The sequence below is a fragment of the Scatophagus argus genome, chromosome 20, assembly GCF_020382885.2.
Source record: "Scatophagus argus isolate fScaArg1 chromosome 20, fScaArg1.pri, whole genome shotgun sequence".
In the NCBI taxonomy this organism is placed as follows: Eukaryota; Metazoa; Chordata; class Actinopteri; family Scatophagidae; genus Scatophagus; species Scatophagus argus.
In genome coordinates, this window is record NC_058512.1 from 5135952 (window position 1) to 5279781 (window position 143830).

General features: G+C 41.0%; 5 protein-coding genes and 1 long non-coding RNA gene across 13 annotated transcripts in view; 1 reads left to right on the forward strand and 5 right to left on the reverse strand.

The window, feature by feature from the left end:
- Positions 1-545: 545 nt before the first annotated feature.
- Positions 546-35841, reverse strand: LOC124051385. 2 transcript variants are annotated; one of them, XR_006841824.1, is made up of 3 exons: positions 35206-35841; positions 26491-26590; positions 546-1455 (listed from the first exon to the last, which is right to left on the reverse strand). It is a non-coding gene; the product is annotated as an uncharacterized LOC124051385 (long non-coding RNA). The 2 variants fall into 2 exon arrangements; XR_006841823.1 differs by lacking the exon at positions 546-1455 and adding an exon at positions 23305-23840 and having other exon boundaries at positions 35206-35840.
- On the forward strand, positions 9827-32114 carry pik3r1 (phosphoinositide-3-kinase, regulatory subunit 1 (alpha)). Of its 3 annotated transcripts, XM_046374697.1 has the most exons (15): positions 9827-10096; positions 11159-11782; positions 20429-20521; positions 20880-20954; positions 21293-21424; positions 22055-22256; positions 22656-22738; positions 27146-27347; positions 27462-27642; positions 27741-27866; positions 27954-28096; positions 28206-28382; positions 28484-28558; positions 28648-28818; positions 29258-32114. In XM_046374697.1, the coding sequence occupies exons 2-15, from the start codon at positions 11446-11448 to the stop codon at positions 29445-29447; spliced, it is 2187 nt and encodes a 728-aa protein (XP_046230653.1). In that variant the 5' UTR covers positions 9827-10096; positions 11159-11445; the 3' UTR covers positions 29448-32114. The 3 variants fall into 3 exon arrangements, with proteins under 3 accessions (XP_046230653.1, XP_046230654.1, XP_046230655.1); XM_046374698.1 differs by lacking the exons at positions 9827-10096; positions 11159-11782; positions 20429-20521; ... (2 more) ...; positions 22055-22256; positions 22656-22738 and adding an exon at positions 23934-24849; XM_046374699.1 differs by lacking the exons at positions 9827-10096; positions 11159-11782; positions 20429-20521; ... (2 more) ...; positions 22055-22256; positions 22656-22738 and adding an exon at positions 25481-26022.
- An 11535-nt stretch (positions 35842-47376) lies between the features above and the next one.
- On the reverse strand, positions 47377-73436 carry LOC124052010 (tenascin-like). Of its 2 annotated transcripts, XM_046375859.1 has the most exons (28): positions 67845-68406; positions 66039-67352; positions 65406-65669; positions 65179-65294; positions 63762-63915; positions 62600-62869; positions 62025-62210; positions 61837-61926; positions 61281-61544; positions 60509-60907; positions 59146-59610; positions 58524-58802; positions 56780-57052; positions 56347-56619; positions 55968-56240; positions 54622-54930; positions 53274-53546; positions 52827-52949; positions 52033-52176; positions 51801-51920; positions 51502-51645; positions 51269-51399; positions 50684-50816; positions 50191-50342; positions 49905-50001; positions 49655-49816; positions 48839-49002; positions 47377-48364 (listed from the first exon to the last, which is right to left on the reverse strand). In XM_046375859.1, exons 1-28 carry the CDS (start codon positions 68320-68322, stop codon positions 48254-48256), a joined length of 7161 nt encoding a protein of 2386 aa, XP_046231815.1. In that variant the 5' UTR covers positions 68323-68406; the 3' UTR covers positions 47377-48253. The 2 variants fall into 2 exon arrangements, with proteins under 2 accessions (XP_046231815.1, XP_046231814.1); XM_046375858.1 differs by lacking the exons at positions 53274-53546; positions 54622-54930; positions 55968-56240; ... (3 more) ...; positions 59146-59610; positions 60509-60907 and adding an exon at positions 73183-73436 and having other exon boundaries at positions 47381-48364; positions 67845-68407.
- Positions 73437-95780: 22344 nt separating this feature from the next.
- LOC124051686 (TNF receptor-associated factor 2-like) lies at positions 95781-105498 on the reverse strand. 3 transcript variants are annotated; one of them, XM_046375289.1, is made up of 12 exons: positions 103764-105498; positions 103010-103219; positions 102451-102529; positions 101370-101468; positions 101010-101171; positions 100801-100875; positions 100451-100525; positions 99657-100229; positions 99210-99387; positions 98712-98860; positions 98061-98295; positions 95781-97745 (listed from the first exon to the last, which is right to left on the reverse strand). In XM_046375289.1, the coding sequence occupies exons 2-11, from the start codon at positions 103195-103197 to the stop codon at positions 98077-98079; spliced, it is 1797 nt and encodes a 598-aa protein (XP_046231245.1). In that variant the 5' UTR covers positions 103198-103219; positions 103764-105498; the 3' UTR covers positions 95781-97745; positions 98061-98076. The 3 variants fall into 3 exon arrangements, with proteins under 3 accessions (XP_046231245.1, XP_046231244.1, XP_046231246.1); XM_046375288.1 differs by having other exon boundaries at positions 95781-98295; XM_046375290.1 differs by lacking the exon at positions 95781-97745 and having other exon boundaries at positions 98093-98295; positions 98849-98860.
- Positions 105499-106221: 723 nt separating this feature from the next.
- On the reverse strand, positions 106222-112535 carry LOC124051692 (GRAM domain-containing protein 2B-like). Its single transcript, XM_046375305.1, has 14 exons — positions 112108-112535; positions 111572-111697; positions 110574-110661; positions 110408-110477; positions 110221-110324; positions 110038-110133; positions 109887-109958; positions 109148-109228; positions 108875-108986; positions 108353-108469; positions 107843-107936; positions 107583-107687; positions 107330-107414; positions 106222-106871 (listed from the first exon to the last, which is right to left on the reverse strand). The coding sequence occupies exons 1-14, from the start codon at positions 112200-112202 to the stop codon at positions 106833-106835; spliced, it is 1284 nt and encodes a 427-aa protein (XP_046231261.1). The 5' UTR covers positions 112203-112535; the 3' UTR covers positions 106222-106832.
- Positions 112536-121180: 8645 nt separating this feature from the next.
- LOC124051688 (zinc finger protein 703-like) overlaps positions 121181-143830 on the reverse strand; it is a 72012-nt gene continuing 49362 nt past the window's right edge. For both annotated transcript variants that reach the window (XM_046375294.1, XM_046375295.1), the window contains exons 3-4: positions 124911-125637; positions 121181-124082 (exon numbers count right to left, since the gene is read on the reverse strand). In XM_046375294.1, coding sequence (XP_046231250.1) covers positions 122535-124082; positions 124911-125144 — 1782 coding nt within the window. In that variant the 5' untranslated portion in view covers positions 125145-125637 and the 3' untranslated portion in view covers positions 121181-122534. The remainder of the gene's footprint in view (positions 124083-124910; positions 125638-143830) is intronic.

A 143830-nucleotide genomic window follows, 5' to 3' on the forward strand; every position in this document is an offset into this window, starting at 1 on the left:
GGAGCGAGCTCCAATATTTTTTATATCACTTCCTAGAGGGATACAATGCCTCGGAGCGATGCCCATAAATGTCAGTCGTGCCCCAGCAGAGGACTGCGCTTCTGAATTAATATTAGATGTCAAACAATGATCAGTCCAATTTTATGGGTCTGTTCAGTTTGCACACACAGCCTGAGCCTCCAGTCACAGACATGTTCTTGCCTGCATGGCGAAGCCAGACTACACATCATCAAGTGAGCTGTCTGGTATTAGATATTTAGTCTATTTATTTTAGTTCAGACAATGTTTAATGATTGGCACGACTAGAGCTTGCAATTTTGTCCAGGGAGCGCAATGTTTCTGAAAAAGACAGGCACACATAAACATTTTAGTAAATTAATACCGTAGATTTTCCACACATATTAAACCTCAACCTCAGCTGTAACAAATCAACTTCTTTTCAAATGTGCTGATGTCATTAAGGACTCTTTCTCTATTTGCCACAAACTGATGATGTTTTCACAGTGTTTGTTTTGTTTCACACACAGTCTGCAACCCAAAGCTATTCTAAGTACAATAATAGACAACAGAGAAAAGCAACACATCATCATATTTTGGAAGAAGCTGGAACTCGATGACGCTTCTGGCCCAGAAAGTCTGGCACCTAACCCCACCCTCACCCCATAAAACCACAACTTGTCATATTTACACAATGGTTTTGTAAGGATTAAACACAGACAGTATAATGTGTTAATTAGTGAGCCTTGGAGGTGCTACTAGGTGGATTTTATCATCTCTGGAAAGTCTTTCTGCTAAGCAAAGCAAACTGACTGGCTTCATATTTAATGACTTAAGTGGCAGCAATCTTCTCATCTAAAGCCAAAATACAGCCAAAATAAAGTGTCTTTCCAGTAATGTTGAGCTATCACTTCTAAAGGTTTGGGAGCAAACGGGGATGCAAATACTGTGTTAGGAAATTCAGCTTGTAAAGGACATGTTGATCTGAGCAGGTGCACAAAATGTTCATATCAACCTGTCCTGGAAATGGTGATATATGATAATCAAAAGCTCGGATTTCACACATTTATGCTTCTTCTGGCAGAAAGTTCTGTTGAAACAAACACACAAGCCAGTCTTGACAATTACTATTCAAAGTTGCTTGTGTTTGTCTCGTGTGATGGATACTCTGTGGGGCCTCAGTGTTCACAGCTTTTTTTTATGATGCCAGATGGTCGGCTTTATACACACTGCGGTGCCCTCTCCATCATGTCCCACACACTGATACCTAAGCTTGTGGTGGGAACTGGATGTGTAGTCCAGATGAAAGTAGCTTTTCATTGCTCGGACTGTTGTTTTAACTGGTCTCCAGAGCCTAGACCCTCTCTTTCAGTGCTGCATTCAAGGCCTCGCTTCTCTTCTCTCAGTTGTTCCTCCTTCTGTCGTCTCCTCAAGGTGTTTTCATTCTCCTGCCATCTGCTGTCAGAGTTGGAACAAATGTATATTAGTAGGCATTGTGAGAGCCCCTTTTGCCTTATAACCTCGTAATCTTATTAAAAAAGAGTGGACATTACGGGAGTGAACGTTGATAGATACAAACATTATCTCTGACCTCGGACTCAAACCATAACACTGCACTTGTTCCCACATGTAGGAATCTGACAGTGCGTCAACCTGCAGCATGTGTGCATGAAATACCCACCATTTTAAGATCACGTTAAGACCAGTGATTGTGACCTTGTTCAGATTATTTTTCATTATTAGATGCAAACATGCCGATCTCACTGTAGATCACTTTTTATACTTTGTACTATAAAACACCAATTATAATGACCAGTGCAATTATAAAGAACAGAGCGATGTGCAAGTTAAAAATAATACCATGCCAGGCTCAGTCTTTCAAATATCACCTGCACTGAATCTATCCCATTTTACAAAAGATAAACTAGCATTTACATTACATTTATTCATGCAAGAGAGCTGCAGAATAAGTCAATAGGAATGGATCAGTGAGTCCTTCCAACAAATCTTGCAATCTAACAGCAGACCAGTGACAGAGATAGATGAGTGCCTACTAGGAAATTCAATTTGCAGCCAGATCATATGGCCCGCTCATGTAATTCAAATTGACACTATGAAACCCTTGCTGTGTGTTGATGACGAATTTGAAATGTAGGTGAGAAATAGCTGGACAAATCCATGGAGTTGATGTCGAGAGAATAGCAGAACGGTCTATGTTTAGAGCTGAGCGCTGAGGACATCCCGCGACTATCTATAGCAAAGTTAATAAGGACTGATGTTCCTACTTACGAAATATTACATGCAGCTAATATCGCCTACATTTTTATTTGTTTATTGCAACATATCATGCAACGGGTCGCCCTCCACCCCCTGCACCCTGCACTGCTTGTTTCCAGCAGTGTCCTGCTCTCAGTGCTAGTCCCCAAGCAGACTATTATGACTATTAAAGATATTTATAGAGTTGAGAAAACAAGCCTACACCTATTCTAGTCACTCTGTGAGGCTGTACTTAGGCACAGCGAAGCTTTGAGCTGAATGACAGCATGCTAACCAGTGTTGAGCAAAGCTACTCTCAAACTCTACACGCACAGAAGCAGTCGGACAGAAATGAAGACTCTTATTGGTCGACAGACTCAACCAAAGGCATAATGGGATTGTCAGAGGACAGCTAACAATCATGCAATAACAGCTAACAATAACAACAACAATAATGACTGTTTTCAACACAGATAATAAGACAGATTTTGGATATGACTGGATGTTTCTTGCGGAAAAGCATCTTGGCAGTTAATCTGTACAGTGCCTGAAATGGCTTCTTCCACCTTGCAGCTATGCTTTGCTTTAGAGAAACTGACCAAACATTTCACCAACACCCAAACGTCTCAACCTCATATTAATACTAGAGGAAAAGAAAGGAAATCACCAAAGTCATTAGGAGGCTTTAACCTCTGGTGATCATGACTGTTCCATGTCAGTCCTCTCAGTGTTTGCGGAGGGATATCTGTTGGAACCAAAGCGATGGATTGACTGGCCAAAGGCTTGACATTTCCATCCCGCTGGTGTGGCTAAAAAAATAAATGTGAACATCAAATAGTCTTGACCATGAAGGTTCATTGCATTTGCAGTTGTTTTTTTGACAGTGAGCAGATTTAAAGCCTGCTATTTCTGGCCAATTAAGTCCCTACTGAACAGAGAAAACTGATCTTTAGGCCAAGTCATAATCATCCTTTGTGGCTTTGTAACTCTATTATTAATGTAAAAAAGAAAAAGCTCATACTGAGACAGAATGTCTTTCCCATTCTCTGACTGATGGTATGACAGGGTAACACAGTAGACTCGCTTGCCTCTGCCCTTTATCCAACCAATCTCTGTGAATTATTTCCCCTCTCACAGGGAGAGCATCGTGGCAAGCGCATCAAACAAGATTACACTTATAGAGCAAGGGTATGTTTAGTCCCCTCGGAGACATATTTAATTTGCTTGTTGCCCTGGTAACATGAATCTCACAAAGAGTGGCTGTGGAGTTGGCTGTAATTATAGAGCAGGCCTCTTCATCAGAGGCTTTAATCAGAAAAATGAATACACTCAGGCTGTCATGCAGGCCCTGTGGCAACTCACACATGGCCTTGGACACCATGAGATAGCTGCCATAGGAATAAGGACTCATTATTGTTCTTGAACCCATGAACTTGTGAAATAAGCATTAAGTATAATTTTAAAATAATGAGGACCAGGGCAATTTATGTCACTAGTTCCTGTAGTGTAATACAAAAACAAGACATATGTTTTGACAGGAACAAGAAAATGAGCAGCTGAAAGGTTGCTGGGTTTACTGGTCAGGTTACTGCAGGTCTTAGAAAAGCAGCCCAACGCACGTTGTCTCACATTGGTGGGAAAATAAATAATTCAAGCCCGGAGAGGCATTCCATGCACAGATGCATAGGAAAAACTACCACTCCATATAGTGATGAACAAGGAGGCGAGAACCTGAGCTTACAGACAAAAATCTGAAAACGTAATCAATTTAATAGTTCTGTGGCACAGAAATGCAAAGGCTGGAATCAGCTTGCTGATGTCAATGTGAAACATTGCTAACGCGGCAATGCTAAGCAGATATGTCTACCTTATTTGCCATCTTAGTTAAGTACGTTAGCATGCAAACATTTACTAGTCACGGTGGACAGACAGAATGGCACTGGTATCCTTAGAGACATGCTGCTACTATGGCTAAAAATGAAAAAGATGTGATGATAACATGTAAAGAAAGGCAGTAAAGGCAGTAGAAGACACGTGGGCTGCCATGAAGGAGGAGCATTCAGGTTCCACCCAGCAAGAATCGTGTCTCGTCTGCTGGAATGGTTTCAAGCCCAAGTGCTCCAAATGAGAGGGCCCTGGAGCAAGGGTGCAATCTCTGCTAGCGAGATCACTGGTCTGCGCTCATCACCCATAAACATGTCAGTGCTAAACTAGGTCACCGTTCTCTGTGCGCGCACATCAAACGGGGGCCTCCAGTGTGACTTTCTGTGCTGTACCTCCACATGATGTGGCCCATTTTTCTCCCCCTTTGTTTATGTGACATGTCACCGCCTCTTTGCTTCTACAGCACGTAGTAAAGGGGTAGTCCGCGGGAGACGTAGACTAACAAGCGTTCCAGACAGGCAGGCATTAACAAGGAAGAGGAAGGCCTGTCGACGAGGCAAAAACATAGAGTAAAAGAGAAAGAGAGGAAGTATGTGTATATGTGTATGAATAAAAAGAGAAGTTCAGAAGAACTGCAATAGGAAGTCTTGAGGTTTTATGTGTCCCTGTATGGAAAGAACCTACTGAAAAGACAATTCTCTGCATATCTATGATGGAAATATGGTCAACAACATTCTAAATGATGAACTAATCAACTGATCTTATGGTTAAAAGGTGACATCTTTAAACAGACGGCTACCCTGATGCAAAAGGAGACAGGGAGGTGAAAAAAGAGAAACAAAGCTGTCCCAGTATTCACTTCAGATGACAGTTCAGGATTGTATCCGTGTCAGTGATTTCTCAGAAGTCTCCACTACAGCTTGCCAACATTATTCATTAATCACCTTGCAGTGCTTTGTGGCAGGATGTCTTGTTAATGCAAGACAGAAGTTACTGGATTTTTTGGAAGAGTGTTCGCCTGATACGTGGCAGAATACAAAGCTCCTGTTTCCCTCTTTACACCTTTTCAGTTTGCAGCAGCTTTGTTGTGAATGCGTTATGTTAATATTGAATGTTTAATTGCTCTGTTAATTAAAAGAATAGATCAACATTTAGGGAATATATTAATGTTTGACCATTTTCAAATAGGATATGGTCAATACTCATATCATGCCTTTTTACATTTACATTTCTACTTTTCGGTCACTGAAAATAAACGCATTTCCCAAATGATGCACCATTCCTTTAAGCTTGTTAAGATTAAGGAATATTCTCCACAATAACACATTACGGCAATGTGTGAACCATTTACTGTGTGCTGATGTTGTCATAGGGAATTTGGCTTCACTGTTGTCACGGACTATTCTCTGCGTAAATTATGGCACGTAGGCCTACTACAATAAACTACATTCATAGTGTTCCATTACCACGCACAAATCTGCTCACATCTGCAGATGCACATGAAGAAATACACAACCAGCTTCATGCTTCAAAAGGGCAAGATGCAGTTCCAAGAAAGTGGACTTCTTGGAATTAAAAGAATTTCAATATATGTAAACCTGTTGTTTTGATTTTACAGCCCTAGCTGCTAAAGAGCCGTGTATTTTTCTCAGGAGCTGGTGAAGAAGATCAGGAAACACAATCCAAACGAGTGCCTCTGTTTTTCATACCTGTTGTATAAATACGAAACTTGCCAACATGTCCATAAAGTTAACTTAAATGATGATGTCATGTCATGTTTCAAGCTTGTCTCCGCATAAAATAATATTACATGTTTAAGTTTTAAACTGAAGAAACACAGACTTTCCCCTTAGTAAGAAACAGTACAAAATGTGGTCTGCAATATATTTATGTAATTCTTCTCTTCTTTTTTGCATTAACCACGGACACACCATATCATTTAATGAATATACTTTCTCATTCACAGGCACATACAGTCAGATATTTCAGTACAACATTCCTGTATGTTCTTTGAATCATTTAGGAATTCTTCAACCAGAAAACACTCGAACTGTGAGTAATATTGAAAATAAATGATTTATCGACCAGTCTAGTGAAGGAGGTCATTGTCTGCCGCCGATGCTCCCTGTGTAAAAGAACTTGCAGAGGGTTCTTTGAATCGCAAGATGTGAATTAGCAGCAGAAAAGCATCGAGCAGAGAGCTTTGTTGCAGTAACAAAGACACTCTGTCTGTCAGGATGGGTAGAAACGTCAGAGAAGAAAATTCAGGAGTGTCAGCGTTGCATAACTTTGACACTGAGATCAGTTTACATCTCAACACTTTCTCTGGAGCTGATTAATGCCTATGTGGCAAAGTGCCACTAAACCTTTACTGCACATTAATAAAAATTCAAATGTAATCAATAGGTAATTACTAATTCACGCTTCAGCCCACTGGCTTGAGGTGAGAAGTCTGTTTTGATGTTAATTCCCAGATGGGATCAAGAATGTTTGTATTGCAATCATTTCATGGGTATTTCAAAGTATAATAAAACACTGAAAAACCAATTGCACCAGTTTATAATACGGATAAGAGTTTTCCTGTGGCGATAGGCAGCCAAAGCATAAGGAGGAACTTTTTTCCCTTTTTTTCCCTTTGGTTTTCTTTAAATAAATGTTGGTGGGTGTAGCATTTCACAAGTTCATCTTATGTTGGTTAGCATTATGGGGTTACCCCCGTGAGAATTCTCAGCTTGCTCACAAAAGTAAAAGAATCAGTGAAAAGAGAGAGGGGGATAAAAAGCTGGAGCCCGAAAGCTCTACTAAAGTTAGCCATTATTAAAACCCTGAAAACACTGCATAGATTAATGGTTTAAGGGGCCCAATCCACGCAGAATGAATTCTTTAAACATTCAGTCCCACTGCTACAACATGAAAGGAACTCTCTGCCATATACCTGCAGCTCTACTGCAGTGCCTCAGAGCCCTAAGAGTGCCCTTCTCCCCAAGCAAAACCATTCTGACAGATTCTGAAAGAGAGGAAATAAACTCAATAAATCTTCATACTTCAAAGAGCTTGCAGAGTTGTGCTGAGAAGTGGACAAATGAGTAAATGCTGAAATAATCTCAAGACTTTCCACACGCTTATCCATATCAGAATCAGAATTCCTTTATTTATCCCCGAGGGGAAATTCTTTAAAGGAGTATATGAAGGAGTCATGCTAACATTAAAACAATGTTTGCATTCATTTACTGTTGTGACATTTACATTTGAACGTAAATAGCGCATCAATTCTCTTAAGGTTAGATTTAAATGCATTTGCAGTATGATTCTGCATTATGAGTTTGTTGACCTATTTCAGACTGTTTTGAAGGCTGTGGCATAGTAGGTGGTCTGAGAGCACTTCACACTTTGGAAATTACCATAATAAAAGATGAAGTGGTCTCACAGTATGGTGGACCTCAAGTGCTGCTCAGTGGATGTATGTCAACTTAAAGTGCTTATCTAGTGAACTGTTCAAGTAACCTTGAAAATTTAAAAAGAAAATTATTTGGAATTCTGGAGGGAAAAATACTCGGAGCTGAAGTACATTAGAGACAAACTGGATCTGAGTAAAATGTGCTTGTAAACTGCTGCTGAACAGTCTGTTTATTTTGTTGATATTTTATCTTGTTGAACTCGTTTCCAGTCTTTATGCTAAGGTAAGCTAACTGGCTGTTGGCTGTTATGAGAGTGGAATTAGTCTTCTTATGTAACATTTAGCAAGAAAGTGAATAAGCATATTTCCAAAAATTCCAAACTATTCCTTTGATATCAATTTTTATTTAGATGAGTGAAGTACTTCCTGGAACAGGACACGGGACAAAATTTTCAGTTGTGATCAGAAGACCTGCCTCCCCAAAAGCTGATTTTTCATATGTTTGAATATAAGATTTGAGTGTTTGGACCTTTAATGGCACAGAGGTTTAGTTCTAGTTTTTCACTTTTACTGGGAGCAGAAACTAGCTTCTTGTGCAGTTACAGTATATATGTAGCTTAAGCACACATTTTCTCTCACAGTTTGTGCTGAACAATACAAAAGAAAACATTATGGCCTCATAATATTCTGAGCATAAACAAATCCAGTGTCAAGTTACCTGGTTTTCAGAATGTGGCACAGGAAAACAGATGAATACTGGTTTAGTTTGCAACCCTAAAACAAGTTCAAAGAAAGACTAATGATATGTAATGATATGAAAAAAAAAACAGCAGTAAAATTAATGGAAAATCCCTAATAGGCTTGTATGTCTCACGAAAAGGAAATGCAAAGTTGCTTTCAGTTTATATTCAGGACTTCATCAAAACACAAGTTCTAAATTTACACCCGCACTTGCCTGTTTTTGCAGACGAAAAATACTTAATCTGTAACTTTTGGATTGAAGAATAACCACTTTTTCAAAACTTACCCAGCTGTGTCACAGCTCTCTTGTTTTTGTAGTATTCTACTGTGCAAACAAGCCAAACAAACCTCATGGGAAGTATGATTTACTTCTGTCTCACCCTGAAATATCTGTTAGAAAATATGAACAAAGTCCAATCCACTAAAACTTCTGTGTGGTAAAGTGAGAGGTGTAGTTCGGGTATCTGCAGGGCAACAGATGGGTCACCAGAGCCTGACTATTTAATCAGGGGGAGCAAAGTGTAGTGCTGGGATAGTCGGGGATTATATGGTCTGGTAGTTCAAATATTAATATCCATCACAGCAGAAATATAAACCCTGACTATCATAGTCATTTGGCATTTGGGAAAGAGAAAAACTAAACTGTCTGCCAATGCAAAAACATACATGGAGCAATGAGACAAATAAATGCAGTCACCAGTGATTTTACGCTGATAAAAGAAAACTGCAACATTTGAACTTTTTTGACTAAAAATTGTCAGGATGACTCAAAGAAAGACGTAAAAAAAGGACATTTTGTTTAAGTTTCCCAATCCGTCTCATAGCAGCAGTTTGAAGTTCCTAGTAACTATTAATTTCAACACCACCAATTGTGCTGTCTTCTATACTCCTTCCTCTTTTTCTCAGTGCTGATAGCCTGTGTGACTGCAGGGCACTCAAAGGGGCCTACCCTTGTACAAAGCTGCTTACGGCCTCTTTTAGCACAGGACAGTAGGGTTTATACTTGATAGGGGATTTCTGCAAGACAGCTCTCTTTCCCTACCGTAATTAGGCCACCCACATTCACGGTCATGCGCTTCAGATGGTGACTCTGTAAAATTTTGATACTTTCTCCCCCCTTGTGTTCTTTTGCGAATTTCCTTTTATTTCATATATAATTTAATGTATTAGTTTCAAACAAGTGAATGAGGCATATTCCACAACAGTTGTTCTCCATATGTGCTGTGGAGTGTTGGTCTAGTGCATCACACTTTGAGTAATGTGATATCTTTATATTGCCTTCATTACTTTGGATGATAATGCTGTGCAAATAATCCTCGTCAAGCATAAGAACAGATGCCGCTACTAAAACCCTGAAGGAGCCTGGTTAACATTAGGTTTGCGTGCAGAAGTTATGTAACACGCATAGGTGTTTCATGTTGCGTGCAAAAGTACATTGAAGGGGGAGGGGGGAGTGTCCGCCTCTACCGAAAATCTGATTGGTCTAGATAAGTGACTTTGTGATTGACAGAGATAGTGGCCAATGAGCGGCCGTGCTTTGTCTTGCCCCTTGTTGGCCGCAGAGGCGACGTTCAAGGGAGCATTTGTTCAGGACGGGGAAACCGTGCCGTTATGTGGACAAGCTTGTAACAGTTTGTACTAGTCGTTAAACCGGATTTAAACGTAAGCGCACGATTATTGTTTTTAACCGTGTTGGTACTGGATCAAATTTAGGTTTGAATTTTGTTGATGATATGTCGTAACTCTGTCTAACGAAGTGGAAGCGTTTAGTGTGGAAGGAAGAGGACTCGTTGGATGCGCCTGTGGATCCATGCAACTCGGGTAAGTTACTGCTGGCCAAAGTCGGTAATTCAGTTAGCAAATATTAACGATTAAATCACTTTATTAAAAAGTTATCATTGAAGACGCTACTTGTCATTTATATTGTCTGGAAGGTACTTAGGTTGAACTTTAGACTTTTAGTTTCCAACATACCCTTGCGTTAACCTCCAATCTTTTTTTTTACATGCACATATCTTATCTGTTCAAGTTTAATTACTGTTGTACTTTACCCTGGGGTGTCTGGACAATTGAAACTTTTAGTCAACGTAATTACTTCCCGAACAGCTAACTGAAGCTAGTCAATCCCGTTAGCAAGGAAGCTGACTTTAGCTGGCTAACTTAGCTAACAGTTACCCATCTAGCTTCCACGACGCGTTTTCAGACTAACGTTACTGGGTTGGACCCTTTGTAAATTCATTGGAGTATCTTGCAAGCATACGGACGTTTCTCAAATCCGAAAGTTTGGTTTCAACATTTGTGCAAACCTTAATAAACGAAGGGGGTTGATATTTGGTTGTATAACAGTTACAGCGATGTTAGTTTAAGCTGTCAAGGACGATGCTAGTGTTAGCAGCCATATGTTGGCCCAACATCGCTGAAGTGTGTCAGAGTGTAAATGTGCCGTCAAAAAACAGCTAATCGGTAATATAATCTGGATCAGTAAATTATTTACCTCTGTGATAGTCAGTTTGTCACTTATTGTGATAAGTGTGAGAAATGTTAGTTTAATGGTACTACAGAGCTTTCAGTGAGAAACTGGTGATATAATTAAGGGACATTGCAACGAAGTAAATATGATCTGGCATGTGGCAAAGTGTAATTACAAAGGTATTGTAAAGTAATATAAAGTGTAACAACAGTGTTTTTTTTTTATCACTAAGGTGGAGTGCAAAATGAACTTTCTGCCCAGTTAATAAAATATCCATTGGCTTTCTTGCAGATCTGTTAGTCCCTCTTTCATATTCGTATATGATCTTATTTAGCAAATTAAGTCAATATCTAATGTATATTCTAATTGTCTTATGCAGTGTGTTGCAAATGGCTTCCCCTCTCATCTTACAGGTCTGGATAGCATTCTCAGGATTGCAGCTGCAGGCCATTTATTGATGGGTGTATACTACGAGGCAACACAGCAAGAAAACTGGAAATCATTCAGAAGAGACAGACACTGTGAAAGAATGAAGACAAGCTAGATATTGTCTTCACAGTTTTATCAGAGGTATATATCTACAACCAACTAAACTAGCAAATGTGTACCTGGACTAAAAAGACTATCAGAGAAACCTGAAAAGTAACTTTGCTGGTTGAAAGTCAACTTAAAAAGAACACCTTGTCACCAAGTGATCAATATGAGTGCTGAAGGATATCAGTACAGAGCGCTTTATGACTACAAGAAGGAGAGGGAGGAGGACATTGATCTGCATGTGGGGGATATACTGCTGGTTAGCAAAGGAGCCCTGGTGGCTCTTGGGTACACCGATGGGCTGGAGCAGAGGCCAGAAGAGATTGGCTGGCTGCCAGGCTTCAATGAAACCACTCAGGAAAAAGGGGACTTCCCTGGGACGTATGTCGAGTTCATCGGGAAGAAATGGATCTCGCCCCCCACACCCAAGCCAAGGCCCCTCAGACCCTTACCTGTAGCTCCGGGTGCCTTCAAGGCGGAGACAGACTCCGACTCCGAGCAAGGTTAGTTTAACACCAGACCACAGAACTACATGACAAGTTTGCCGCTTTATTTGAATGATCGCACACTTTTGAGTAAAGCAATGCTGTAATCTACGTAGCCTTAGGATCAGAAAATTGGTGCTCGTCAAGGTGACGAAGGATAAAAGAAAGAGACCAACGTTTTAACGAAAAATGAAATTTCAATTTTTAAACCAAAAAAAAAAAATCTTATTGCAAAGTCCCTTCTCCTGGTTTTCCCCAAACTGCATCCTGTTTCAGTGAAATAAGTTTGCTCAGTTGTCATTCAGATTGTTTAGTTTTTATAACGTGACATCATGTGGACTTTGGTCATGTGATAACTCTGTGGGGGGTGTCGTTCTCTGTGGTGTTGACCGTAAACGGCTTCCTCGATTTTTCCCTGGTTGTCCACTGGCGCCATGTTAATGACTAATTCGTTGTTGAGTGAAAACATAGACAACTCACAGATTTGAAGTCATGTTTAACAAAGTGTGAGGAAGATGCTGATTTTGCAAAGCAGTTGCAGTCTTTGACAACAGGTTGCTGTGCTCCGTGCTGTACAGCTGCACTCGATGTGAAGCCTGGTCCCAGAGGACAGTGGCACTGGCCTGTGTCCAGGCTATCGTAAACCAGAACATCTTGTGCCAGCCATATGTTACAAGTGTATATCATCTGTGTTCCTCCGCAAAGCCAAATCTAAAGGGAATATAATTCCCTTATCAGTGTTGGGAAAGATGATCAGATTACTGTTATTAAGGCACATTGCTCCTTCTCTTGAAAGCCTGTGGGGAGCAGCTAGACTGGCTCTTTTGTTCATGATAAGGTCTATGACTCGGCAACACCTCTAGGTGCCCTGGAGTTTTTCAGAGCCTGTATTCATTATCTGCACCCAGTGGGTCTTGGTCAAGAACACTGTAACTCGAAAATTCCCCAATTTTTGATTTGGTATTTAAAGAATAAGCACGGTGTTAATAATACAGCAAATGTGGACAAGCAGCCCCATTTTTGTCCAGTTTTGTCCAACACACATGAGCAATCTATAGTGGATACAAAGAGTTATCAGTCTTTTACTTTGAGAGACAGGAAACAAGCTGAAAGTCAGACTGCTTAGTGCAAGTTACTCCGAAAGAATCTACAAGCAAGAAAAAATCCTTACTGTACTTGGAGTTAAATACTTAAGCAAGTGATGTTTGAATGTATTTAGCATGTTTGTTTTGTCCCATTTCATTCAAGTTCTGTGAATTCCAAGATGGCTGCGTATAAAAGCTGCCCTTTGAAATCTGAGTCAGTGTCACTGCTCAGACCACAACCATGAAATGCAATTAAAACTTGCATCTTTTTTTTTTAAAGACAGTTTGGCTTGCATGAATGTCCACTTCAAACCTTCCTGCTCACCTAAAGAGCAGCTGCAGTTGCCAGGTTTCCAGTTTCTGCCCTTTTGTGGTGCGATTGTGAAATTCTTTGCTGTGGTCTGCAGGGTGAGCGAGGAGCTGCATGAAGGGGGCATGTGTTGAATGGCGGTGTTGTGGTTGAGTGGCAGTGCTGAGCCTGGAGCGAGTGTGAATGTAGCACCGGGAGAAGAAAAGTCTCTGTGTCCTGGTGCTGTGAGAGGGACCGAGAGGGGGAGGGATGGGGCCCTGAGGTTGCGGGTGAGGGAGAGAGAGAACCCCTGTGCTTGCTAAAGCGTCGGTGCAAAGGATAGTGTGCGAAAGGATCAGGAGAGGGGGTGAAGCAGGCGCGGGTGTTACTGGGTGGGGGCCTTTGGAAGGGAATGGGCTCTGCATGTTCTAGGAGACTTTGAAGAAGGCTGAAGGCTCAGGGATGGAGGCTGGGCTCTTGTTGCTCCCACAGTGTTTGTGATTTATTGCCCACCACCAAGGGATCTCACTCCCTTCCTCCTACTCCTCAGCTTTTTTTCTTCCTCCTCCCCCTCATCCCTTTTTTTTTTTTAAATGTTTTGATAGTTCCTACAGTCAGCTCTGGTAGGGGGAAAAGAGGTGGAGAATGGAGGTTTGGAAAGGGGCCTCTCTTCTCTGAGCCACAGGGGTTTACATGAGTGCAGCAGATGTGGAGAGGGTTAATAGAGAAAGAGAAGAAGGTTAGGCTGGGAAACTGTTCCGCCTCATTCCAGCTCTCAGCTTTTTTTTTTTCTTTAAACATTAAAGTGTTGCTCCTTTTCTGGGCCTCTCAGTTGAGAGAATATGCATGTGTCTGGGCCCGCCAAGGAAAAGGAACTCAGAGATTGAAACTCATATAACAAAACCCGAGTAACTTCAGCTTATAGCTCCATTTTCTTAGTTGATTTTATACAGAAATTCAGAAATAATCAAAGCACTTTTCATATTTAATATACTGATGTAAAGCAAACAGATCATTCTTTTGTTTTATGAAAGTACCAAAAAAAGACATTTCAAAATGTGTTTCATTCCCACAAATAAGTTATTTTTTCCTCAGTTCCTCAAAAATCTAATGAAGTAATACATTATATTTCTCAACACAGCATACCATTAGTCCAAGAGTGTTGACTAAGTATTAATTGGCTGAATCATTTTGGCGCTAAAAGCTTCCTGCAGTTAAGAATATGTTGTCACTGTAACCTTTTATGGCCACAGTGAAGTTTAGTGACCATGTTATATATTACCAAAGCGATTCCTCTTGGTTAAATAATGTTATGGTTTTTCCAAGCCTTCCAACAGCCTAATGTTTGAGATCAAATTGTGTTCAACTGGTTCTTACTCTGAATGCCCTCACAAGGCTCAGCCTACATGCTCAGTCTTGTCTAAGGAAATATTTGATGCCATCGGGCATCTCCTTTTGCACGCCAGAAGCTTATCATTATGTTTTCAGTTTTTGTGTAGCCCACGTTGCACTACATTACTGACGACTTTTATTGGAAAAACAGACACGGCAACTGAATATGAAGATTATTTTATGCAACCCTCCTGACCTTTTCATTATGGCTCATTTATTTGCACAGTAGACTAACTGCATGGAACATTTGGGTTGTATAAAAGATAGACATTTTGTAAAGAGCCACTGGAAGGGAGAGAGCAGGCTGTGCAGCAGGGAGAGAACTCTGCATAGCTGGAGATTGAGATAATGTAGCTCTCCTTCTCTGGGCCTCTTTAGTACTCAGGCTGACATCTGCTGTATTGAGCACTATCTGCCAGTACTGTCAGTTTTTCTCTGCTAAGAATTCACTTCTCCCTGAAACTATGCATGTACCAACTTAAGGTTTTGTTTCAGTTTGATGTACATTTTGCTTCTCTAGAAAGGGCAGTCACAGATCAGTAAGTCCATCCGAGTCAGTGGCAGAATGAACCCAGCAGAAGTTTTTATAACGTGATAGTTTGCTCTGTGGCAGCTGGGGCCAGGAATGTGATGGCGCTTCTTTGGCGGAGGGGTGCGCACAGACTGCACGGTAGACTGATTTGTAGCTTTGTGATGAATCAGTATTGTGCTAAGTGCTGATTGCGGTAACCTGGTGCACAATGCAACTGAACAATAAATGGTTGCACAGTGAATAGGACCCCAGCGATTGCTGTTTTACACCGTCATTGTCATCAGTTAGATGCTGCTACAGTGAGGTTTCAATTTCAGTTTTATTTGTTTAATTGTTATATTATTGTTATCATAAGTGTAGACATTGTTCTGCGGTAAAATCAATTTTGATCATAGCTTCATGCTATTAACTTGTAATGTTGTTGGTATTAATCAAGGGCGAGCAGAGTGTCATCGGCAAATCCGCTGCCTGCTAACGTCAGTCTTAAGCAGGATTTAGATATATTTTTGGCTTGTCATAGTTTCCAACCTTTGACTGTGTCACAGAGGGGTTATTAAATGTCTGTCAACCTTTCGTTATCCTTGTATTTTTCCCTGCAGGACATTCTTAACTCATAGAGTCGGTGGGTATTGCCAGTTAGTTTTTCTGTGGTTGTTTCTCAGGTGTTTGCAATTTTGCTGCCAATTTGATGACACAGACTCATTTTTCTCTTAAAAGCCTCACAAAAGCATGTGAAAAGTTATTTACCAGATTAAAGATGATGAGGTGATGCAATTAACAATCGTTTATTTTCATTATTGACTCATTGTTTGGCTTTAAGTCGTTTGTCAGAAAACCATGAAAAATGTCAGTTAAAATTTCCCAAAACCTCAAAGTGATGTCTTAAATTTACTTGTTTTCTCCAACTAACAGTCAAAATCCCTGACATATTTAGTTTCAGACACACACAGTCACATTTTTCCTCCTTCAACAACAATTTTCTGGTGATTTTATTGATTGATTAATCAACAGTTTTAGCTCTGTCTGCAGTTCCTCATGTAACCACTTCTCTGTAAAAAAATGAATCCACAAAATGAGTCCAGTCATAGATATAGGTATAGATTTAGACCACACATCCCACACTGTTAGTTTGGGTCATTATATCACTTAGACTTCCCTGTGAAGTAGTGAACACAATTGTAGCACATCCTCAATTGCTATCATTAAAAATATCTTTGTTTGCAGTTATATGACAAATAAGAGAAGCAATATAATCTCAGAGCTCAATAAAATCAACTCTGATTTTTTTTTTCACTAACTGCATTAGTGTATGAACACAGTAAGACTTGTATGAAAATGTGTGCATAAATGTGTCATTACTTGATGGTGTGCAGAGACTGAAGTCTGCATTGGCAAATCTTCTTTACTAGAGTCAGAGCATGTCTGCTAGCAGGATTAAGAGAGAAATAAGGTAGAGGGAGACAGACTGATAGACTTGAATACAATAAGACAGTGGTGAGATTAGAGAGAAACACAAAGTCAAGGGGAACGGAAGAGGCATTTCAAATATGTGATGTTTCTGATAGGGAGAGAGACAAGGGTGTAGCAGATAGTGCAGCTAGGTACTGTGTGCATGTCTTGTGCTGTGGAGGTGTGGCATTACATAATGCTTTGAACAGGATAGATCATTAGCTCCCTTTTAAAACACCTTTCTTATTTGCTCTATAGAGGTCAGCAGTCAGTTCTTCTAAAAATAGTACCTCTCAAGAATAAAAAAAACAAGAGCAGTCACAGCACACTGTTTCAACATATACCTCACACGTCTAACATTAAACTATAAACTACGCGTAAACTGTTATGAAAACTCGAATAGGCACCTCCGGGTCTGTCTCATTGCACTGTGAGGGATATTTTGCAGAAAAGGAAATGCTTTTTGCCGCTTTTGGCTTAGACTGGTTCTCTTCCGATGCACAGGTCTGACCTTAGGAATTAAAATGTATATAAAACTTGACAAGGTGACATTTTTATTTAAATCAGTCTGCACAGTGGCAAAATCAAGGAAGTATTTCAGGCACTACATTTGTGCTGTTAAGTTGATTTCAACAGACTTTATCATTTGTGTGAGTGGTGCTCTGAAAATGCAGCAAAAATGTAAAAAAAAAAATGCTTTCTCGTAGTAATTAATGAGTATATGTGTTGGTGTGTGGCCTGATGCAAGTCTGATTCACAGTTGACTGCACATCAGGAAACCGTTTTGTGTGATTCATTGATGGTCTGCTCTTCATAGGGTTAATTGTCAGGCAGTAGCAACAGGCTCCTCATTGGCTGTCGCTTAGCTTTTGCACTGCATCTTGCACCCTGCAGGAGGAGACATTGCTCGCCCCCTTTTTTTTTTAACTTACTTGAGCTCAAAGCTGTATCATTCATTGACTTCCAGTAACATGTTAAAGCATGTTAGAGCTTCACTTGGAAATGTTAATGACAAATCTTTTTCTATATTTCCTGTTGTTGAAGAACTGAAAAATGCTTTATTTATCAGCTGCACCCTTCAGACTATCTACCTTTATACCTTAGGAGTGTAATGCATATTTTTTGCATTGTAATTCACTCATAATGCACATAATGCTCTGTAAAGTGCTGTCACATATGGTGTGGTGTGATGTACTTTCCATGGGTTATTCATTTTTACTGCCATGCCTCAGCTGGACCTTTTCCAAACAAGAAGAAATGGTATAACCTGAAAATGCTGGTTACTTGAGTAGGTCCTCTAAATTTATCCCAAGTGTCTGCTATCTTTAGTGTGTCCGTGGTGCCCCAGCCCTGTCCTGCCCACAGTCTGCAGTTTGTTCGGGGCAGACATACCGTTTCAGCCGGGCAGATTGTCCCCTTCACCACAGCAGCACCAGTGGCAGCTGCATTGACTTCCTCGACCTGCGGTTGGCTGACTGAGTAGTGGCTTAGTCATTTTGGGATATCACGAGAACGTCTGCCAAACATGCAGGCTTGCAGAGACACGTCCAAGGGGCCCCTGGCTCTTTACGCTCCTTTCTGGAGTTGCCACAGAAAGCCGCTTCCATTGAGAGTATGAACGGAGACTTGTGATGTGTGTAGCCCCTCAGCAGTTCTAGACAGGGAAAAACAGCAGTAATACTATGTGTTTGTGTCGGAACACTACAGTAATCCAAAGAGAATTATTTAGTCGGCATTGATTACAATTGCTGGTGTCATGCTTTGCGACCCCCCACACTGTTTGGTTTTTTATGTGTGTATTCATCTGTGTTGGTATGGTTTGAAGCACTGGCCTGTGGGGGCATGTTGATGGTTTGATCTCATGCCAAGCCATCTCAGAAATCATCACTGATAGCTCCAAACATTTCTACCATATTTTGTCCGCCACTCGATCCAGTTCCATTGATGTTGAAACGAGCACATAGTTGACAGTACCAAGAAGCAACTCTATCTCCAGCCAGTCCGGTGTCACTCACAGGCCAGCGGCAGAACAAGTAAATAAACTCAAAAAATTACTTTGAAGAGTCTTCTTGTTATAGTAGTTATCACCAAGCTTTACCGGAGAAATGATTTTAAACCTATATATTGTCCTACAAGATGTTTAAAAGTGTTAATTATTAACAAAATCCTACATTTAAAACATCTTATAAAGGCAGAGATGTTGTCTTTAGTATAGCAGTCTGGTAATTTTCATAGAAAACACTGGGTGGGCAGGTGGTTGGGTTTTGGGGGAGGGGGGTTAAATTTAACTTCAGGTTGCAAGTTGAGTTTCTCAGAAAAAGTTTGGCTGTAGAACAGCAGGCGTGTTGGATATCTTGTCTGAGAGAAAGGTTACACTGCCAAGGTGTGTGATGGTAGCGTTGCGTGTCTCAATCGCTATTTAGGGAAACTCTGGTGTTCCATCTCAGAGTTCACTGCTTCTGAGAAAACCCCCCCCTCTCGCTTTGCAGTTCCAATAATGTCTTCCAGATGACCAGTTGTCCTACATGGAGTTTTGTATGTTCTGTGGTTAGAAAGACTTTAGTAAGCCAGGTCCTTCACACGCAACATGCCAGCCTGTGTGCTGCCATGGCCAAAGAGGATGTGGATTTGGATGAAGTGGTTCATTATTTGCCTGATTGAACTCTCCTTGGTGGAAGAGGGCAGTTCCTTGGTAATGACTAGTGTGCATGCATCAGCATGAGCAGTAGATGCCCACTTTAATGCTTGATTCAAAAATTTGTAATAATTCTGAAGGTATGACCAAAGAAAAATATGGTTACTAGAAAGGCTTCCATTCATAGTTTCTCAGCATTTTGAAACTGCAGACTTGGTGTTGAACAGTCCACCCTTTCAGAAGAGCACCTTTTCAAAATACGCCTTTGCAAATCCAAATAAAATCCTTGCCAACCCCTTCATCCTTTCATGTCCACACCTGGATGCAAACTTCTAAAGGGAAAATGAGAAAAAAAACTCCTGGCCTGGCTTAGCTCATATCACAGGGTATTTGCTCAGTTCCTTGGTACACCAAACCCCAACGTGCTCTGCACCTCGTGTTCTTGAATCAGTCTGTTGTAAATACTCATCTTTTACTTTTGAAGGCAGTTCTTTGAAGTTCGCAGTAGTTTGTAAGTCATGCACCTAAGCAGCCTTCGCATGAACGTCATAGCTTCTGATGACTAGCAGACCATTCACTTTCTCTATGGGACACTTGTACTTTCTATTGAATTTCCTGATTTGACATCAAATTAAATTCATTCATTGTCACCACTTACATCAGAAGGGAGTCAAGTGAAATCTTCCACTGAGAACTGTGAAATTGTTTTATCAAATTGCTAGAGGCAAGAGACGTTAGATTTTCTTAGTCATGCTGACAAAGAAAGTAAAAATCTGAGAAAATTGTTACTAGGAGACAGGAGGAGCTTTTCCTCTTGAATTACTTACATTTCTGTTGGGGTGTTGAAATAGAATTTTGACTGTAGTTATTCTTTTGTCATTATTCTTAATTATTCATGAAGTTAATGTTTTGAAATGGACTGTGCTGGAAATTACTTATTAGAACTAAAGTGATTAGTTGATTAAAAGAAAAATAACTGAAGTAATTTTTCAAATAAAAAAGTTGCATGGATGTAGTTTGAACTTACTGATTTTCTTTTCTTAGTTGATAATAAAGTGAATATCTTCAAGTTTTGAAGTGCTGATAAGCAAAACAAACAATTTGAGGACATCATCTTGAGCTTTAGGAAATTTGCAGTCTGGCATTTTGCACAATAAACAATTGACTAGTTAATCAATGAAACACATGGAAGCCTTATCTGGTAATCAAATTATTTTTTAGCTGTAGACTAAAAAATAATCTTTGACGTGCTAATACTTCGCTCTGTTCTTATCTCTTGCAGTCTTCTGTCTGCTGGACTTAACGGAGCAGTTTTCCCTTCCAGAGACCTCTCCACCCATGCTCGCCAGACTGCTGGAAGCTATTGAGAGGAAAGGTGAGCTTCACCAAAGAACATTTAAGTCACCCACCTTGCTGTGAAACTGTTCTTGAGTTTTCAGTTTCCTCTTTCCACACACTGAATTTGACCCTTTGCACAGAAACACATGAACCAAATGGTCTTAGTTTTTGTCAGTCAAGAAAATGTAAGAAGGATTCAAGGAACTTTATTGTCATACCAGCTCACATTCACATGTTTATGGTACGAAATTAGGACTCAGGTTCCGGGAGCAATAAGTAAAATATAAAAATACGAGGTAAAAAGTTGAATAAAATAGAAATATAAGCTAAATAAAAATAGAAAATAAAACTAAACATTTAAATAAATACATTTTTGTCTCACTAATAATTTGCAGGTCTGGATAACCCCACATTGTATCGAACATTTACTGCTGGTGGTGGACTTGAAGTCAGACAGTGTTTTGATTGTGGTAAGTGGCTTTTTTTAATCACCTTTGATCAGCTCATGTGAAGCCTGTACTTTTCTTGTAGCTGAGTCGGGGAGACAAATGCAGAACAGAGGAAGTACAGATAGAGACAAAAAAGTCAGTGACATTAGTGGTGATGACAAACGGAGGTAAATGTGTGAAGTGAGTGGAAAAACACTTGAATTTGCATATACATTATGTTAAATAGACCAAAAACTTACTTGTGAAGGCTGTATTGCATTATGTAGTTTTGCAGATTGTGCAGGGACCTTTAATTAAAAAATCTTTGTGCAAGGAAGCAGTTTTGGTATTCACTTGTGTCTCTGTGTTGTTCACTTCAGATCCTCCCTCAGCAGACTTGGATCAGTTGGAGCTTCCGGCCCTGTGTGATGGTCTGCGCAGGTACCTGCAGGATCTCCCCCAGCCCATCATCCCCACTGCAATATATGCTCAGATGGTCCACACCGCCAAAGGTGAGAGCAGCCGACTGTGGCACAGTGCTCATTTTTAAACTGTGCTGGTAGCGCACAGTTCATCTAAAACATGAGTGCTGACGCAATGTGGCGCCGACACCCTATTGAACATTCAGTACTTTGAACACCAAGCCACAAGACGTCAATCGCCCTTTGGTCCTCAGTGAAGACTTCCGTTTTGTGTTCTTCAGCAGTCTTTCTTTGCCTTTTCTTAAACTACCAATAATGCATAGAAACACTGTATTTTGTCACTTTCTCTTAACTGTCTATCCTGCTTTCCTGCTGCAAGCACAGACAAAATTCTCACACCATGCACCGTTCTGTAACACTTGCATTCTCTTGCTGTCACAGGGCCAGAAACAGGATATCTGTGGTTAATAGGAACTAAGACAAGCCTGAGAGTTTATCTCTGTCATCTTCAAGCAGCCAATCAAATGCCCGTGTACCTTACGCTCATTGTCAACCACACAATCTCTCTGTGGTTTCAAAACCTAACTGCACATGACACTTTTTTTCCATGTCTGTCATTCTTTAAAGAAACATCTTTCATTTTATGCTCGTCTTCAACCGAGGAAGGATCAGTTTTTCTCATCGGTCCGGCTGACCTCCTGTTCTCATCTGTTTCAACAGAGGTGGTGAATCCTGAGGAATGTGCCCAGCTGCTACGTTGTATTGGCAGCACCCCGAGCCTGCCCCCCCAGTACTGGCTCACTCTACACTGTCTGTTAAGGCATTTCGCTAGAGTTTGCCAAAACTGCTCCAAGAACCTGCTCAGCGCCAGAGCCCTGGGTGAAATCTTCAGCCCTGTGTTTTTCAGACAACAGGCCACCAGGTGGGTGTCAGGGCAGCCAGATCGTGACTTGCTGTTGCACACTTGTCAAAGATAGACATTCAGGCAGCAGACAGACAAGTGTGCAGGCTCAGCCATGCAGCACAGAGGCGGACAGACTCTCAAGCATGCACACACATGCTCGCACTCGCACTCAGACACACAGTGACACACTGTCAGAGCACAGCCTTGTCGGGCACTCATGGCTCTCTGCCGTACACACATATAGGTTGGAGCTTTTCTACTTACCGGTTGTGCTGCACAATTTAAGTAATTAAGCCTGAATTGCCATCAGATTGAAACTAGCACAGAGCAACCAGAGCAGAAGAGACTGTCACCTGGGCTGTAAAACACAGGTTTTATTTAATTTTTAACTCTTTTTTTTTTCCTCTCCCTTCACAGCTGTGAACCAAGCTTGGATGCTCACATCAAGATTATTGAGGTTCTGGTGATGAGTGAATGGACTGAAAATCAGACAGCACCAGGTACTTTTATTTTATTTCTGTCATGCAGCTTTTAAATGCTAGTATTGATGCTTACAACAGTATATGCTTGGAGAACATTATTTGTTGCATTTATAAAAAAAAACCTGCAAGATGGTTTAGCAGTGCATTGATGCTGTTTGTTGGCATTTATTTGTTTGGATGCAGAACGTGGATGTATGTTCTGCAGAATGTGAACGCAGAGACCTGAACTATAAATAGCTTGAAGAAAGGTGTTGAGTCTTGCAACTGCTGGAGTTGTGGAAGACCACAGGGTATACTGTGGAGGTGTAACTACTGACATGACTAAAGCAAGTTAAGACTATTTAACTGTAACACATTTCCTGATTATCTTTGTTACATAATGGTGAGGCAGGCACAGTTTGAATTAAGGCTTCACCATTTTTTAAGCTTTAGCTGCAGCGGATGTCAGTTTCTGCTTTTGAGCTTGCACACCACCCTCTGAGAGATGAATATTTTTACAGTTAATTAAATAGTATAATTCTGGGCAAGGTTTTCATAGGAATTTGTTGAATACGGAGCAAAGTTTACAGTTACAGTGCTTGTGATAGTGTTGATTTGCAGTCTGTATGGCTTTTGAATCCAGCTGAGAACACATTTTTTAAAAATAAGTGTGTTGAAAGTGATTGCTGATGAATTTCCCTCCAGCACATGAATGTAGTTATGAATGACGACTTTTTGGCATGCTGGTTTTCTTATCAGGACAGATTTTCTTTTGCTGCTGCTGCTATTAGTTGGTTATATGTCAAACACAGAGCTACACAAAGTAAGTTTTCATGGCTGGCACATGGTGGTCCTCATAGATGAAGCTCATCTGGAGGTGTGTGAGTGCAGTGCTGTGCATTGCGTGGCACAGTCATGTTTTTACAGTGCTAGTTAAAAGCGTTGGTGTTGGCTGGCCCAGAGGGCCAGAACTGGCTGTGGCTGTTTAAACATTTTATTACCTGTTAGGGCTATTTATAATGTTCCTGCGCATGAACCACTCTCAGCTGTCAGTAATTTGCACCTGCGGGAGCACTTTGGCAGTGGGGTGGATGGATGGATGGATTGAAGGGCGGCCAGGCAGGCGCACAAGACACTAACCCTGAAACACATTTTAGTTCTGCTTTATACACACACACACACACACACACACACATGAAAAAAACATACAGCACAGATCAGGTGTACAGTCACCTGTCTTGTACAGATGACAACAGGGTCACAAGAAGAGAGAGGAATAGCCTACTTAGTAAACATACAAGCACAGTATGTACATGCGTTTCTGTGAATGACCCGTGTGTGTGTGTGTGTGTGTGTGTGTGTGTGCGCACCTCCTCCTAGTTACTGCGTGCCTATTTTAAGTAAGCGACAAAAGGCCCACTTAGATTTGGTTGGCTGGAAAGTCGGCCTGCTCCACAGAGCACTTCTTGTTAACTGAGGGCTGCTTCCAGTTTCTACCCCCCTCCACCACCACCTTTCCCCCCCCTCCGTCCTCCCTCTCTGCCTGCATCTCCATATGTCCACCCTGCCTCAAAGTGCCCAGCTCAGCAAATATTTGAAACTTTGCAAGTTAATCATAAGACTGAACACCTCCTGCCTCCTCCTTTACAAACACACACAGAGAGAGAGAGAGAGAGAGAGAGAGAGAGAGAGAGGGAGTGACAGAGAGACACGCACACACACGCTGCTGGCACGAGTGGGTGCTTTCAGAACAGGCAGCACCGTCACCAGAGCAGCTACTGCTAATCATTAACTACTTGCCTCCACACGAGGAGGCCTCAGAAAGAGAGAGAGAGAGACTTTACCTCACGCACAGCAGGAACTGAACAGTCAGTCAGCTAGACAGTCGCATGTTGCACCTGCCTCACGTCGAGCGGATTACCTGGATTTTATTAAGCAGCACACAAAAGCTGCAGCCTTTTTAAGAATTTAAAAAAAAAAAATAATGAAAAAAGCCACATCCAGCTTCTGAGTGGCCCGAACTATGAAATGGAGCTTTACTGGAGGACTTGAAAGTAACTCACTTACTGGATTTAATTTAACTGTTGGGAATAAAAGAGAAGCTACAAAGAAGAGATTGTTGACTCATCAAAACATGCACAACTTGCAACGTAAGTTTGACGTTCTGTGTTTTTTGGGTTGTTTGCTTAAATTGTCATGCAAAATTGGAACAGTGTGCTTCTGCTGCTGCCTGCAGGCTATAACGATAAAGGTCACTTGAGTAGAATAAGAACATAAATACCACAGCTTAAGAGAAGACTTGAACAAGAATAAAGGGTTTTGTTGTCTTTAAGTCTCTGGTCATAGCTGTCAGCAAACACTTTTGCCTGCTGCTTGTGCTGTGTAGTTAAACTAATCTTACACACTGCCTATGTAACTCTGCTTAAATCAGAATCAGAAGTTGATTAATGAAGATTTTCTATTCAAACTTAATAATCAAAGAGGCTGTTAACATTCCCAGCAGGGTAGTGTACGGCCTTGGTGGAATAGGCCAAGCTTGTATTAATTTTAAGTATTTTAAACCTTATAGACAGTAATTTTTAGAAACTGTCCCTTCAATTCTTAAATTTTCATTTCATTTCGCAGGGTGTTTAATTTACACCCTGACATTAAAACATTTTCTATGACAGTGATTTGTAGCTAATATGATCAGTTTTCCTACTTCTTAAGAGTTCCTCAGTTGAACCTAGAAGAATCCTCATACCTTACCGAGAACTCAGTCTATTTTAATTTCACTCAGGAAATCAAGGGAGCTATCTGTGTCATGCCGTGTGTCACGCTGTGGGATTACAGGCGTATTTTGGAGCTCTGGGTGCCGCTGACCGGGACCAGGCATTATAATTTAGCTGCGTACGTGCTGCTGCAGCAGAGCTGGCTTTGTCTGAGTGCCAGAAGTGGGACGGACTAAACCGCCGCACGACACATGCAGAGAGGAGGGGCTGAGCAACCTGCAGGAGAGCAAACGGCCAAGCTTGACACAGAGAGAGCAGGAGAAAGAGAGAGAGAGAGAGAGAGGATGACAGAGGAAAAGCATGGAAACAGGCTGCAGGTCCTTCCCCCCCCTCTGCTAGTGGAGAGATGCTGCACATTTGCTTTTAAGATAGATGCTTGCTAGGGCATGATGCTGAATGCTGCACAGAAAATTATTTCAGTTTAGCTGCAGTGTTGTGAAGAATTGAAGCAGGGACGTAAAAGCTAATGGGCTTTCAGAATGACCTCATCGCTCTCAGGAAATGAAAGATGCAGGAGTGGTTGGTGACAGACCCCCCGTGTGATTGGCTGTGGTAAGTGATGTAACACGTTACTGAGCAGGCTGCTTTTTAATGGCTTTTTTTCCAAATGGATCTTTAGGTGGTTGTATTAAGAATAAAAGAGTTTATTTTGCCCGTTCAGCTTGCATTATGCGACTGCATAATGCAAGCTGTCTTTCTTGCTAAGCTGTTAAGACTGGATTGTCCACATGAATGGTTGTGAGAATTAGAAATTTCTAGAAATCTGGAGCAGAAATGCGACCAGATTGGAAGGCGTTCTGCCGAAAAGTGCAGCAGGAAACCATGTGCTATGGTTGAACTGGTAGGCAGACTGGAAACCTCTACATTTTCTGCTATGTCACAATTGTAGTTGTCTAGCAACAGTGAATGGTGGTGGTGATCTCAGTGAGTCCTGCAAGGTCCATTGTAGCAGAATGGGTGTTAGTGCAGAGGAAGTGAACAAAGACAGTGCAGATTTGTGGGTTAAAAATAGCCTGTTACCTTAGCTCTGCTACAGCCTGCTGCAGATCGAAGACTTTCTTTTCTCCATCCCTTGATTATCAGTAGAAAATCACAACAGAGGCAGTGGAAAGCTGACGCTCTGCAAAAGAGAAATGAGATTTAATGGTTTTCAATGGTAATCTATGGTCAGCTCGGTATTTGCATTTGTCTCACGGTTGGTGTGCTACGTGCATTTTTTTAACCTTTTCTTTTCCTGTTTTCCCGCTGAAAGAAACCCACGTTCACGATGATGTAACAGTGTTCATCGGGTCTCATTTTTCCTGCAGCTGCATCACAGTATTTTCAGCTCAGAATATTGATGGATTTCTCCTTTTCTTGAATGAGATTCATTCTCCCTGACTCATGCATCATTTCCCCTCCCACCGCTTCTCCGTTACCGCCTCTCTTGGAGAGGGGCTGCATTTTTTTCAACCCCGTTTTAATCAATGGGGGGAAAAAAGATGAGCGAGAGCCACGGAGCAATTTTCAGCATCTGCAAAACGATGAAATAAATTCAGACAGCGTAGTGGATGTCAAGTTTGTTATGCAGTTGTGTTTCCTGCAGCTTTGATTGTAAATGTGAGCACATACAGGCTCCATTTGTCTCATAGCACATTTATTTACATTCTGCATGCACTTCTCTTGTTCTCAACAGCTCTACCTCCAAAGCCGCCCAAGCCCACATCTGTGACTAATAACGGTATGAACAACAACATGGCTCTACAAGATGCTGAATGGTACTGGGGAGACATCTCAAGGGAGGAGGTCAATGAGAAACTGAGGGACACTGCGGATGGTACGTTTTTGGTGCGAGACGCCTCTACAAAGATGCATGGAGACTACACTCTGACTCTGAGGTAAGCTCCTCCCTCTTTTCAGTTTGAAATCACTTAACCTTATTTGCCATCTTTGATGAATTTTTAGGGGCTAGTTTAACAGTTTTTCTGCTTCTTTTGTCGTTCCACCTACAGGAAAGGAGGCAACAACAAGCTCATTAAGATATTCCATCGGGACGGGAAGTACGGCTTCTCAGACCCGCTGACCTTCAGCTCCGTTGTTGAGCTCATCAACCACTATCGCAATGAGTCACTGGCGCAGTACAACCCCAAACTAGACGTCAAGCTGCTGTATCCAGTCTCCAAACACCAGCAGGTGAGACGTCAGCTCAGTCTAAACGTGCACATTCACAATGCTTACGCTCAAGCAGTTCAAATTCAAACCTTTTTTTCTCCTCTTGAATCATCTCTCAGGATCAGGTGGTGAAAGAAGACAACATTGAAGCTGTGGGGAGGAAGCTCTGTGAGTACCACCAGCAGTACCAGGAGAAGAACAAAGAGTACGACCGCCTGTATGAAGAATACACCAGAACATCACAAGTGAGTACTGTCCAGAGTTGACCGATAATCAAGATCCCTACCGCAGTACTTGTACGACATACACTAATTCTGTGCCTCTGCTTCTAGGAAATCCAAATGAAAAGGACAGCTATTGAGGCTTTTAATGAAACTATAAAGATATTTGAGGAGCAATGCCAGACACAAGAACGGTACAGCAAGGAGTATATTGAGAAATTCAGGAGAGAAGGCAACGACAAGGAGATCCAGAGGTGAGAATCGACCACACTTCACCAGGTCGCTCGTAAAAGGAGAAATAGCATTGAATAATAAGCATTTAATTACGCACAAAACTCAGTCATCCCTCACTGTTGCCTGCAGGATCATGGGCAACTACGAGAAGTTGAAGTCCCGCATTAGTGAAATCGTAGATAGCAAGCGCAGACTGGAAGAAGATCTGAAGAAGCAGGCGGCAGACTACAGAGAGATCGACAAGAGGATGAACAGCATCAAGCCAGACCTCATTCAGCTCCGTAAGACCAGAGACCAGTATCTCATGTGAGTACAGCGTGCTTCTGAAACTTCAGCTTCCCTCTGGAGAGGAATTCAAAACGGGTCTGACCTGGTTTTTAACATCCTCATGTTGTTCCTCTTGTCAGGTGGTTGACCCAGAAGGGAGTCAGACAGAAGAAACTGAACGAGTGGCTCGGAATAAAGAACGAGAACACAGAAGAGTGAGTATCTGTTTTCATTTCAGCAGATTAACCCGTAACCAAATTAACCTTTCGGCTGACAACTTAATTGTTGTGCCTTGTTTTTCTAGTCAATACTCGATGGTGGATGACGACGAAGACCTTCCTCATCATGACGAGCGGTCCTGGAAACTGGGCAAGATCAACAGACTACAGGCGGAGGCTCTCCTCCAGGGCAAGAGAGACGGAACATTCCTGGTTCGAGACAGCAGCAAAGCAGGATGCTACGCCTGCAGTGTTGTGTATGTATCAGTGCTTTTCCCAAACAGCTGTTAAAGGGCAGGTTCACACTATTTCAAGTATGTCTCTGGACAACAAGAGATCACTTCGCAATCCAATGCAATGCACTTCCAACGTCTTTTTATTATAAAATTCCCTCTTTCTTTAACAAGGAAACTGTCACATAGAGGAAATTTCATCCTAAAAAGACTAACTTCAAAAGATATTGACTTCATATGTCTAATGCAGACTGCTGAAGCCTCATGCTAACTTCAGATAAAGTTTGAAAACAAACATTGGAACAACATTCGAAACGGTTTTAATGTTCACCTTAAGTTGTGAACCTGCTTTAATGTTTGATCAAGATGTTTTTAAATGGTAATTAGTTCCTATAAATAAGCAAGTGGTCAGAAAGAACACTTTAACAGACTGTGACCGTTGTCCTCCTCCTCTTCTTCACAGCGTGGACAGCGAGGTGAAGCACTGCGTCATCAACAAGACCCCCTCAGGTTATGGCTTTGCTGAGCCGTACAACCTGTACAGCTCTCTAAAAGAACTCGTACTTCACTACCAGCACACATCTTTGGTCCAGCACAATGACTCTCTAAATGTGACGCTAGCATATCCAGTCTATACCCAGCAGAGACGGTGAGGACCCGGATGTATCCACATGGACACAAGAAAAGGCCTCATGGGAGTTGGAGGTACCCGTCCCAGGACTCCATTTAAAACAAACAAACAAAAAAAAAACAAACAAAAAAAGAGGTTTTGTCTAACTCAAACTTCAAACCGGTGGAAAAAGATGCAGTAAAGCCTGAAACATTTCAGTGACTTTGCCTGACCACCATCCTGAGGCGAGTCTGAATGTACATTTCTTTCTCTTTTGCTTTTTGTGGGAGCACAGAATCAAGTGGAAACTGCTGAACTCTCCCCCAGCAGAGGACATTTGAGGCCTTTTCCAAATGGTGCTTGTTCTTTTATAAAGCTTTACCAGCCGGGAATGTCTAATCGCAGCAGATAAACCTTCAAATGGAACTGTACTGACCGGCCACAAGTTTTTCCATACTAGTTTTTTTTTCCCTTTCGTGTCATCTGCGTGTGTGTGTGTGTCTGTGTTTCTGCACAAGTGTTTGAGTGTATGTGTGATGTGAATGAGCGTGTGATTGTCCATGTGACCAAAACTCACAGAATCAGGAAACTGTGTGACGTTGGGGGGGGGGTCTTCTGTGTAACACATCTGCTTGTGTTAACTGTTCAGTAGCAGACCGTGGGTCAGCTGACAAATGTAGCAAAATGGCACTTTTAAAACAAAAGTTTAATTTTTTTGAAAAGACTCCTATGGACTTTTATCCGAAGAGCAGAGAGGACGAGACGTCTGCATCCTGCCTTCTTACTGTTGAGCATTATAGTGTAGAAGTAAACTTGATCTTTACTGTGGGCAGGTGAAACTATGAATGGACTTAACTATTTCATGTACATATGTGAAAATGTGCAAAGTCATGAATCTAAGTGCACCATACCAAAAAGGATCAGTTCCTGTTTAGTTATATTCTGATCTGCTATGCAATTCTTTCCTCATTATTTCTTCAGAATTGTGTTGTATTCTGTTGCAACCCACAATATAAGCTTGTTTTATTGCTTGAAAAGTATCTTTTCCTGTGTAAATATCCAAGAGGATATTTTGTGTCAAAATGCCAAGATACAGTAAAGAAACTGCTCATAATTTTTAAAGATAATAATAGCAACATACACTTTATTATAAATTACTTTAACAGCTGGTATTAAGATGGAAAAGATGAGTATTTTATTAGTTTTTTTTCACTTCAAACTAATGTTCTTCTAAGGCAGAGCCTTTTGAGTGTTTGAGCTGCGTTAGTCACAAGTTTCTTACAGAGTTCAGCCTGCTTGCAGTTTATTGTTGGGACAAAGACCGTTTGAGTACTCAGATCGGGATGATGGGACTGTTCGACCCTTATCAACCACCACCATGAAAACAACAGTATAGATTTATTTTGTTATAGAATATATAATATGTTCCCATATGAGAATATATCAGAGCAGACTGGTGTTTTCAGCCAATTAATATTGTTATTAAAGATCAATATACATTGTCCACTTAGTATTTTTCTGTATCAGAAAATCACTGTTTACCTAGGTGGATCAGCTCATTTCAGATCTGTTTTTAATTTCGTATTTCAAAGGAGAACATGTGAATCCTTGACAAAAATATTTAGCCACAGCTCAACTACATTTTCTCTCCCCATCTTTATTCTTAGCTTTTACAAATCTGTGATTGGTACGCATATAAACCCAGTCTAATGGTTATAACTATTGGAAAATATTTTAATGAAGCTTCTCAGTGTGTCGGGCTGCCAGAACTACCAATTTGTCGCTGAAATTTAAATTAGGTCAGTAAAATGACAAAAGCGTCTGCCATTAATATTATATGTGTTTTCCAATCCTAGATCTACCTGCCATTAAATTAGATTTTGTACCTTTATTCCCAACCATAAAATGTATTCATGGTCAGCACGGCTGTCAAATTAAACTGTTTAATATATCTTTATGTAATGAATTAGTTGTAAAAATTTTAACCCATTGTATTTTTGATTATTGCTTCCATTTGATGTGTCAAATTCGACTCTTAATTATCTCCATCTTCAGCATAAATTGTCTTGCTGAAAAAAAAATGTCTTCTTGTGTATGAACAGGCAGCACTTGTGTCTCTCCCTGTCAAAAAACTAAATTATAGATTTGATATTATCTGTTCTGAGAAAAATGCTGTGTGAAATGTGACCTTTGTCCAATTTGGGAAGATTTAATCATTAGTTTCTTGCATTTTAATTCCCAGTCCCTTCATGGCAGAACTGTTGTTCAGCTAAAACAAGCTACTGTACACACAACTGAGTCCAAATTGTAAAATGTGTCTTTAGATGTATTTGGCCAGCTTACTCATCCAAGATTTAAATTTTTAGCACGATAGAAACTCATTTATCCTAGGTTTGATTGGTTCTTTGAAAGCCGCTAACAGATGTCACGGATATTAGATCTGTCATATCTGACATTTATTGTACTAGAAGTCTGATTTTGTCAAAAATTGTTTCTTTTTTTTGTAGTTGATGCAACATGCACCATCATTTTCCCTGCCCCAATTCTGGATTGTATGATTATTTTAGGTGTCTTTTTTTCGGAAGCTCATCTTTATGTGGGTGGCCCCAGACATGATTGGATTGAGATTTACCAGTGTTGCCCAGTTCTGCTTCAAATCTGTATTGGGCTTTGTTTAAAAAGAAATAAAACACTTCTGTTTTTTTTTTTTAAAAAAAAATGTTTTTGTCTTATTATTGTATTATTGGAGCAAGTGTGACATGCAGTCCAGTTTTAGCCCTGTTAGCAGCATGGCTCTGATGACGGATGGTCGGTCCCATATTGAGTAAATTGTTTGACATTCACATTTCCCAGCTGATTAATCATAATGACTTCTTCTTTCACCACCACAAGGTCGACATTTGTGGTTATTAGAGAGCTAAATATTCTCACCATTGATAAATCTACTCATTGTTTCATAAGTATTTTCTCTTTTTGATATACTGAAAAGAGAAAACTGTTAATTTTTCAATCAATTTCTGACAATAATAATTTATATTAACTTCACAGAGACCCGTGTGATGTTTTTGCCCAGAGTTCATAACTCAAACATATTCAGTTTACTATAACATATGACAAAGAGAAGCAGGAAATATGATATGAAAAATGATTGATCAGCTAGCAAAATACATTACACTGACAAAAGTCTTGGGACAACTGACAATCACACCAACAGGGACTTTAATGACGTCACATTCTACATACACTGACAGATGTGCAGCTGCAACAGCTTTCACTCTTCTGGGAAGGCTTTCCACAAGATTCTGGAGTGTTTCTGTGGGAATTTTGGCCCATTCATGCAGTAGAGCATTTGTGAGATCAGACACTGATGTTGGACCAAAAGGTCTGGCTCACAATCTTTGTTCCAGTTTGTCACAAAGGTGTTGGATGGGGTTGAGGTCAGGACTGTGTGGGCCAGTCAAGTTCTTCAACACCAAACTCATCCCATCTGTCTATATGGTACGGCTGCTCATTAATTCTTAATCCTTAATCGACTAATCGATTAATGAACTAATCGCTTCAGATGTACTGGCTTTAAGTAAACATCTATCAGATAGCCCACAAAGTCAGTACCACTGACTTTTCATCAAAAGTTTATGACTGAAGTTTAACCTGTTACCAGCAGACTGGATTGTTACAGGTTTTTTCTGGCATACAAACCAGTTTTCTGAATGACAGCTGGACATCTTCACCCTTTGTTACGAAACATCTTGTTTAATGTTTGAAATGTAAAGACTCTGGGGACATGACTGTCATACCGGATAAGCAACCAAACTGGAACGCAATGTCAGCTTGGAATTTTTTCTGCAGATTCTATGCACTACTGCTTCTTTCTTTCACTAGAAACAACCTTTAGTGTAATCTACAGTAGTGGAAAGTTAACATGTGCAGCAGAATATTAAAAAGCAACAACAGTTAATTGATGAAATACTCCACACAGTAATTCTTTCTGATAATCCTTGTAATGGCTTTCCTATAAGCTGCTTGCTATTGCCAGGCCGGCGAAAATCTGACGCGCGCCACTGGCTTTCCTTTACCTATCGGACACGAAATGACTACAGATGATTTACAATCTCTGTGGTTTTTTTGCTTCTTTTATTTACAACCATAACGTTCAGTTTAACACATATTGCATTTTACCTCCTTTTCTGCCATGACCACAGTCAAAAAACTTTATGCTTCCCCAGGCAACAACAGCTGTAAGCCCCTCGTAACCTTCCGGTTTATAACTACTTCTGCTGCCCTTTAACGGCAAATGCCACCCAGTGTTCAAAATGTGCATTACATCATCGCAGGAACACAAAAAAGGGAAAACAGGCTCTTACAGTCCAGCGGCTAACTGCTAACAACAATTCACATTCATGAAAACAAAGAGCCTTGAACCACATATTGTATCACAAGCCTGATTGTCCTTAGCTGTCATCCTTAGGGCATAGCAAGCACAACTCGAAGATGAAACCACAACGCACAAATGAACACACATTCTGCAGTTCAATCTCTCGGCTCAGGTCACCCTTGGGCCACCACAGTAAACGGAGAACATCTTTGTCTGCTTTGGCCACCCTGACCTGATCAAACATCTCCAATCAAAGCTACAGCCTCCTGCCTGAATCTAGTAAGCACTCCTAGTAGACTGCTGGTCAGGCTGGGACCCTGCAAAAGTTGAATGTTGAGTGATACACCTTTAAATGTTGCTCCACAGTCGAATACTGGATGTAAAGTATTTTTTCTTGGATGACAGACTCCATGATGTGGTATGTACCATACCTTCCCTTCTTCACAGTTAAACTGATGAAGGGGTACCATTTCTGGGCTGCTTCTTCCTAAAGGGTATTTTTACAGTGTAGTGTCCATTCAACAGTTTTGCGAAGTTGTTTGCAATTTCCAGAAACCTCATGTCCTCTCTTGAGATTTCATTATCTTCGTAGGTTCTTTCGTTAAAATCATGCATATACTGGTTGCTTAGCAACTCCTCCAGCTTGCAAACAGAAATCGTATTCACATTGGCAAAAGCCAGTCCAGTTTTCTGTCTAGTGGTACTGCTGCCTCTAACAGGTCCATTAATGACCCATCCTAACACTGTCTTTACTGCGTATGGGCTACCTCCACAACTGTGGACTATTTCCCAAGGTTCAAGTAGCTCAGGAGCATCGCTACCAATCAACAAGTCAACATCAGCCTTAATGAGGGACTTGGATGGATGACAAATATGGTCATTGTGCCAGGTCTTCCTCAGTGATGATGTTGTCCATCGTTGCTGACATTTTACTTTGAGTAAGTACCTCTGGTAGTCGATAAGATCAGACACTTCAAGGCCAGTGAGTGTACGCTGGACTGGACTTAACCTTAACAGGCAGTATTGACAAAACACAGTCATCCTTTCCGGCCCCTGTATGCCCATGAGTGCCTTGGGAAACGGATAAACCACTGGCTGATGAAGCCTTGGTCGTTTTGGCATCTCCACTAGCTGTCTCCCATTGGAAATGAACTCAAAGAGTTAAAGCAAGGCGTCTGGACTGAGAATCTCCACAGATACATTGAAAATGAAGCACCATAAGATGGCTTTGCCCACAACTCTTACAAGTAAGGTGCCTACTTAGAGAAAGTACATTTGACCTCAGATTCACAATCGCTGTCAGACATTAATTCTTAAACAATTCTTCTCAAACTACTTGCTTTGTTTAGTTCAGCCCTTCTGTTGCTTTGCAACTTTTGCAGCTTATCACACAATGCTTTGCAATGCTAAGTAACGCTACTCTTACCTCGTGAGGAAGACTCACAGCTGATCGGCGTCCAATCCGGTCCTGCTGAGTCCAGAGTCATGGCCGCCACTGAGTTCCATTCTGGCGATTCGACGTCCTGTCCACCGCCTTCCGCGATCCAGTCGGCGTCCACCGCCTCCCGCAAGCCCGTCGGCGTCCTGTCGGATGTCTGCCGTGCCGCAACCCAGATCCGTCGAGTCGGCGTCCTAATCCCGCAGCACGTTCGCCGCAAACGAGTTATTGATCCAATGCACGGAACCTCCAACAACCGTCACTTGCTGGCTAAGCGTGTCGATACGTTTCAATGTTCTTAGAAGCAGTTTTTTGGCTTTTGTGTAACGGCTTTCCAATAAGCCGCTTGGTGTAGCCGGGCCGGCGTATAATTGAGGCGCGCCACTGGCTTTTCTTTACGTATCTGACACGAAATGACTACAGATGATTTACAATCTCCGTGGTTTTCTTGCTTCTTTTATTTACAACAACAATGTTCAGTTTAACACATATTGCATTTTAGCTCCTTTTCCGCCATGATCACGGTCAAAAACTTTAAGCTTCCCGGGGCAACAACACCTGTAGCCCCTCGTAACCTTCCGGTTTCTCAATACTTCCGCTGTCCTTTAACGGCAAATGCCACCTAGTGTTCAAAATGTGCATTACATCGTCGCAGGAACACAAAAAATGGAAAACGGGCCCTTACAATCCTATTTCTCCATAATTACTCCATAAATACATTAAATCTTGAACGCGACTTGACTTGAACTTCTAATGATGTATTTGTATACCGTTGTACTTCTAGTTTTACTCAAGTTCAGAATCTCAATACTTCTTCCACAATTGCTAATCTGACTGAGTTGTCATGGCCTTGCTGGTGCAGAGATTTCACGGTAAAGATTTATTATGAACACGGACTTCATAACAGAGTTTCACTTTGCACGACTCAAAATGCTCAATAAAACATAAGGCAAGACAACATTAACATATCACCAGATGTTTATCGCTAAATTGTCGTCATTGTTGCGCTAAAATATAACAGTCATTGTCTATTCAAAACAGATTCTGCTATCACGTCCTCACTTCTCCAGAATCAGCAGTGAGGAAAAAGTGTGTCAGTTATTGATAATGAAGTCTAGAGTCCAACTTTACACTGCAGTAAAGCCTACATTCATTCAAGGACAAATAATTGTGGTTGTACTTCACTACATCACTCCACTTTTTCTGTTCCATGTCGACTGTCGATCACACTTAAAAGACCAAACCTCATCTATTTCAATCACTTTTGAGAGTAATTACCTAAAATACACTCAGCTAAACTAAATGCACTGCAACAAACTGAACGTTAGGTTTTTGGATTCTGAGGAATGAGTGTGTGTATGTAATGTTTTGCTAGTATGTAAATGCCAATATTTAGTTACTTTAAAGTTCAGTCAAAACAAGCAAAACTCTTAATGCAGTCATAACATACACTTAGCATTTTACTACAGACTGTCATAAATCCTCCACATAAGACTGCTCTCATTTTTGTAACATAAATGACATTATACTGTAAAAATTAAAGTGAAATGTAAAACACGTGACCTGAGTTAACACATACACAAGCATTTAGAAGTACGTGTACTGTACTTAAGATTTCTGCTCCACTACATTTCAGAATATTAGGGAATATTATACCGTTTATTCCAGTGTATTTATTTTACAGCTGCAATAACACTAATTAAGATTTTTTACACAAACATTAGATGAGTTTTAAACTAGCTGAAATACCTAAATTAAGCTACCCAGTTGTATATAAAGTAGTAAAAACAGTACAAAATGGTGCGACATTCAGGTAGAAGTGCATTTGTCTCAGCATTACTTTCCTCTCTGTAAATGAAAGAATAGAAGTTGTACAATGGTGAAAAAGTGCAGATCAATAAATAAAAATGTGGCACAACCACCACCATGAATATCATGCTATTATTGCAGGCTACTTTAGTAGATCTCAGTTGGTGATGTTAATGGAGCTTCTGCAGCAGTCATTAATGGTCATAATCTGCAGATAACATTTAATGACAGGGATTTGCAATGGCAGTGGAGTAAATGTGGTTGACGTGAGGACACAGTGGGTCAAGATATTATAATGCAATTCATACATGAAAATTATGCAATTCGACCCCTTATGTCAGCTATGAAGCAGCTACAGTGAAATACTTTGTCAAAATATAAGATGAACTTTATCGATCCCGCAGTGGGGAAATTCACTAATATCCTTTTCTTGTTAGTCACCAGCCACAATACTAAAAATTCCCATTATCGTAAATATAAAAATAGTGTTTTCTCATACTTCTGACTTTACTTTTTTGTCTGTAGTCCTATAAGAAGAGGAGCTCCTCTTCTTTTAGGTCAGATGCATGCATGTAATGTAGTCCCACCGGTTACAGAGCTGTAAAGGATGAGTTTTAAAGATAAGGCAACAGGTTCAGACGCTTTATCTTTGAAAACCCTGATAGAGGGAGCAGAGGCTCTGGCATTGCACATCACTCTGTTAATATTTAACAGATATATCTACAGCATCGATGAGCAGCTCTCAGAAAGAGATCTCAGGGAAGTAATTTGGTATCAAAGTTCATCAATCATCCACCTGCGAAGTATGAACAAGCCTGTCCTGATGTACATTTTATGCTTGATTCAAAATATGTCTTTTGACCACTGGGGTGCAACTTGATAAAAGGAGATGCATTTCAGTGCTTACCAGTAAGAAAAAGTCTTCACGCCTTTCTCTGGAAAGTGATCAGAATTTATTTCCTTCTTGGTCTTGATGTGAGCCTTTCAAAGAAACTTGAAAAGGTTCCACTTTCCTGATGAGACAAAATCAACGCAAAACTTTATGTCACAAACATTAAACTTTAAGGGCACTTTGCGTATATGAGTGAGATGCATACGGGCACAACAAAGTGTTTGTATGTGACGAGCTATTATAAGAATGTGTTGTACTTTTGGAAGAGATGCAATCACAATGAGTCAATTCAAGTGTAGTTTTGGGAAACTGACTTGTTCCAGGAAGCAGGTTCACTGAGTTATTTTTGATACGTTTGATGAGTCAAAGAACAGGAAATGCCTAAAATCTGGAACAGATTTTGACTAGCTGTGCACAAAGAGACCTGCTCTGGGTTTCACTCAGCAAACATAACTCAGGTAATCTGCTTCCCACAATAGGACCAAGTAACCTTTGGGTAAAGACTTTAACTTCGATTGAGAGCTATTACATCTGTTCCAACATTACCTAAAGGCCTGACTCAGACATACATACACTCCTATCCAATGGCCCAGTGTCCCACATGTGGTCACACTGGGGTGCCTCCAGGTGTGCTGCTGACCAGTGAGAGAAACAGTGATGAGTCATGCTGTAAACGACCTCAGCCTCCACACTTGCAGAAAGCCTCAAATGTTGATTGCAATCAACTTTAGCACCCAGTCACATTCTGCTGAGTGCGTCACACCCTGTGGCTGCCATGCAGAAGTGTGCACACAGTAAATACTCAGACTGTTAATCAATAATTGAGGCCACTATCCTGTCACTATCACTAAGAGACTCTCGCCGGAGCAATATGTGGTGTCTGGTAGAAGGCATATAGTCTATCTTGATTGCAATCACTTCAACTGATGATTGAGGTGACTCCAGTTCCTTGAACTTGAGTAGAGAGGTCAAAAGCTGAAAAGCTTAGTATAAGTCAGCGCAACAGGTCTTGGAAATAATGCATGTTTTTTTTTTTTTGTTTGTTTGTTTTGTTTTTTGCTTTGGGATTTTGTTTTCTTTTGGGTTTTTTGTTTTCTTTTTTTTTTTTAAATGGAATTAACTGAAACAAATGACTCAAGAAGTTAATTAGTTACTTTGAGGAAGGTTGTTATAGCTCACTGAGGCAACGGAGGAGCTTTAAAATCCATAGCATCCTGTTGCCACAGTTTGTCAAGAATAATACATCTTCTCCTTTTATACTTTCTGAGAATATTATGAAGTAGTCAACCAAAAAATGTCCATACCCTGGTTAGAAATTACAGAAAAAAAAGACACACTTTATAACTTAAGAACTTGCCTGATGATGATCACGTTTTATTCAGGTTTGTGCCAATTTGCCAGAAAATGGCAGACAAAATGTATTGTAAGTTTTCTTAAAAATCCTCAAAAACTATTTTCATAATAAACGTGTGAGCAATATGACCCTCCATTAACACAAAATGTTCTGAAGTAGATGAGTAATGAAGTAGGTGTGGTTCAGCAGAGAAAAGGTGATGTGTGACATACTTACATGCACCAATCACGATTTTGCAACACGTCAGTCAGAATCTGATGCCAGCTTTTTCTTTGGTTTGCCACAAACAGTTAAATCTGTTCACACCACACCCACACAGTCCTGATATAGCAGATCAGCTGTCTCACTTTGATTCTTGCTGATTTAGTCGAGAACATTTAATGTCATAGAGAAATACATAGGAATTGAAGCTAAGATTTTAAGGATCTTTAAACTCTGAAAAGGTTCCAGACCAAGTGGAATGCAAATCTATAATGTTGTCCATACAAAGATGTTCAAAGATAATGCTTGGGGCGATTATCTAATTGCTAATGTGCAATACAGGTCTCTCAATAATTAACGAGGCAGGGTCCACCTTGCTGCAATGACATCAGCCCTGATTAGTAAAAGTGTGCAGATGGAAGTCAAAGTGCTGCTGCATGAGAGCAGGCAGGACCATAAACTCTGACTCCATTATAGGAATTGATTTATTCATTCCATAACAGGTCTGTCAGACCACAACACAAACAGCAAGAACAACAGACTCTCTGCTGTGTCAAAAACAAAGATGTCAGCTTTTACTTTACAATAAGAAAAAACTCTGTCCAAGACAATGGAATTTATTATTATTGTTATTAGTAGTATTATTATTTTTGTCAGAGCTTGTTCCTTCTTCAAAGCTGCACCCAAGGTTATAAAGACTTTGACACAGAAGAACTTTGAGCTAAACACTGACATTAGCATGTATGCTAATATGCTCACAAAGACATGCTAGCATGTTGATGATTAGCACATTTGATGCTCACCATGTTCACCCTTTGAGTTTAGCATGTTAGCATGCTAACTTTTGATAACACACCTAAAGTACGAATTGCAGAGGAGATTGATGCAAATTTAGCCTTGCAGGTGATATAAATGAAAGAATGTAGGTGACATGTATTTAAGGAAAGATTTACTTATATCTTATATATACTTAAACACACACAATAACATACAGGGAAAACAAAACAACTAAACACATTTAAACCAGAAACAACCTACAACCACAGAGCAAGAAACAGAGCAGTTAAGTTTACTGAGATGCTTCAACATGTCTAACATGAGAGCAAATCTGAACTCTCTGACATTGAGTTCATGATGTGTTTAGCCAAGATGATGAGAACTGTGGCTGTGCGTGTTGTGCAACCTCGCTGAACTGTCACAGATAAACTGACCTGCTGGTGAATGAAAAACACTGTTTTCTCCATCAGAATGGTGCCCTTGAATAAGACATGTAAGCCACAAACGGCTCCCTGGAGGCCGGCCTTGGAGAACTGTGGTGGGTGGTGCTGTAAGACTGAGTATTAGTCAGCTAACTGTTAGCCTTCAGTTTTCTGCTTGGCATTGTTATTTACTGCTTTATGTAACTTGCTAAAAACAACAGGGTTTGGTACAACTTAATTCTTCTGTAATTTGTTTTTTGCTATTTATAAAATCTTCATTCTGCCCTGAAGCATAACATTATTTTAATGTCTGTTTTTCTTACCGTCAAACTAAATACACTCTACTGACCCTTGACCCACAGGTTTTAAACTATTTTCAGCCTATTTCTAAGATTCCATTTTAATTTTAGATTTCAGAAAAATAATCTCTAATCAATAAATTTTTTTCCAAGAGCTATGACTGTTGAAAAAATAAATCCAAACGGGCTTTCATAGCACTGAAACTGCCCTCATCAAAGTGACCTATGATTTACTGCTACTCTGGTTATCACACTGTTTTAATTTCCCACTTGATTTGACTTCTGTATTTAGTGAAGTCGACCATCAGCAACAAAGCCTTTATATTACGCATGTATTGGTCCCAAAGCCTGCAAACAGAAAATGTGTAAAATTAGAGGAGTTAAGCCCTGTTAAGCCTTATGACAATGTAAATGCAACACAACTCCTCAGCTGTTTTTCCAACCATAGCAGCTGGATGGCACAGAACTGTGTGCACTTTAAATAAATCAACCATCCTTTCTCTATAGTTCTTCTGTAATCTCAATCAGGTTGGCTGTCATCCAATATGAAGGAGTCTCTCCATCAGCTGCGGAGCTCACTGCTTGAGCGTCTCCGGCTAGCCAGTTCTGTAGCATCTTTTAAATAACTTTTTTATTTTATCTGTTAGAAATCAAAATTAATTTCAGTCTGTAAACATATACACAAATAATTTAGGTAAAAAAAGCTTCTTCTTTTTTTCCAGTAGTCTCATCATTTTAGCATAGGCATTTTAGCATTTTGTTTAGGCTACTTTGCTTTACACTTAGGCACTTTGTAACTCGGACTGAAGTAACTCTATTGTTCTCTATTCATTTCACAAGTAATGTTTCTCATCACTAGGCAGAGTTTTTTTTTGTTTTGTTTTACTAAAAGTGGATCAAGACACAGTGTGAAAAATTCACTAGTAGATAAAACCTATAATCACTGGACAGACCTCCTAAAAAAGCATGGCACTTATCAAAAATGGACACCTCACTGGAATGACAGCTGATCAAATCTATGTTTAGCCATCACAACACAGATGGGGATTTATAAACATTTCAAATGTCAAAGGCCACGGAGGAGCTGACCTCTGGGTTTGAATGCCCAGGGATTCATTGTGATGCTAATCCTGTTTTATCCACTCGGACCCTAAAATAAACCGAGCGCTCCGAAGAATGAGCCGTAATCCCTGTCACCGAGTCCGTGTGCTCCTGTTCTGAGCCAGCATGTTATGTCACAGAGCTGCAGAGCTAAAACCATCATCAAATGAGAGACAGTAGGGGAACACGAGCAGGTACAACACATATCTTAAATCTTAATTTTCAGAGTCAATTTGAAATGTTTTTCACAGCACATAAACAAAACAAGTGCATGCTTAGCGTGGTTCAAAAGTATTCATGTACACAAGCCTACGGGATGTGGAATGAACAAACACAGAATAATGGAAGTAAGGTGCTGAACACTTTCTTAGCTGGGACAGTAAATATGCTCAGACACGTTCATTTCTGCATTTTGGTTTTTGTACAAATTAAAAATATATACTAACATGTTTGTAGCTGAGCTTTAAAGGCAGTGGTTGATTCAGGTTTTTTTTTTATTTCACACAATGTCAAACTCAGAAAGTAATTGCTAAAACACATACCGCAGAATGCAAACGGCAAGATGTTTTTTCAGAGAAACTGGATGCCAACCGATCAAAGCACCTACATGTCTATTTCAAAATGTAATACAGCAAAAGACATGTCTTTAAGTTAGAAAACAAGTTTCGAAATGAGGATTATCCCTACTATTGCAATTAAATGGACATACATGACTATACATTCATGAATGTATATACTGGTGGAATTTGTAGAATTTGCTGTGTAAGGAGCTTTGAACCCAAAACTCTCTAAGTCCAGATGGCAACTAGATGAAGTAAAGAAATTGGGGTTGAGATCTCTGTAGGATGAAAGACTGCAATGAAGCAGCTTGAGCCAGTCATATGTGAGGTTCAACATGCATGCTCTAAACACAGCTACAATCCTCTTAGGCTCAGGTCCAACCTGACGTACATCTGCAGCGATCTAATGAAATGTATTTTTCCTTAATGCTCTCAATGTAAAGCCAAGGAGAAGTGAACATGCACTGCAATGTGAGGATTACAGTATCAGTCCATTTGGTCTAAAAGAAAGATAGCAAATGTATAAGGAACAAAAGAGATCAAAACTAGCATGGCTTCAAAGCTCCAGCTGAATAATTCAGTTTAACATAGCTGTCAACTCTGCTTTCTTGGCTTTTAATCAGCGGTCAGACATCTGGCCTTGGGGCTTTCACTGCTTTTCTGAAATGGACAATAGCATCAAATCTATGAATCTGATTCAATCCTCTGTGATTAACTAAATGAGCTACGTTGTTAATCCGTCCAATAGGGATCCATTAGAGGAGATCACTCACCATCTTGATAGGTTATAAACCCCAGATGCATGTTGGTATGTACATAGAAGGTCACTGACATTCTGCCAGCCTGAGCATATTAGACGCCCTCTCTCATTTTACACGTTTTAATTTTGATGACACATCGGATGGCCGCGTTCATTGTGGAAGCCCACAGATGTCAGGAGGTAATCAAAATGATTAACCATTATAGTGGGATAATTTTACACAATCCTTCATGTCATGTATGTGTCTCCACAGTGTCATGCACATAAAACACTGTGCATGATTTCATGTGAAAAAAAAATATCCCTAGCATTGAATCATTTTCAACTGTTACTAGTTACTATGTTTTTATTTATTCATTTATTTATTATCATTATTCAACAGCAATATTACAACATATCAGTTCAAACATAATAAAAAAAATGTATTCATTAATTTATTAATTAATTTATTTTGATGACTTCTAACTCCTATATGTCCTAATGTTATAATAATAATAGTAATAATAATATAAGTAATTTATTTATTTTATTTTGACCACAACTAACCCTACAGTATTGTATCAGACAGGCTTTCTCAGTCCTGCTGTTGCCTGAATGCAGCACATTATGGCATACAGAGCATTAATCAATGTCCAGTAATGTTCAGTAAAGTATACTGTGTACTTTGTCGACTGTTGTAGTACTGTCTCTTCTTCTGAGCAGTCCTCCAAGCAATGTATATAAAGTCAGAAGTCAGTTTACTGTTTAAGCCAAACATCCTCTGTGTCTGCTTTATACCTTTCTCTCATGCACAAACAATTCTTGGCTGCTTCTATATCATCCAGAGATAAATAAGATAATTACTCCAACGTAGAGGTAATAACAGTTAAGAAGAAAATTAAAAAAATATATCCGCAGGTTTAAATGTAAATGTTGCATGCATGAGGAATTCGTTCAGCATACAGAATAATCAGACAGAGCATGAAATTGCCTATTTTTCAATTACACATGTCTAATGGTGGAGTGGAAAGTAGTGTGGAGTGCACTGACAGGGTCATGGCAGATGATTTAGATACATGTTCATAAAGTGCCAGGGACTCTGCACTGAGAGCAGGGCCAATTCAAATATAGCACAGACTCTTGGGAAAAAGTTTCCTTGAAAAACATGATTAATGGCAGCCCAGCATGTTTCACCGAGACTGCATGGCGTGACTAATGCAAACAGGTTTTCTTAGGCAACAGAGTAACCTTTGCTCAACTGCACATACGCATACAAAATCACATTCAAAAATCGTATTTTTATTTAGGCTCCTATTTTTCAAACTAATATGTTATATTTACATAATATATTTTACACAGAGATAAAATCCCAAAACCTCATTTTTCTGTATGGTAGCATGTAAAAACAAAACCCAATCATACAGTAATAAACACAAGACATTTCCTCATAGAAAGCCAATTTCACTTAGCTGAATAGAAACTGTGAAAAGGCAGACTTGTCTTTAGGTTGTTGCATCAGCAGGAGAGAGTTGGCTGTGCAAATGTGAGGCAGCTCTTTGGGCAAACAATGATATAACACTGTGCAAATACTGAGAGTATCACAATGTGTAGCAACACCATGACAGTTCTGGGAACTGTTGGCTAATTTTGGTTCACATGTACTGAGGCAGAGCCTGTTAAACTCCAGCCTTACCTGGGATGCATGCATTCCCCTATAGGAATTATACATAGTGGCTAAAGTATAGACTAGGTTACTGCAGTTAAGACATTTTCTACTTTCTGGTGTGGATATATTGTATATCAAATTACAGGAATATTCCATAGAACTGTAGAACTATGCCACTTTTTACACAGCCTTGCCTAAATACAAATTAGTAATTAAGTACTCCTCCTAAGTACAACATTTGAGGTTATACTTAGGGACAATGGTGCTTTGAGCTAAATGCTAATATTAGCATTTACAACTAAGTGATGACTTAAGAACTGAGATCATTTAAGCGTCTGCTCACACTGAGCTCATATGTGTCTTTTTGCTGTTATACGTGTATTCTCATTTATGTAGCAATTAGAGCCCACAGCCAGGCTAGCAGCTATATGAGTCTTTGCTAAACAGTGACACAACATGAGACTGAACCACATAACACATAACAACATCATCTGCTATTACAATCTACAGCTATGCTAGCTAGGCTATATTTAAGCATTGAGCTAAATACTAGTGCCAGTATCCTAACATGGTGTTTTGGCAGGTGACATTTCTCATGTTCATCGACATCGACTAACATTTGCAAATTAGTACTTAAGTACAAAGGAGGATAATGGGAATGTCTTCAATTATTTGTGTAACCATATTGGACAGATCAAAATTTTAACTTGATGATATCACTACCTGGATAGTAGAGGATCACCAAAGCCATTTGGATTCTTATTCTGGGCTTTGTAAATTTTATGACTTCATGGCAATGCATTCAGGACATTAGATATTTCAGTCTGGACCAAAGTGGCAATGGCAGATACTGACATCTATAGAGCTATGCCCCTAGTGAGGCTAAACGCATTAGAACGCTAAAATCTAGCTATTTCCTTGGTTAGTTTTCTTGAACATCTGTTGGGTTTAGGGAACAAACACAAATGCAATAAACAGAAAACCATTGCAGTTTGGTTATTTCATCAAGTTAACCTCTCAGAATACATATCATCTCGCAACAAGGCGTTATCGGCTCTTATCTGTCCTCCTGACTACAGGAAACAATCAAGGTCATGGGAAATATGGTCCTGATTTTAACAAACACCGCTGCCTTCTTCCTCAATGCTGAGGCTTAAGATCACTAGAGAGCTTTTACATGAGTACTCCCATCACTGGTAGGTACTCTCATATCACAAGGACATTTGACACATGATGAAGTCCTTATTTAGAAACATCTCAGGACGAAATTTGATCGTAGCATTAAACATAGTGTAGAAATCCAGGTCAACAGTTATTCCAAAGAGGAAAACTCCCAGCTCTGTGCCAGCCGACATCTAGTGTCTCCTCATTCCTCTTTGCATTCCTCATTGTCATATTCAAACAAAATGTTCCAACGTCCTAAACCTTCAACAGCTGAGAGTGTCAGGCTTCTCTGAATCACTTGAAGACTGAGCTGAGCACCAATACTCAGAAACTGTTGCTGCGATCTTGACTAAATGAAATATCCAGTACAGGACTGACTGATCTCTAGGAGGGCCAGTTGCAAGAGGCCAAAACTGTGCCTATTAAAGTGAGCTGCAAACAAACAGTAGCATAGGGTACAGAGAGGACACTGAGGTGGCTGCAGATCAATAAGAATGATCTCCCTGAGGACACGAAGTAGGGTCTGATCACTAGGTCAACTGTCTGATGTTGAAAGACTAAAATGACGTTATATTTGCTTGCAAGTTAAATGCAACACAAAGTAGGACATGCAGATTAGTCATAGTTCATCAAAATGATCCCTCATGTAAGGCTTTTGTAGTTTTAGAAAGTTGGCCAGTCTTCAAACACCAAAGTCTGCCCTGGTTAAAGGAGATGAGACAGGGCGAGTGAACAACAATATAAGTTTCACTTCATATCTGGAACTGTTTACCTCAACGATGGATTTGATGACTATTGTAAAAAGGTATTTATTTTGCAAACCTCTGTTTCTGCAAAAAAGGCTCCAAAGGGTTCAAGTTGCACAAGAACGAATAGTCTAACACTTTAAGTTAACCCAAACTTTGGAAGGGTGAAAAAATTGTGGCACAGACTTTATCAGGCTACACTCATCTTTAAGGCTATTGGTTTATAAAAGATAGCTACTGGTTTCAAAGTCACCATAAAAACCTCTCAAAGTAAAACCTCTTACTCTTTATAGTGACTGGTTTTACCTCTCAAAGTAAAACCCATCACTCTGAGGAGTAAGGGCTCTCCTTCTGCATTTGGACTAATAAAGTTGAGTGAGAGTATATTTTTATTTAAAATGAAGAATGTGATTTCAAATGAGTAATAACAGGTTTCTGTAGTCTTAACCATATCAAAGGTTTTTTTTTTCCACAACTTTAGTCCTTTTCATGGTCTTTCCGGTTTAAGAATGAAGAAAAAACCAACAGAGCCTTCCACATACAGGACATGCATTACACATTACACAGAGAGTAAACACTGCCACCTGCTGGAATGGCAGTAAAAAAAAAGAGCTCATACACACTTTTATCAAACTAATACTTTTATTTTTATTGAAGGTTGCAGAGCATCAGATTTTTTTCTATCAAAATAAGTAAAGCAATATTAAACATGAAATCAATGATATTGGTGCCCTCCAAATTCAGTTGGTCTCCTGCTTGTACAGCAAATGTAAATGACATTTCATAGAGTTCATTATATTCATTAAGAGGAATAATTTTCTATAATTTATCCTGGTCAATTGAGCTAAATCAACATAATAATAAACCTCCGACTATTTTAGGGGATGTGAGCACCCTCACGCCTTCTGACTATGTGCCTTTGACATGTGACTGATCCAGTGGACCTATTTACACAATTTTACAATTATGTTATGTTGTCTTATGTTTGATCCCAATAACACTTGCACTGTATGTGCATTCATGCTCATTAAACACTCTTCTACTTTCTTCGGGCATTATAAATATAATCAACACATTGGTGCTAAATTGGGATAGCTACACAAAAAAATGTCTAATTGTTTGATTCTTTGGTGTAACGTTACCAAGTTTTTCTCACAGCCAGAACAGAATGACATTCAGCGTGATTATCTTTGTTTATGTTGTATTTTAGAGAATGACTTGGGGATAGGGAAACACAGAGGTACATGACTGCTGACAAGGCTCGAGAGGATGGAGATGAGGTGTGGATGAGAAGGGGTTCACGAGTCTATGATCTTTTTTTTCTGCTCTCAAAATTTCTGAAGTTGACTGGCCTAATCTTCATCTCTGCAAATTCAACTGAGTGTTCATGGCCTTTCCAGTGGAACCAGTTGATCCCCTGCGGAAGAACAGAATACATTGAAGGGAAACTTTGAAAAACTGATGACATCAGCACAAATCGACAAATTCTCAGAGATGGAAAAAATGAAGTTGGAGACAGTGTAATGTTAAACGTTAAATAATGTTAGCAGAAAGTAAAAATATCATGAGGAGCTGGCAAAAATACCAAAGACAAAAACAAACAACAGTCTAACTGCTGTTGAAGAAATCTTCTTAATGTACAAAATGACACAAACACACCTGTAAGAAGAATGGGAAAAAAACTGACCTTACACAAGGCTTAAAATTTTGACCTTTTGCCAGTATGAATGTGAATTAAAGTCCCAGAACATTTGTAAATGTCATTGTTTTTGCAAATTGTATGCAAAAACAAACAAGCAAACAACAAAAAACACACACACAAAAAAAATCTTTCCCTGAAGGAAAAAGGAATTATCTCAGATTGTGTGAAATATGTGTAAAATGTACATACCTTACTGTGACTGTTGTCACCATATTTCCCCATGAGGTTGACACGGTGACAGTTTTTATACCAGAAGGCGCCTTTGTAAGACAAAGCGCAGTTGGTGACAGCAATATCATTATCATTGTCAAAAGTGGAGAAGGGTCGACCCTGGTGATAAGTCATGGAGTCACCTGATAAAGACATTGAGAGTAAAGCCAAGAAGACAGAGTTCATTAGAACAGGCTTGTAAGTGTGTGAGCCTATTCAGTTAAAGACAATCCTATTAGATTAAGTCATAGTGAATTTTCTTAAAGAAATAGTTCAACATTTTGAAAAATATGTACATTTTTTCACAGAGACTTAGATGAGAAGATTGATACCACTCTCATATCTATGTGTTTAGTACAAGTTAACGCCAGGAGACAATTAGCTTAGCTTAACATAAAGACAGAACAGCTAGAACAGCTAGCATGGCTTCTAGAGCTTGCAAATGATCACATTATATCTTGTTTATGTGATACATACAACGTGAAGTGTAAGACAACAAGGTTCGGTTTTACAGCTGGTTCTATTTGATGGAGTCTGAATCCATCAAATAGAATCCAGAATCCAGAAAGCTACAAACCAGATATCTAAATAAATATAAATAGTGAATTTTGTTATCTTTGAACAAAGCTATGCTAACTAAGTGAATGGAATTTACTAGAAAATGCTGTATGGAGCATTGAATCCAAAACTCCCTAAGTCAAGATGGCAACTTGAGGAGATGAAGATGTTGGGGACATGATCTTCTTAGTATGTTGTTTCTAAAATGTTGAACTAATCCATTAAAGCAATACCTACCTGCTGTTCCACTATATGCTCCTATGTGGACTTTATAGCGTGTTCTTGGCTCTGCAACTGTAAACTTGTCGTACTGAGCGTAGGCTGACTCCCCGTTGTCCCTCAAATCCACTCGCAGCTCATAATGCCCAGAATTTGTGATTTTATGGAGGTTGGTGAGACCTATAAAAAATTACTATGTGTGAGTTGGGAAGGGAGTGATTAAGAGAGAGAGGCCAAGTGAATAAGACCAGAGGACAAGTGTTCTTACCCAGCCAGAACTCATCATTCATGTTACCGAAGCCGGCAGTGTAGTTTTTCCAGTTCTTGTAGAAGTCCAGCTTTCCATTCTGACGTCGGAGGAAAACCTGAGGAGAGTTTCACGAGTGTCACAACAGTTTCACAATAATCATAAAAAAGCACAGCCGGGGTCACTGTTGAGCTGTCTGTCATTAGAAAAACAGGCATTGCGTAACTTATATGATCATATCCTATCCAGCATCTATCATGGTTCGAAAACTACCTTTAATTGGATTCCAGCAGATTTATTTACTCACCATCCATCCTCCACCATCTGTGGTCATGTCACAGTAAACCTGAAGGGGCTGGCTTTCCTCTCCTCCCACATAGATAGTGTACAGGCCAGACGTCGTCTCCCCATTCAGTAAAATCTGAGCACAGTCCTTAGGGCGTCTGTACAATTGTCCGACTAGAAGCACATATTAAAAAGAAATCATCTCAGATGGCACGCTTTCTTTATCCTCATCGCTGTTATATAAAAAAGCGTATGGAGTACACAGTATCCTGTGAGAGTAATGACCTCTGAAAAAAGAAAGGGAAAGTACAATCCTCTGGAAGCAGCTCAGACAGAATGGAAAATAAGCGCAGGTGATCTGACTGGAGTATCACATTAACTTTAAGGAATTCGCGTTAGAAAAAGGAATACTTCTGACGTGCCAGTGGGCTGTTGCATAACCCATCACCAACTAGACCTTTCAATGCTAAATAGTACCTGCAAAAAAATGCTCTTGCTTGAGTTTTCATCCTTACCAGTAGTGAAGACCGTGTTGACGTAACGACTCCTCTGGGCACCAGCGATGGCCTGCAATCTGACACTGTACTCTGTAGAGCCAGTTAGCTGAGCCATTGTGTAAGAGGACGCTGTCGAGCTTAGCACCACTTCCTGAATCCGCACACACATACAAATACAACGTATTTACTCAGAACACAACCATACTAGAGATTTAACTACAAAATGTGCACATTACTGCTAACCATTTCCAAAAAATACCATCTGAAAACGTTCTGTTTTTATAGCCAGTGGTTCCCTCTCCCACATGTGTTATCTTCATGAGCTATGGTGACAGAAAATCAAACTAGAAGTCAAACCTTAAAGTTTCTTGCACTGGCAAGTTGCTGTTCATAAGTAAGTCTCGGACATCTGAGTTTCATTGAATGCACCAACAATAAAGTTTATAATTGACGTCATTCCCTACTGCATGGAAGTTAGAAAACCAATTATAGCATGCTTTAGAAAATGGTCATCAGTAATGATGGGTTTAGTCAGTCTGTGGTTTTTGGGTTTAAGCAACCCCTGTGTTATCAGCGACTGAGCTGATGTGAGAATGTACGTACCCTGATTGTGCCATCAGCAGAAGAGAAGGTGAGCGTGTAACCTGTGACAGCAGCCTGCGGAGGTTTCCACGTGAGAGTTGCACTGTCAGTTTGAATGTTAAAAGCAGTCAGATCGCGAGGAGGGTCCACATCTGTAAGTACAACATTACAGTGTAGATTTATCATTGTTTAAAATAACTGCAAGATATACAAGGATATTGCGCATAAAGTATAAAGGCTGTCTCTAAGCCTACTTGTGGTGAATTCAGTGACAGCAGAGGCGCTCTTCTGGGCTTCTTTAACAGCATGAACTCCAACTGTGTAGTGTGTTCCTGGAACCAGAGAGCCCATCTCAAACTCCACTGTGTTCCCAGAAACATGCTCCACCAAGGAAGATGCTGTAAGGCATGTCAATAAATGAAACCACACAATCAAAAAAAAGTCACTCGTGTACACTTTGATAGTTAGTGGAAGCGACCAGTAGACATATCACCTTTAAAAATGAACAAATTCTGTTTTTGTCTAAATTAAAACACTATGAACAAAAACACACCTGAACTGGCGCTGTAAGTTATCACGTAGCCATCGACCGTGGCTACAGACGGCTGCCACAGCAAGAGGGCTGAGGTGTCACTGACATTGACTGCAGTCAGACCCTGAGGTCTGTCCAAAGCTGAAGGACACAAACGGGAACACAGTGTCCAGAGAAATGGCTTCAATTCAATTTTCTACGAACTGGGTCCAGGGTCATTATAAGTCATGAGGATTGAAGAAAAAAAGCCAACCTGTGGTTACAGTGTCCGTGCTGGGGTCGCTTTCCTCCAGACCCTTCACAGAACTCACAGTCACTTTGTACACTTTGCCAGGGATCATGTTGGGCAGCAAAACCTCAAACACGCTGCCGTCTACAGTCAACATCAATGGGCTTCCTGTGGAGGAAGGAGAATAAATTATGAGTCCTGCCCCAAATGCGTATTATAAACTTATAAAAATTATGCTTATTTAGAGGGGCAGACTAGTGGTGATAGGTTCTGTCTGCAAATGAATTTTCTCCTAGTCTAATTGTTATCTGATTTGTATTGTGGTGGGTGGTGCTAACAGCTCTGTTTGGCTGTATTTAGACAAAGAGGTAATTTTCACAAAATTTAAATGTTAGGATGCTAACATCTTAACAGAGATAATGTTAATATGCTGATGCTAACATCTGCCAATTACCACTAAATTCAAAGTAGACTAGTGAGAATGTCACAAGTTTTGCAAATACTTGGCATGAACAGAGTATTAGCAAAGTGTGGAGGTGATGTATTGGACAATTTAAAATCTTGACCTCATGGTGCCGCTAGATGATATTTTAAGGGCGTTGATCTTACGATGGGCATCCACAGTAATCCATCCAATTGTTTTTAAACTGGTCGTGGACAGACGGGTCACCAGTTCAACACATTACTAGAACCAGACAACTAGTTTAAAATCAGTTAAACTAAACCATAATTTAAGTATTTATCAAATTATAAACCAGCTAAAACTAAACAATGTAACTCATGTAACAACGATGCAATAACCCTGATTGAGCTCTGACCTCCTTCAAATGGTGCATAGGTGATACGATAGTTATCCACCGGAGAGCGAGGCATGGACCAGTGAACCACAGCTGAGGAGTCAGTCACGTCAGAGAAGTGGAGTCCCCTTGGAGTGGTCAGGCCTGGCAAAGTACAAAAAGACACAGGAAAAACAGGAAAAGCAACAGAAAAAAAGGTGAATTAAAGTGAAGAAAAATACGGTCAATAACACTGCGAGCAAATATCACAACCATGAGTCTGGAGGATCCAGATTAAACTCCTGAAATAATGTTTCCCAAAAGACCATTTTCCATTCGGCTCAGGCTTGGAGTTAAGCCTAAACCAGACAAATAAAGATGATTAGTGGGGCTGTGGGTTCAGTTCTCTGTGAGCAGGCGTCGCACCTGAAATGCTGCAGGGTTAGTAGTTAGTATCAGACTGTAAACTTTGCAGTGTTTTTTCTATACCTGTCTGAGCAACTCCTGTAATAGGCTGGGAGCGTTGGTCCAAAGTGACACCATAAAGCTCGATTTCATACTCAGTGCCACTCATGAGTCCAGTCAAAACCTTGGTTCGCTCATCGCCCGGGACGCTGTACTCTTGAGGGTGGGCTAATCTTTTGCTGTCTCTTATTTTGATCACAAATCTGTCAAAGATGTCTTCATCAGAAGTCCATGACAGACGGAAACTGTCATGTGTGATGTCCGAAACAAAGAGATGCTCCACCTCCGGCTCAGCCTCTGGTTAGACAATAGAAACATAACGTTGCAGTAGGATTGGAGCTTTCCCAGTGATAGTCATCAATCTCTGAGAGAGGACCAAAGACATCAGTTTGGAAGAAGGCAGCAATCACACAAGAAGGTTTCCGGGTGACGGACAGGTTTACATTCCAGCATGGAGGTCTTTTTGTCCACCACTTTTGATCTGCCATGCTTAGGCATCCGTTAGTGTAAATCAGTCAACAACACAGCGCACCAGATACAAAGGTGTAAGTTAGGGTGAACTAAAAAGACAAGATGCTTTTTGTAATTGTTTATTTATGTCAGTCAGCAGGTTCACATTCCACAAAAGGCTCCAACGGATCTGTCGGACTGATTTCAAACACCGGTTAAGACGAGGTCCCCATGCGTCTTCAAGGCCAACCTCGATGCATTCAAAGATAATGAAACAAGTGAGATCAACTGACATTTCATGCTCAGAATGTCCTGTTGATCAGTCAGTGTTTTCCTACTTCTAATCATTTAGTTTCACTGAGTGGTTTTAGCCTGATCAATAAACCAGCATGAAAAGGCAGCAGCATGGAAACAAGAACTTTAAAAATTACCATATCATGTCCACAGGCATGGTAAGGTAATCATGTGATCAGAAATCTGAAGGAAAACACATTGTAAAATATGAAAACAAACAGATATGCTTGCTCATATTTTGGAGTAAAGAAGAAACAGATGGGAGCTCCACATCTCCACCTCTGATGAAGCTGCATACCAAGAAAATGCTTAAAACAAAGGAAGAGTGAGATCATTCTGGAAAAAAGTTGTGTTATAAACCTGAGTTAGGGTTAGGTTACAATCCTGAGCTGAAGCCTCACCATCAGAACATGGCAATACCTATGAAATGTTAAATCTTAAAGTCTGTCATTTTAAACTGCTATACAAAAAACATGGATATCAAAGAACAGGCCTGTCAGGTTGTGATGGTGAAACTTCAGAAACGGCTCATAAAGTTAATGATCATATATTTACAGTAAATGCAACAACGTAGGGAGCTGCACTTTTTAGTAAGACGAGGAGCCTTGCAGTACACTGTGAGTGGTACCTGTCACAGCCACTGTAGTCAGAGGCCGAGAGAGGAGCCCTGACTCTGACACCCCGGTCAGCCTGACCTCATAGCCAATGCCAGTGATGAGGCCCCAGATGTCCAGGTGACTTTGGTTTCCTGGCACCGTGAAATCCTGAGGCTCCAGCAGCCAGCCAGAGTCCGTCACCACTATATGAAAATGGCTGAAGCCACCACTAGAGGGGGCTATTTCCTCCTGCTGCGGCTGCTGTTTCACCTCCCACGACACACGGAATCCATATGGGGTTATGTTGGAAATGGTCAAGTTTTCCACTTTGGGCAAAGGAGCTGGAAGTGGAGTGTGATTGATTTTTTTGTTTGTTTGTTTGTTTTTTTTGTGAGAGGGAACACGGGAACACATGTGGGAGAAGGAACAAGAGTGAGCAACCAAGTGTGCAATTGTTGCAAAAGCAAAGCATGAAATCTGCATTTCTCTGAGAGGTGGTTTTAGAGAGGCAGAAGGAAGCTGCTCCCACATTTAATGTGGGAACGTCCTGATCTGAATACCCTTAAAATTTAAATACCAAAGCACATTAAAGGTAAATTTTGCATGCATCATTAGTGCTTTACAAAAATGGATGCAACTTTTTGTTTCCTCATCCAAATGTTTCTAAAGCAACAGTTTGAGGCTTACTGTTTGGAGCCACAAAACCAAAACAAGGGTGAAATGGCATCAACAGGGACATGATGATTCATGACAGCTGGGATTTCTCACAATAAGGTGAAGATGCTACCCAAGACAATTGGAAGATGTTTCTCACAGGAGTTGAGGTCAAAAAATTGAAGTAATAACTGGAATTTTTAAATAGAACTCAATACAAAATATCCAGTGGCCATTGGCTGTGCTGCAACTTAGAATTCTGTTTTCAGCCCAAATTATCATCTGATGTCTTTTACTGACATTTCAACTTTGTTCTATTTCATACTCGTAATGCTAGCCAACTGACAATGCAGTAAATATCCAAATCCAACTAAATCTACAGCACGTGGAAACTAAAATTTGACACTTATTCTGCAAGAGTTTTGGTTGCTATCTAAAAAGACCAAAATATAAAAACAAAAAATGCATTAACATCCACGTTTGACCTCTTCGGGGTTAATACATCAAGTGGTTCTATGTATAAAAATGCATGTCAAATTTATTCTTACTGCATATCAGACTTTGGACATGCAGATAAGAAATATTGTTTTAAATTGCTATACATTTTGAATTCTGGTAAATTACGATGATAGCAAGTTTCCCAAAAGACACTTTAGGCCATTAGGGGGTTTGGTGCAAAACTACAAGTCACGAGAGTTTAAGACAAAAGTAAAATACGTAGTACCTGTGACAGCGTGGGCTAACACAGAGGGAGTGTGGCGCCCATGAGAGATACCGTACAGTTCAATATCATAGCCTGTGGCATCCATCAGGTTAGAGACTGTAAAGTTACGAGCTTCACCGGGCAGTCTGAACTCCAGCGTATCATACTGCTGCTCGGGGTCACTGACTCGGATAACAAAGCCATCAAAGTGGCCCGACACTGTGCTCCAGGACAGGCTGAGGTTATTTGGGCTCATAGACGAGGCCGCTAGGGGCCCCAACTGTGGGACATCCTCTGAACAGAAAAAGAACATGGCTTTTCAGTTATGTTGTGCTTATAAATCACAGAGTGGTTGGTACATGCAGTTTAAAAAAAAAAAAAAATGCATGTGATGTGATACCTGTTGTGGCTACATGGAACAGGGGCTGTGTGTTCTGGCCACCAGCGCTAGCGTACAGCTTTATGTTGTAGCTCGTACTCGCTTTGAGCCCGGCCATGACTGTGGAGCGCACGTCCCCTGGCAGAGCGCGCCCCATCGCCTGCGAGGGCAAAGCAGACTCTCTAACTTCTACTATAAAGTTATCAAAAGCCTTCTCTCCTGTCCGCCACGACAGAGAAAATCGGTCTGAGGTAATGTTAGAAACAACTAGCCTGGACAAATCAGGCTCTTCAGCTACAGGGGAGAGAAAAATATAAAATATTTTCATTTATGGAAATAGAAAGCATGTATTTGTCTCATACAGGCCTGAGATAGCTTTACAGTGCAGATGATAAATATTAAATGTAATCCTGCTCTTTCTAAGACTAACAACAAATACACAAAATCCAAATACCTGTTGATGCAACAATACTGATGGCACTTGTTCGGGATCCCTTGTATGTCCCATAGAGGTAGGCTATATAGTCAGTGCTGGGCCTGAGCCCTGTGATGTCATAGGACTTTACATTGTGGGATATGTTATATTCCTTTGGCTCCATCAGCCAATCAGAATCAATAATCTCCAGGATAAAACCATCAAATTCTCCTTCAGTGCCGTTCCAGAAGATTGAAAAGCTCTCTGACGTTAAGTTTGAGATATACAGATTGCCAACTACCCGTTGATTCACTAAAGAGAGAAATCATCATTAGATTTTCATCAAAACCATCTTGCAGAACATGCGCTAACATAAGTCATTAATTTGTTGGTAGCTGGTTGGTTTTAAAAATGTGTATAGTGTTACAGGGCACTCACCACCACCCACCTGCAATCCCTAATCATCTGAGCAGCCCAGTGAATGATTAAATGCATGCATATATTTTTACATTAAAAAAATTAAAAAAAATTAAAATTACAACTATTTTTCCTTTCTTTTTAATCAAAAACCTGATGATCAGAAAGACAAACATGTAAGACCAAGGGGGGAAACACAAAAGCTTTCCCTGTAAGAAGTGTACTGACCTGCAAGTTTAAATGATTAGACTTTGGGTGTTGATTTAAATGTGAAAATGTGGCAAAGCAAGAAGTACAGTAAGACTCAGAGTCTCTTTCATGCATGCAGAGGAACTGCTTATACTGAGGACAAGATAAATTCTGCATATTTTTTTCCACAAGAGCAAGTCAACGCAGGAAATACAGAGGTTAGAAATACAGGGAGAGTAAAACTTATAAAACATATCTTTACATGCTATGAGAAATACAGTCAGTTGCATGCAAACATGCAGTAGACAGTTTAGGAATCATTCAGATGTGAAACAAGGTGGCAGTACTGTTAACCTCAGATGATATTATCAGCTTTTTACCTTGAAAATGACAAGGAGATTTAATCATTTGCCACCTAGCAATTCAAAAGGAAATGAGCAATGTTTACTTTGGCGTTCTGTGAAAATAAACTTTATCAGAACAGACAAAACTGAACTATCTCAGTGTCACTCACACAAACTAAGAAGACTCAAATGTCACTAAAACTCTCATGTGAGCACTTGCACATCCGTGGGCAAATGATCCCAGAGGGTTAATCAATTATGCACTGCATGAGGGTTGATGGAATGAAATGAGATGGTCACGCTGTCACGGTGTGACGGGCGTGTGAGTGTGAAAGTTATTGGTTTGCTTTTGCAATCATTGCAGCACATCAGCGTCAAATCTCACCACGATGCAGGCGATGGTAGAGGGGGGAGGGGAGCTTCATGCACTTTGGTAACTGGGATGGAGGCAGCAGTTTGGGATAAGGGTAAATGTTTGAGGGCCATTTGCTTGGCTCAGTGATGCGGCACGGGTGCCCATCACCCTGCCCTCTCTCAGCTGGACAGAAACAGTGGCTGGAGGGTAAAGAATGGTTCATGACATGTTGGTTAAGATGAAGCAGTACAGCACCCTTCGGCCAGGGTGCTGGACAGTGGTGACAAAACAGAAATTAGGTTATTATGTTGTTCTCGTATCATGCAGCGGCGCTCCACTGTGAGTCGGACAGAAGAGATCCTAGTATGTGTCTTTGTGTGCTTTACAGATACCGACTGAAATGGAAAAATGGCTATAAATCAAAGCACAGAAGGAAAGTTAGAGGAGAAAACACTGCAACGCTGCAAACTGCAGGTACCTGTGGTGGCTTCAGTGTACGCGGGTTCAAGGAAGGAGCCCTGATACATCCCATACAGGCCAACCATGTAGCTGGTGTTGGGATTCAGCCCAGAGATACCCAGGCTGAACGCGTCTCCCGACACAGTGAGGTTCTGGCTTTGTGCGAAATTCTCCAAGTTTGTTACCTCAATGACAAAGCTGTCAAATTCCCCACCCGTGGGGCTCCAGGACGCAGTGAAGCCGTCCCATGTATTGTCAGAGATGGTGAGGTTCAACACCATCGGCTTCAGCTCCTCTGCTAGATAGACAGATCAGAGTGGGGTCAACTGAATGGATGGATGGCAGAAATTATTCTCAGATAACTTTTTAAAGCACATTACGGCAATGAGAAAGACAGAGTCTTTGGGCCACAGTTAGGGGAAAAATCATTTCTCATGTCAGGATTAAAATCAGAGAATTCAGAAATGTCTGAGAAAAAAGTTTTGAGAAAAGTGATTACTTTAAATCTTTAACTTTAGATACATTTAAGCTATTTTTCTCAAAATGTGTTGAAACTATAATGTGATATGACTTTGTGATGTGATGACGATGATGATGGATTGTGATGAAAGCCTAGGAAAAGAAATATTTGCTCCATGTACCTGTAGTAGCAAAAACTTTGAGCGGTAAAGATCTCTTCCCTTCCACCAGCCCCTGTAATGTAATATCATACTGCGTAGAGGGGGACAAACCCTCTATTTCAGCCTTCCTCGCACTTCCCGGTAGTGTGATCACATGAGCTTGTGTTGTCGCTGACGGAGCACTGACCTCCACCAAAAAGCTATCAAACGCCTCATCAGGCGCCAGCCAAGTCAGGCTTATGTTAGTGGAGGCAACACTGACTGTGAGGTTCCCCAGTGCGTCCGGGTTTGAGCTCTCAGGCTCAGCAGCAGAGCTCATCACACCAGTATCAGAAGTGGACGGATCCTCGGTGTTTAGAGGATGGAGGGGGTCTGTGTTTGGAATTGCTTCATTATCCAGAGCAGAATGTGGGCTTGCTGGCTGTGGACTTGTCGGGGCATCCTTGATGCTCAGCGTAAGTACATATGGAGAGGTAGGCTTTGGTGCTACAGTGAATAAAAGCAGGTTAAAGAATGACTGAAAAGAACCTGTGACAAAGAAAGTGGGTTAAAATAAAAATTATATAGAAGTCATATGATTATTTCTGAACAGTTTTGTCCATAATCTGTCTTTATCCATGTGAAGATGTCTTCGTTTTCTCTTACTACCCAAGTGGCAAGTAGTTTCTATCATCAAGCCACAGCTAAGGCATTAATGGCACACGATTAATGCCATTAATCTTTGAAGGCTCCGAGTAGTCCACCGAGGTGGAAGTACACAGATGTCTTCAAATCACCGGTGAAGCCATGCACAGCCATTTTGTTGCTGCTGTCCTAAAGAAAGAGTGTTGAATCACTCGTTTGACATGCGAGCGACGTATGTAGTTTTCTCCGACTGTCAATTAATTACAAATGGGAACGAAGAAGACGATTGATGCGGATGGAATTAGATGCACAGGCTTTCAGAGAGCAAAACTGTTGCATTTAAAAGCTCAAATGCAGGAAGAAATCAGGACGGCCAGTGTACCATAACCTTTGGAAGGTGAAGGCGTTAACGGCTCAGGGAGGACTCTGATTTCATCTTGCATTTGAATTTCAGTAGGCAACATTCTGCCACATTGCTGAAGCCTCGGGAGGTGACAGGTGGGATGAGGATTGAGAAAATACAATCATGACGACTCTGACTTTGTTCCGTGTCATGCCAGATGTTTTAGATATGAATGCAATAAAAAAAAATTCTTTGTTGGGAAATCTCAATGAGTAAAATACCAGCATGCAAATCATATCACTACTCTGATCTAAGCAGCTGTTTGACCTCTGTGAAACAGCAGATTTCCACTAAAGGAAAGTTGCCAAGCAATAATGGAACAATGAGACAAAGTGTCTCTAATAACGATTCTTATACCTGTGACTGCAACAGCGTCAAGTAGCGCAGATCTCTGGCTACTGGTTATCCCGTAAAGTTTTATTTCATATTCTGTCGATGCCTTCAGGCCTTGGATTCTAGATCCAGTGGCATCTCCAGGAAGCTGGACCTCTCTCACATCCCACAATCGCTGAGTGTCTTTATATTCTACTGTGAAACTATCAAAGACATTGTGAGCCTTTAGTTTCCACGAGAGGTCAAATCCATCAGGCGTGATGCCCGAGACGGTCAGCGCTTCAAGTTCATCCTCAGGCCCTGTCCCAGAGAACTGGGACTCAGAGGGGTCTAAATACACAAAGCTAATGACATTGTCCTCCGAGCCTGAAGGAGTCGTTGCCTCACGGCCGTCTGAGTCAGCTAAATAAAATGTGAATGTGGCTACAAGAAAAACAAAAAAAGCACAAATCAAGAGAGCATCATTTAGGAGTGCAGTTCATTTTGTTGGTGTTTGGTGGCTGCAGAGTTATTTTCGATCATCAAATCAGTCATTAAATGTCTACTAGAGATTCCTCTAAAGTTTATAATGCATGAGCTGAATACTGAGGGGCTTGCAGTGAAGAACAGAAACAATCATTGAACTGTAAACGAGAATCTGTCCTTTTCATTTGTATGTTTTTCAGCTGCATTTTGAAGACCTGAAGAAACTCTGAGGGACAGAACAGCATATTTTGCATGACATTTTTTATACTCCTGAAGTCATATGTTATCATCTTAAGATAACATTGTGGTAAAACTGTCACACCCCACTCACCTGTGGATGCAGAAAGGGTGACAGGTGTGCTCTTCTTGAGACCCCTCTCTGCGGTCAAAGTGATGCTGTAGCCCATTCCTGGAGTCAGGTTAGACAAGACATAGCTCGTCGCTGTGGCTGGGATCTCCTCCTCCTCAAGCTGGCCATCTTTGGAGACATACACCAGCCTGTAGGCGCTCACCTTAGCTCGAGGTTTCTGCCACCTCAAGGTGAGGGACGTCTCTGTAGACTCAACTTCTTCAAAATCTCTGGGAGGATCGATATCTGACAGGAAACAACTACAGTTACCAGCTGCATGTGTCCTTGCATTTGTCAAGATGCAATTGGCATCCATGTCTCAGACTCTTATCATATACGTAGAGAGGACTTTGACTTTGAGAAGCTGCAAATTCTAAAACATGAATGCTTCACACACAAACACAATCTGAAATATATCCCCATTAGTATCATTTCATCACGCATCACTCAATTTCTATCAACAAACTTGGACATCTGCATATTTACGCAGGGCTGTGAAGGATGAGTGTTTGGACAGCTGCTCGGCAGCATTTCTCACCAGTTGCTGCATTTGTAGTAGCTGGGAGGCTCTCTCTCTCATTCTTCACAGCAGTCACGCCAATCCCATACTCTGTCCCCGGCCTTAGTCCTGCCATCCAGAGGCACAGAAGGAAAATTATCACATGGTATGAGTAATACAACTCGTGTGCGGTTGTATTTTATAATGTTTGTCTCTTTAATCCGTACCAGTGATAGTAGCTTTTGTCGAGTCTCCTGATCCTCGTGGAAACACTTCCTCTCCGTGAGTTGCTCCAGAGATGGGACTATATTTCACGCGATAGCTGCCAACATCAGCTTGACTGTTGGTCCACTCCAAAGAGATGCTTTGGTCTGTCTCGAACAGAGCCTGCAGGTCCTTAGGAGCATCCAGGGCTAAGGCAAATACATTTATAATCATATTAGGAGAAGCAAACCTGAGATTTATACACAGACACAAACTAATATTTAAAATAATAAAGGATAAGGCTGATATTATTTAATACCAGGACCTATAAAGACTGAAACTAAATAGTCCCTCACTCAATACTACAACTTCCCTACACTGCTGTTGTCTCTCGGGCAAAACAGCAACAATTTAAACTGAAGAAGTAATTCTTTAAAAATGGGATACAAATATATGGTTGCTTAATAATTTGCTAAAACAGTTGGGGAAGGAACCTGAAGGAATGTGTTCAGTAAGTGCATCACTGATGTGTTTTTGCAGCTTTAACGTAAATTAAAGCATACAATGAAATCTGTAGTTACTACAATGACAAGCCTACCCGTGGTGAATGTGGTGCTGATAGGATCACTGGAGGTGTCTCCACTCCTGGACATGAGAGACACCTTGTACTCCGTGTCTGGTCTCAGACCACCAATGCTGTACTGCTTGTCTGGTGGGAAAATCTCCACCCTGGTTTCATCTGAGGTGTCAGAGCTGGGACCATAAAACATGGTGATTTTGTCCATAGGAGCAACCGGCTGAGACCAGCTGATTAGAGCAGAGGAGTCCGTCACATCCTTCACCTCCACCTGCTGGGGGCCATCAATCCCTGGGGTGGGAATTCAGATGAGTGAGGCAAGGGTGAGTCATAGGCGAGTGTGAGAGAAAGGACACATAAGCACCAAGTTTTGTGAGATCAAGACTGAGACCAAACATTAGCACTCGGCCAATGTTTTTTAGCTTTTGCACATACCACCGTCAGACTCAGCCGGGCTCTCTCATAAAGCAACTACTTGGATTAGCTTGGGAAAGCCTATCATGAAATATGATGTGATTAGTTTTCACTCTGACATTGTTTACTGTCTGACAAATCTCCTGTGTCCACATGTGGAGGAGAAATTGTTTTTCTCTGTGTTTTTGCACCCTTCTAAAAGGACCTCTGGGGATTAAGGGATACGAAAGGTTTAACCTTACTTCTATCATTCATTTCTAACTTCAGCCTACACAAATAAATGACATCAGAAATGAAATGCTATGATGCCTAGCGAGTCCATCAGCGCAGACTTGTAAACTGAATGGCTTTTCCATGCACAATGAAAGCTGTTTGGACTGGCGTGCCCTACCGATTGCACAAGCAAATGGGAGCATTTCACGATGTAATGTATGGCGTAAAGCTGCAATGAAGGTTTCAGTGAGCAGCGGAGCAAAATTTAGTGATCATGCTATTACATGGCCATGCTAGGCTGAAACTCATCAGAGTAATTACTCTTTAGTTAATATGTGTTTGATGGAACAGTGCAGAGCCAGCAGAGATTTCCTGTTGTTACTCTTCTTTTCAATTTAACAACTAATAGCTGCCAGAGAATGCAGGAAAACAAAACTGTATCTAAAATTTAAAATTTTGTGCCAAGTGGATGATTTCAGAGATCTATGATCTCACAAGTTTACCTAAAAAAACATGTGCGCACTGAGGAAATGTTTGTTTACAGCCTGAAACTCACTGGTAGTGACTTTTTTGGACAGTTGGGGTCCTCTGGTGTTGTTCTTGATGATGTTGATGGAGACTTCATACTCTTGCCCTGGTCCAAGACCTGACTGGAAAAACTGGTTTTGAGAGGGTGGAAGTGTGCTCACGACTTTCCCATTTTCTTCTTTCTGCAAGGACACATAATGTATAAGGAAATGTAAAATGTCCTGTTTAAGGGCAAGCACACAAAATGCCAGATAAATGTGAGAAAATCAGGTTAAGGAAAGAAAGAAGTTCACACCCAGATGGTCAGTATTTAAATTTATTCTCCCATTTTTAAGTAATCCTGGCATGTTTCGATTGTGGTGATTGATTTAAAAACAGAGTTCAAAATTTTGCTTTCTTGTTAAGTTAGATAGCAAGAGAAAAGACTTTGATATGTCTTAGCTTAGTTCATAACTGCAGACCATCTCATCTCATTTACCTCTGACTATCATACAGGGTGGAGCTCCTGAGACTTTGCAGCAGTTCTTTCCACAGCAGATAATTTCTTGAATTATGCATATTTTTTATATTATGCATATATGGGTATCGTGAGATGTCTATTACTCACGTTTTCCATTCCCTCTTTCGTGTTTCTACTGTCTTTTCTATGTTTTCATGGCATGTCTTATGATGAAACCGAAATCAAATTTTCGCAAATGGACAATCAAGTTATTGTAACATGTAATAGTTAAATAAATACATGTAATTTCCAAAATGTATAACTGTTCCTTTAATTTACGATGTTATATAGGAGATTATGATGTGAAACTGCAGTTTCAGTTATGGGCAAGGAGACATAATCTTCTCACTGTGTATGCATAAGTTTGAATTTTAGAAGTGCTCTTCAGCTGTGGGAACTAAAACTCTGTTTCTTATTTTCACAACACTTCAGAAATCAGACAGAATGGAACAAAACTGCATGGAATAAATTGAGAACTCATGAAACATCTGTGTATGTATTACACAGTTGCTGTAAATTTCCACAACACAGGAAAATGTGTGACAGGACTGATAACCAACACTACCAACCCCAACGGAGAACTGCTGTGTATTAAACTAAATCACACAGCTCATTATCAAAATCAACATGAAGGTCACGAAAGGACAATTACATACATTTGACTGCAAAACTTAAAAAAACCTCTAACTTATCAGCTGGCACGGTAATTTCCTTTCGACAGAATCACTGGCTCAGATTCTCAGAAGCACATTCACCCGCAGTGCTATGACGTCCAGACTTGCCCTCACTGATCTTTTCCATATGTCAAAGCAATTTTAATGGTTAGCACTGAAAAAAATGTTTTGCTGAGACTCCCAATAAACTGGCATCGCTTATCACCTCTCACTTTTTCCCTGTCGGTTAATAAAAACCTGGGCAAGCCTTTAAAAGAGACGAGCAGACTGACCGTGTTACGGAAATAGATCTCCCAGCCATCAAAGGGGATGTCCAGCTGGTCCCACATCACCTCCACTGAGGTCTCTCTTACCGATTTGAATATTAAACCCGCTGGCTGGGGAAGATCTGGAGCGATGGAAACAAAAATAATCAAAAAACAGGTATCACCCCTGAGGCACAAGAGCCTTTTTTTTTTGCTATGGGGAATAAACTAGCATGGAGATAACTGTGATGTACCTGTGGCCACCCTCGCACTGACAGGGACACTCCTCTTGTTGCTCAGAACAGCGTAGACATTGATCAGGTACTCAATGCCAGGTTCAAGCTCCCTGACAGTGGCAGCTGTTTTGTCTCCTGACACAGTGAACTCCTGGAGAAGACCACCAGGACTGGTGGGCACATAAGTCACGAGATACTCTGTCACCAACATCTCGTTGTCCCAGGACAGGTCCACTGTTTCACTGGTGACCTCGCCAACAGTAAGGTCCTTTGGAGGAGACACTGGAAAAAATGAAAAGCAATAAAAAAAAAACATTGCTGAGGGTGTTGTCTTGGGCAGTTTCTTGTGCCCTCAATAACCAAGTATCCTCCACAAGAGAGCTAATCCAAACTCCAGAGTCACATCTGGCTGTGGTGTGAAGAACTGCCAAAAAGTGCTACCAAAAGTGCAGACAATGACAATACAGAAACCAAAGATGTCTTTTATATTCACCAAAATAGTTTTTCTCAGGATGAGCGGTGAGTGAAGTTTCAGAACAGAAGGAAATTACATCATTCTGGATTTTCCTTTATAGTACATCCAGTTAATACACTGGAAAATTTCAGGACTTGTGAACAGCCAAAAGCTTTCTTTGTATTTCTGCTTCTTACCATCTGAGCAATCTTCTCCAATGTATCCCTCATCGCAGACGCATTGGCCATTCACGCAGCGGCCTTTGTCCTGGCAATTATTGAGACAGCTCAGCTCTGCACAGCCTTCTCCTTGGTATCCACTCTCACACGTGCACCTTCCATTGATGCAGCGCCCCCTGTTGTTGCAGTTACCTGGACAGGTGAGCACAGAGCAGTCATCTCCTGAGTAGCCTTCCTGACAGATGCACTTGCCATCGACACAGTTACCCCGGGCCAGACAGTCATTGGGACAAGCTTTCTGGCTGCAGTCTTCCCCGGTGAAGCCTTCGTCACAAACACATTGCCCGTCGATGCATCGGCCACGGTTTCGACAGTTGTTGGGGCAGCTCAATTCACCACAGTCCTCGCTTGTGAAGCCTACATGACACACACAACGTCCCTCAACGCACTCGCCACGGCCGTAGCAGTTTGAGGGGCACGTCTTGATGCTGCAGTCCTCCCCTGCGAAGCCTTCCTCGCACACACACTGCCCATTGACGCAGCGACCTCTGTTCAGACAGCTGTTCGGACAGGAAAGCTCCGCGCAGTCATCTCCCTGAAAACCAACATCGCAGGAACACTGTCCGTTTATGCATTGGCCTCTGCTGTTACAGTTGTTCAGACACGCTAACTGGCTGCAGTCTTCGCCTTGGTAGCCCGTGTCACAGATACACATCCCGTTGAAGCATGTACCTCTGCCGTTGCAGTCGTTGAGGCAGGTGAGCTGAGAGCAGTCTTCTCCGCTGAAGCCGGCAATGCAGACACACAGGCCATCCACACAGAAACCATTACCGTGGCAGTTGTTGGGACAGGTACGTTCTCCACAGTCCTCCCCTGTGTATCCCTCTTCGCAGTGGCAGGTCCCATTCATACAGCGTCCACGGTCATAGCAGTCTTTGGGGCAGATGAGTTCAGAGCAGTCGATGCCAGTCCAGGGTTCATTGCACACACAGTCTCCTTCCATACAGCGCCCGCGGCCCAGGCAATTGTTCAGGCACTTGGTTTCAGAGCAGTCGTCGCCAAAGAAACCATAAGAGCAGATGCAAATACCGCCCACACACTGGCCGTGTGCGCTGCAGTCCACAGGGCAGGCCTCGAGTGAGCAGTCTTCTCCGGTGAAGCCCTTGAAGCACTCACACTTTCCGTCAACGCAGCGGCCACGAGCCTGACAGTTGCTGGGACAGTCGGGTTCAGTGCAGTTGGGTCCCTTCCAGCCAGGCTCACATATGCAGCCACAGGTTTCGGTGCTGTAGTTTCCGTGACCGTTGCAGTAAGGTTTTGTTCCCACCTCACCTTTGATAGAAAACAAAGTAAAGACAATTAAAGATACAGTCTTTATGCTAAGGTCAGCTAATCTGGTGCTTAGCATAATGACAGATATGATATGGCAGTGTTATCTTCTCATGTAGCTCTCAGCAAGGAACCAAACAAATGTATATCTCAAAAAATGAATCAATCTCTTCAAGCGCGTTTAATTAAGATATGTTCTTAATTTAGCAGCTACAACGGAAGACTTCTTACTTTCACTGATATTCATCAACTGCATGTCACTTCGTGTCACAACTGAGCCAAGCAAAACCCTATTCAAGGGAAATGATGAGTCGCTGGGAGTATTACACCCCATGCTGAATTCCAAAAAACTCTAAAGTGGATGAAAGGACTACGCTGAAGGAAACTTGTGGAGTCATGTAGTATTCTCAGTGTAGCACTTTAAAATGCAACTTTAAAGAAATAAAAAATTATTTTAATGCACCGTAATCTATGTGTTCATACAAGAATGCCTACCTTTAACCTGTGCACTGCAGCAAGCTTTGTCACCATTGCACTGATCTCTCAATGCTGAAACTTCTCCCTCAAGCATCTCCAACCGACTCATGAGGTCTTTCAAGCCAGGCAGGTCGTCAGCACAACCACAGGCCTGGCGAGGTATGTTGATGCGATGGGTGAAGACGATTTGGTTTTCCCCATCGACAGTGTGCTCAGTGGCTTGATGGCCTGGAGAGAGTGCTGCATCTTTGGGCTGTAGCTTTGTGCTCTCTGGAGAGTCCAGGTTCACCGAGCACAGGGAACTAGCAGGAACATCGATGTTATAAACGTGGTTGAAAATCACAGGATGGCCTGCACTCGGGAGGGTGATGTTATGTTCTTCAGGGGAAGCCAGAGTTTGTCGTCGGTGTCGTAGGATTTTCTTCACGAGCCCAGCATTTGTAAAACTGAGCAAGGCAGTCAGGAGGAGGCAGCCCAGAATGCCTCGTGTACCCATGATGGATGTGGGATGTGGATTCAGTAAAATAAGTAGTAAATTTGGCCTTTTAATTAAGGGACAGTCCTGGTTAATGGTGAAGGTTCTGGAACAGAAAGAAAATATAACACACCAATGAGGTTTTATTGTAAAATGTGATTATTTCCTGCTTTTCTTGAACTTAAATTGGGTTTTGGACTGTTGGACAGACAAAACAAGACATCTAATGACGTCACCTTGTGTTCAATTAATCCACTAACTGAGAAAAAGACTCAATCAAATTAGTCAATAATGATAATAATCTTGGGTTACACGCCTTTACTATTAAAGGAGAAATATGCTTTCTTCCTAAGAGTTTCATGAGAAGACTGCTAATTGTCTTGACATTTGCTGAACTTACAGCCCAGCACAGATTTATCGCTACATCAAACTTAATTTCCACTTTTTCTGTTAACCAGAATGTATGTATTGCTGCATAAAAAAGGCTCCAGTACCAAAGAACCCACAGTTGTGCTGACACATCACATTCTTGCGTGGTACTCATACATATATCTGAAGGGTCTCAGCTGTTGAGCATTAAACAGTGTTTTTAACTTAAATAAGCTGAATGCATATCCCATACATGGGGCTCTCTCAAGTAATTTCATCAGCTGGAGAAAGCTATAATTTGTGGGAGACAAACTAAAACTAATGACTAACTTCTTCCTCAGCGTGGGAAAGCCTTCCTGGATCACTCAGTGTTGAGTTTCCAAAAGACCTGAGTAATCACGGGATACTGAAAATCAATACTGTATCTGTGCATTGGTCTCTTCGTTGCGTGCTGAAACATCTTTAAGGTTTTTCACGTGCACGTCTGCTGCTAAGTCTGGGAAGTAGCAAAATATTCCTCAGTAAAGAATCTCTGCCAGTGGTGGATTTTGTCCAGATTCTATGATTGGTAATGGCTGACGATGCTTGCACATGCAAACCAATGAAAAATGAATCCCAGAAGTGAATTTTTCATACACTGAACTGCCACAAAAAAGAAGTGCGCCTGGATTTTGGTTATCATAAAGACTTCTGGAAAGTATTTATTGAGACAGAGCTGATCCTCAGTTCAATGAAAGGCTCAGCTAGAGTGTTTGTTGCATCTCAGTGTAACCATGACTGCCTTCTCTTTTTTCTTTTAAAGCTGAATTCTCTTTATTTCCATTGCCACTCCTTTATTTCTGGACAGGACATATTTTATCCTGCAGAGATACAAAATCAAGCAGCAGCTCATAAATCCAAACCTCCATTCCAATCCATACCATCAAAACGGCATTTTAAACAATTACAATCAAAAATATGGAGGAAAAGCAACATATTAAGTTGTGACAAGAGAAAATCTTTCTTTTGTGTCTGCCTTTTTTATTTGGCTGTGTTTGGATGACAGGCAGCATGATTATTCCCTAAATCAAACTGAAGGGTATGACAAATCTTTTCCATGACTGTCACCAGTGTGCCTTTTAACAACCCTCTCATCAATCCTCTTTCCTTTCCTTCACTGTTTGACCCAACTTTAGGCCTGACCTCTGACCTGACCCCTCTCAGTTCAGGTGCTCATTACCAGCATTTTTGCACCCCTGCACCTAATCTGTTAAAGACACAGATATAAAACTGAGTTTGAGTTTCACAAGTTTTTGCACATCTGGTGAGTGGCAGGATAACAGCAGGTCATGGCTGGTGTTGTAAATCTAAAAACCAAGTCTGTCAGTATGTTTCTGATCTCCCTGAAAACTTTACAAGGCGCACAGACTGATAATTTGCAGTCTTAGGGGTAAAGAATGAATCCTTTAAAATCCTCAACAAGGTTCCCGCTGCATGAGTTTCGTCTTGAGACAAAACTCGCCTCAAATGTGGTTCAGTGTAAACATTCCATATTAATAAGATACCTCTAATATGATCTTTATATAATAGTGATTTGATGCTGTAGCCATTTATCTAGACCCACAGACAAACTCATTACACTAACTGAGTCTAATAGTGCTTACAGTAAAAAGCCAGTCGAAACACCAAGGGTTGACTGAGGACATTTCATTTGACTGTCGGACATGGGAAGACAATTTAGAGAGAAAATTGAAATAAATATAACCTGTTCACTAAGCTATAAACCAGAATTGCTGTAGCCTTAGTGTTCTTCCCCCATGCTGGCAGTGAAAAGGGAACTTTCCCGCGTGGAAAAGAGAAACCGGGAATGTTGGCCCTGGACTGACGACATCTGTTTTGCTTAGTCAAAGAACAAAAAAAAAAGTCAGCAAAGTACTTGTCCACACAACGGCTCGGTCACCTGAACCTTTAGCAAAAGTGAAAGTGCCATCACATGCTTTATTTAATGTTAAACTTGTTGTCATATTTATCTGAAGGACTGCTTCTGACAATCAGTATTGTCTTCATTTCACACACTGACTTAGCCTCACTTCCATGAGAAGTACAGCGTGTCTGGACACACTTCCTTTGGAAAACATTTGTGGCTGACAGCAGGGTGTGAAGAAACTGGTCACTGGTGTATTTTAGTCTAGTGCATCTGCTTACTTGTTCATTTCAGCATTTTTTAATTGCTTTTTATGGCAAAGTCTGATTCTCAAGGCACGTGGAACAGCTGGAAAAGCTCCCCAGAAAGTTAATTGGACTAGTTACTGAGGCTGACACAACAACAACAAATTGCAACACCTCATTAGCAGATTACACATTTCCTCGTAGCTGTGCAGATATCCTGAGGCAGTACTTTAAGAATAACAAACCTGAGCTTTATATGTCCCTAGCTGAGCCTGAACAGGATGAAGATTTCAGTTTCAGTTTGTCGCTCTCCTGAGTCACAGGAAAAGCTTCATGACTTGTAATAGGAGACCTTTTTTCCCCCCTTCACACTGAAATGATTAACGAACCACTAGAAAATCAATCTGCAACTATTTCGATCATTTGCCAATACTTTCAGCAAAAATCACAAACATTTACTGGTGCGGTTTGTCACATGACACGATTTGCTGCTGTAAACTGAATATCTTGGGGTTATGGACTATTGTTATTGTTTACATTCATGTTTGCTACTCGAAATGATCTCCTTGGATGCCTTTGTTGGCGCATTGCAGCATATCTTGGCTTGTTACCACCACCTGTTGATCAGTGAAACAATGTGACATCATCGGCAGGACGAGATAAACAATAGAGGGACTCCCTCATAACAGACAACAGCACTACTGGAGGTCTAGAAGACAACAGGGAACCTTTACCCTAATGAGATAATAATTGTTAACTAATCAATAATGAAAATGAGGCTGCAATGCTGAAATAAAAAACAAACGGTTGGATTGGTAAACCAAAGTATTGGAAAATTTTGCGGCTCTAGTATTTTTTTGTTGTCTGTCAGCATGTGCATTTAATGCTGTGCTGTGATATCGTAGATATTCTCCCACTGGTTAATAAGACTGGATTTTAATTAGCTAGAAAACCTGCTACTTAGCAAACAGCCATCTGTGCACTGGTCTCCTCATAACCAGCATACCTGATTTTAGATACTCTGGCAGATTTACAAAGCTAAAGACCCAACAGTGACCCAGTCAGAGCTAACCCAGACCCTGCAGAGGCTGCACAAATAAACGTATGAATATAATCACATACATACATTTGAATATTCTCTACTGTAAAATGATGTCACACATGAACTGATTCGTGAGCTCGCAACCTGTCAGTGTCACAGCGCTACACCTCTTCTGCTCAACTGACACTGGAAATTAGGGCATGGAAAGAATCTAACACATTTTACATAAAATGCAGAGGCGTGTGATGCTGAGTTACGATCAACCCCTGGCTCTTTGTGTAAAGGTCAGGCGGAGGGAAACCGTGTAGGACGAGCCCTGCGGGAGCTCCAGTTCCTAAACCAGCTGTCCCCCCCCGACAGAGCTTTGTTCACCGGGCTGAACCTTTCTCACTCTGCTGCACAGACACATCCCAGGACACATGTCAGAGAGGCAGTTAAACACGCCTGCCGGAATAGCTGCAGAGGGGACATGAAGTGTGTTTGGACATGGTCTGAAGAACTGTGGCATTAAACAAAAAGTTTGAATAATCTTGACAGCGAAACGATTGTGATTTTTTTCAGCCGAAATGTTTATTTCTGAAGTTAGAAACCAAAGTAAGACTTGCAGACTTGCAGACTTGCATCTCAATTAAGCAGATCTAATGGACTAAATGGATGATGAAGTTTTTTTTCCTCCTTGCCCACCCTGGCAAATCCTGCCACCCACTTTTCCCTTAATTCAATTTCCATGATGGAACAATGACAACACAATGAAAACCGAGTTGCATCGCCTGGAGGTAATGTGGTGAATCATCAGTCTGAAAACGTCACCAGACAGAAGCACTTACACAAACGCACAGCTTCTTTTGGCTGCCACACGCAAACACACACAGATGGGCTTTATTTTTGGAGTATTGATCTACAATCTGAGAACATTTGAGAAAAATCTTTTCGGCATGCAGCGTGTTGGCTGCAGGCCCTTTTGCTAAGACGATCAAAGCAGTGGATAACTCTTCCACATGTTCACTCCCTCAGCAGTCAGTCATCACCTCTGATCCTGCATTGGCTGCTTGGTGTGTATGCCTGAGGAAGAAGAAGCTGCAGTACACACCAAGAATGCACTTCAAGTAAACTAAAATCAGTGCTTTCTGGTGTTGTGGTAACCTAAACAGAAATTTAGAGCTGAAAAACAATAACTTATGATGTGTGTAACTACCACTGTATGCTGCATGTCCACAGTTTGAAGGCAATAATTTCATTTCATTTTTAATAGCATAAACAAACAAATGAAAGTCACAAAAATTTGTCACATAAATCAGGGAAACATGAATATATCTTCTTACCTGTACTGGAACACAAGCCTGTGCAGGTAGGATGAGGCGCTTCTCTGTGTCTTCACACATCCATTGAAGCCAAGAAAATGATGCTTTGCTCTGCTGTATCACTGCTCTGTCTTGCAGCCTCTCCAGCAAGGTGGCAGCTCCGTCAGTCCTCCCTCAGCCAGCTCCTTATCTTTGCTCACCATTCACAGCTCACGCTGAGGTTCAGCTTCTTTACTGACACCGAGACAGAGTGAGTCAAAAGCACAGCGAGTGAGAGACAGACAGAGAGAGAGAGAGAGAGAGAGAGGGGAGAGAGTGGGAGTAAATGTCTTTTAAAGTGTGAGGAGTGTTTAGGTCAGACCCCATTGCTTAAACTCAACCCTTAAATAGCTGTCATTCTCCCTCCTTCCACAGCCCTTCTTCCCTCCCTCCAGTGTAACTAATGGATGCAGAGCCGGGCTGCTGCCTGTAAATGAGATGCCAGTGTTACAGGGAGTCATGACAGAGCGAGCAGCGTTTGTGGTTTTTGCAGGAAAATTAGAGGGGAAAGCCGACAATGAGAGGAAAGTGAAGTCAGACCGAAGCCAGCAGACAGACATTACCCTTCAACCATATTAACTTTGCAATAATGATTTACGATTTTCTCCTGCACGATTAAGGCTGGCAGAAATAAATATTCCTTGTTCAACTTGTTCCTTGTTCAAATATCTTCCCCAAGTCATCCATGACCACTACTCCTTCTTTCTATACTTTACACTAATCCCTCAGCTCACAGTGTGAATCTCACTGAGTGAATAGTTCCAATAATCATCCACTTGGTGATAATTAATGAAAGTGACAGACAAAAAGTGGACGTGTAACAGTGAGGCCAGTCTCCTATTCCTTTAGGAAATGTTTCCTTGCTCAGACACAGTTATATCTTGCACAGGCACAGTTACATCCTTATACATTTAACAGATGGGATAAGCAGGAAACAGACACATTCTTAACCGTTGCTTCCAGCCATCTTGGATTAAAATGAAAGCAAGCTGCAAGGGAATACGTGATATCAGTTGTTGTGGTCCGCAGTCTGAATTTAAAACCGCCAGACTTCTTGGAGCTCAGCTGTGGAAGTGGGCAACCTATCAACATATGGACGCCACACAGCGTAATCTTAACATTAGATTAGCAGAGGATCAGGCGTGTATCAGCTTAAATCTTTTAAGTGAGTCTGTAAGACTGGTTAAGATGTTCAAGGCCTGCTGCTTTACTGTGCGTTGTGACTCCGAAGTGTAAAACACCTTTAAAGTGAGTAGGATCATTTAGAGCAGATAACTACTGCCATTATCATGAGAAGTGCTGATAATTACACAGTTACTTCAATTACCTTATTTGGTCCATAAAATGTCTTAGTGTAGTAAAAAAAAAAAGATGCCAGTTAAAATCTCCTAAAGCCCAAAGTGACGATTTCAAACAGCTTGTTTTATCCGACCAACAGCCCCAAACTGAAAAATAGTCAGTTTATCGCCACGTGAGATGAAGAAGAAGAAAATTGACATTTGTGCTTAAAACAATCAATAATCAAACTATTACCTGGTAGCTTTCAAAGTATTGCTTCTTAGCTGTGCAGTTTTTCAAGTAAATCCTTCTGATTTTCGTGCTTTTGTGAGATTTCAAGAATACCACAATAATATCAAAACTATGTACTAAGGCTATCAATAGTATTTAAGCTCTCCATTCTCAATACATCTGCATTTTATGGTATCAAATGTATTCATTTGGAGAGTGTATTCATAAAGGAACATAGATTAAAAAAAAAAATCCAATCAGAAAATTTAGCTGTGGCCTTGTTTTTATAAACTGACAAGAAGGAGAATCAAAGAGTCAAATTAATGGATTAAAACCATAAGCTCCGGCTAATCTAACAGTACAACTGAGCTGAGTAGATTTGTCACTTTTCATTTCAGGTTGGTCAGGTCAGGTTAATAAAGCCACAAGATACAAACAAAGACAATAACTGTCTGTACCTCAAAACCTTACAATGCAGAACAGGAAATCATGTGTGAAACATAATTCAAGTGTGTCCTGAAGAGGGTCCACTCATGAGCAGGGGATAAACTCATAAAATCTGTCAACATTCATTAAATCAAATCTTCTCCCAAGCTTCAGAAGACCCCAGGGATCTGGTCTGGGGGAGAGCCATAAAGAATCTGAAAATGTGTGTGGAACCAAGTAAATGGGTCACACTGTGGCCCCCTTTAATTTAAGACTCCACATGTGTTTCACATGTACTACACAGTGCAGTACAGCCGGTGAGGCTTTGCAGGCTATTGCCACTGCAGCTCTAAACAAAACTGGCATTTATGATGACAGTAAGACAGTTTGAAGGACGTCCACCACCGCTGGACTAAAACCACTTAAGCTGCTTTACAAGAGCCTACCAGCCACATTAACAGCACTGTGAAGCTATACTCAGGCAAAATGGTGTTTTAGATGCTAACATCAACATGCTAACATGCATACCATGTACACCGTCTTACTTTAGCATATGCAAATTAGCATACACTATGTAGACAAAAGTACTGGGACATCTGACCATTACACCCACAGGGGCTTTAATGATATTGTATTCCAAATACATACACAGCTTTGCAGCTATAACCGCTTCCACTCTTCTGGGAAGGCTTTCCACAAGATTTTGTTACTGCGGGAATCTTTGCCCATACATGCAGTAGAGCACTGATGTTGAATAAAAAGGCCTTGCTCGGAATCTCCGTCCCAATTCATCCCCATGTTTGATGTGGTTGAGGTCAGGGCTCTGTGAGGGCCAATCAAGTTCTTCCAAACCAAACTCATCCAACCATGTCTTTATGGAGTTTGATTTGTGCACTGGGGCACAGTCATGCTGGAATAGCAAAGGGCCTTCAACAAACTGTTGCCAGTTGGACGCATAGCATTGTCCAAAATGTCTGGGTATGCTGAAGCATTAAGACTCCCCTTCACTGGAAGTAATCTCATAAAAAGATGTGTATGGATACTTTTGTCCACATAGTGTACATTCATCATGAGGGATGATGGCAGTAAATCCTGAAGTTGTTAATATTTTATGAATAAACAAACAGTTAAAATACAGGAAAAGTTGGAGATGGCTAGGATTGAGGATTGGGGAACATGAATGCGGACACAAAATTTAATCCATGATACAGTTTCAGTCAGTTGTGCACCAACAGACCAACATTACAGTTTGTAGAGTAATGTGTCTTAAAAGTATAAATGTAGCACCGCACAATAAAACTCAGTGATATCCACACACAAAACAGATCAGATAATAGTCCAACACATTCACGAGTAAATCTGCCAAGCAGATGGTTCTGTGAGGAGACAGGGACCAGACCAAAACCATCTTCTCTTAAAACAACACAGGTGTTCTTGTGTTGGAGATTAAAGAAGGTGTTACAGATATAGACCATCAGCTTAAATCGGTCCAGTTTTCTTATTCTCAGCTTTGATTCAACATGTGGTCAAAGCAAAGAGTCCAGTGAAATAGCAATGTGGACTATGATGAAAAGATGGTTTTAGCTTAATCATAGCAGAGAGAAGTGCGAAGTTAAGATTTAAGAAACCCTCAAATGAATAGAGATGAGATCCAAGACAATAAATCAGTAAAAATCTATTAACTTTGGAGTTAAATTTGAGTGGATACAATTAGATGACAGACAACTGACAGACAGTTTGCTGGAGACAGTTTTGATAATCAATATTTTTTGAAAGTCAAATTCAAAGTCTCATATGATAGTAGGCTGAATGGCTTTCAGAATGAGACTGGTTTTGGACAATGTGTGATTTGTCATTTGTAAGCAAAAAAATCAACCTTTGCAGCTCCTCGTTTGGGAGAACATGTGCATTTCTTTCATCATATGTGACAATAAACTTATTATTTTTGGGTTTTAGATTGGGTATGGACAAATCAAGCAACCTGAAGATGTAATCTTATTATTTTCTAACCTTTTTATTGACCTAAATTGATTAATTGAGAAAATAACCTGCAGATTAATTGAAAACAAACTGTAGAAATACTTCTCTACTCTACTCTACTACTCTTCTTAAAGACTGCATGACATGTTTTTGATGTTTTAAAAGAAACTATTAAACAATTCTCTTTACAGACGTAAGACTGTAAAACATTAACGTTAGTATAGTTTATACAATGGCAAACATTTCTAAAAATTATGGTTGATTCATGTAATCCATACACTTGGGCTGACATGCTGCGTGGTCCAGTCCTCTATAATCTCCACAGGCTGAATCGGGCATGAAGAAAAGTGTCTCCTGTCTGACCTTTGGACAAGGTTGTAATCATGGAGCTCAGTGGGTTGTGGGTAATTTAGGCTCAACTGCTCACCTGAAATGAACCGTGAGGTCAGTAAAAGTGGCAGGTTTATTGATTCAAACATCAATGAAAGTGACCGAAAATCAGCTGCTGTGCTAAATGGTTAAACAACTTTATCAGGTTATACCTGCAAAATGTTATGTTAACAACTTGTTAAATGTCTCAGCATATAATTGTCATACAGCAGGCAGAGAAAGACTTTGTGGAACAGTCACTGAAATGCTGTGTTTTCCATGTAGACATGGATTATGCTGAAATATTTACATGGTTACTTACGTAATGTTTAATTATGTCGCTTTACAATTACCGAGTGTTTCTGCAAGAGGTTTTAAAGTAGGGGGTGTATGTGCTGGTTGATCTCTTTTAGTTAAAGAGGACAAAACTAAAAGGGAGGAAAAGAAAGATCCGGGAAACAGCCCGACTTGCTGTGTTGCTGTGGAAAAGTTTTGTGTTGAATGGTGTACTACATTAGCTTTGTTTAGTGGTAAAAGTGAGTCTTTGTTTTGGTTTTTCCTCTCAGGAAAACTGCACTTTCATCAGAAGTTCTTGGTGGTCTGCCTCAGCTTGCATGGTTTGGATTTACTCTTTCTGTCCTAACAATTGATTTAATCGCACTACCAGGGATGTTCAGTAACTTTTCCTTGCATCATCTCCTGGCATCTTCTTGCGCTTTTCAGGCAATCCTGGATTTCCTCTGAGTGTTCCCTTGTCTTCATGATGGAAGATTTCCCACATTTCTGACTCATGAAAATTTGGTTACACAGGTTATTTTCATTTAACTATTCACAGCTTGGTTTTCTTCTAAATACAGCATGATTTTTTAATTTTTCAAAAAACTCAGTAAAACAAACTGTGAATTAATGTTTGTTTCCATCCACTGCTGCAATGTGATTATTAAGAGCTGCCTTGCTGAGAAAGAGAAGCTGGTGTTGATTATTTCCCTCTCTTGTGCCATTAAACCACTACAGAAGAGGGGGGAGCAACGAGATGATGTAATTAAATAATCACCAGTCAAACCTTATAAGCACAAGACTTATCCCTGAACTGAATGTAACATAACAACTAGGTCATAGACCAAGATCATATATTACCATGTGGACATTTAGACTGTGAGGATTTTCCAGCAGGGGTAATCAGATTTATTATCAACAAATTGTCAGTAATTTGTAAACACAGCAACACAGAGAAGCTACCTCTTCCATGACCTCATTAGTTTTAATGACCCAGTCAGTCTTGCAAAGTCATGACACTTGCGAGACACTTGTAACAAACCATAGCTGCCAAGAACTTGTTTGATTACAGCTGGTCAAATATCAGTGAAATGATATACTCGAATAGACTGAGGGCTAATGTAATGTGAAATAATGACAGCACGCTACTTTTCAAGTATGATTTAACTGCAGAACAATATAAATTAAATAGCTGAGATTGGAAGTGAACTGTTTCAGGAAACCTCAGAGTACTGTTTAACATCTTAAATTTGCTGAAAATATTAACATAAGGTCAGGGTTAGTCCAGCTGACAGAAAAAAAAGAAAACCTCCTCATCAGTCTAACTCTGAGTCACCTACAGGCCATGTGCAGACACTGAGCAGACCAGAGATGTCACAGCTCACACAAACATGCACTAATATGGCTCTGAAGGCATCACAAATCCCACTCAGGTTCCTCCTGAGGCTTGCCAGCACATCTACTGAGAGATTCTGATTGCAGTCACCACTAAGAGCAGCGTCAAGCCAATTGTAAACTCTGCATGGAGAGTCCTTCCCCGCGTTGTCACGGTGTGGTAGCACTAATGAGCTTGTGCTTTGCACAGATTAGAGGATCTGCACCTCAAGGCTGTAGTTTATGGATTATGGTGACACCAGTGAACGATCTGTGCTAAATGTGGCCTTTCATTAACAGCTGTGTTTGAGCAGGTCGAGTTTAATCAACCACATGGCCTTAAGATTATCAGTCATTTTTCGCTTCAGTTAACGTCAGTTCATCTTTCATGAAGTCCACCACTTAGCTGCATTTCATGGGCTTGAATCAACTATGCCGTCCATACTTCTATGAAATCAACTGATAGCTTTGGTGGGTATAGAAAAGTTGCATTTTTAGTTTTATGTAAGAATCTACAACCACATTAGCACAAGATGTCATGGCAATCCATTCAGTACATGATATATTTCAGTTTGGCCCAAAGAGGTGGACAAAGAAATTATCGCTGTAAAGTCAAGTCAAGTGACATTTTTACAGTGAATTGTGAAAATAATTTCACAGCTCCTTTGAAGTATTTTGCGGATGATGACAGTTCTAGATGAGTCCAAACGTGCAAACACTATTGTCACAGTAGCGCTGACACTTTCCAACTAAAGAAGACAGCGGAAACAACAAATCTACTTAGAAAACAAGCCATACACATTGTCCCAAAACATGTCAGCAAAGTCCCCAAAAAAGGAAAATCCATCAGAATGAAGCTGTGAATGTGTCAACTGAGATATCGTGCTGAATATTTAGGTCTCTGTTGGTGTAAAATCACAGCATTAGACTGTAATCCTCCCTCGGATGTTGATGACATTCACGCCAGCGACAATCCTGCTGTCTCTCTAGAATATTTCTATGGCACAAAACATCTAACTTTTACATTTTATAAACAGCCTGCTTTATTGTAATTATATTCTCACTGAATACATTACAAACAAATCATTGTGTTTTTTTTTTCTTTTTTGGTTGTTTCAGACTAGACTCAGTCTGGGAGTTGTGAGCAGTTCAGTCAAAATCTTTAATAAAATTTATCTTTACCGTACAGTATATACTTCAAGTATACCTGTTGAATTGTACTGCGGTACATCAGAAAATACCCTGATATCCTGGCAATATCTTGATGATGACTGAGAACAGAAGACAGATCTACTGGAAAGCACAGACTTATCAAAAGTTTTAATTTCATTTGTTTATATCCGCTCTTGCAATAAAACTTTTATAATAATAATAATATAAATAAACTTTTTTTTTGGTCATTTTTGCTGTACTAATTCAAGTGGGATTCTCTCAATTAGTACAAGTACAAGGAGACAGGGTTGGATAGCAATGGAAGACTAAAATAAGATCTTTACACAGCAGTTTATTCACATTTAAACTTGTAAAGTTGGCTTCTGACTGGATGAGATGTTGCTATGGTCTAGAAATAAAATTGAGATCAGATCACAGATACACAGATATAAAGATAAAATAGCTATTGTCATACTAGTGCAGATCTGCCATTTTGTTTGTTTGACATCACTGAGAAAAAGTGTCTCCATTACGTTGCTGGTTCACTGACTGAACCTGCTCCATAGGCTGTATATCTTACAATTTTAGAAAGAATAAATAATGTTTAAAAAATTCATATTGACTGATATATCATTGCCTGTTTTTTTTATTTAACTCAGACAAAAGAAGTCCTTATTCATACAGGCTATAAAATGATGTCCACTATCGCATGTACCTCATAAAGAATAATGACTAAAATTACATGGTGGACGTCTTTCTGCAAGTCTACAGAAGTAATTCATAAAATGCTTCAGTTTATTAATGCGCTGCTGAATGTTGTTGGCAACCTGACACTGTGGCTCCAAACATGTTATTTTGTGCACAAGTTGCCCTTGAAAAGTCATGGCGTGCAGCTGAAAACGGTCCTGGATAAGTTATAACACTGGTAGTCTCTGCTGAGCCACGGGGCCTCCCCAGTTTCCAGGCCTGCCTCATTCCATCCGGCTGACATCTCCCCACTGTGGGTGATGGCCGGGCTTCACAGAGGCTACTCAGTCTGGCCTTAGTTAGCAGCTACTCAGCGCTTTTATGCTCGCAGCTGCAGGAACTCTGCGGTCTAAGCTTGGACAGAGACATATGGAAAATGTGTGGGAGCATGAAATGATCGTTCTCACTCCTGTGACGTCTTTCATTGTGAGGTCAGTATTCTTTCATCCATAAATCTGTGAGTCTATGAAGAGATGTTAAATGATCAAGCTTGAAACAATTTCCTTGTCTGACGCTAATTTTAAGATTTAAAAGAACACCAGTGAAGAAGAGTTGACAGCTAAACCTGTTCTGACATAAATGTTTTAGCACAGACAAACTCTATTTTTATTATTATTATTGAATTCTTTGGTGTTAGGGCAGATGTGGTTTGCCGGAGTGAAATATGGCAAAACTAACATAGAACAACTACATCAGATTTGACTGGGAGCAGACAAGATGAATCATTTCCTCTAAAGAAGTGAGCCAACTGAACATAAATAATTGCTAACACTGGCTCTGTAGCATGGAGGGCATAAAGTGAGTGCCCATCCTAAAAATAAATGCACCATGTAGAGACAGTATGTTTCAAATCCACTGACAGGCCACATTGAGGCAGCAAAGTAAAGTAAGTGTCTGCAACTGATCCTAATCTTTCAAGATCCTATTAGGTCTAATAAAAAAAAATTAAAAATAAAAAAAAGACTGTTGAGATACATAGATGAGATGATCTTTCCGCTGATAAAATTTTTAATTGGCTCATCAGCATGATTAACAAACCAAAACCAAACCTCTGTACGAAGCTGTGAGTTTCACATGGAGATATTTTGTAGATACATCAGCAGGAAAGTTGGCCCACTGATAATCCTTTCTGAAATATACCCAACTGAAAACAGCTTTTTTATTTAATGTTTGGCCTCATTATCTTGAGTGATTTTTGCAAATATATTCTTACAAGTTTCAAACAAGTTGGGAAAGGGGCAACAAAAGATTGGGTATAAAAAGGTCATCCTCAAAAGGTTAAGTTATTCACAAGCAAGGAGGAGGCCAGTTTCACTACATGTGAATCACATGGCTGCATAAATGATTTTACTGCACGGGCTCGGGAACACTTTGTAAAACTGTTGCTGTTTGCAGATGACTGCATTCTGTTTAGTTTAGGTCTTCTTATCCCATTGTTTTCTAAAAACATGTAAGTACTGGTCACCGCTGCTGTCATTTGGTACCTCACTGGTATCAGTAGCTACGTATAACAAGATTATCTTACATAACCCAGCAGGTACAGAGTATATTCTCACATTTATTTAAATTAGCCAGAACATAACTTGGAAAATGATCACAAACTTGGTTCTGGGATTTATCTTCATGTAGAAAGCGCTTAAAAGCACAAAGACTTTGACTTTCTATCTCGAAGCACTTCCTCAATAAAGGCTGTGTCAGCTGCTCATTCTGACGTTTGGAAGCTTTACTTTAATCCTGTCTTAACCCTTGAATGGATTTTTCTCCACCCTTAATATCCAACGAGAGAAGAGCACATTTCAGCATTCAGCCTTATCTGTTCAGTCAAACAGATGTCTATGTGTCAGTACATTGCTTCTCACTGCATCTGAGGTATTATGGAGGAGGCTGCAGTCTTAAAGCCACAACACGAGGAAACATCAGTATGGTAGATGTGTGAAAAGACATGGAGATTTTTTTCTCATGATTGTATTTTTATGAAATGGCAGGAAAAATCAACAAGTGCACACACGGTCCAACCAAATATTGACCACATGAGGTGGTGTCATTTACCAGACCGCTGCTGATGACTTTAAAAAAGGGACAAAAAAAAAAAAATCTTTGGAGGACATCTCAGCAACAACCCCGCATGCTACAGACAGCAAACATTTATCATTTCAGTTCTGCTTTGAATTCATAAACAATATTTTTAGCTTTCTTATTAATGTTAGATCAGCAACTTAGATAAAACACAACTATTCAGTGTTATTGTTTCAAACACATTTATGAGGTCAGTTTGTTGATATATTTCTGATTACAAGAGGGTTTGTCCTCTTAAAGAGCAGTTTTCATGCTGCAGTTTTCACCAAACTAAAAAAACTCTAAAACTCTAATAAGTTTCCCATCAGCCATCAGTGACAAATGAGTTCAGATGAAGATGGTTTTAGTTTCAGGGCTGACAGGTCAACTCACACAGAGAAGAAGCAGCTTTGTGCACTAAACAAAACAAGTTCTGCTCACGAACACGAGATGATGTCATGTTTATCGGGCCATTGGAAAAAGTTAGGCCAGTTCAGCTCAAACCACTGGATGAACATATTCATCCACCAATAACCAACAGCAGACTGTTAAATGGTGGTAATCACTTGGGTTTTTGGTTTAAAGTCCTCACTCATCCACGACTCTGGCTGCTTAAAACATAGATAGCAAGTTCATATAGCCGCAGCACTAATCATTTAGCATCGGCGCTCCGTCGCTGCTGAACGCTTACAGGGGAAGCACTGACTGTACTCTCACTGCCACATGATTTTCAAGTGCATAAACCAGGACATTTTTCACAATTTCCTGACAATTTAAAGACCAAGTCTCCAACTGGTGGATAATTGATGGAGAAAATACAGTAAGTAGTTGATTAATTGAGTACGAAATTAATCGTTAGCTGCAGCCTTCATCATCACTGTTGTCTGTCCCATGCTAAGATAAAGGGCTTACTGGTAGCCTAAGGGTTCTGCTGCTGCATGAAAGAAAGACTCTAAAATCTGTCATTGTGGGAGAAGTGTCACCATGAAAATCTCAGGTCTGCTTTCAGAATATTTCTGATGCAGGTCTCCTGAGGATATTTGAAACTTGACCCCCGCAGTCTGCACTCTGACATTCTTTCTGGGTTGCATTCAGCATTCATTTCTGTTTGCCTCAAACTGCCATCCATCTCCCAGAGAATGTAACTCGTGTCTGTAAAACCATGGTGAGGAAAACACAAACATCTCAGACAGCGAGAGCGATGGGGGAAAGCTCAGTGAAGCAGGGAGCCCGCATGGTGGACGTCATCGTCCAAACCAGATGTGCTGACAAATCAGCCAGCTGCTGCTTTCAACAACTTTTAAACAATGGACAAACTTACATTACAGCTGTGGGCCACTTTTTCTCATGTTGTCTTGCAGTGCCGCAATTATAAAGCATCAAGAGTTGTAAAACATTGTTTTTTGTAATCCTGCTACCTTAAAACAAAGGATGTTTTAAATCCTTAGAACGGAAGCTCACTGGTGTGCTTTTCTTTCCAAAACACATTGAAATTGACTCAGATAATAAAAATCCACTTTGAAGGGAGCACTGTAAAGTATTCGGATGTATATTTTCAGCGAAACTGGATATCACTTGTCCTCTGAATCAATATCACAGTCTATGTGGAACAGTCCAACCATCCCCAAGGCAAACTGCAGTGTGGTGCACGATTAATTCCTCACTAAAATGCCACAATCTCAGATGGTTTAAAAGACAGGGATATAAATATATTTACCAATCTAACATACTGAATATACAAAAATATATGTAAGTCATCATAACGACTTACCATATCAGACGTTTTGTCCACTTTAGTCCAGATTCAACTGCAGCAGATGGAATCAAGTCCTCTGGAAGAAACTTCAATCAACAAGCCGACCATAAGAAGCCAAAAACATCCAAAAATCCAAGAGCATCACACATGATCCAGTACTGCAAAAGGGGGCATTTTATTCATTCAGAAGTACTGCAAAAAAAGAAAGAAAAAAGCAAATACATAGCAGAAAAACAATTATTTATCTGAACAAATTAGCAATCTTGGTGTTCTCAGTGGCCAACAGAAGCTGATATGTGCAGTAGTCATCTGCCTCCCTGCAGGAACATAAAGAATCCAAAATCAATACTGGTAATAAGCCATCAACTGAACAAAAGAGGTCAGTGCTTCCAGACAGAGAGGGATTAGAGCTGGCATGCTTTTCTGGGTAAAGAGGCTTGAACGCTTGGATGGAAGTTTTACTGCCAGACATCTCTAGTTTTAATTGTACTCCGTAGGGTGCTGAGATATTTCCATTATGTTTTAAGAGATTTTTTCCAATTTTTTGTCAAGTGCACATATAGAGAAGTCAGGCACGTAATCACATTTTGGACTCAGTTGAAGCTGAGCTCCTTCAAGTCTGGATCAATAAAAGTCTATGATTGCTGTGGACTACAAAGTCATTCACATGTGAAAGAGCTACAATTTATAACAAACGAGGTTATAACAAGTTAAAGTGCCTTGTTTTAGTGATGTGAAGTCAGTATGGTTTTGATGATGGACATTTATTTGTATAAGAAGTGATAATGTAGTATTGAGAACACTATGTCACAGTCTACATTGTACAACTAGGACACTGATAATGTCTGTATCATCTCACAATAATCTGTGCCACAAATTTGGTGATCTACTATATTTTGACCTATCGGGTGTAATAGATAAGACATCATCAATACTTCCATCTATTAAGATTTATTTGCAGTGTAAAAATTAATTTAAGCAGTTACTGCATATTTAATTGTGACCAGACAAAAAAACACTGCAGGCTAAACAGACTGCATAAAGAGCAGAGTTAAAGGTCGGCCAATAAGTTTTAATTATTGGCTGATTTATGGGGGGAAAAAAGGAAAAAACGAAAGAGAAAATGCTTTTACAATCCCCGCTGACCTTTGGGTTAACTTACAACCTGCACGATATAAAAAACACATAACTCTGGCATTCCTGGAGAGTATATAAAGAGTAAATATATGTGTATGAGGCCCTGTGTTAAATCTGTCGTAAATATTCTGTGTTAACGTTGTTAGCAGGTCAGGGGAAGGTCAGGTCACGTCATATTCCTTCCTAAGGCGGTTGTCCAGCAGGGTTTCTTTGATAAGAAATCACTGGTTTATGCTGTTCTTGACAAACAAAAGACTTCTATGCTTGTTTGCCAGCGCTAACACTTGCGTAATTTCCAGGACCTACATGACAATTTCCGTCTTTCAGCGTAAATGTCCAATGTTATTCCACCTCAGGAGACAGGAGACAGCGAGTTGACGAATAAATCGGGACTTTTGCACCAGTTTTCCTCTCTCTGTTGGAATCTGAGGATGTTAAATGTTACCTCTGAGCATCATCAGATGGCTTCCTGTTCCTGAAGGAAACTTGGCCCATCTTCAAATCTATTTCCATGCATTAGTCATGAGGCTGAGATGTCTACAGTCCACCATACGTCCAAATGATTTCTTTATTACGGGAGTTCTTAGTTATCAAAGTCCGCCAAAATCATGTCCTTTTAAATGTGCTAAAATCATTCATCCATGTGTTGATCATTTAGGCAATAGATTCATTTTGATGCAATCCTGACAGAAATCTTTTGCCAATAACACAAAGCATCAGTACAAATGTTTCTAAAGCTGGTAGAAAAGAGCATTCTTACTCTGTATTTCTGTCTAATTACCTAACATTAATTGTGCTGCATGTTTTGGATGAGATTTACACATAACTGAACCAAATGATACTGACATCTTGGTTCTGATAAAACAAGTCATCTACAGCTGGATGCCAGCAGCTGCACCCGTGGGATTAATTGGTACTGTATTACAGATGTATAACAAGTATAACTTAAGATGCATGTTAGACTTTTTCTCTCAGGGGAAATAAACTAGCACAGACATAGCTAAGGTGTAAGCAAGTTTTTACAAAGGAAACTGACATGAGATTAGATGATTGCTACAAGAAGGTCAAGCATGAGATGACGCTGATGGACTCCTGGAAAGCTTCTCTTTGGGAATTTTGTAATGCTTCATAGCTGAGTTAAACATCAGCAGAAAGGCTTTTATGGCAGCTAACTGTGCAAAGCATTAGTTAATCAGTGATTGATATTAATGCAGTTTGTCACGATTTAAAAGCCCTAATAAAAGGTACTTTATTAGTTAATTTAGTGATTTATTATTATCATGTTTACAAATTCTTTGCAGTCAAAACAGTTTGCAAGTCAGGGGATTTTGTTTGTTCCAGTAGGTGTCTGCTTGTAACTAATGCTGTTTGTACAAGGTTATGAGCTCCATCGTCTGGAATGTTTCAAATCCTAAACCCTGCCAGAAGATAGAACAGATTCTATTACAAGGAAATTAAATTGTAAATTTACACTAATTTGTACTTTTGTCTACTACAAGTCCTGGATGGCCTTGTATGCATTTATCAGGCTACCGATGCCTCACTGTCCGTCTGGATGTCCTGTGGCAACCTCATTACTGGTGTAATGGATATAAAAGCTCGAACTATAAACATTCTCCTCTTTTCTCCAGGATTCTTTCCAAAAGGAACAAGGCCCCAGGAGGCCTTGGAAGATCTGAGATTCTGTCAGGAAGTTGTTCATCAAAGCTACCTGATCCAGGAACATCAATAAAACACACTACGGCCCCGGAGGCTCATTTATTTTAGTGGAGGTTTGCTATTTTGGAGATAACAACACAGATGATAAAGTTCTTGGGAGGTGATTGCTTCAGTTAGTCTCATACTATCATACTGCGAATGTAAACTCTTTTAAATTCATTTAAGTTGTCTGTTGTTTGATTTCAGCACATTCTACCACTATTGATTAGAGGCTCTTTTTGATTCAGTACAGCAGTTACCACATAGTGTCAATGCACAAGCACATGGTGTCAATGGGTTCAACTTCAGCCCAGGCTGATGAGTCACGAGATGGAGGCATACGGCACTGTACAGAATAAAATTACTACTAAAATACTACATTGACCCACTTTAAAAAAGCTAACCAGTACTGTTGAACTGCTCAACATTTCCAATCAATGGAATATCCCCTGCTAATAAACAATGCTATGTAAAGCAAACCTGTGCATGCTGCTAGCCTGGTTACAGACCTCGCAGCCAACATTTTCACTTTCTTCAGCGATTTAAATTGGATCTGGGTGGGAATGGGGAGATCATCTACATGGTTGGTTAGCTACATCCATGCGAAAGTGTGGATGACTGCTCCAGCTGTAGAAGTTGTGTAAGCTAACAATGTAACAACAACCCAAATAATTTCTTCAATCAATGATGTGAGTCAACTGACCATGACATCGGCAGTACACATATGCAGCTCGCTACAGACTGGTTGAGGCAAAATATAAAATATAACAACTCATCCATGCCACAAGCCACGTGCTAGCATGAACACAACATCTGGCTGAATGAGGGAGCCGAAATGAAGCGACGATTTTGCACACTGCAGCAACCAAAGCGAAAATGGACCCTGTGGAAACACAGCAAAGCAGATTAATGAATGAAATACATTTTTGTTTTATTTCCTGAACTTCGAATGGCCATGTTGTTGAAAGGTGCTATAGAAATAAATGAAATATATTTCCTCCTTAAATAGTATTTTTCTTTTCATAGTTGTGGCATTTATTATTTTAACCCCTAAGAACCCACAGTGATACAGGTGTCAAACTTTAAAAGGAGGAAAAAAATTACTATGAATGCCCAAAGTAACGTATATGAAACATTAGAGGTCTTAGATACCAGGGGCTACATTTCCAAATCAACTTCAGAAATGCGTTACATCTGGTCCATTTGATCTGTTTTATATCCCCCATAATTTTCCTCTAAAGAAAAATGGGTCTGGGTTCTTCTTGGTTAATGCACAAAAATCCAGTAAAAAAAAAAAAAAAAAAGTAAGGATGCTTTACCAAAATGATCCAATGATGCTATCCTAATATGTAGTATTACATTTCCAAAATTGATTTAAACAAGCAGGTCCATTTTCTAAGATACATTTCAAAGTGATGCAGAGAATTTATTAAATGAGCTCACTGCTGTCCAGGTGGAGGATGAATCAGTTGCTGTCACGCTCTGGTCATGCAAACCCCACAGACACAGACAGTGGAGCCACTGACATCAGACTGTCTGTGAAACACAAGCAGGCCTTCCACTATTCAGCCTTTGTGCTTTAGATCTGATGAGTCATAGTTATTTGGATGTCTTGGCGGTTATGGGGGAAAGCGTGAGAAGTTATCAGGGTCCATCATTACACCTCTTTCCAAAGACAAATTTTCAATGTAAAGCATTAGTAACTGCTCTTTACTGTGGCACAGCCCCCCTCCAACACCACGGGGTTTCACTGCATGCACAGAGAGCGAGAGAAGTGTGTCTGCATCCTGTCTTTTTTAATTATGTATTGACAAGAGCCTGGGGAGTGACCTGATTGCACCGCTAACCAGCATTTTAGTCAACTAATGTGGGACACAGTTTAAAAAAAAAAACATGCAAGAACTGATACTGCATGAAGATAAACTTTTCTCAGATTGGAGGGCTCTCTCAGAGCCAAGTGTTTGTGATGTTCCATATCATTAGTAGCCAACCCAGAGGTAGAAATATTACAGTGTAAGAATATACAAGTAGAGTAGAGTTACAAGTAGAGACTTGCATTCGAAATGAAAAACTGCATAAGTACTTACATAAAAATGTTTTAACAGTATCAAAAGTAAAAACACTTATAATACAGTACTGAATAATACAATATAATAATATAAAGGCGTTAAAAGTATTGATGCATTAATGTGGGATTTCCACTACTTTATATACTGCGGTCTATAATAATAGATAATTAGTTGATTATATTTTGCGTGACAATCTGAGTCCGCAAATTGGGTGGAGTAAAAAGCACAAGACTTTCTTGAAATGCAGTGGGGAGGAAGTATAAATGATACTCGAATAAATTACCTCAAAATTCTACTGAAAAACAGTAAACACACTTAGTTACTTTCTGCTATCCAGAGGAAAGAGCGACTGGGTATCAGCTTCAGAGTTTTGTAAATCACACAAACTGATAATCATCCATTCGCACTGGCAGGAGGAAGCAAAGTGAGCTGCCTTATTTAGGGGCAACTCAGGTGTGGACAGTAGCAGTGCTGCTTCAGTAATCTCTTCAATCTAAAATGACCTCAGCAGTAGACTATCAGAGCACAAGTATAAACATTTCCGGGTATAAAAACTGTCTAATGGGCTGCAGCTTTTGGAATCAACCTGAAAGGCTTGTGAAAACATCTCTTGAGTACTATGAATAGCATAGCAGTAAACAGCAGTGGGCGTATGAAGCGTTCATATGTGGCAGATGGTGAGGAAAACTGTGGGTGCACAGCACTTCATGAAGAGATTCAAGAAGACCAGGAAAGAGATGAGGTCTTAGTCTTTAAGATCTGTTACCACCTCTGATACCAGACCAGACCAGTACCACTTCCTGGAGGATTTCATCACCTGTCAGTTCAGAAACAGAGAAAAAGCAGCAAATTTTCCCAACAAGAGAAGGCTGATTGTGCGTATGTCTTCATTCTTGGGTCATTAAATCATGAATATTGGCAGATTTTTAGATGTACACAAATAAAACAGCACAAATAGCGCAACTGCTTTTTCATCGTCTTAAATCCTGTTGCAAAACTTCAGCCACAGATCTTTTGGCCGAAGCTCAAGCACTAAAACAGCCTCCAGGACGTGAAATGGAAACTGAGGCTCCTGTAAAATCCATGGGATCACCACTTTGGCACACTTGGAATTGTTCGCAGCTTTGTCTTCCCACCCTAAACTCCCAACATGTTGCTATTTGACTTGGTTGTGTTTTTTTGACGACTCCGTCTGGATTTGTCTAGGCCCATTAATGTCCAGCAGGCTTTACAATAATCTGATTGTAAGGCAGTTTCAGACTGTATTCATCTGACTGCTGTGCTCCCAGGCAACTTGAGTATCCTGTGCTTAAATGCCAGCGTGACTCTCCAGTATGAGGACTAAATAAACAGAGGAACTGCAGGTGTTCCTTTGACTCCCTTTTGACAAACTGCCAACAAACATTCAAGACCAGGCATGTCATAGCGATAGTCATTATGCAAATACGTCTTCATCTCAGTGGGACATACGTCAGCCATGACAGTACAAGTAAATGTTTAGATTACAAAGGATTCTTAATAGTGTCAACAAGATTGGACCATTTATCAAAAGTTCGTCAGTGCTCACCACTAGTAGACAAAATTAGACTAAGGGTCTGCAGCCATGCTAGAGCCTCTGTGAGGCTGAGGCCGTGGTGCATTTATCAGCTAACATGCTGTTAGCTGATAAATGTTTGGGCATTTATGTTGACCAAGTGCAGCATCTTAGATGATCTGTCAGATTTGTAACTAAATTAAAATTTTGGACAGTCAGACGGACAAAAAAAGTAAGCTGTTATGTTGAGCCCTGAAAAACTGATTGTTCAGCTAACAGACAGATTAATTAAAAAAATTAAAAATAAATAAAAAATTCATCGATAATGAAAAAATCGTTTGTTGCTGCCCTGAAAATAACCTTCAGTTCATTTCAGATTAGAGAGTAATACTCAGAACAGGTTGGCATTTTTTTCAACAAAAACTTTCCTTTACTTCAGTGAGCAGACATCACGGATCCAAAAGCCAGCAGCTGATCTTTACCCTCGATGGAAGTCCTGAGTAAATATGGACCACACAAGGCTTAATGAAAACCTCGGTGGACACATGAATCGTGAATCACGCTCCAAACGCCCGTAACCCCACATGGGGTCAAAGCTGCACTGCGTTCCATAAAACCAAACAACACATTCAGTACTGTTGGCTGTTTAGTCTGAGGAACAGCACTGGCATCAGCCCTGAATGTCTGACTTAAAGAGAACAGTCCAGAAGCGGTGAGGTCTTCTGAATATGACGTCAACATTCTCGCTTTATCTGGCTGGCGTAAGCACTGCCGCTCGTCCCGGAGCAGAGCACGGTGACACCCACCTCACCTGCTCTGTGTCAGCCACCTCGCATGCTAGTATCTGATACAATACGACCAAGGGAATGAGGCATCTTGTACATTCTTGTTTTGGTTTAGTTTGGGTGAGCTCAAAAGAATGAAATGCTGTAGATGGTGATGAATATGTTCAATCTAGCTGTAGTTTAAGTTCATCCATCCATTTTCTATACCGCTTATCCGTCGCAGGGGGGCTGGAGTCTATCCCAGCTAACTATGGGTGAGAAGCAGGGTTCACCCTGGACTGGTTGCCAGTCAATCGCAAATCGCAAATTGCAAACACCACATAGAAGGGCCCAGACCGGGATTCGAACCTGGGACCCTCCTGCTATGAGGCGACAGTGCTAACCACTGCACCACCGTGGAAAAATAAAAGAAAAAGTCAAAGCTCTGGAAGAAAAATGCTGTTGCTCCATCAGAGGTGGGATGTGACTAAGTATGCAATTGCTTTAAGTAGAAATTCGAGGTATGTGTACTTAAATATTTCCACACCATGACAATACTACTCCAGACAGGAGATATTGACCTTTTTCAGTCCGCTACATTTATCTGACAACAGACAGATAACAACAATAACCCGCAACCGAGTAGTTAAGCAATTAATCGTTTGCGATTCCTCGCACAAAACATTTTACGGCTTCAGCTTCTCACATGTTGCTGTCGTTCTGCTTTAACTCATCTTAACAGCAAATGCAATCACTTTGATGTCCGGACTGTTGACCAGATGGAGAAACAAGAGCTGAAGCTGCTGACGTGCATTTCAAACTTATTTTCTTACTCTTCTTTTGACAAATCAATAAATGGATTGATCAAGAAAATCCCAGCGTATTACATACTTATGCACTTTGACTTTTGCTCGAACTTTTACTCGAACTTTGAAGTGTCAAACAGTTCCTCACAGAAGTCACACCAACTGTGCTGCTTTTCAGGCAAACCACTACTTACCTGAATAACAACTGTCCTCGATGTCAGCCAATGACAGGTCACTACTGCACTACTCTCATTTACACACTGAATATTGTTATTATACCAGCTTCTGCTGACTCTCCCTCATAAATCAGCACACACATCCAGATGCACAACTACCAGTGTGAACTGGGCTGGGTTCACAATGTGAAAGGTGCCAGATGGAGTTTTCTTCACTTGTGTTTTCATTTAGTGTTACTCACCAAAACACATTGTGTGTGTCCTTGTGGTCAAACACACACGTTGACTGCATTTCCTTCCTCATCAAACGATCTCCAAGCTGCATTTTAAAGCAGTGTTGTTTACATCTGTGTTTTCTAGCTTGCGGTCCTACATCTCGCATTGTACTACATCAGGCTACACTTTCCTACACTGTTTTCTATAGGGAAAAATCTACAGTTCATGAACGTGAGTTTTTACAGTTCCTCATGAAGATGATTTTATTTCCAGCGCATACATAATTCAGTTCATTTAAGTTTGATCCCCTCTTGAGCGTCTAGCAGTGGCTGTAGCTTCGCTATCCAGATTCCAATTAACTGGAGACGGATTTTTATTGTACTCCATTCAGATCATAAACCCCTGAATATAAAAACAGCTAACTGAAATCGGTTGAAGTACGTGAACATTAGAGAGCTTTTTACCCAGAAAACCCGCAGCTTCACAGGCCAGTCTTGACCAATGTGGTGACAACTTTGACATAAAATTAATCCATTGACCAATTTAAAAGTAAAAAAAAATCAGCTGAACTTGCAAACGTTTTATGAAGAATGAAACCAATTCAGCCCATCTGAAGGAGTTGAAGGATACACACACGGTGTCTTAGTGACAAACACTGAATGTAAACAGAAACTTGTTTACAAGGAAACTTCACAGGGAACATTTAACCCACTTCGGTTACTCTCAAATTTAGGGAATCTTTCAAATGATGTCTTTTAAGGCTTATTATTTTTAAAGAAGCCCTTGTGACATCAACTTCAGTCTTGTGTCAAACATTTTTTTTGTGCTTTAATGCAGGGCATACAGTACTGCCACCTACTCTGCAGTTTCACCTGACAGAGAAAAGCAGAAGGACAAGTGGGGCCTCTGGAGGAAAAAGTTCATTAATTTTCCATCTGCTTTCCTGTCACACCGCGAGGAACACACAAGGACAACTTATATCACAGGCATGAGCACTGAGAACAAGTTTCCATCATGTGCTCTTGTTAGCAGCCTCTGCTCCACATGTGCAATTTTTCAACATCTGTATATCAGCGCAGGTGTCAACAATACTGTACTACAAAGCAAAATAAGAGAAAGACACGTATGGTCCAGCAGCTCCAAAAAGTACAGTGAGTCTAAGTGATTTGTTATCTTAACTGTGCAGCAAGCGAGTGAGCCAAGCAACAGTCAGCCTCCACCAAACCGAGAGGACGACACTGGAACATCTCTGTGTTTTGTAAGAGAGGAACAAAAACAGGCAGATGTGTGCAGGAGTGTGTCATCTGTTCCACTCAGCAGTAGTCCATTGGAGTGTTGTAAGGAGAATGCAAATGTTTATCCCATGCCTGCTCCACTGTCAAAGCCGTTAAACATCACTCATTTCAGCACAACAAATCCGGCAGATTTAAACAACAACATGCATCGCTCGTCCGGATCCTCATTTGTCAGCGCTTTTAAAAACATTCAATCCAGAAATAAAGCTGGACCTTCATGGAAATCATGAAGGTCCAGCAACACACCAGCTGGGCTGCAACAACAAAAAAGGAAGAAATAATAAGTTTAATTTGCTTTCACTGTCAAAATAAAAATCTCAATCGATCCCCTCATCCGACCACATCCTGTAAAGGTAACCACCGTGAGTTCACTTCCTCTACGGTTGGTGTATAATACAACAGCAGCTCTGTCTTTGTGCATGCACCTCATTTTAAATCAGCATCTTAGCATCCGGATGACACTCAGCTATGTACAATGTGCCTCCGTTGTTTTGAGGGTCAAACAGTCCTGTGGGTCCACTTTACGGCAGCAGCTCACATCCAGTAATGGATGGTCTAGACTCTGGATGGAAGTGAACTCTACAGGCTATTTGAAGTTGCTTGAAAATGCAAAAAGCCTCTATGTCACTGCTCACAAAAGTAAAATTATCCCTGTTTTCAGGGGTTTTATGTTTTTTAATATACTGTGTAAGTGCAGCCAAGCAGAAGGTTGAGCCATTCATCGAGGGAGCCATAGTGCCCTCTAGTGGGCAGCAGTGTGAAGTAACTTAATGCATTTATGGCCTAATAACCATTTTAAGTTTTGACCTGCTTGACAGTTTGATGCCCAAATATTTCATCAATGATTGGAGAAATGTCAGAAAAACTACAAATTTGTGAAGTTTTTTATTCGTACTTTTTTCTTGTGGCCCTTTGAAGGGCCCCGACCCTGAGGTTGTGAACCACGAAGTACCTCACTTTGTATAAAGTTGCTAAAACCAGCTCCACCTGCTTATGTGCTGCTTATACACAGATGCATAACTATTAACCCTTGAATAATAATTTCAGCACAATCAGTACTTTTACTTTTGATACTATAAATACACTTTGTTATATTTCTGTTATTTCACTTGCTTGTAATTATTTTTAGGTTCTGGTATTTTTTACAAGTAATTTGAGTACTGCTCCCATCACGGTTAGTAAGCAGCTTTCTACTGAAAAAAAAATATATATATATATAGATTTTAGAATAATCAACAAGCTGAAACCAGCAAACTTTATTACATACTGCATGTCCTTTTTAGCATAATACATCACTTTATCAACATCAGGATATTTATGGCTCTGATTTCAAGGTACATTAACCACTCAACAAAATACCCTGTTTGAACAAACAACCAATACAAAGTGCACAAAGAAACTTGGGTTCAAGTCGACTGCATCACCTCACAGAACTGTTGTCGTGTTTTCAAACAGAAGGAATGAAACTGCTGAATTAAAGCTTACATTCAAAAATCCTCATCAAAATCTAACAGACATAATCGTGTATTGCACTCTAGGAGGAGTCATAAGTCCTTACTGCACAAAGGGTTGTCCTGGCCTGTTCAAACCATCTTGACAAAAGAAAAGCTGGTATATAGATATAGAATTAATAAGGTATTCAGTAATACTATGTTTATTATAACATTTTGTGTATATTAACATTGATATATAGATTATTTCAACATTATGATATGAAAGATACATATTTATAAGTTGCTATGAATATAGGCAGGTGCCGCTGTTGAACAGAGGCAGAGCCAGTTATAACATAATAACTATTCTATGATTACGTATTTTCATCCAAACGAATACAAATAAATGCTTTCACAGGTGGCTCACGGGGGTAAACCAATGTGAAACACCACAGTGAATATGAATTGAAGCCTCCCATGCACAGAGAGGTTTCAATACAGGTCAAGAGTGGTTTTCAAACAGGCCAGCGTGAACCGTAAAAACCTCAGCATGCATGCTAAGTAAGTACAACAGCAATCTCTGGTGGACACGGGAAAACTGCATGTCAGCTTAAAGAGATATAATGTAGGTTTGTGGTGCCTTATAGGAAGTCATTGAGAGCACATTAAAACAGTAAAAAAGTTTCAAGATTAATCTGGGGCTGCACTGAACATCAATCTGCAATAAATAACGTCAATAACCGGCACGCGACCAACAACAAGGTTTAACAATCTCTCGTGTTCATTTCACCTTATTTCAGCCTCTCAACCTCCACACACGTTTACCTCTTGTATATTTTCACCAACATATATAATTAGATTCACATCAGTATTCTATCTTAGAGCAGCAGAAACACATATGCACTGTAAACTGTATGGACAGAAAACGAGGAACGCGAACAATTCCTTCATTTCGTGGAATCTGTGTTAATCTCAATCTGTGGTGGGGCACAGCACTGTATGTGTTGAAATGTGAGCTGGTGAGCACTTCCCGGGAAACTTGAGCTATGTATGTTTGTCAGAGACAAAAACACATCTAAGTTGTATGCCTCAGGCTTGACTGGCAAGCTGCCCTGACTCCTTGGTAACTCCACTGTATCTTCCACAGATGTACCAAACCACCAATCAGAACCACCAACAACCCCTCATAGGAACAAATACGCAACACTAACTTTTACATGTAAAATAGTCTGGCTCCAAAGACATGCCGGCAGTGTCTACCATCAGCAATGGCTAATTCAATAACAAGTTTAACAACGAACGAGGAACCTTCACGAAGCTCAGTCCAAATAAGGAGCAATTTTGTACTTAAAACGCCAGCGGCATGCACTTTGCACCGAAAAAAAAAAAGGCAAAAAAAATGCCTGTAATTTTATTCATAACATAACTCCACGTTTGTCTATGCAAATTCACTCGACACTGGAACTGAGAAGCTCACAATATCCACAACCTGCAAGAAAAAGCAAAAACTGCATCAAGCCATGCTCTAACTCTAGTTTAAGCCTAATGCCAGCTTTCTACTGCGACATCAGAGTGATCACATCAACTACCTGAAATCTACAATCCTGTTCTAACACGGTCGGCGAGTTCTGTAACATCCCGACGTACTGTAGGAGATTAGAGAAGAAAATACGTGATTTTTCACTTCAGCATTACTGTTCACTTTGACATCTCTGCTTCTACTCAACACTGCACTGACCACGCTGCACTGGTGCTCGCTTCTGCGTCCTTTAACTGGAAAACAAACAAACAAACAAAATAATCAATCACCATGTGACGGTGTCGTGACGTCAAAAGAAAAGACAAAGTTTTGCACCCAAAATGTACAGCAATGACGGTGGTTCTCGCATGGAGACCACCAGATATGACAATGCCGATGCCGTTTGGACGGAGCAAACTGCAGCCACGTGCAGCATACAGCTGCAAGCATGTTTGTCTCCCTAAAGCGGCAGGGGACAGTTAGATGCCTGAACAGAGCCCTAAAGGGACCACAATTGAGCCAAAATGAAGCCTTAATGGTAACTGAGCTGCCTGGTTGCCAAACTGTACCACCCCGTGGGGCCATCTAGAGCCCCGTCAGGTCCACGATCGCCTTGATGAAGATGGTGTCGTCGCGGATGTAAGAGTTCTTGGCATCGAGCTTGGACAGCGGGCAGAAGAGCGGACAGCCGCTGGCGATGTTCATCTCGCTCACAGGTCTCTGGAAGGACGAGGAAGTGACATCAGGCCGAAAGGCGTCGATGATGTGCTCCCTGTTGCTCTGGTCCAGCAGCATGAGAGTCACCTGGGAGTAAGACAGATGACGGAGATTGTGCTTACATGCTTTGAACTGAATTTATCTACCGTCAAACACTTTGAGAGAAGTTTTGGGTCACGTTCAGACCAACGTTTGAGGAGGCTGTCAGGGCGGACATACCGGGCAAAAATGTGGAACCTGGTTCAACTATTGCCACAACTACCGGGTGCTGCGTTTGGATAATCCTGGCTGTGAGTATTATAATGCATTATACAGGGTTTTGGGATCTGTTTAGCTTTAAACGCATGAATCTGTTACCCAAACTGGACGTCATGAACCCCTCTGTTGTATTAACACAAGGTTGTTTCCAGTATGAATGCCAGGGATGCAAAATTTTGCATCTCCACAATTTTTGATTTGAAAGGGTAATTCAGTGTCCTTTGGTTTGCCGGTAGGTCTTTTACCTTCTGGTTGAAAGGCCATTTGAGCAGAGCGTCACTCAGACCCCTCATCACCACAAAGAACAAGGACAAATGGCTGCCACGCCCAGTCCCATCTCCATTCAGGTAGATCCGCAAACACATCTTATAGCCGTACTTACTGGTATAGAAGGCTGAAAGGGAAGAGAAATTCAGCTTTAGTCATTTGAAGATACTGCAACTTGGTCTCTAGTAGCCAGGACCTGAACCACGTCCTGAGCCGGCTGGTTTGGGCAGGATGGTAGTGTAAGGCCTCAGTTCTCCAGTTTGTGTGTTGAAAGCGTGTTGAGCGTGTCATGTTGCTGTTCATGTCGACTGTATTTTGGACCAGGTCTGACCGTCCTTGTGATCTTTTGGATTAGGTATCTTAGTTATTTGGTGAATTTATATGAGTCAGATTCAGGTGGGATTTCTGGAGGCCCGTTTCAGATTGGGTCCATCCTACGATGACCTTTAATCTATAAGAACTATTATGAGGATTACCTGGTGAAAACATGGCAGGGGCTCGACCTGCGATGGCATCCTGTCTTTTCTTGGCAAAGTCAGAGATCCTCCAGACAAAGACGCCATCAAAGGTAGTGGCAGACATTTCCCTCAGGCGACCCTCCATCTCAGCGACCGTGAGGTCCTTCAGCCCCACTGTCCTCTCCAGCTGTCGCACCTGGGAAATACACACACAGCTTGCTTTAACAGGATCACAGATTCTTTATAATGTCAGAATAAGCTAGAATAAAGGCTACTCACAAATGCCATCACTTTGCATATGAGTTGTACAATTCAGCATTCTTTTATAAAACATGTTTTCTAAGGAGATTTTATGGATGTTTATTTATTAGTTAGATTGAATCCAAAAATATGTGTATCATGTCTGTGTTCAAATTTTACTGAGTTATGACTCCTAGAAGGAGTTCGGTTTCATTCCTGTCCCACCTTATTACTCAGAGCCTCGATCTTGTCCTGGTCTAGTTTGTGCTGACGGTTGCTGGCCTCCATGGTGGTGGCAAACCTCTCCACCTCTCTGTTGAGCACACACACCACATTTTCAAACGTGCCGGCTTTAACTTCAAGCTCCGTACACCTGCGACCCAGCTCGGCCACCTTGGTCTTCTCGCTGTGGAGCTGGAGCTCCAGCGCCGCGCCTACCGAGCTGGGCAGAGGTGTGAAGGAGGTAGACACAGACAGAGTGGGAGCAAGTGTGGGAGGAGGAGGGAGAGGAGCTGAAGCGGGTGGGCCGGGGGGACCCGAGCTGGAGGATGAGGAGGACGTGGCGGCGGCGGCTCCCTGCACGGGAGGCCCAGAGGATGTGGTGCTGAGCTGGGAGACTCTGGCCTCGAGCTCCCTGAGGGACTGTTGGAGTTCCACCAGTTTGTGTCCAGCTACTTCCAGTCCCTGGGGCTGCAGGCCCTCCATGCTCACTTTCATGCCCATGATGTAATGCAGCAGCAGATTGAGGTGCTCGTAGGCGTAGGCACGCTCATGGTCATGAATCTTTTCCTTTTCCACCTACAAAAATGAGGGAAAATGAAACAGAAACAATTAATATATGCAGAGAAGAAGGAGAGGGGAGTTAAATATATTAAAAAATGCTCCTTCCAGAGAGCTTCTAAAGAGCACAGCACTAAACGTCAAAACAAAAGCCATCTAACCCTTCTCTGGTGCCCCCACCCCACCAATAACTTTCAAACAGTCCCTAACCTGAACTTGTGCAAAGGTAAAGTACTTACAGACATATCACATCCCACCACATGAAATCGACACGGAGTTCTGAATTTGCTGCAGAACTTAATATGGTCCACGTACTGCAAAAACAACAACAACAACAAAACAATTAAAAGTAGTCTGAGCAAAGTTACGAGCACACGAGCTACGAGTGGCGTTTTGTGCTTCTTGAGTTCACAGAACACAATACAGCACAGATGACAAAATAACTGGAACAGTTGGAAGAGTCTCCAAGGACTTTGGAGATACCAGGTCAGTACATTTTACAGGAACAACAACAATCTCATGTGGAAAGGGGACCTTTGTCTTGCAGCACAATGTTTCCACCTTCTCTGCATGTTGCTAACAGATTTACCTTTTCTCGGGGTATTTTCTTCTTAGCACAGCCTTCACAGATCATCGGGTACTTGGGACAGATCTCATCATGGGCCTGGAACAAAAAAAAAGAAGACAAAAACCCACAAATGTTACTTTTAAACACACGTAAAGAGCTGCTGTGATGTGCTGCACCGGTCGGGACAAGTCTCAGAGCATCCCGTCAAGTCTAAATAAATCATGTCTAACCTTGATGTTTTTGAAGTGAAATGGCTCCTTGCAGTACTTGCAGTTGAGTGTTCTCTCTGGGCACTCTCGCTCATTATGGCGCTCCTGTTCGTTGAAGCGAATGTGTTCTTTGCAGGAGGGGCAGGGGATGATCATGAACTCGCACTTCCCCTCATGGTTCAGCTGTGAAAAGAGGAGTTTAAGTTGTGCGGCAGCCTTTCACAACCTGCACACACACGCAGCAAGGCAAGCTAAGCTAGCAAAATGTAGAAAAATCAGGCTGTAGGAATCGTGTCCATCTAAAAGAACAGTGAAAACAAATTCATACAAATACACGGTAAAGAAAAAAGAAATGAAAATGAAAATGAGTGGTCACCTCACCTCATACTCTTTAATACTGCCTGTCCAAGTGCAACTTTCATTGATACAAACAGCTGAAAGGTGTTCAACTTCCCTTCGAACTGCGTTGTCAGGAAAAGCCTTAAAAAACAGGAGAAAACAAAAAGAGGTCTGCTGTCACACGCTCCCTTAAACAGTGCTGGCTTTTTGTTTATTTTTATTTTTCCCGTCGGGGTTACGATCAGCTGAATTTCCTTCAGCGTAACCATGTGTTGCTTTAGCAGCCACATTTCTCCCGCACGCCTGCTCACAAACAAAGCATGAGGCAGCTTTTTTCGCCGCCGCTCTCAACAAGCCCTCGAAGCCAAAATTATGGCTGCAGATCAGTGAGCAGTATAGGAGTTCATTCTGATCCACTGTTACAAGGAATAACAGAAATGTCCTGTCCATTTGTACACCTGAAGAGAGATTCAAAGCAACGGCAAGACATAAAGGGAAAAAGAAAATTTTCCTTTAATTAATCATCAAATCAATCAATTTTCCTGGTCTCTTCTGCAACAGAGGACAATTTCTAAGGAGGAGTACTTTTACTTTCAATAACTGAAATATTTCTGATGCTGATAACACTTCTGAACTTTTCAAGCACGTTTGAATCGTTGCATTCGTTCTTTCACTTGCTCGGCAGCTGTAGCTGACTAAAGGCTATGCAGTGACAAACTCACGGAGGTCACACAAACTGACCATCTTTTCACAGAGCGTCTCCTGTGCACAGATGTCAAAATGAAACTGAAACCGGTTAAAACTGGGCAAAATTCACTGCTGCGTGAGAACGTATCAAGCTGGATGTTGTGGGACAAAACGCTGCTGTACAGGTTAGCAAACTACGAAGTACGAAATACTTGTTATTGTTTATTAATTACTTTGTCTTGTTTTGTCTTTCATGTTGTGAATTTTATTTTCTGATATTTTTACAGGGCAAACAAATGGAGACAGTAAGACCAAATTATGAGTGTTTTTATTGACATAATACCTGGCATACTACTGCCAGGGTACCAATCAGGTGCAGCAACCATATCAAGATTAATTCAACAAAAATTAAAATGGAAAAAATGTTGATACTCACACATCCTTGTTTCAAAATGGATGTTGGCTCCTCAAAAATATCCTCTTTAATGCAGGCATTGCATTTCTGGGGTCCATTACTGCAATAACACAACATTACACGCTGATATACTGCAAATCTACAACATGTACATATCAGACACCAAGTGGTGGAAAGTAACTAAGTGCATTCATTCAAGTACTGGAACAATTTTTAGGTTACTTCAATGTCTAAACTTTCAGATACTTTATGTGTTACACTTATGCTTTCAAATATTGTACTTTTTATTACATTTATTTGCCAGCTTTAGTTACTTTTCAGATTATATATATAAGTTAACTAATCAATTATTATTTTTGCACTTTTTTATTTTATATCGATGCTGAATACTTTTGTACTTTGTTTGTGCTTAAGTAATTTTTGTGCGCACGACGGTTGCTTTAGTATTCTGTTACATTTACTCAAGTAAAAAAATCTGAGTACCACCACTGCAGATACTCCTCACACACACACACACACACACACACACACACACACACACACACACACGCTGCACACTCCTGGCCAGGTAGTTCCTCACCTCACGGTCCTGTTGAAGCAGTAGGAACAGAAGCGATGTCCACACTGGGCTTGAAACGGTCGTCTGAGTATATTGTGGCAGCAGTTGCACAGGTGCTTGTCCTCCAGCTTGTTGCCCAGGATCTTCTTGGGGAAGCCGGGTTTATTGCTCTCCATGGACGAAGGAGGGGACGGTTCCTGTGTGGCCATGGTGTCTGTTCACACGTCACACCTGAGGGAAGAAGCAAGGCGTGAAAGGAGACACCACTTGATTTCAGTGCAACAGTTAAGAGAGTGATACATGCGCCTCTGGCCCGCCTTTACACACACTGTCAGCCATCAGACGTGACTGTACCATGTGTGTACCATCTTTAATGAACAGCACTAATGCTTTCTTCTCTGTGGCAGAGCATCACGGGCCAGATGAAAGGCCCACACCCTTTGTTTACATTTCCACTCGGCATTCACGGCTCCTTGTGGTCGACTTGGCCCAAACTGCTGGTCATCTTGTCTTTCCAGTCTAAACAATACGCGCTCAGCTCAGCCTACCCAGTAACTGTGCTGACAAATCGGCACATCCATTGTCTCTCCTCTGCCTCCTTTTCCCCTTCCTTGTCGCTGTTGCTAAGCTATCAGCATCCTCTTAGTCAGAAGTGGTACCCAGCACGCCGCCACGCCCCTTTGAAATCTTAAGCTTTGCTGGCTGCAAGAGACCATTTACTGGAACCGCTTTCGCAAATGCTGTTGCAATCCAGTGGAGTTTTTTTTGCACTTACCAGCGTTTTAGTCTAAACTGTCATCGCGTGCACAGGCGGTGAGATCACCTTTCCTGGTCGCGGGTCCGTCGCGCGCGCTCTGTGCCGGATCTCGTATGTGGTTTTGCAGCCGACTGATGGGGAAGGGGGGGGCTTTTCTTTAACGTTAGCCACATAATATAGATGTGGCACCCAAAAACCGATGGCTGTTATTGTCCAATATCGCCATTGCACTTTCCGACTGGGTGTTACGTCATGCAGGGGGCCGGACGCGGGTTGATAGGCAGAGGAGATGTGGAGGCGGGCATGTCATTGGTTCAAAACCCGGGAGTGGGCGGGCTGCCTTGTTGTGGAAGCAGAATAAACATCCAGATCCTGTACATGCACGTTACATGCATTTGTTTTTCATGCTCCTGCTGCTTGTTTGTCATTATTATTATCTTTATTATTGGTAGCAGTAGCATCATCCGTTTTAAGTACATTACATTATGAAACGTGCTGATATATTTACGTATATAAAGGGCCTTCATAAAGTGTTTGAGGTGTGAGAAGAAGTTTGCAGAAGTTTTGCTATCTGCTGCCTGTACTGCCAGCTTGTGAATTTCCCTCCTTATCGCCATTAATAACAATACAAACTCATTTATCAGTTGATTTATATTTTTGTATTATTAATCTGAATCTATAACTAGTAGCCTAATCAAAATCATCAAACACATGTAATGTAAAAGGGACAATATTTCCCTCTGAAGAGTATTAGAGAAATATCAAGTAGCATATAATGGAAATACCCAACTACAGTACAAGTATCTGAGTTACACTTAAGTGCAATACTTGAATTAATGTGAGGGTTTAGGAGCGGTAACTGTGGACTTAATTAATGATTAATGAATAATTTACTACGTATGGTCTGCTAAAGCCATCTACCTGCACCTCATCCTACATTTTATACTCCGATTCCTTAGACTAGAAGCCAGCACACATACTGCATTTTGCATACTGTACATGCCAGCCTGTGATAGTCGTTGGCTCAACATCTGTCTTGAAAACTGCATGAGAAACTGCGTATGGATTTGTTTCTAATCCAGATCGTTTAATGCACTGCAAGTGTTCACATAAGCCACACGAACATTTTTAAAAATGACACAAAAAGAATAAGCTGGCGAAAACGAAAAATGAGTCACCAGAGAGTGGGAGTGAAGAGGAAAGAGCAGAAGAGGGAGAAGAAAGACTGAAGCATAACACAGATCCACATGTTTATGTTTGGAAACTGAGGAACAGAAATGCTGGATTTACTGAGGGGTGTGTATTTTTTTTTGAGTATTTCCATTTTTATGAATTTATACTTCAACTCCACTGTCTTCTGACTCCATTACACATACAGTATTTGACAGCTATGGTTACTGTGAAGGAAGTATTCAGATACTTTACTTGTGTAATGTAAAAGCACACTGACTAAAATATTCCATTGCAAGTACAAATCCTACACCGACAATATTACTTAAGTAAAGGTATTCTAGGGAAGATGTATCTAAATTATCAAAAGTAAAAGTAATCCAGGCAGAGAAATGTGCCCTTTAGAGTGTACTTATCTAATAAAATGCATACTACTGTATATCATTGGTTGATCATTACTCATGCTGCATTTTTCTCTTGTAGCTGGTAAAGTACAGTACAGAAACCGAACACTTCGCGCACTGAACCTATTATGAATGACCTTTTGTTATCACGCTGGAAATTATGATCATACGTCTGTTTCCTGAGAGGTGTTTGCATGCATTTGCTTGTGTTTTGCAGGTGTGTCACCTGACCGTGAGGTCAGTTTTTATGTAAAGAAACCTGGAGAACAAAAAGAAATGCTCTCGAAGCAAAGTTCAACACACACTTAATGTGAGACATTTATTTCCGCACCGCAACAGATCCAATAGATTAAAGTACAGTCTGTGATCTGAATGTAAACAAGAGGGTTCCGCAATTAGCTGAAACACACACTTATTCCTTTCTATTGCTTGTGAACTGATTGACTAGTCTTTGAAAGGAATAATATGCAGCAATTTCCTGGAGAAACATTGTATAGATGCATACAAAAGTAATTTCTCTTGATGATCACACCTCTATTAGTGAGTGGCCGTGTTTGTATCCACTGAGACCCTGTCTGTATTTACTTATTTTCTTATACTTTGCCATATGGGGACGTTCCTGGCATTTATACAGCACTGTGTAGCTCCCAGACAATAGCACCACAGGGTTGGGACTATATAAAAATATAGAGAACAAGTTCTCTGTCTCTATCATGAAGAGATGCAGGTCTGTGTATGTGTGTGAGCAACAGACAGGCAGGCTGAGCAGAGGCACACAGGGAAAGGATGAAGCCTGCATCTTTGACTGTGATCACAACATATGACACTGATTAAGGAAAAAACACAAGAAAAACAGGACAAATTCTTAAATTATGATAGAGAAGTAGAGAAGCTCTTTTTTCTCACTCTTTTTAATTATATATTAAATTCAGCTGATTTGCTCTCAGTTGTAACTTGCAGTATGATTTTCACATTTTATATTTCTAACTTTAGATACCATACAATGGAAGATGAAGTTGCCTCTGTGTATTCAAGAGATAATGAACATTCCCAACTGAGTGATTTACATACATTTAATAAATATAAATTATTGGCAATTTATTCCTAACAAAAAAACATGATAAGTTGACCTTTAAAGAAATGTTTGGAAAACACTGAAATAGGACTTAAAAAATCCCACTACTGTGAAATAGCACAATAAAAGCTCTCTGATAAATACAAAATTTATGCTTAAAATTTCTCTTCACTAACGCTAACACTCACACTAACACGCTTCTTCAGTTTACCCTCCAGAACAACATTCTGTTCAGAAAAAGGTCCGAGAGGAAATGGGGAAAAAGTAACTATTGCACAAGTTAAGTTAAAGTTCACACAATTTTAAGACACTTTCCCGTCCGGGCTTTGGCAACAAATTACCAAACCTGATCACTGCTGCTCTTCAGTGATTAACCAACAGCTCTAAGACAACACTAAAGCTTCTGTCCAGACAGGCCAACAGACAACAGTCTTCTTTTTAAGTCTCTTCAAGTAGCTTCTGGAGGTTTCTTTGAATCTAGGATTTTTTAAAAAACGAAGGACATATGAAAATATGCACTCCAAAACCATACAAAATTACTATTAAGGTAATCTACGATGACTTCATAAATGTTATATAAGGCTAAAGATTTCAACAAAGTGGTCACCAGGTTTGAGCTAATTGTGGCAACGTGATGACCAGGAGAATGGCTCTAGCTTTGCCATACAGACATGAGAGTCATATTAAACTTATAACTCTTTGTTACAAAACAGAGCCACAAAATGACGAGCTATTCCTTTACTGAAGTAAGAGCTCACTGATTCAATGGAATTTAGCCTCCACTTCCTTCCTACATGTCAGTTATAGGCAGCACTTCAGTCCAAGTTCCCACACTTGCCGGCTGAAACATGTTTTTTCCTGTATCAATCAATTCTTAACATTTTGATAGATGATATGACCATACTTGCTGTACTGTGCATGAAAACTGGACAAACCTTTTCTAGCTTGAACAAGTTGGTCGACAATTCTCCATAGATCTCAGCATTCATGTCAGTCTGGGATCTGTGGCTCACAGCATTTCTGCAACAAGATTTTGCACTAAATCATTAATGAAATGTTGCACTACGTGCAAAGTTGCACTACTGAAAGAAATAAAACAGCATGAGTGCATTTGGAGATAAGAAACCTAAATGAATATCAGGAAGAGAACGCTCTAAATTTAGATATCCTCAATGAGCTAGCTCTTACTCATTACGAACATGTTCCCCCATGGACACCAAGGAGTTCAAACGATGCTCAAGAGCCACAATCTTGAAAGCCATGTAACAGGAGGACAGGACAAGGACACTAACTCTGTGAAGACACAAAGACAAACATTCAAATACTAGCCACACTGAACAATTGTTAATCCGCCCAAATAATGGACATGAATTTGTAAGAGAACTCTAACTATTGTCTTGTCAGAGCAGTCTGGCTTCTCATGTTCCACCTAATGAAAGGTAACTCACAAAAACAAATAGATAAGAAGGATGGCGTGCAAGGACATGGGCTGTGAAGATTTGTCTTTGAGTGGAGTGACTCCCCGGGATGGTTTAGTTGACCCTACGAGGAAGAGCAGAAAGAGATTTATTGACTGAGCTGCAAACTGAAGGAATATTAAACATTAAACATCAGATGACAAGACTGATACCACTCTTATGTCTATGCAATGAAAACGAATCAGGAGATAGAGGGCAGTTAGCTTAGCTTAGCCTCAAGACTGTTTCCTCCCTGTTTGTGCTAAGCTTCATGTTAAGGTACAAACATGTGAGTGGTATCAATGTTTCTATCCAACTGTCACCAAGAAACTGAATATTTGCCAAAAAGTTGCATTACTCCTTTATATGCACAGCAATTAATCTTGGTTTATAATGTTTCCCTAACTGACCCTAGATCCCTTCTGGGAAACGGTGAAACCCAAAACTACACAAGTATTAACAAAGCTTCTTTTACTCAAAAGAGATCCAGTATTAAACTACCATTCTTAAGAGAGGCTCCGTGTTTTTGGCTTGGAGTCTGGAGGTGAATGTCTGCATGAACTGAAACCTCTCCACTCTTCACTGCACTTAGAAATGTGCCCGGGAGGTCTGTGAAGTCTGCTCAAACAAACAGAAAGAACCTGTGACTTCCCATGAGTAAATATTATTAATACAAGCACAAACATCCTTGCAGATTAATGTGTGCTCTGCAGTGGCATAAAAGATCATTAAAAAAAAAACAAAAAAACATTGATATAAACAATAAGCTGAATATGTTGTTCATTCATTCACCAGGATCATCACTGTTTACATGCCAACTGTCTTTACTATAACAAAGCATGAGTGCATCAAATTTCACTTCATTTTACTCCAGTTATTTGTAAACCAAAGACTGTTTGAGCCACGGTGACACCCGGCATGATAAGCACAACATAAAACTCTTCTAAGTGTGATTAGAGTAGGTATATAATAACTTTGTACAGTGTAGAAACATATATAAGAGGATAAGGATGGAGTACAAACCAGTTATTTTGTCATAATCAGGAGTTTGAGACCCAGAGCTGCTGCTCTCCATCATCTCCTGCCGTCTTTGTTGCACAACCCCATCAAGGTCAGAGAAGTCTCTAGAAAAGTCCTGCAGTGCACATACAGGAAAATATACAATGGATACCACATACAGAGTGGGTTATTGTATAACATGAGTACAAGGCATGCCTATAGATCTTTTCACAATGGAAAATATATAAATAAATAAATACACCGTGTGTCAAAACACTGAACAAACCAATGACTGACCAGAGGAAGAGACGAAGGGCATTTCCCTCTAAAGCTGTTTTCACATGAGGAGGTTATGGGGCTGTTGCAAGTCTTATCCACCTGGACAGAGTACAGACATTAAAATGTAGAAGAGAAAAAAAAGGCTTTAATACTATCACTACTGTATTATCGCCACATTAAGCTGTTACGGCTAACGTGTTAGCAAGCAGTTGCATAATTCCACGCCCAGCATTACAGTGCAGGATCAGCATTCATTTGGTCATGTTTCTCTAATATTAACTCTGCTTTTAGCTCCATTTTGGTCTCTACCAACGTCTTAGGGGAAATATCCAACAAATTAACAGCTAAAGCACTGTCTTCACTAGCTACTCACCATTTTGTCTGTCTGCCCTTTGGCGCCAGGAAGGTTGTGGGTTTTGTTTGTTTGTTTGTTTTGTGTTTTTGGACAAAGCCAGGCCAACTGTTTCCCCAGGTTTTCAGTGTTTATGCTAAGCTAAGCTAACCAGATTCATATTTAGCATACCAACATGGATGTTTTATCAGTCTCATGTTTACAGCTCTCTTGGCATGGCAAAACAGCCCAGGGTGATGTCTTCAAGATGCATTTTTGTCTAGCTAATAGTCCAAAGACATTAAGTTTACTGCGATAGTGAAGAACAGAAGCATATCTTCAAATTTGGGAAACTGTAACTGGCAATATCCAAACAGAATCCACTGAATCCATTTAGGACAAGTAAGTATAACAGATATTATTTACCTCCAAATGAATGCAGATGGACTTCAGAAATTTGTAGGTGGTGTTTCGAGAGAGGAAGGACACAAACACGTGCTGGAAAACAGTTGTTTAGAATCACGTTCATGCTTATGTCCAGAGGGAAAACAACTGATTGTCTGAACAGTCTTTGTACCTGATCAGCTGTGGTTTCAATCACAAGGGCGTTTGGCACCAACAATGCAGTTTTAGTTTTTTTGATAAACGTCACAGACACAACAGGGATTGAAATCTGGAGATGAGAAAAACACCACCATGTTAAAAACATGAACTGGCGCTGAACTCAAATACTGTCTTTATGACAGCGGCGGTATCATACCTTAGTATCTCTGCCGAAGACTTTGGAGTGGAAACAGATCCAGTTATCAGAGATGAACATTTTTCCCTGATATAAAATGTCTCTCTGCAGGGCACAAGTGTAACCTATTGGCACAAACAGCACTTCACGTTTAGATTAACAATCGGATTTTTCTTTGCTTCACATGAAAAGAGAATCTGAAACTTACTTTGTTTGAGCAACTCGTCTTTGCTGACCTCCTTAAATAACTTATGATACTGAGCATTCGTTTTTGATAACTGGAAAGCACAGAAGAATACAAAAAAATATTGCTTTGGTAGGAAACTGTAAAAACAAAGTTTGGTGAAAGTTGTTAGAGCAGACTGTGTCCCTACGTGATTGGGCTGGGATTTCTTCCTCTCAAACTTTGTCTCACAGTCACTTGGACTCTGCATCGGCGAAAGCTGCTCCGCACGTTTCAGCCTGTCAAAATAAAGGTCAGCGTTTATGTTTAAGCAGCAAGCTAACACCTGAGGAGAGAACAGGTAATATTTATCAGTTATTAAAGCTACAGTAACAGCGTTATAACTCACAATAAAACATATTTTGTGTGCTCTGATCCACACAGAATGTATTATTAGTCTTAAGTAAATGTCCTTCATCTGGCTTTACGTGGCGTCAGCTGTGGTTATATAAGAACTGCTCACACAGCAACAGCAAAAATCTGTAAACAGTACTGCGGTCATGCAGGTAGACAGTAGTTAGGCGGAATTATAGTGCTGTGACAAACACGGTTAATGTCTACAGGCAACTTTAGTGAAACGAATCCAGTTCTGCGGGTTATGATTTCATAGTCTGCGGATTTCTTCATAGTGTCGCTCAGTAATAACTGGATCATTTCATATACCAATCAAGAACAAACACGTATAGACAGAATTTAAAATTAATGAGAATCAAAAAATGTGCAGAAAATTCAGTTGTCTTAGCACTTCAAAATATGTACATTTAGTAGGTTTTAGGGCTACAAACATACACATTCACTGTAATCTGTTTAGTTTAAAAAGCCCAATTTAGCAAATATGGAATTCCACTTTTGTTATTGCTTTTCTTTCCGTGAAAAGTTGAACTTGTGTGTGTGTGTCTGTCTGTGTTTAAACTGCATGTTTATTCATGTACACACACTCTCACCGGGACTGCCTGTTTAAGCAAACTCTTGAACTCTCAGAATCCCAACTGACTTCTTCAAATGCTGTTTTGCTCGAAGAGCAAGTTCAAAACTTAAGGAACACTCAATTAAAAAGCGGCAAAGAAGCTTTCAGTCGATTTAGCCACTCAGTTACGGTGGCTACATTTGGTTTATTATGTGATCAGCCACATGGAGGGCAATTTCTACCTCATACTGGTTGGTTTCCTCCTGCACTCCGTAAGGTCTGCCTCGGCGTCCAGACACAGCTGGAGGTCCGCAGGTGACCTTCCAGGCCTCCTGTGTCTCCTGTCACCTCCATTCTCCACTTCGGACCTGCACACATTGCACAAGACACAACCGTCTCATGTCCCGCACATGAATCATCTGCACATGATGTGTCATGACACATTAATTGTGCAGGAATTGGGCTGAAGACCAAAACACAAACACAACATCTGCAAGCAACGCATTAAAAAACAAAAATCCAAAGCAGGCCATCTCTTTCTAAACTGGAACATAATGTGGAAAGTTTGTTATGTGGCGTATCTAATGCCGATTAACCCTTAATCTGCTTTTATTCTGTGCCACGTACGCGTCTCATGCAACCATTAAAAGCACAGCCCTTTAATTCAGAAAGCAGAGTATGCATGCAAATAACCACAAAACACTAGTTAGGCCTGAATCATCGGACTTTTAACTGGACAGCAAATCGGGCCTTTCCTCTCCATCTCATCCAAACTTACGTCGGCCGACTCCCTCGGGAGTCCTTGCTGAAAACTTGCTCCGGTGTGGATAACGGAGTCAGAGGTCTGTCCGCCTGCTCGGCCATCAGCACCATGTCGCTAAATTCACACCTTACATGACTCCCTCCACTGGCTCCAACTGTCGCCCTTGCGCCACATACAAAAGAGAAACTTCAGGAAACCTTGGCACGGAAAGTTTGGGAAGCTCGCTCGATGGAGCGAGAAGCCCGACAGAGGAGGAGCCGGGAAAGGGGAGGGAGCAACCTGGAAACAAGGAAAGAAACCTTCTTCTGCTCGGGCTGGAAACGTTTGAATCGCGCGATAAGGAAAGAAAGCGCGCACAGTGTTGGACTTTGCGTAAATATCCCTGCGTGGTCAGCTCCGCACAGTCAACAGCTTTGAGCAGTCCGCTTCCAGCTTATGTACAACTTTTTCAAACATCACACATCAACGTTATAACGCAGCGTATCTGAGAGAGATCTCCAGCAGGGGGCAGCAGAGTCAAGCTCATGTAACGTCTGCACCTTAAGGCTTGTTTTTTGCTTTCAGGTGACTTTGCTGAAAGAAGCATTTGTGAACGTTTAGTGGTGAAAACAGAAGTATTGTATCCTACTTTTAACTGCACTACATGTATGTGATAACTTAAGTTGTAGATTCAGGTTAAAAATAGAAAATGTAATCAATACATTTGTAGAATTATCTTATCTGGATCAATGAAATTAAAAACAAAGTTTCTTGGGTTTAAACTTGGCCCATCTGTAAAGTCATCTACTCGTTAAAAGGGTTAGAATGAACTATTTCTTTATTAGACATATTGTTTTACCTATGACACAGAGCATGGAGCTGGATGACCTCTATAGCAAAAACAAAGAAAGTTTGCCTTACTATAAAGACGACATTAAATGTTCAAAACATGCACACTTTTATTGTTATACTGCGGACAGATACCTGCACTCTAAAACAACTTGAAAATGAAAATATGCAGTTTATTTCTAAACATAATGAAACACTTGCATGATGTCATACATGTTGTTGTCTCTACGTCCCCCTCAGCTACCTCTAGGAGTCGCTGTTGCAGCATTTGAGGAACACCCATGTTGGGGAGCAAAAGACTTGTATGAGTTCATTAAGTATCCAGGAGACAATGGCACAGCCGACAATGCAAGCTAGCAGCTAGTTAGTCTGCCATTAATCATGGCTGACAAGGAACTAGGAGTTAAAGCTGGCAGAGACTCTGTTTTTACACTCGTGACTTATTCACTGAAAAGGAGGACTGGGAGACACTGAGAATTTGCATGTTTACTGGTTTACATATCTCTGAATAGTGATGGAAAAGGTACAACAACCTTTCACTTAGTAAAAGCAGCAATCATCTAAAGCTCAGTGGTTGAAATGTTACAGCTTGTTTGATAAATCTGTACAAAAACGATTGAGTAAAAACAGTGGTGGATACAAACATCCCACATTTATAGGTAAATAGCAATACGACAGTTTAAACAATACTACCACAAGTAAAAGTCATACATTCAAAGTTTTTGCTGAGTTAAAGTACAAAAAAAGAGCAACATAGCAGAAGTACAAGCAGTGTCCAGTTGGTTTGTTTGTAATGAATTCATTCCAATTATTTCTAAAGTCTTTTTGTTAGCTCAGTGTGCAACATTGTGAAATGTTAAAAAATATGGCATAATAAATATTTCAGTAAAAAAAATAAAAACTTGGGTTTGAATGAAGCTTTTCATTCAAGGAAACAACCCTTCAATTAGCAGAATTACAAAGCCTGTTAATGTGAATTTTCTAAGAAAGGGTGAGAACTAATGTATCCTCAAGATTAAGTATCATCAACTATTTAAATCTGTAAAGGAACTAGTAACTAAAGGTGTCAAATCAGTGTAGTGGAGTGAAAAGTGCTACACACACAGGAGCTTTACAGCTGCTATAGAATGATTTTGCCTTTAAAGTCATTATGCTAAGCTAAGCTAACCCTCTCCTGGCTGTAGCTTCTATTTATTGGTGTCGTCTAACTCTCGGCATACACTACCCCTTTTAAGGCTGGTGAAAAAGGTTGATTGTTAAATGAAATAAAGCATTAGCTGTCTGTGTGTGTGTGTGTGTGTGTGTGTGTGTATGTGTGTGTGTGTGGACGTGTATTACTGTATTTGAGGGGACAAAAATCTGTTTACACAATCACATTGTGAGGACCTGCCTCACTTAATGGGGACAAAATGCAAATCCCCACAACGTAAATCATTAAATATTAGGGTGAAGACTTGCTTTAAGGTTAGGATGAAGTTAGGCTTAGGTTAAGGTAAGGGTTAGGTTTAGGTAAGTAATGTTTATTGTTATGGTTAGGTGGTGGTTAAGTCTCCATAAAATGAATGTAAGGCTGTGTAATGTCCCCAGAAGCGACGGAAACAAGACTGTGCGTGTATGCGTGTGCGTGTTTGTGTGTCTGAAAGATGCCTTTGCCTTCTGAGAAACATCTCCTTCGGTCGGCAGAAGCCTTTTCAGTGCCTGTCAGATACTCTGCCGCGGAAAGACAGAGAACAAGGAAGGCATAGAGAAAGGAGGGCGCTGTGTGAGAGAGTGCAAAAAATGGTACTTGTGACGGGGGAAGATTGAAGTCCTGTTAAGTGCTCTGCTTGAAAGCATGTCTGGCCTCATTAGCTGTCAGTTGTAACAATACTGAGCTGGCAGCGAAGACAGGTTGGAGTCTAGTGGTCATAAATCACTCCTCGACAGCTGCCTGACAAGCTGGGAACCGGTACACAAGGCATGGGCACCCTCTCAGCCTCGACACTGTACAGGCACACGGCCGTGCTCGCAGTAATCTAAGAAATCATCGCTCTCTCTCTCGCCCTGAAATCACACAGAGCCTGGAAAAGTGGTATTTTGTGACAGAGAAATGGCTTTCACGTCACATGTATGTGCACTTGTACTCGTAACCCGTCGCCTCCTGTGTGTGTCTGTCCGTGCCTGTGTGTGTCCATTAGCTAAATGAGCAGTGGCTGCAGTGACTTCTGTGGGGTGGAAAGGGGGGCGGGTAAAGAGCAAGGCCTGCAGGTCATTAATCACGGCCCCTGACATGCAGAGCAGGAGGCCAAGGCTCCCCTATGCATACAGCTGCTGGGCCACACTCAGTGCACAGGCGATGTGTTGACCCTCAAACGTCGCCTCCACCCCCCGACTCCCAGCGCCTGTGGCTCTCATCTGTCCAACTCCCTCACCGTTTGTGTCAGTCATTTGTGCTGTCAGGCACCGCCTCCTTGTGATCAACCGCAACACTCTTCCTGCTGACTCCTCTTATCGCTGAAATGGTGTGTTCACAGGTGGGTGTTTACAGTTAATACAAGTAGTGTGATATTTATAGGATTTTTTTCTTTAGTCCCGCTAGCAACATGGCTCCACCATTTTGGTCCGGCTAATGTCTCAATAACTACTGGATGGATTGCCGTGAATGTACAGATATTCATGTTCCCCAGAGGATTAACCCTGATGACTTTGTTGATGCCCTGAATTCTCATCCAGCGCCAGTCATTGAAAAACTAGAAAAAAAGAGTAATCGGTATATGCATAGTAAATGAAAATTAAGTTTTACCAAAAAAAAGCTAGTGTTAAGATTATTCCAAGGCCAAGAGTGAACTTTCACCCTTTTACGTCTTTTGTGCTTCATTTCCACATTTCAGTGATTGTGCGTCATGCTTTAGCAAACACGTCCAAATCCATCAAGTACCCAAAGACACAAAAACTTAAAATCGTTCTCGCTCCCATCCGCTGACGTCACCCAGATCTGCAGCTGCTTGCATAATGATTAAAGCCAGTCGGGCTGCAAGACACTGAAACACTGTTTCATCATCCACATCTACTAAATCACTGAGTCCACGCACAAGACATCTGTTGAAAACTGATTCCTTATCAGCCTTCCAGCATAACTTGGGGAACATCTGGAGTTTCTGAGTTTCATTGGTACAGGACGGGCTCACAGAAATATACTGTAATAAATACACTATAGGCCAGGTGATCAATGGCAGCATAAAATGTGTTTTGAATTCATGTGGTTCACGTGAAGAAAACCAGAGAAAGCTGTCTTAGACTGCTGTGTTGGACTGAAGCTAAAGTTAACAATATTCAAGAGTTATGTTACATTATAAGGCAGTTGTTTACCGTCATCTACTGACGTCACCCCATCACGAGACTACAGAGCAGCTTCTTTCCTCAGACACCTTAAATTGTTCACCGTGTGACAGGCATTAAGAACGACTATATGGAAATATGTACTCACTGACGGTCTAATTTGCTTATGTATGTCATATTGAGGCATCACTACTGAAATGGGATTTTTCCATAATCAGTTAACAGTTCTTTGTAGCGTGTTTAACGTCCATGAAGTGTTGTCCCCAGATGACTTTTTAATGTTTCAAGCCTTGTCCTGAGGGCTGCATACATGATATTGTAGTGTTAAAACACTAAAGCTGCATGTCCCTGGCAAAAAGTCAACGTTCTGACCAGTTAATGATTTATGGAAAAAAGAATAAGAAATAAAGAAACAGCATGGTTCTTGTATTGCAGTCTAGAGCTTGTTAGCCCTGGTATTTTAAAGATATAATACGTAGCAGGTTTAGTACTTCCTCTGTCCCAAATGTTTCCACCAATGTTCAAACCCACTATGTGATTTTATTCACGGTAAACTTCTGTTTCATTTGGTCGTCTTTTGCTACAACTTTGAGGAGAGAGTCGGAGAGTGAGGAAGGAAGTCAGTAAACGCAACAAATGTAAAACTGGCCTCGTCCGGGAACATTTCGGTCTCAGTCAGGTCAGATAGTTTATCGTTGGCAATGGCGACTGCTTAACAACGAAACAAAACTCGTGATCCCACACTGCTTTGTCTCTTGTTTTTAGTGAGAGAACCCGAATGGGAGAAACTACTAAAGGTGCCTTTATGTACTGTCCTACATTTGTCCTTAATTCAAACATAATCTTTATTTTGCTTCTCAACCTTAGCTTACACACTTGGACAAGTAAGACAGAGGTTAGGCTTATGCTTTGATGTTGGTTTCCGTTTTAGCGTTTTAAGGGAAATCACTTACACAGGATGAGGACTAACTCCATCCATCCATCCATTTTCTATACCGCTTATCCATGAAAACTAACTGTGTTTGGCAAATGTAAAGCACAATGTCGTCTGCGCTTTGTACATACTACTGCTGTACCGTTAGTATAACACCTTCAGGCCAATTCTCCAGCTTCCCTCTTTAACCTTTTTTTTTTTCTAACATTTTTTCATGCTTCAGCACACACCAACACTCCTGTCTGTTGTACGTTAGTGGCAGAGATCAGGTCTGCTGCTTGGACTAAACAACAGCATTTTAGTGGATTTTGCTGTCCCTCATTAATCATCCTGACAGCCTGAAAAACAACATTTCCTCCTTAATGACTGTATTTGAGTAATCATGTCTCCTTATTTCCATGCGAACATCATTTTCTCGTTCTGCTTTGTACTTCCTTTCTTTCTGTTGCCATCCGTGTGTGTGTGTGTGTGTGTGTGTGTGTGTATTTTGGAGCCTTTACTTTGACCTCCCAAGTCTGTGGCGTGGCGTCTGCTCTGGGTCATGCTGGCAAATTACAGCGGTTACATTCATGAAGAGGGTGAAAAACCATGAGGAATGAGAAAATGTGACCATGAGGATCCAGATGCACAAGGCAGAGGATGGTGTCAATCCTCCCCCCCACCCCCCCCACCGCTGCATGTGGCTAACCTACCAGCACCCGCTGGCCTCCAGGCCTCGGTCGCTCGTTGCCAAAGCACGTTTTTCCGTTAAGCACCAGGTCTGTGATGCATGAAAGCTGACAACTGAGCTAGGAGCCCTCAGAGAACAGCCGGATCAAAACCAGCTGGGGCCATGCACATTAGCAAAGAAACCATAATTGCGTTTGCCCTTTTGTACACCACTAAACTCTCTCTGTCTACGTCTTTTTAAACAACTGACATGGGGAAAGAGAGATGAGATGGCGCTCTTTTCAGGAATAAAAATACCTGCTCACATGCATACTAATTCATTGTTGGACGTGGGTAATTTAACATACAAGCACTGTGGAGTCTCGGCATATTGTGTGCAGCTCAGTTTGAAAGAGTGTTTTTCTGTATGCGAGTAAAGCTTATTTTCAACATTTCTCCCGGTCTGTGGTTGAATGTAAGTTATGGGTGGTTTAGAAACATCAGTATAGTCTGGCTGACATCTGTGTCCTCTTTATTTTTGGACCACTTGAAAAGCCCACATAGTAGGATGATTGATGAAGTGATAAAGTTGGAGAGAAGACAAAATGAAAGCAGAGGAATCTATTTCTGGGAAGCAGTCTGCTATCTGTAACTCACAGACAATCCAGAAGAGGCATCGGGGCATATGTTGGTAATTTGTGACTACGCTTAATGATTTTAATGCAAGAAGAAATTTCCCTAGCTCCCTTCTTTTGGCCTTTTTTGCACTGATTTAGACTGATAGAGAGGTTAAAGCCCTGTCATGTGATGAAGGAGCAGCTCCACAGTCTGTCATCATTAATCACTGGGGCTGTCAAGCTGCACCCTGGACTCACTCAGACCAACCAGGGAGACAGCCTTCATCTCCAAGAACAATACACACACTTTATATATTACGCTCAGGGTTTAATTTAGGGTGCTAAGTAAAAATGGCTGTTGTAACCAAGAGATTAGGAGTTCTTAAGAGTGGGGATGAATCCTCCAGTTGACTGAGAGAGTGTGGGTGGGAACAGTGGATAAATAACCTCCACCTCCCCTACTTTAAGTCATCTTGAAGCAGGGCATTTGGTCTCCAGTTTGTTCATTGGTTTTGCTGGGCCTCTCTGAGGTGTAAAGCTAACATAACTGAGGGAAACAGCATGACTCAGTCTAACTCGTGCATAAATAACCGGTTGGACAAATCAGCAATGAACAAGGAAAGAGCAAAATAGGCGCATTTTGAGGGTGCTGTGGAGCCACAGCATTCACCCGTACCATAGCCACAGCATTTTACTCATTTACCCGTCTTGCCAAACAAATATGCATTACATTGCATGAGTTTGCATCCTGATATTTATGCTGTACTTGACATGGCAAAACACATCTTTCTGACTCAGTACATATGAAAGGCATACTTTAGATTAAACTATTAGATTGTTCTTTTACATGGACAACAAATGTTACAAGGAAAGATTTAAATGAAACAATAAATCTGGGATGGTAAGAAAAAAACAAACCGCTCCCCTTTTTTTAAACTCCCTCCAATAATGTATTTACATTCTCTAAATACTATCTTTATTTATTTTATTAAGGACAACACATAAGAAACATCAATGTGATCTAAGTGTGCAGGACCTGAGCAGGTTAATGTTATACTTCAACAGGAAATAACAAGACGTACTATAAACCAGTGATGCTTTTTCTAGATTAAATGACAAACAGGTTTCATTGGTCGCCAATAGGTGGCATCCCAATCCAACACTATACTTCTTAATACACCTTTGGTACAATGAACACAGCTGACTGAAAGTACTTGAAAAGAAAAAGTGCTCTGAAATCCATCCAGAAAAAGATAAAACCACCTCTCTCACAGAATGTCTTCAAAGACCAACTTCAAAAAACTGGCATTGGCTGTGATGAGAGAAAGCATGTGACAACGCTGACTTCACAGCGTCAGCATCCAACTCATTTCTTACACCCAGTAAACTGTGTCTGTTTACTGGCCCATACTGGGCAACGTGAAACCTCCAGGGTTGGGCCTACAGGATCTCATGCCCTCCTGCCGAACTCAGACACCCCATGACAGCATCTCAGACCACTGAAACTGGAGCACTCTCTCTTGTTACAACAGGGACAGGCTGTTTTGACCCCTGTGGGTCCCTTGTCAGAGCTGTGACTGACCAGCGTGGGTCATCTATACTTCGTCAAGGGTGTTGCAGTGTCATGTTGCTGGGAAATGGCATATTACCGCTGCCAATCATGTGGCAGCCGTGGTAACTTGAGCGACTGTCAGGACTTTGTCGTGAACACGTACAGGAAGCAGCACTTTGGCCTTGAGGCTTATCAGGGTCCTACAGTATGTATACATTACAACCCGACAGGTCTGACTTTTCCATGCTGCCTTGGCATCCCCAGAAGTCGCCATTTTTTTGTGGGACACAGCGTCAAAGCAAACCTCTGAGCTTTAAATAAGGACGCTGTTGCTTTAAGGTGACACTGCATTTACTGCAGAACAGAGGAATGTGAGCTCTATCCCTGTGGTCTGCTTATGAGCCACTGTCGACAAGGTGAAAAATTAGCGGAAGTAAAGCACACCTAAAGTCACCCATCATGTGACTCTTTCACAGCAGAAATAGCCGCTGGTACAAATCCTTTCAGCATCACACGCAGCTCCACATGCATACTGGCAAAAGTTTAAATCAGTACAACATCTCTTCTTCCTCTGAGGGCCGGGATATACTTCATCAGGAGTAGTTTGAAGGACAATGAGGGTTTACAGGCGAAAGAGTGAACAGCTGGCCTTCGTAGGGGGACCAAGACATGAAAATGTTTAAATATGGGAATAAAAACAAACATTTTCAGGCAGTCTCTCCTAGAAGATTTTGTTCAGGTGAAAAGTGAAACAGTTGTGTCGAGAAAGACAAAGGGGAGCAAAAAAAGAAGTACAAACCCTAAAAGGTAGAGATCTGACAGGTGGTCAAAAAAATATTTTGGCTATATTTCAGAAAGTTATTGTTCACGAGACGAGTAAATAAAGAAATTTCATTTATACGATCACCTGATTGTGTTTGTCTGTGGATTATTTCCAACAGAGAATCACCACCTTCTCTGTACCCTGATCCCAGTGAGAAAAGGTCAAATTAAAGTGAAGAACAACAACAGAGTGACCTCCATTAACCTGAGATTATCATCATACTGCTTTTAGAATTACAGATCAAATTCAACTTTAGAATTGTGACTTTTCTCACTGGTTGCTGTTAAACTCGCATGCTGTATGATATTTAGATTCAGCCTTGTCTTCCCACCAACTGACAGAACCACAAAAATGAAGACAACAGAATATACAACTTTAATGTGATTTATTTAACAAAATATGACCTCCCCTTTAACTGAATACCAACACAAGGTATTCCACTTTTACAAAATATATCACATCTCAGTTTAATTGATTTGCTGTGGAAATAAATTTCAAAAAGCTGAAGAGTTCAGAGAGAGAGAGAGAGAGAGAGAAAGAGAGAGAGATAGATGTGATTTCAACATTCATCATCCTCGAAAAAGTGTTAAGACACGACATATTCAACATCTGTCATCTGACTTCCCACATGTCTGCTCAGAGGACTGTAAAATGAGAATAGATTTATATGGTAAACACTAAAGCCAGATTCCCGGTACAAAATAAATACAAAGTCTCAGTAGGAATAAACGAAACATAAGGAACCAAAACAAATCATCACAAACCATGGGGCTGAATAAACAGTTAAGTGAGTATGCTGTGTCAAGCTTACATGCATCTCTTGCAGGGAATCGCCTGACAGTGGCCAGACTTGCGTCAGTCCACGGTTGCAGCTTATTGCCATCCCCGCCACAGTACGTTTTTATGCGCTAAATCATCATCATTTGCCACGGGAACCCTGAACATCCAAGTGCTATTACACAGCGTCCAACCTTCAATTTGCCAAGCCCACAGGGCAGCAGAAGTCACCGAAGGGCAGTCATGACTTTTGCAAAAGTATCCGCGCAATGTGCACATATGCAAGAACTGCATGTCCTCTGATCTGTAGGAGTGAGGCCTGATTAGAAACACCAAATCTCAGATATAATGTAGAAAGAAAGTGTTGAAGATGCACTCAGGTCAAAACCCTGGACTTGCAGTCCCATCCTAGTTCAATTTGAATCCAGTCTTAAGTCAGTGGAAGCAGCAACTTGCCACAGTTAAGTACAAATGTTAAGTAAGAGTTCGATATTTTGGAAAATACGCTCACTGGCTTTTCAGTGGAAAGGTAGATGAGAGGAATAATACCATTCTCATATCTGTCCGTTAATTATAAGCTTACAGGCAGTAGCAGGTTAGGTGAGCTTAGCACAAAGACTTTAAATGACCAACAGCCATAAAATGCACCTACTAGCTCTTCTGAAGCTCACTAATTAACACATTACATCTCATTTGTTTGAATTGTACAATAACTTAAGTGTAAAATTGTCAATCTTCCATTTTATGAGGGGGGTTGGGTTGAACTATTTCTCGATGGAGATCCTAGATGCCTGGAAACTAGCTAGTTGTTTCCAGTGTTTGTGCTAAGCTAAGCTAAGCTGCAGTATGGTATCAGTCTTCTCATTTAACTCTCTGTGAGAAAGCGAATAAACATATTTCCTACAATGCTGAACCATTTATTTAAGCATGTGAGTAGATGATGTGTCACTGATAGCCCAAAGCAGATGCAGATCCAAGTCTTTGACTGTAGAGAGCATAATGAGGGTAGTACGGGCCTGTGGTGGGCAGAGAGTGCAGGGAGATGGAGGATGGTCCGGGGGGCAGATGGACCTTACTGTAGGGGTGATAGCGAGCCAAACCCAGGCTGGGGGGAGCCCTGAGTGAGAGGGAGCTGGGCATGGAGCCTGGACTGCTCTGGTGGGGGAGGTGGAGGTGGCAGGAGGCAGGTCCAGAGGAGGAAACAGAAAGCAGCTTACTGTCCATTCCCACAGGCAGGGCTGTGTGTGTGCGGAGGTGAGCCAGGAGCTCCTCTGACGTGGCGAAACGTTTGTCGCAGGGCCCCCCGGCTGAGACCCAGTTACAGGCGTGAGGCAGGGGGTCGTTGGGGAGCATGAAGCCGTACGTGTAGAGGGGATGTGAGAGGGAGGAGGACACGCTGGATGACAGAGAGCTTTGGTGGAGGGAGTGGAGCGGGTGGGAGGGATACATCAATGGGAAGTTTGATTTGAGGGTGGAGGAAGGGTCGTGGATGCAGGAGTTGCAGTTGCTTCCACCGAGATGGGATACACTTGGATAGCTTAGACAGTAGGGGTCCCTGCATAAACCCTGCATGAAGGAAGGAGGGGAGGCCCCGGTGAGAGGGCTGGAGCTCGGGTGCTTTCCAGGAACTCCCATGCTCCCCACACTAAGGCTCGACTTTGTTGGATCCAGCCCGGGAACAAACTGAGAGGGGTAGCCTGCATAAGCCCCAACTAAAGATCCGTGATAGCCCATATTGGAGGAGGGCAGAGGGAAGAGCGGCTGGCTCGTTTTATAAGGAGAAATGGGTGTAATGCGTCCAGGGCCGAGGTTTGGCTGGGCAGACTCCGCTTTACCTCCCTCATGGTTGGAACCACCATCAGAGCTGCCGTTGCTGCAGTTTGCGCTGGCTCGAACGTGGCTGGAGTTCGCATCGTGTGGACTGTCCGAGTTGGTCTTGTTTACGTCAGCGTCCTTTTTGGGATGATTATTATTACTACTAATGCTGGTAGGACTGCCCCGCTCATGTACAGTTTCTCCATTTGGAGTCTGGGAGTGTGACATGGGCTGTCCACCAGGAGACTGGCTTGGTTTGTGAGGCGGCTGCTGTTGCTGAGTGTGTCCTGGTGGAGTGCCGCTGCCGGCCCTAGAGCTGGGTGAAGCAGCGTGGGGGGGATAGGAGTGCTGGCCTGCGGTTGAATTTCCATTTGCCGTAACATTATTGCTGGGTACCCTAAACCCGACTTTATCGCTGCTGCCATTGGAGCTGCTGCTGTTAACTCCGTCTCTGCGACAGTCTCCGCTGCCTTTGCTGTAGGGCTTGAAGCTACACTTGTCCTCCATGGAGGGGCGGTGCTCCCCGAGCTTCAGGCTGGAGATGGACGACCGACTGCTGGGCTCTTTGTCCCCCTGGTTGCAGGAGGAGCCCAGCTTGGAGGACGATGGTGGGTCTGGTTTACCAATCTGAGAGCAGGTCTGAGCCAGGAGGGCAAGAGGACTTTTCTTGGCATCCAGCTATAACAAAGCACAGATTCTGATTAGCTCTGTAATTTGTTTTCCTGTACATGCAAAAGAAATGTACAAGGGCCCTGACAACACGAAGTGTTTGACAGTATCATTAGACATTGGTGATCAGATCTGGTAAACTGTTGATGTTTACTTCAGCTGAACTGGGGCTGCAACTGATGATTACTTGAATTAGCAGTTAAACTGGTGATTATTTTCTTGAATTGTTGAATTGGGGATGTCTTCAAACAACTGTTGTTAGAGCTCAAACTATTAGTCGGTGAGTCATGTAATCCATCGACATAAAAAAAATCATCAGATATTTTAAAAGTTGATTAATCGTTTCAGTAATCTTTGGGCAAAATTATTTGAATAAATGCCAAATGTCTGGTTCCAGGTTATCAATTTAACACCATTTACAATTTCACTTTGTGGTACATTTGGACTTTTGGTTGAACAAAAGAAGACATTTAAAGACATGTTGGTCTCTGAGTGGCTGTGGGGACTTTTGTTGTTTTTTGGGGGTTTGTTTTCACGTAATACACTATTATTAAATTTCAGTTTATCGATTATTCCTTTAACAAACCCTGTCATTACTTCAGCGTGTTATTATGATTAATTATCAGTCGCCTGATCTATTATGTCATTCGTATCATAGTCATTACTCCTCCTTTAAGTCAAAGTTAAACATGAGGTCTGAGACATATTTCCCGTCTGCTCGGGAACTGAAAATTAGGATTTGTCCTGGTACCGCAAAATAAGACCTGTCTTTACATTTAGCCCACACTGAAGTATAAAACTAGTTGTCTCCAAATGTAAAACTGCAATATTAAATACCTCAATGCTCACTGGAGCGGACGTCAGGGGCTGTAAATATTCCGGGTGAAGCATGTGTCCAGAGTGCGCGGTCAACATCTTGATAACTCGGATAGGAAGCCGCTTTGCCTGACGAAGTGGGTCCAGAGGGGTCAACAACGAGACCACAGCACCGGGACGAGACTTTGTACTGTCGCTGGTCTCACTGCGCTCGATCCGCTTACTTGCTCGATCCGCAGCAGGCAGATATTTCATTGGAGAGAGGGCGCCGCGCTCTGGGGGTGTGCGTTACTTTTAGCCCAAAATAGTGCGTGTATGGGTGATGTTTAAATGTAATCCATGCAGACAGCAGTCATGTCCCAAAGAAAACACAGTTGGACGTCCTTAAATGTCCCGAAGGACGGCGGAGCCTCTCACTTCGTCTGAAGCATCTCGATCTCCCTCGAGGTTCTTATACTCCAGTTTCAAAAACATAAAAGTCCACCGTGCGAGTTGCAACGCGCAAAAATGGACACAGCAAGTGTCTCTTCAGTAAGGGGATAAAACACCAGAGTGTACTTTGTAGATCCCAAGCGTTGAGAGGAAACGTCCCACTGCGCGTCTTCGCTCCGGACTCGAGCAGCTCTGATCACGGCAGGCACACTTCAAAGCAGCCTCCGCTGGGTGGCCGCATCAGTAATGAGGTGGGCGGGGAGGACGTGCAGGAAGGCGGAGCGACGGCGTCCTTCAAGTGACAAACCCTCCACACCTTTGACATTTAGTTAGAGGTGGAGGAAACATTCAGATGTTTTACTCGGGCTAATTTAAAAGTAGAAGCACGACAGTAGAAATAAAAGTGCTTACTTGAAGAGCTGCTTACTGGTCGGTCACCCCAGTGAACCAAACAGCTGGAAAATTAACTCAATCTTCCAGCAAAACACACACGAGTGTTGGCAAAAGTATGCAGATATTTTACTGAAGTAAAGACAGCATTACCACAGTGTACAAGTACTCCACTACTCAGCTCTGCGAAGTATAAAAGTGTGCATTCAGTACTGTAAAGTCAGCTCAGAGAGATCTGATCAGAGTTTACATTCTGAGTAATATGAAAGTTTAACAAGACATCTTTAATAACAGCACGACCAAAAACGTACAATTTAATGTATTAATATGCTATAGCTTATTACTATAGCTTTGTATCAAGAACTCAATTGCTATTTGGAAAATAACATGATATACCAGTGTATTATATATTAGCTGGGTGATTTCTGGCCTTTATTTCCATCATAAATTATTGTCATTCTGCTTTTTTTTGTAAAGATAAACCCAGGTTTCTTCAGGGCACTTCCACATGGAAACAGCCACAGTTGTTTCTTTGTACAGCTGCTAACTGTCCCCTCCTCCAGCAAATACGTACAGCAACACTGATCAGGAGATGCACAAACAAGAAGCACAAAACTTGGTGGATATTTGCCTTAAATGTTGTCAAACAGGACTAAGAGCAGATATCTGACCTCATACAAGGTTGGGGCTTCACCACCAGGATGAATCACAGAGAAATCATGAATCAGAGGGTTCACTCTCAAAGTTTGACATCTAACCATGCAGTGTTTAAACTTGGTCTAAATGAAACCACAAAATCATGAACATGTGGAAAACTAAACTTTACTCAAAATGTCAGATGGAATCGTATAATTTCCAGCTCATGAAACATAGACCTAAGGCATGAAGGAGTAACTTTCCCCAAGAGAAGTCCACTGACAACTACACAGGGAGGGATACCAAGAGTCTACCGGGATGCGGGTGCATAAACCCCTTATTAAAACTAAAAATGCACTTTTGTGAGTGTAATGATGCAGAGAACAAAGTCGGTGAGCAGTGGAAATAAGTCAGACGGTCACATGAGTCATCCTTTACTCTGCTGTCAACAAGCAGATGAGTGGATGCACGGCAAACACCGAAAGGGGTTTACTAGTCCAGATGTTTGGTGTTCATAGCAAAGGGTCACGGTGGCTCTGTTATGGCCTGGAGTGCAGTTACAGCAAAGAGAAGCGAGGCTGCATGAGCTGCAATTTGAGCAAAATTTGTGACATAACTCAGTTCAATTACAACATACATACGTGACAGAGACATTTTTACACTCGGTGCGACATATACTTGCGTAGTATATCGTTATCTCCAAGACAGAGCCATAAATATGCTTAGAAACCGTGGACAAAATGCTTGATCTGACTCCAGCTCTTGCCTAACAATCCGCACATTTTTAAATTTTCTTCAGTATCAAAGTAATCCTGTGATTGTTGTCGGTACAATCCAGGGTCACAAACAGGAACTGCTGATAGCTAATTCAGCATGCTTTTAATGGTGCCAAAATGTTGACAAATATGAGCCTAAAATAGGACTCAAGCTGCAGCCCACAGCTATTTACAGACTCCACAGAAACATTACTATCTGTTTACATCCCCCAAATCGCCAACATTATTGGAACAGTAGTTCCAAAGCTCAGAGCATAATTATGCCGGAAACTGAAAAAGACAGTTAAAGATTGTTCATTAATATGACCAAAGTGATTAGGATTTATCCTCTGTCGACCGCATCTTGGAAAAAATGCTTGCTAAGTTCAATGGCAATCCATCAAAGAGCTGCTGAGATATTTCTTGACCGAAGTAGCGGATCGACCAGCATTTCAATCCGTAGAGCCATGCCGTAAGTATGGCTGAAAATATCAATACGCCGTATGAAAAGCCTGTGCCAACATCAAAACTATGAAATGAACTCAGGCTTCTGTCTCTGAATTTAAAAGAAGGAGAAGGAGGAGTTTGTTGAAGGTCATTTTAATGTCCAGTAAACCTCAGCTGGACTATTTTCTACTTGTTACAGGTCATCAAACAGCTTGTTTTAATGTATGTCTCTACATTGTTTTTGTACATTTTGAAGCACTGAGGAACATTTCCTTCATCACTGATGTTGCAGCATGTGTTTAGTGTTAATTTACCCATTGGAAAGCGGAATGTTTTCCACATACGAATCAGTAACATTTCAAATTTGAATATTGCAAGTATATGTTATATGACCTGCTTTTTCACACAGGTCTATTACCACATTACATGCAAATACTGCAGTGACTCGCAGACAGAGGTACTTTTACACGAGGAAGTACTTCTACAGTTGCCAGGGGGTACATGGAGAGACTGTAAAGTAATTCAATTAATTAAAAAAATGATTTAATTTAATAAAAATATGCCCATATTTCTATATGCATGTCAGCTATAACAAATGTTTGTTTAAGGTCTTAATTGCAATTGAGAGTGTGTGACAGCAAGAGAGCCGAGGAGATGAAATAGCTTCGATGTGGTAATGCATGAATGGTTTCTTACTCCATACAGGCAAAGCACAATTGCAAACTTGATCAAGACGAACTAAACATTTACAGTTGAATTATATGAAAATTTTGCAACATTCGCTATTACGTCAACTTTTATATGTTTAATGGTTGAATAACATCCACTTTGATTCAAATGAACAGATTTGGAATATGACTGGTGGTGTGGATGAAGTGGTTCTTGAGATCATCCTGAGATCATCTCAGCTTAGGAAAATGGATGTGAACCACGGCTGTACGGTATGTTCTTTTACACTGTTTATGTCACAGAACAAATGGAAGACAGCAGCAGATGACAAAAGCACAGACAGGACAGGTCACATATTTCCCAGATCCTTAATTCTAAACCCTGTGAGGTTCACACACCTGTTTATGAGGTTCCCCACATTGTGTCATGATGAGTGGTGTCACCATTGTGACAATCTGACAATCTGCTGTCAATCAGCAATATGTCAGGCATACGTTCACATGCCGCTGTTTGACTGTAGAGGAATACTCAACTCAAGTATGATAATGTTGTTTTGTTATTATATTAAGGTTTAAAGACATATGCACTGTTTATTAAACATTTTCTTCAGTTCACGTTTCAATTTTGACATGTGGAGTGACACATCATTTGTCTTCTCACTTTTGCTTTGAGCATATTTGAGCACAAAAAAAAGTCAATAAAATATATGGAACATGTCACTTAAGTCTCTTTTCTTATATTAATTTATACCATTTTTACCATGGAAGAAAAATGTGATAAAGACAAATCACCTCTATAATAATGGTTCTATAAATCTGGAATGTTAATAACTTTATTGCATTACCGCCTGCTGACTGAACTCGCAATGAGCTAATTTTGTTAACCTAATTATACAATGAATTGGTTAAAGTACTTAAAAATTATGGCTGACAAGAACTATTAGCAGCAGCCCAAAATAGTCTCTAGTCTGAGGGGCTTTGATTCTCTGAATCCTCTGCAGCCTCAATTGAGTGCGAAATCATTCCTAATCCCTCATAACCTGGGGGCAAAAGGCTGCATAATGTGAACTGATGGATATTTGGACATATCTTGCAGTCTCTTCCTTAATCTTCAAAAACAATGGCTAACATGCAAATATAAAGGATAAATAAATTAATACTTATGTAAAAGCACCATTTCTTCGATGACTTCTCCCAAGACATGCATAATATTCGAAAATTCTTTAGAGGCCTTGTTAATAATAAATCAACACTAGGTCACTCATAAATAAAAAAAAAAAAAAAGAAAGAAAAGAACATTTGGCTAAAGTAACTGTTGCCTTGACCTCACGCCCTAAACAGCAGCGCAGCTACATTTAGCCATCCATCAATGTCGCATTTGCGATAAGAAGCAAAGAGTGGGAGCAGCAACTCATCAGGAAACAAGGTCACCGTCTCTGCATCGTTGTAAAGGAGAGAGCACTTGTGTGGCTCTGGGGGAAAACAGGAACAGCAGGAGCAGTGGTTTGGCTTAGCAAGTGTTGGCACAGTGCAGCTGTTGTTAGGACACCTGCATGGCTTTTACGAAATGCATTTCAAAAAAAAAGGACAATTAAAAAAAAAAAAAAACACACACACACGTTCAATTAATCACCATGTCTCTGTAAATTGCAGTTTTTACCAGCATATGTCTTCTGTTCTTACATGAAACTGCAGAAATAGACCAATAGACCCATCGTTAATGTTGACTGAACGGCTTCCTGCAGCATCTAATTGAGCCACGTCACCTGAAATAAAGAGCGGCTCTGCAACCGTCAGAGCAATTTATTACATTTGTAAGAAATTTCATGTTAGGCTTATTAAAAGAGTAATCATGATCATGATGGACAGTTAATCCTCCTCCTTGTAGACATGTGAAACCTACATCACCCACAATGCACATGCAAAAAGCAGCTGTGTAACACCAGAAGCAGCTAACCTTGAGCAGCTAGTCTTAAACAAATATGAGGAGTGGGACTACAGACGTCTCTGTTTGTGTCTGTGAAGGACTGTCCTGGAGAAAGCAGGAGAAATGTCTGTGGGAGAAGGGTGGAAAGACAAAAGGACAGGGAGCAGAAGAGAAGCCAAAGGAGGTCAGATTCTGAGAGTGAAGCCACAATAAACAATGGAGCTCTTCTCTTTAACTTCTCGTGACTTGCCTTGAAGTTGGCCACTAACAAGCGGTGGCACAGTGCATGAGCGATTACTCTTTCCTGTTGTTGCTTAATTTGAGAAGGGTTTCCTCTTGTTCCCTTAACAGCAACACTTAGCGAAACAACGGAATCAGATTTGAGAGACAGATTAAGAAACGTTTTAAAGACTCCCACTACGACAGGACTTCACATGGTGTTTGTACTGTGCTGAAAGGGTAAAGGGTGGTTGATGCTCATCTTACTCTTTGATGTGGCACTTAAACCAGTGAAGATTTAGAGTTAGAAACACCAGGCGTGGGCACACTTTGGTCAGTGGAACAAAAAGTTGCTTCAAGCTGCTTCCAAATACTGAATTAAAAGTCAAAACAATTTGCTTAACGTCACCTACCTGCTATGCCTGTCCAGCTTTCTACCCTAGCATGATGCATAAGACGTTTACAATGACATCTGTGTCAGTCTGCACGAATGTTTAAAACAATAGGTCTTTACAGGAAAGGAAACAAAAGCAGGCTTCTCATTTCCAGCTGTCAACCGTTGATCAGCTGCAGCTCGATGGCTAATTAACGCTAACTTCATGAGTTGGTTGAAAACTCTGTCTCCAGCTGACTTTTTCCCAACAACAACCCTGTAAATGAGTCTTTAATATGCATTTGATTGCTCCACAACTGATATTTTACCGGGTAAAAAATCAGAATATTTGATGCTCGGCGTATCTGATTTCGGTCTTCAGTGTGTCAGTCACTTAAACTGCTGAATGCCTTAAATTTGTCCAAAGATTAAGTGTGTCCGCCTGTTTAATCAACTTCCCCTCAAATATTTAAATCATCAGCTATTTTGTACTCACAGAGACTAGAGCACAAACACACACTTTCTCAGTAGCACAGATGCACTTTTCATGTCTTGTGGGTGGAACGATCCAGAGAGTCGGGCTGCCAAAAGATGCCAGCCTGCAATCAGATTGTACTGGGCTGTTCAGGGAAATTTCATTTGACATCAAAGATGGTTTTTTTTCACACCCCTTTAGATTTGGCTTTCTGTTGAATATCTTTTTCCAAAAACTCGGAAGTGCCTGCCGGCTAGTGAGTACTCTAACATAAAAAAGGTTGGAGCGCCCCAGAATTTTGTCTTTTTACTGCTTCTAAGGTGAAGCATTGACTTAAAGCATGTTTTCATTCAAATAAAATATTGTTTTTATCTTACTAATATTGTCAAGCTTATCTTCAATCGTGTGCGGCGTAATTTTGGGCGATTTGCACCATGTCGAAGAAGTGTACACACTATAATTAACGTAATAACCTACATTTAAAGAGTGCTGTCTATTTTGAAGTCACCTTTCCAAAATCAAGACCAAGAACCTTAAGGAGTTTGTTTGCCAGCTCTATTAAGCTACAAATGTTAGTGTACCCGGCTGACTAGCTATCCAGTGGTCTGACCAACAGCAGAATAACATAACAAAGCCGAGAGCTTGCCAACTAGGCTTACATCACATTATTTTGTGGGTTTTGCAGGTTACATTAGCCAAGTCAAGATGCTGTGTCAGAGTTCAGCAACTGACAATCGAAGCAGCTGACCACAGATGTTATTTCAGCTAGAAAAATCTACAGCTGCTGGCCAGGAATGCAAACTCTACTCTACCATTATTTCAAAAGAATTACTGGGGTTTTGAGCAACAAATCTGACACAGTTATCAAGAATTATAGATTACTTTTACCTTTCAGTGTGTTTTAGAGATCTAGTGGACCTTTACTATGGTGGAAATTGATTGAAATGACTGCACAAACCTGTCCATTGCTCCCTGTAGCCTCAACACAGTAGCAAGACGGTCATTTGTCATTGATTTCCATTCTGTTTGAAACACTTCAACAGATGCAAAGAGGAGGTCAGGCTTATCTCATTTGTCAGGGCTTATGCCACAGATTAATCTAAAGCTGATGTCCATTTTACTCACATGGTTTGAGAGAAAGGGCAACAAATGCATAAAACAAGAATACATAAAAAACAATCAAATCACAAAAACTGCTGGTAAAAAAGCTTTTCAAATAACTTTTAACAAGCTTAGTTAAAGTTTGGAAGTTGGTCAAGCTCAAAGCCCAACAGAGAAAATTCAAGGACTGAGGTGCGATGGAAAGTTTGAGGATAAAGGCTGATGTTAACAGTCAGTGGTTTCTACTTCATGGACTGTTTCCCCGACTCATGTGCTCATTCAAATACACGTGGCATTAATTAAAATATTTGTCAATTATATGTTGGGAAATGGTTATTAATCCAGTAGTGTTTCTGCAGTTTTGCTGTGCAGTTCCATTAGGGGAAGTGAGCGCTTGCTTATCTTTGTGCTGGTAAGCAGAGGAGGCAAAAATATGACTGACACAAGTAATTTTCTGCATACGATATGGATTTAATAACGTTTATTGAGTATTTGGTCAAAGCAAATGTGTTTGGAGGCCGTAAAAGCAGAAATTCTGCGATAAAACAGTAATTAGGGGAAGTATGCTGCCATTATGGTGTGTAAGAAAGTGTTTTCACAAGGGAGAACAATGGACAAGCTGTAAACATGACAGAGGAAGCTCAGTATGAATAATCTTTAAAACTGCATGAATGTCTGTAAAGATGTACTGTCAAACAGCAACAGCACGCATACGACGTACACTTTAGACAACACTTCTGAGTCCCATACTAATAAAGGAATAACTGCACTGTCAGTCAGTCTATGAAATGGAAGTCTGTTGAATATTAAATGTGTCCTCTTAGAACCATTTTGTATTTCATACAGACTCCCTGTGTTGTTAATGAGAAAGAAGGCGACACAGAAGTCAATTGCTCTCATTCTGAATCCCCATTAATCCTGAACCTGTCTATAAAATCAAAGAAGAAGCAGTTAGCTGGAACAGGGAGCTGGACCAGGACCTGCATCATGCATTGATTCACCCCGTTCAATAAGTTACATTGATAGAAAACCCTGTGAGTTATTTAAACAGAGCAACAAGGGGGGGGGATGCGAGAGGAAGCAGTGAAGGCGACTCTTGCTTCTCGCACGCTCCCCACTTTGATGGCTTTATTTACTTAACCCTCAGCACAACCCTCATTCATAAATGTCAGGAATGAATCCACGCACCATTTAGAAACCCAAATGTGAGCTACACCAAACATAGGCTGTGTTCCTGCGTGCATACAGCCGCATAATCACCGGTCAGCAGCAAGCATTTCAACCCAAAACACACCATTACAGGGGGAGAGATGCATTTCAGAGTTCGTCCCACATCTGTCATCGCTCAGCACACACCACACGCCTCCTCTGCTCTCCCTCAAGACATGCCAGTGAAGCAGACAAAGTCTGTCATAACACTTGACTTGTGGTTTAACAGACTGTGGCAACACTGGAAGGTGGTAAATGAGATTGCTTTCTTTATTTGTATTTCTGTCTTTGCAAATAAATCACACGCATGTTGCACGGTTTCCCTGGTGCGGAGCTGAATAAAATCAAACTGCCCTGCAGTAACTCTATTTTCTGAAGGTATAGCCACTTTAATTTCAAATTCTGTTTGGACGTATAGTACATCCCTTAGGCAGAGGTGTCCGGTTTCGATCTTGTGTGCACTCGTGTCAGTTAAACTAAGGAAGTCAAGAGGGATGAGGGCGACCATATTGCACCTGTCAGTCACAGAGAGGGGGGGGGAAGCGCTTTTGTCAAACCACTTGTCAGGCTCAACGCTACAAAGGACGGAAAAGCTCAATTAAAAGGCTATTATTGTGTAAGTACATCAACGCCTATCAGCTATGTCACTTCAAACAAATGATCTTCGCTGGGCTGCGTCAGTCTAATTCATTTTATGCATGATATTTGACTGCTGATATCAAGATAAAGGACGCAGCTAATGTTACTGTTCGGCTGCAACGAAGTGCATCGGAGAGTTGGAGAGGATGAGGAATAATTTAGAATTAAAACAGCATTTTGTCTTCCTGTTGTGAACGGTGATTATTTGCAGTATGCTTTACAGCTAACTCCGAGGATCATGTGTGTCACCCTGTTGCTGATGCTCAAAATGTAAAGAGGTCATGAATTATGCTGTTGATGACCCAACATACCCCCTCCTTTAGTTTGTGATGACAAAGTGCTCTATTTAGGAAGTTAGATTGAAATGTCTGGGGTCTAATTTATCGCCCCGGGATGAATACATGAATGTGAAGTAGCACCATATTTCACACGCACTTCACCCTCGGATGGAATATTATTACCGCTGCCCCAGAAAGTTGCGGAGGGAACCGTTTTTCACCTGAACAAGCATTACAGTGTCATGTCGAACATTATTCACCATGTGCAGAGGGTCTGACACGCCGTGAAATATTTCCTGCGCTGACCTCAGATTTCTGCTGAAGTAGGACAGTTTCCCCTCCAGCTCCAAATGTACGACCAACTTTAGAGGGTGAGATAATGTCATGATTTTCCACAGAATCATAAATACAGATTACTCCTGATACGTCTGAAGTGCGGAATAGTTTTTTTTCCCATTGTTCCCCTCTGTTACTCATATTCGTATGGGATGTTGATTCAGTTATTCTCTTACTGTCACTCAGCTGACTGGCAGAGGCACTGATTACACATCTGGTGAAGATTTAACGTGTTAGTCAGTGGGTAAATACAGATAAATTAAAAGCTATTAATAACACAATCAATCTACCTTATTCAAAAAGAGCAGTTTCACTTGTTAGCCATTCCAGATACAGAACACTACTACTGAAGGTAATTTAGGGGATTTCAATTACGAAATTCCACAACTAGCAGCAGGAATGGCCATTCTGAAGTCGGAATAACGTGAGGAGTTCCCGTTTTTTCTCCATTCTTCCAACATTGTGTGACCGCAACATAAGCTGCTGCAAACATTAGTTGGCTTGGTTAAGCAGGTTACTAGTGGGAGGAGGTTCTCGTTTTTAAAAAAAGTCAACCAGAGATGGCGCTATCAACTATTTCACAGAGCTGATGTTAGCTACAGCTCATAAAATAACACTTTAAGGTGTTATTTTATGGGTAAAAGTGCACCTTTTCTCCTCGATTCCTACCAAATGGTGGTGCGGATTACTTGCAGCCTGTATGGGCTTTCAGTGTCTTATGTATGCATGTAGGCTACATTTACGTATACATGTGGGAGGTATTGGCGAGAGATTACAACGGATTGTCATGAGGATAACAGAACTAAAAGCACTTTCCTCTCCTGTCATCCATGATAAATGGGTTTCAGATCGAGTCTGAGCATATATTATATCACCTGTAAGGTGTACACGCTGCTGAGACCATAACTCTCCTTCTTTACCAGAAGAAATGGAAGTATGGGATTGTATATTTCTCCACTCGACACATTTACAAGCCCTCCCTGTTGTATAAACTCAGTGATTGGTATTTCAAAGCACCTTGTCAAGACCGAGCGCTGAGCACTGCCAGCTGCCTCAGCTTACCTCAGCAAACAGTGGGAGCATTTCAGAGAGAGAAAAGTGAGACTGGGAGAGTTATTGCCAGCGCAAAGTTGAGTTCCTATTAAAAAACTCTCTCTTGTGACTGTAAATTTATAGTGTTTGTGCTCGCTGCTGTTAAAATCAAAATTGAGGCCTGCCAGGGCTGCTCATTCCACTGAACAGTTTGGGAAAAACTTGTGTCTTATTACAAGAAAGCCCAGAAAGTTGGAAAACAGTGGCCCAGCGGGCAAAAAAATATATTATTTCCTTAGATAAAGGGGCTTTTTCTGGATTAATATGGACAGATAAGATTAATCATCGAGTCAAAATGTCATAGCTGAGGCCCTGAGTGGATTTTTGGCCACAGCTTTTTCTTCTTCTTTCTTTCCTTTTTCTTCTTGTCCATGTCATCTCTCAGTGTAAGCCTTGTCACAGTCTGTTACAGTCTATCTGGACCCTCACATATAGTTTACTGAAGCTTAAGCCAAAGAGCATTATTGCTGTGTAAATCTTGTATATTTCAAAGGATCACAGTAGTGTGACACGGTTCACAGACAGGGTTTTGGGGTCCAACCATTTGCACTTTATAAAATCTCTCATATGATATGTATGGAAGCCCATAAGGAACACAGCCAGGAAAAGAAAAATCAATTGCTCAAAGAGTAATAACCCACATGGTATGTAAAAACCAGTTTGCACTGTTGCACCATGATTTCTGAAGGAACACGCACACCGTGGTGAAAACAAAGGGGAAAGCATGTGGGACAATTGAAAAGCAAATTTAAAAAAAGAGCGGCCAACCATGTGACTCATCAGGATTAATTAATCAGTACTTTACTGATGTACTTGCTGACACTTTTACGTTGTTTATAAACCCATAATGTATAATTCATTTTAACAGTGCGTCACACGACTGTTTATTTAATTTAATTCAATTAATGAAATCCCTAATAATTCAGTCAATTAACTGCTGAAATAAAATCGTTTATCAGGTCCTGACTTTACTGACTTTTTTAATAGAATATAACCACATAACCATTTACATACCATTACACACTCGTGATTCTCCATACTGTGACCAGAGTAGCTCAGTTAGTTAACTTTTTTTAAACTTTTTTTATTATTTTTCTTTCATTTATGTTATTTTCATTTCTTTTTGTACTTTTTTATTATTTCTCTTAATAGAAATAGACTCCCATAGTAATTTAATTATCCCAACCTGTTTTGTTGTTTGTTATTTATACAGGATATGGGAGGGGATCCACACATTACAGGCAGCCTAGAACAGCATGTAAATGGCCACAATCGTCCTCGTCTTTTTTAAATTAGGCTGCCACCGTGAGCTCACGGAGGAATATTATTTTGACACTTCGTCACCCTCTGGCGGGGGGGGAGGATGGCCCTTTTTGATGTGCCATCCGCCAAGGCTTGCATCGGCTGGCAGATTTTATCAGCAAACAAGGCAGGCAAAGCAGAGCGCAGACTAAATAAAAGGGGGGTGAATGATAAAAATGTCAAGGATTATCTCCACTTTGCGGGGCGCTGCGATGTCGTATCAAAATGGATTTGGTGGAAATGATTTGGCAGAGGGAGAAGCTGATGGTGGTGTTGGGGAGGTGGGGGTTAGGCGGGATACAACAAGATGGTTGTGCTGTGTGTGTGTGTGTGTGTGTCTCCTATTTGACTATTCAAATTGTTCCTTTCCTGATTTTTTTTCCTCCCCGTCCTGACAATAATCTCATTATTGAAAAATCACATTAACAGAAACATAGAGCAGCAGTACATGATGCCACATCGACTTTTGTTCCATATAAATGGCGCAAAAAAAGACAAAAAGGGCCTATTGTAAGCAAGCATGAAACTTACATTCCACTTCATTTTACTGTCGACCTCACAAACTGTAGCTACCAAACACGTATCCTTGTTTTGACCTTCGATCTTGTGAATTTAAATTCTGTCAAACCCCTGAGCTGTGGATAAATCAGAGCCACTTCTGCGTTCATCCTTCAAACAGAGGCACCATTTGTTCCCGGACTGCTCCATCCAGGGATCTAGCCTTCTTTTATATCCCCACCAGCACCCGCACTGCAGCCATCTTTCTGACAGAGTGACAAATGAGGGTGTTGCCTCTGGCACATCAGCCCACGTGGAGAGTACACAGGGTATTGGGGAGCTGTGCTGGAATCGTTAACAGTTTTATCATTTCCAAGTGGTTATAGGAAACTCGGGAGACTAAAAATGAGTTTTTGAGGTGCACACAAAAGCTCACGTGTGCCAGCGAAGTAAAATGCTAACAGTAAGCTGATGTTTGGACCTACTGAGTTAACTTAGATGAGATATTATGTCAAAATCATGAGACACTAACTCAAACTTATAACACCAAGTCAAAATATTGACGTACTAAGTCAAAAGATTAACTTAGTATTTCATCACTTTTACTTGCTAAGCCAAACTGTTGGCTTACAAAGTCACAATTATGAGATATGAAGTTAAAACCTCGGCTTACTTTGACCAGCTCATATGTTTGTTTGTTTTTTTCCTGTTCTTTAGCTTCTGTCTTAATTTTAACTTTGCATCACATAATTTAGATCTAAAACGAGTTCGCTTTTCTCGTAACATCTCATCTTCTTTTCTTTTTCTGGTAGAATTGGGCTCCTTGGTGTAACTACACCTTCCAAACAAAATGCTTATTTATTTAACCTAAGAAACGACAATAGATTTCAGGTACGTTCTGAGACTCTTGTTGTTTTTGTCTTTTAAGTGACTCAGCCTACACTGGTGAGACACTACCAGTAAAAGGGTGTGAAGGGATTGTGTGATTACTGTTTTGCCACAGCTCTGTGTGTGTGTGTGTGTGCGTGTGTTGCTTAAGGACTGTCATTTTGCTGTCACCCTGCCACTTAACACTGAACGCTACTTCCCCCTCCTTCTATCTGTCCATCATGCTGTCACAAAGTCTGACAGGGAGGATTAGACCAGAGATTCACGTCACACATGTACGTGTGTGTGTGTGTGCGGCGTTGGCAATACAGCCTTTGTAGTATTCACCCATGACCCCCCCCCCCCCCACGGGGCCTGAGGCGAATGGGAGGGTTTCAGGTACCGTGAGGCAGCGTGTGTCAGTTTGTCACTCCAACCTTGTCATCCACGCTCGACTTGCCTGTGGATTATCGCTGTCATCACCTGAGAGGAATGCAACTGGGTCTCATTCTGTCACGTTCGCCATTTTGATCTTTCAAGTGTGACCAGGACACGGCGGGGCAGAAGCCGGACGAAAGTTTTAGGCTTTGGATGTTCTGAGGGAAAGTGGAAGTGGAAATTTTAGAAACACCCCACCCTCCCCCATTTTTATTTTGTTTTTTCTGCTTCTTACGTTTTCTTCTTGCTCGTGTGCTGCTCATCCTCTTGCTCAACCACCCATCCCCAGGCAAATCAAAGACATGGAGCAAGCCCCGACAAAAGAAGGACACACAAGGTTTGAGAAGGAGGTTAGGAAATGAAAATAAACGTTAAAGCAGAACCTGTTGACACACCGAGAGGAGGTGTTGCTCAAAACTGGAAAGCATATTTTTGAATAACACCTTTGATGTGAAGAGGATGTGGGGAAGAAGTGCAAGTTAAGTCACACCTTTCACTCGCAGGAGTGAAATGAAGCACAGACTTGTGTTGTTTACACTCATCGGGGAGACATCTGGGAGAGACGTCTCCAACTGTCTTTGGTCTTTCCTTTTCTGCTGGAGATCATTGTTAGGCTGACAGCAAATATTTACCTGAAAATCTCTCAGGTGTTTCAGCTTTACAGGCAACATCAGACGCGGTGACAAGTCGAGGTGACGACAGACGAGGCTTATGAGTCGTCAGTATTTTTGTTAGATGTTACACATTGAAGAAGAGAACAGAAGAGAGCAACATTATCGCTAATTAATAGTATTGTTTACGTCCACCTCTTCAATGTGAGTCCAATAATCACTCTCTTTTAGCTCTGGTTTAGGTCTCCACCAACTTCTGGGGGCTATGTCTGGATCTCCTAGCTGGTAAATGCTCCACATGCTCTGTATATACCTCAGTTTTTGGGTCATGGCACATGTTTTTGGAACAGTTTGACACAAGTCATCGTCCATTTTTGCTGTAACTAAACTAAACTGGGAAACTGCGATTCTAGCGTACAACATATCTGCATCTCTCATTTTATTTTCCTCCCTTCATTTCATGCGTCTTACCTCCTTAACTCCTATATTCTCGCTCCGCCTCTTTCCCCCTTCATGCTGCCCTGCTGTCCAGGCAGCACTTCAATAAACAAAGCCCAGGGAGCAAAATGCTTTTGAATGGGTGCATCCTGCTGGCAGGATCTGAGCAGGCTGTTTATAGAGGGGCTTGTCAGCTGTTACCACTGGGATGTTGCGGCATGTGGAAGCAGTGCAGAGAATCGGCCTTTGATTCCTCCCCCCACTTGGTTCTCCGTCTCTGTTCTTCTGTTTTCTCTTTGATGGGGTTCCGTGAAGTGTTCTTCAGCAACAGGAGGCCGACATATCAACACCCGCACAGGAGAGGAGGGGAGGTGAACACACACGCTGAGCAGTAATAAACTAGCCACACACATTTCAACACGCACCTGCTTAAACCGCAACCATTTTTTTTTAGTCTGCATGTACGTTTTGCCACAGTGAATAGTGCTCTTCAACAGCTTTAAAGAGGCAACTCACACCTAAAAGTGGCACACAGTGAAGTTCATCTGTGTGTGAGATTGTTGCTTGGTTGCAGGCCCAGTTTGTGAACGAGTTAGCGCTCATAACTGCTAACAAGCTAGACCGGAGACGCTTGCGCCAGTCATTCAAAAACGACGGTTTCTCCAAGATAGTATGCAGAATAATTCTCCTCACATCTCGTGGCCTCCAGAGCTGATGCAGTACACACACAGGATTCGATGTGTATTTAAGATAAAAGAAAGATCCATGTGATTAAATGACACGTGACAGACTGAGCTGCGGCAACCATTAAACTAAGTGCAGTGCAGAACAATAACGGCCTTCAGTGAGAAAACGCTCGCGACACTAAATGCTACAGACAAGGCTTCAGCTACTGTCTGAGCTGACCAACTTCTCCTCCTGAACCCTTCGCAAGAGATTAGAATGACGGGCATTTTCGACGCCAAGCGAAATAAATTTGCCATGAGGGAAAACGATGCCATAAGATGCAGCTGCCAATTCGTGGCGTGCCCTCTGTTGGGTTTGACAGGAATATTTCCTCTGACAGAGGTCAATACTGTTCTGTCCACACCACTGTTGGTTAAATTTGACATATTAATGCAAGCTGCTGATGCCAATAGCTGGGGTCAAACCCGGAGTAGCTCCACATCCTGCCATATGTTCTCAGTTTCTGCAGAAGACCATAACTTCCAGTCCTCTCATAAAACGTTTAATTGGGCTTTGAATGGAGCAACGCTGAGGGTGTTTATAAATGAGAGCGCCGTCCAGTGTTTTACGTCTCCTTGTAAAGCTGTGAATAACATTGCTGAGGGGGAAAGCATAATCAAAAATACACTGATGAGATTTTTCATGTTGTAAATGCTAAAACTGTTCTTTATGTGCAGCTGTAAATATTCTCCATTAAAGGAGCAGTTCAACACTTCAGAGAATACCACTCCATACTACCTATCTGTATTTATCTGGTCAATATGAAGCTACAGCCAGCAGCTGGTTCTTAGCTTAAAGCATGGATCTGCCACTAAGTGATGTTATATCTTCCTGTTTTAATCTGTAAACAAAGCATACAAACAACATGGGCAAGAATATTTTTTGGCAGGGAGCAGTGATTTCCTGAAATGAAGCCTCTCAGCTCTAGGTCTGCCAGCTTTAGAGGTGCTGGCAGCAGAACCGGGTTTGCTGTTTTCGCTTCTTTTTATCTTTATGCTATGCTAAGCTAACTGGCTGCTGGCAGTAGCTTCATATTTACTTTAGGGACATGGGAGGGGAATCGATCTTCTCATCTCGTTCTCAACAAGAAATGTGATGTGTACATTTTCAGACATAGCGGACTTCAGGTAAAGCTGCTCTCTCACACGTATTTTTTGTTCACTTTGGAAATTAACTTTTCACCCAGAGAGAAGCGAAGTGAAGCTGCACCCTGAGCAGCTGTCCCATCTGGCAGACTGACACAAAACCAGCTCATGGTTTGCATTACTGAAACGACTTAAATCTGAACATGTTTGACTTTCGCCGCTCTCATGATCTTCCAAGGACACGAATCTAAACCCGGCGAGAAACTTGGAAGCTGAGAGCTTATTTCTACTAACTGTTAAGAACTTTGTCATGAATGTTCTTCTCCGCGGGAAACGTGGAGGCCTGATTGGACTTCAAATATCAGAGAGATGAAAATGACCAAAATCATCAACCTAACAAGCGTGCAGAGAGAGAGAGAAATCGTTAGCTTCAGATCTCCTGAAATCAACCAAAGCGGAGACCGAAAAGGAAGATGAGATGAAGGCAGAGACCTGACTAAATCATTAGGACAGCACCGCACCGGGCAAACCCTTGAAGCATTGTGCGATGAGAGCAGAGCTCAACACCTGACAGAGAGAGAGACAGATGATTTACTTCAGATTAAAGAACAACAGACACATTGTTCTCTCATCTTTCTCCCTCTTTTCTCTCACCCCATTTATCCCCCTCAGCGAATCATTGATGCCATTCATGCCCCTGAAATGCTACGCCGTTGTGATTTTCTTCTCCTTCTTCTCCTTTGTTTCTCTGCTTTCTTTTTTTCTCCCAACCCCAAGCGTTCCCGGGGCACTGGAGGCTCTCCTCTTAAGTTTTTCTTTCCGCTCAGATTAAGTGTGACAGATTGGCAAAAGAAGCACATGACAGGAGTTCAGATGGCAGACGAGAATAAGATCAGACATGTGATGCGATATTAAGAGGTCACAAGAGATGACGCACACACGCATGCAGACGAACCGTAGGCCTTTCTTTCCACACACACACACACACACAGATTTTAACCATATGATCCATGGCAACATTATCAAAGGGCACACCCTCCCGTACATGCTCTCATTGAGATCTTATCGCTGGTTTATCACAACAAAAAGGGAGCAAGAAAGTGCACGAACCGTCAGCGGCGAGGGGCTGAGATTTAAAGTGAAGGTTTGACATCTGCTATAACAGCAATAATTTGATTAGACTTGGGTGACATTCTTTCACACAACTCAGAAGGGAGACCAGCATCTGCTACTGCCAAACGCATTAACTTCTGTGAACTCCAAGACAGGAAGAGTGAAGCATTGTTTGAATCTCTCTTTCCATTCGGTCAAACAACAGGCATTTTAATGCTTTCAAGACACTCATGACAGCGCCGCCGAAGATTTATAACGCTCAAGAATTGTGAACACATGTAACTGAGGAGGGTTAGATAATATTACCCAGAGGAGACAAATGGGTAACAAGAACCTTTAATAGTAAGTATGCAGGGGATTTTCTGCATGCTGGGCACTTGTCTTTAGGTTTTTTACATAAATGTTTTAAACAATGAAACACTGTACTTCATGTATGATGAAAATCAGGCTCTAATGTTCTTTTTTATGGCCTTTCAGGAGACAAGAAAGCTAAAATGCAAAGAGAGGAGGGTTTCACAGAGAAAGCCTGGTGACAAGAGTGAAAGCTGGAGAAAAAAAATGGCCCCAGCAGCAGGGTCCAGCAGGAAATTCAATAAAAACTCTTCAAAAGGCCCAGCCCTGACATTGAAAAATAGCGAAATTATAACATACAGCAGGGTAACGAAAGAGAGGAGTTATTGTATTTGGCACAGAATCGGGAAGAGAGAGCCCAGGGCCGCCACGTCAAATGAGCCGTCACTGACGGAGGGAGTTAAGCCTTGTGGTGATTAAATATAGGCCTCAAACCTACTGGCTGCCAGGCAGGCAGACAGCAGACATGTTTGTGCACAGGCAGCAAAATGAACAGAAAACAAAGAGCGAGAGGGAGGGAGGGAGGGAGGGAAAA

What these genes read in the sequence shown, in the direction of transcription:
- pik3r1 (XM_046374697.1), top strand. Translation starts at nt 11,446, where the DNA reads ATGAGTGCTGAAGGATATCAGTACAGAGCGCTTTATGACTACAAGAAG. An exon ending in GATGGTCCACACCGCCAAAG is followed by an intron (nt 21,425 to 22,054) that starts GTGAGAGCAGCC and finishes CTGTTTCAACAG; the next exon opens with AGGTGGTGAATCCTGAGGAA. An exon ending in ACCAGAGACCAGTATCTCAT is followed by an intron (nt 28,383 to 28,483) that starts GTGAGTACAGCG and finishes TCCTCTTGTCAG; the next exon opens with GTGGTTGACCCAGAAGGGAG.
- LOC124052010 (XM_046375859.1), bottom strand. Translation starts at nt 68,322, where the DNA reads ATGGGTACACGAGGCATTCTGGGCTGCCTCCTCCTGACTGCCTTGCTC. An exon ending in GTACACTGAAGCCACCACAG is followed by an intron (nt 57,053 to 58,523) that starts GTACCTGCAGTT and finishes TTCTCTCTTTAG; the next exon opens with TGAATCAACGGGTAGTTGGC. An exon ending in TGTCACTGAATTCACCACAA is followed by an intron (nt 51,400 to 51,501) that starts GTAGGCTTAGAG and finishes TTGTACTTACAG; the next exon opens with ATGTGGACCCTCCTCGCGAT.
- LOC124051686 (XM_046375289.1), bottom strand. Translation starts at nt 103,197, where the DNA reads ATGGCCACACAGGAACCGTCCCCTCCTTCGTCCATGGAGAGCAATAAA. An exon ending in CCATTTTGAAACAAGGATGT is followed by an intron (nt 101,469 to 102,450) that starts GTGAGTATCAAC and finishes CTGTTTTTTAAG; the next exon opens with GCTTTTCCTGACAACGCAGT. An exon ending in TTCACTTCAAAAACATCAAG is followed by an intron (nt 100,876 to 101,009) that starts GTTAGACATGAT and finishes TTTTTGTTCCAG; the next exon opens with GCCCATGATGAGATCTGTCC.
- LOC124051692 (XM_046375305.1), bottom strand. Translation starts at nt 112,202, where the DNA reads ATGGTGCTGATGGCCGAGCAGGCGGACAGACCTCTGACTCCGTTATCC. An exon ending in AGACGAGTTGCTCAAACAAA is followed by an intron (nt 110,325 to 110,407) that starts GTAAGTTTCAGA and finishes TTGTGCCAATAG; the next exon opens with GTTACACTTGTGCCCTGCAG. An exon ending in CCATCTGCATTCATTTGGAG is followed by an intron (nt 109,229 to 109,886) that starts GTAAATAATATC and finishes TACTCTGTCCAG; the next exon opens with GTGGATAAGACTTGCAACAG.